The 144,179-nt window shown below is 43.8% G+C and overlaps 8 protein-coding genes and 1 pseudogene across 11 annotated transcripts; 3 read left to right on the top strand and 6 right to left on the bottom strand.

The window, feature by feature from the left end:
* Positions 1 to 5,340: 5,340 nt before the first annotated feature.
* Positions 5,341 to 7,552, bottom strand: LOC118936983 (protein S100-A5). Its single transcript, XM_036934599.2, has 3 exons — positions 7,426 to 7,552; positions 6,241 to 6,388; positions 5,341 to 5,686 (listed from the first exon to the last, which is right to left on the bottom strand). The coding sequence occupies exons 2-3, from the start codon at positions 6,379 to 6,381 to the stop codon at positions 5,513 to 5,515; spliced, it is 315 nt and encodes a 104-aa protein (XP_036790494.1). The 5' UTR covers positions 6,382 to 6,388; positions 7,426 to 7,552; the 3' UTR covers positions 5,341 to 5,512.
* A 13,528-nt stretch (positions 7,553 to 21,080) lies between these two features.
* Positions 21,081 to 23,762, bottom strand: LOC110536252 (protein S100-A1). Its single transcript, XM_021621938.3, has 3 exons — positions 23,104 to 23,762; positions 21,802 to 21,963; positions 21,081 to 21,367 (listed from the first exon to the last, which is right to left on the bottom strand). Exons 2-3 carry the CDS (start codon positions 21,940 to 21,942, stop codon positions 21,203 to 21,205), a joined length of 306 nt encoding a protein of 101 aa, XP_021477613.1. The 5' UTR covers positions 21,943 to 21,963; positions 23,104 to 23,762; the 3' UTR covers positions 21,081 to 21,202.
* Positions 23,763 to 41,789: 18,027 nt separating this feature from the next.
* On the bottom strand, positions 41,790 to 49,457 carry LOC118936967 (protein S100-A1). Of its 2 annotated transcripts, none has more exons than XM_090190403.1 (3): positions 48,606 to 49,457; positions 42,418 to 42,579; positions 41,790 to 42,087 (listed from the first exon to the last, which is right to left on the bottom strand). In XM_090190403.1, the coding sequence occupies exons 2-3, from the start codon at positions 42,556 to 42,558 to the stop codon at positions 41,923 to 41,925; spliced, it is 306 nt and encodes a 101-aa protein (XP_090046529.1). In that variant the 5' UTR covers positions 42,559 to 42,579; positions 48,606 to 49,457; the 3' UTR covers positions 41,790 to 41,922. The 2 variants fall into 2 exon arrangements, with proteins under 2 accessions (XP_090046529.1, XP_036790493.1); XM_036934598.2 differs by lacking the exon at positions 48,606 to 49,457 and adding an exon at positions 46,256 to 46,441.
* A 16,675-nt stretch (positions 49,458 to 66,132) lies between these two features.
* Positions 66,133 to 67,701, bottom strand: LOC110536234 (protein S100-A1). The gene is made up of 3 exons (XM_036939665.2): positions 67,569 to 67,701; positions 66,614 to 66,773; positions 66,133 to 66,410 (listed from the first exon to the last, which is right to left on the bottom strand). The coding sequence occupies exons 2-3, from the start codon at positions 66,752 to 66,754 to the stop codon at positions 66,246 to 66,248; spliced, it is 306 nt and encodes a 101-aa protein (XP_036795560.1). The 5' UTR covers positions 66,755 to 66,773; positions 67,569 to 67,701; the 3' UTR covers positions 66,133 to 66,245.
* Positions 67,702 to 77,934: 10,233 nt separating this feature from the next.
* On the bottom strand, positions 77,935 to 81,442 carry LOC110536226 (dolichyl-diphosphooligosaccharide--protein glycosyltransferase subunit KCP2). The gene is made up of 5 exons (XM_021621876.3): positions 81,259 to 81,442; positions 80,562 to 80,716; positions 79,670 to 79,733; positions 79,435 to 79,501; positions 77,935 to 78,517 (listed from the first exon to the last, which is right to left on the bottom strand). Exons 1-5 carry the CDS (start codon positions 81,260 to 81,262, stop codon positions 78,397 to 78,399), a joined length of 411 nt encoding a protein of 136 aa, XP_021477551.1. The 5' UTR covers positions 81,263 to 81,442; the 3' UTR covers positions 77,935 to 78,396.
* Positions 81,443 to 81,510: 68 nt separating this feature from the next.
* Positions 81,511 to 85,905, bottom strand: LOC110536210 (transmembrane protein 107). The gene is given in 6 exon segments (XM_090190390.1): positions 81,511 to 82,389; positions 82,688 to 82,784; positions 83,237 to 83,337; positions 83,486 to 83,550; positions 85,331 to 85,459; positions 85,652 to 85,905. Coding segments are annotated over 5 exon segments (423 nt in total). The 5' UTR covers positions 85,421 to 85,459; positions 85,652 to 85,905; the 3' UTR covers positions 81,511 to 82,319.
* A 1,206-nt stretch (positions 85,906 to 87,111) lies between these two features.
* On the top strand, positions 87,112 to 120,122 carry LOC110536202 (tripartite motif-containing protein 46). 2 transcript variants are annotated; one of them, XM_036939652.2, is made up of 12 exons: positions 87,112 to 87,512; positions 90,953 to 91,211; positions 94,253 to 94,403; positions 96,216 to 96,414; positions 100,367 to 100,513; positions 100,615 to 100,710; positions 100,993 to 101,246; positions 101,428 to 101,549; positions 101,641 to 101,973; positions 109,709 to 109,938; positions 110,048 to 110,115; positions 114,320 to 120,122. In XM_036939652.2, the coding sequence occupies exons 1-12, from the start codon at positions 87,453 to 87,455 to the stop codon at positions 114,726 to 114,728; spliced, it is 2,328 nt and encodes a 775-aa protein (XP_036795547.1). In that variant the 5' UTR covers positions 87,112 to 87,452; the 3' UTR covers positions 114,729 to 120,122. The 2 variants fall into 2 exon arrangements, with proteins under 2 accessions (XP_036795547.1, XP_090046505.1); XM_090190379.1 differs by lacking the exons at positions 109,709 to 109,938; positions 110,048 to 110,115; positions 114,320 to 120,122 and adding an exon at positions 102,138 to 107,799.
* Positions 120,123 to 124,586: 4,464 nt separating this feature from the next.
* Positions 124,587 to 129,254, top strand: LOC149984882 (uncharacterized). Of its 2 annotated transcripts, XM_090190375.1 has the most exons (5): positions 124,610 to 124,726; positions 126,541 to 126,578; positions 127,820 to 127,901; positions 128,035 to 128,159; positions 128,248 to 129,254. In XM_090190375.1, exons 3-5 carry the CDS (start codon positions 127,829 to 127,831, stop codon positions 128,365 to 128,367), a joined length of 318 nt encoding a protein of 105 aa, XP_090046501.1. In that variant the 5' UTR covers positions 124,610 to 124,726; positions 126,541 to 126,578; positions 127,820 to 127,828; the 3' UTR covers positions 128,368 to 129,254. The 2 variants fall into 2 exon arrangements, with proteins under 2 accessions (XP_090046499.1, XP_090046501.1); XM_090190373.1 differs by lacking the exon at positions 126,541 to 126,578 and having other exon boundaries at positions 124,587 to 124,726.
* LOC149984883 (uncharacterized) lies at positions 125,384 to 126,533 on the top strand (annotated as a pseudogene).
* Positions 129,255 to 144,179: the final 14,925 nt, after the last annotated feature.

The raw sequence follows: 144,179 nt of genomic DNA, 5'->3' as shown, positions 1-144,179 counted from the left end.
AGGATACAGACAGCTCAGGGGTATGTAAAGAACCACCAGTCAGGAGGATACAGACAGCTCAGAGGTATGTAAAGAACCACCAGTCATGAGGATATAGACAGCTCAGAGGTATGTAAAGAACCACCAGTCAGGAGGATACAGACAGCTCAAGATGTATGTAAAGAACCACCAGTCAGGAGGATACAGACAGCTCAGGGGTATGTAAAGAACCACCAGTCAGGAGGATATAGACAGCTCAGAGGTATGTAAAGAACCACCAGTCAGGAGGATATAGACAGCTCAGAGGTATGTAAAGAACCACCAGTCAGGAGGATACAGACAGCTCAAGATGTATGTAAAGAACCACCAGTCATGAGGATACAGACAGCTCAGGGGTATGTAAAGAACCACCAGTCAGGAGGATATAGACAGCTCAGAGGTATGTAAAGAACCACCAGTCAGGAGGATATAGACAGCTCAGAGGTATGTAAAGAACCACCAGTCAGGAGGATACAGACAGCTCAAGATGTATGTAAAGAACCACTATACAGACAGCTCAAGAGGTATGTAAAGAACCACTATACAGACAGCTCAAGAGGTATGTAAAGAACCACTATACAGACAGCTCAAGAGGTATGTAAAGAACCACTATACAGACAGCTCAAGAGGTATGTAAAGAACCACTATACAGACAGCTCAAGAGGTATGTAAAGAACCACTATACAGACAGCTCAAGAGGTATGTAAAGAACCACTATACAGACAGCTCAAGAGGTATGTAAAGAACCACTATACAGACAGCTCAAGAGGTATGTAAAGAACCACTATACAGACAGCTCAAGAGGTATGTAAAGAACCACTATACAGACAGCTCAAGAGGTATGTAAAGAACCACTATACAGACAGCTCAAGAGGTATGTAAAGAACCACTATACAGACAGCTCAAGAGGTATGTAAAGAACCACTATACAGACAGCTCAAGAGGTATGTAAAGAACCACTATACAGACAGCTCAAGAGGTATGTAAAGAACCACTATACAGACAGCTCAAGAGGTATGTAAAGAACCACTATACAGACAGCTCAAGAGGTATGCTTCGATACGCATAAACATAGACTTTTTATTTATTTTTATTTTTTACATAGGATTAAGTATAATGATTATGCCTCTACATTGCATGAAAAGGCTGTTTAAAGTGTTTGATAAATGATTAATTCTACAACGGACTTTTTAAAAAGTATGAAGTGAGTGCTCATTAGATAATGGCTAAGGGTTGTATAGACGGTGCCTTCAGAAAGTACTCATGCACCTTGACCTCTTCCACGTTTTTTGTGTTACAGGTTGAATTCAAAATGGATTATGTCAATATTTTCTTTCACCCATCTAGACACAATACCCCATAATGGCAAAGTCTTGCCATAGATTTTCAATCAGATTTAAGTCAAAACTGTAACTCGTCCACTCAGGAATGTTACAGTTTTGACTTAAATCCTTCCCTGTCTTCTTGGTAAGTAACTCCAGTGTAGATTTGGCCTTGTGTTTTAGGTTATTTTTTTGCTGAAGGTGAATTCATCTCCCAGTGTCTGGTAGAAAGCAGACTGAACCAGGTTTTCCTCTGGGATTTTGCATTAGTTTTGCTCCCTTCTGTTCAGCATACCCACAATATGATGCAGTCACCAATATGCTTGAAAATATGGAGAGTGGTACTAAATATTGAGTTGTATTGGATTTGCCCCAAACGTAACACTTTGTATTCAGAACTAAAAGTGAATTGCTTTGCCACATTTTTTTGCAGTATTTTTTTATTGCCTTGTTGCAAACAGGATGCATGTTTTGGAATATTTTTATCCTGTACATTCTTCCTTCTTTTCACCATGTCAATTAGGTTCGTATTGTTGACTAACTGCAATGTTGTTGATCCATCCTCAGTTTTCTTCTATCACAGCCATTAAACTCTGTAACTGTTTTAAAGTCACCATTGGCCTTATGGTTAAATCCCTTAGAGGTTTCCTTCCTCTCCGGCAACTGAGTTAGGAAGGACACTTGTATCTTTGTAGTGACTGGGTGTATTGATATACCATCCAAAGTGCAATTAATAACTTCACCATACTCAAACGGATATTCAATGCTCAAACGGATATTTAATTAATTTGTAAACATTTCAAACATAATTCCACTTTGACATTATGTGGTATTGTGTGTAGACCATTGACAAAACAATCTCTATTTAATCCATTTTGAATTCAGGCTGTAATGCAACAAGATGTGAAAAAAGTCAAGGGGTGTGAATACTTTCTGAAGGCACTGTATCCATTTGGAATAACCCTTACTGGCTTGGTTAACCAGTCTTAACTTCACATTTTAAGGTATAGACAATGCAAGCTGTTTGTTTCATGTAGACCTAGTAGCTGTAAAGGTCTGTCTCTGTTCTGTTGCTCTGACACACTGACATGAAGACAGACTGGTGTGTTGAACAAAGACACTGATCACAGGGTTTGTATCCCTTTCACACTGTGGCTTGGAGCTGGGCTTGGGTCGCTTGGATTTCACACACCCTGCAAACAAGAACCACACCTAGTGATTCAAACCTAACAAACTTAATTGGCATAGTCATGTTGACAGTGAGGTCAAAGCAATTAGCAATGAATAGATAGTGGTGCAAATATATAGTGCTTTAATGACGGTCATTAACGTGTGAGTGATGATCCAAATGGTGAAGTTAAAGTAGTGGTTACTGTTCTTCAACTCATAACTACACATTGATTTATATCACTATATGAAACAAACCATGGTTTTCGCCTTAGATCCATTCCCATTTAGATGCAGGTGTTTATCACACTGTCATACACACACTCACATACGAGCGTGCACAGGCACACACACAAACACAAGCATGCAAGTACAGACTCACACAGGCACACACACAGATAAAGAGATATTCACATGCAAAGTGTTTGGCCTTTTGAACACCTTTCATTTGTGCCAATTACAGGCCTACAAGTGCTGATCACTGACGGGACCTTCCCTTTAACCTAGGAAGTCTCTGAGATACAGGTCATTCTACTGCTCCTGTCCACTGGTATTGACCTGCAGCAGTGTTCTTACATCCTGGTCCTGGAGAGCTAAAGGTGTCGGGTTTTCTACCATTCTAACACTGTTTCAATGAATGTACCAATGACCAATGATTAGTAGAATCAGGAGTGTTGGTGCTTGGCAGGAAATAAATCCGACACACTGTAGCTGCCAGCGGTGAAGAACGCTGGTCTATAAGTAGCATTACAGTTGGGAGTTGAGAGACACTTGCTTTAGCACCTGGGCGCTGCACACTTCTGATACAATACCACCATCTGTCTATGAGTAGATCTATTACAACGCATGATTTTACAGAATTATGTTGAATAGCCAAAAAGCGGGAGAATTTTTAAAAAGTAGGACTTGTCATAACTACTAAGATAACACCGATAATTCACGAGGGAGGTAAGCTCCCATTTGATCCTAGAGGCTGAGGGAGGTGTTCTCCCATTTGAGTCTAGAGGCTAAGGGAAGTGTTCTCCCATTTGAGGCTAGAGGCTGAGGGAGGTGTTCTCCCATTTTAGGCTAGAGGCTGAGGGAGGTGTTCTCCCATTTGATCCTAGAGGCTGAGGGAAGTGTTCTCTCATTTGATCCTAGAGGCTAAGGGAAGTGTTCTCCCATTTGAGTCTAGAGGCTAAGGGAAGTGTTCTCCCATTTGAGGCTAGAGGCTGAGGGAGGTGTTCTCTCATTTGATCCTAGAGGCTGAGGGAAGTGTTCTCTCATTTGATCCTAGAGGCTGAGGGAAGTGTTCTCCCGTTTGAGTCTAGAGGCTAAGGGAAGTGTTCTCCCATTTGAGGCTAGAGGCTGAGGGAGGTGTTCTCTCATTTGATCCTAGAGGCTGAGGGAGGTGTTCTCTCATTTGATCCTAGAGGCTGAGGGAAGTGTTCTCCCGTTTGATCCTAGAGGCTGAGGGAAGTGTTCTCTCATTTGATCCTAGAGGCTAAGGGAGGTGGTCTCCCATTTGAGGCTAGAGGCTAAGGGAGGTGTTCTCTCATTTGATCCTAGAGGCTGAGGGAGGTGTTCTCTCATTTGATCCTAGAGGCTGAGGGAAGTGCTCTCCCATTTGATCCTAGAGGCTGAGGGAAGTGTTCTCTCATTTGATCCTAGAGGCTGAGGGAAGTGTTCTCCTATTTGATCCTAGAGGCTGAGGGAAGTGTTCTCCTATTTGATCCTAGAGGCTGAGGGAAGTGTTCTCTCATTTGATCCTAGAGGCTGAGGGAAGTGTTCTCTCATTTGATCCTAGAGGCTGAGGTTCATAGAATCACCCTATCCTGATCAGAACATTTTGTTCAGGAGTTGAGTTAAATGAGCTGTATATGAGTTACGGTGCTTACCCAGAAAATGCATTGTAGACTGTAGACCAAGTAGTAGAACAAGGGCGCACACTTCTAAAAAAGCATTGAACTTAGTTATTCAATTCAACAAATAAAAAAATAAAAACAATAATTTTCAAAAACATTTGTTTACCTTTTACCCATATTCTACTATTCTTACTACCTGATCAGAACATTGAAAGAGCTCCATTTAGTCCAATATGTACAGATCTAGGATCAGTTTACCTTCTCCTAATTCTAACCTTAAGAGGAGACAACACACTGATCAGTGTCCAGGGGCTTCATGGGAGGGTGAAACCAGTCTATATTTGTTGTGCCAGCTGTGGGCTCTAGTCTATTGTGAGAAACATGGTATGAGCATGAGGTGAATGGATTCACCAGCCCATAAAGCATTAGGTCATAATCAGGCTTCTACCTTTAATCTCAACATTATACCTGTCCTCTAATCTAACACTGTGACACTAACACAGGGAGACACACGGAGTCCTCAGGACGTGCTGGATGGGAGGATGAGAGGGGGAGTAAAGAGGGAAGGAAATATGTAAACCAAGCCTACACCTGAAGCGGGTTCTCACCAAAGAATGATTAGAAAAGGGGAACAGACATTCTCACTGAAAGTGTGATGGGTGGACGGATGGATACTGCGAGATTCTGGCAAATAAGATTTTGGATGTTTTTCTACTTACCCAGAGTCTGATTAACTTGTGCATACCATTTGTATGTCTCTGTGTGCAGTATGAAGGAAGTTAAAGGTAGTTTCATGTGCCAATTCTAACTAGTGCAGAGACTGCACGTGGAAACACATCTGACCCTGGGTAAGTAGAAAAACAACATAATTGCCAGAGCTCTGCAGTATCCCTTTAATGGGTGTACCAGTTGTAATGTCTGAGAATTGGTGCTCATCACATCATCTCGAGGAATTCTAGAATCACAAAAATGAAACACACAACACCAACTAGTAAGCAAGTCAGATTTCATTTAAAAAACAGGGGAAATGTTGAGAAGACATCTTAAAAGCACCATACAAGTTACAGTAAGTGTGTAATTTTCTCTCTTTTATCATAGAAAAGCAGTGTGTGTCTGTGACTCGATACTGGCCACACCGGTCAACAGGTAATTTTTCACCCCTCATTCAGGCTTGTCAGACTTGCCCTTGTTGCCCTTGCCCTTGTTTCTGGCTATGTAGTAGCCCCTGGCCAGAGTAGCCAAGAACATGGAGAACTCTCTGAAGTTGATCTCCCCATCATGGTTCTTATCCAGGTTGGTCATCGCCTCCTGGAGCACTGCTGGTTCCACCTTTCCCTGAGACACACACACACACACACACACACACACACACACACACACACACACACACACACACACACACACACACACACACACACACACACACACACACACACACACACACACACACGAAGGTATGTAGGCTTTCTAGGTATCTTGTAGACATCATTATGCAGTGGTACGTGTATGTTAATAAAACATTACTACTATGTTGTGGTATGGATATGTAAAACATGTGGATAGGCTGTGTGTGTGTGATAATAGAATAATATACCATTTAGCAGACACTTTAATCCAAAGTGACTTACAGTTATGCATGCATCGATTTTTCATATGGGTGGACCCAGGAATCAAACCCACTACCCTGGTGTTACTGGCACCATGCTCTACCAACTGAGCCATACAGGACAACACTGAGTTTGTGTGTGTGTGTGTGTGTGTGTGTGTGTGTGTGTGTGTGTGTGTGTGTGTGTGTGTGTGTGTGTGTGTGTGTGTGTGTGTGTGTGTGTGTGTGTGTGTGGTGTGTGTGTGTGTGTGTGTGTGTGTGTGTGTGTGTGTGTGTGTCTTACGTGGAACTCTGGGATGACCAGCTCTTTCTTCATCAGCTCTGCGAGCTCTGTACCGCTAAGCTGGCGATTCTTATCATCCTTTGTAGCATACTCCTCAAACACCTCCACCATGGATACAATGGCCTTCTCCAGACGAGACATACTGTACCTGGGGGAGAGAGAGGAGGAGGCAGGTGGACGGAGAGAGAGTTGGGAAGAGGGGATGAGAGAAAGAGGGAGGCAGGGGTGTGGGGTAGGAGGAGAAAAAAATTGAAAAGGGGGGAAGAGAGGAAGAGAGGGGGGAGGAAAGCAGGTAGAGGGGAAGTTATGAGTGAGGATATCACAGGGAGGAAGAGTATTGGATTATAGAGAGTAAAGCGAGGGAAGGAGGAGAAGAGAGAAGAGAAGATAGGATGAGAGTGACATGAGTATTCATCCTGTCTATGTCTGGTTATTACAATGGAACATATGATTCACAACAAGACAGAGGAAGATGAGAAGGCTCAGCTACACTAAAGATGAAAACATGTTTAATGTTATAAGACCCAGGAAATGGAATGTGTTCAGGTCTAGACCGTGTTGTTCTACAGTGTGTTTACAGCTGGTGTTTCCTGAGTAAATGAATGCAACATAAAAAAGGATCACATTGAAACATTGATTTGGCAAACAGTTGCAAATGTATAGTTATTGGCACTTTATAATGGAATGGCTGATGCATCTGTTCTTCATTCATCCATCCATCACCCGTCATCCATCACACACACACACACACACACACACACACACACACACACACACACACACACACACACACACACACACACACACACACACACACACACACACACACACACACACACACAAACACACACACACAAACACACACACACACACACACACACACACACACACACACACACACACACACACACACACACACACACACACACACACAAACAAATACACACATCGCTATGCTCCGAATTTAGTCCATTCATTCATGTCCCGCCCATCTATCCAATTCTCATCTCTCTCATTCCCTGCTTCTAACTTCTCTACCTTTTTCATTCCCTCATTCCTAACTGTATATAATAGAACAGTTCTATCTTTATGTTCCTAACTCTCTCATTCCTCCCTGCTCCTTCCCTCCTCTATCTGAGAGTTGCAGCAGCCCCCCTCCCCCCTCCTAGCTCCCTCTCTACTCACCTCAGAGCAGAAGATAAGATCTATGATATGTGTAGCTGACCGGCTGGGTCCTGATGTGAGACTGATGTGAGACAGAGAGAAGAAAAGCTTCCTCTTAAAGTGAAAAACACCCCCTCAAGCAGAGCAGATGTGATCAGCCCACAAGCAGCCATTGATGCCCTGAAAATGAGGTCAGCTCCACCCAGACCTGCTCCATCAGACTTGATCTCAAATGATCATATGCCAATGCTATCATTTGCATTAATTCATGCTTTAAAGGTCAATAATATGTTCAATCTTGTTTTGAGGGTGTGAAGAGAGAAGCTTATTCCTTAATTGTATTTGGCATGTATTTGCTTGTGTAATAGGCCAGGCCCCAGCTGTGGTAACCTTCTATGTTATAACACTCCAACATGTTGTCGCCCTCCATATTGCCTTCCACAAACCTGGGGTTGGTTTGTTCTCTACAAATTGTGTGGAAAGTGGAGCTGTGGAGATTCCAGACTGCTCTAAAAATTGGTAATATGAGTCACAGCTCTGAGGCATGCCCTTATTTGTGTGTGTGTTTGTTAGAGCCCCTGTTTATATCACCACAGGGAGCACGCCTCTTATTTATCCAGCCCAACTGTTGTATAACCTAACCACTATTTTCCATCACTCTGCTACAAAACCCTGGGCTGCATTTTCATTCCAAAAAGTTATCCCCTCCTCTCTGTCCTGTTTCACTCCCCTTGGCAGATCTGAGAAGGCAGGCTAGGTGTAAGCAGTGGCCCCACCTAGAGTCTGCCATATTGCTTTCATTCACAGCATACCTATCAGATATTTGAAGTGGAGTGAGCTAGGGCAGAAGGGAAGAAACAACTTTTTGGAATGAAATGCAGCCCTGCCTCTTATCAGTACAATACAATCTGAGACATGTGTGTTACAATAGTGCTGTTAGATAACTGAAGACAGCCTGTTTGGCACTAGCAGAACTACTATTACTATACCTGCTCTAGTAGTATTACGAGAATGCCTGCTCTAGTGGTACTACTATTAGTATGCATGCTCTAGTAGTACTACTATTAGTAAGCCTGCTCTAGTAGTACCACTATTAGTATGCCTGCTCTAGTAGTACTACTATTAGTATGCCTGCTCTAGCAGTACTACTATTAGTATGCCTGCTCTAGTAGTACTACTATTAGTATGCCTGCTCTAGTAGTACTACTATTAGTATTCCTGCTCTAGTAGTACTACTATTAGTATGCCTGCTCTAGTAGTACTGCTATTAGTATGCATGCTCCAGTACTACTATTAGTATGCCTGCTCTAGTAGTACTACTATTAGTAAGCATGCTCCAGTACTACTATTAGTATGCCTGCTCTTTTAGTTCTACGATTAGTATGCCTGCTCTAGTAGTACTACTATTAGTATGCCTGCTCGAGTAATACTACAATTAGTATATCTGCTCTAGTGGTACTACTATTAGTATGCCTGCTCTAGCGGCAATACTATTAGTATGCCAACTCTAGTAGTACTACTATTAGTATGCCTGCTCTAGTAGTACTGCTATTAGTATGCCTGCTCTAGTAGTACTACTATTAGAATGCCTGCTCTAGTGGTACTGCTATTAGTATGCATGCTCCAGTACTACTACTACTAGTACTACTACTTGTGCAGCTTAACTAGGTCTTTCCTTGCAGAGCATCTCTTTATTATGGCTAGACCTCTAACCATCTTTCCAAACATTGAATCTACAGTGCCTTGCGAAAGTATTCGGCCCCCTTGAACTTTGCGACCTTTTGCCACATTTCAGGCTTCAAACATAAAGATATAAAACTGTATTTTTTTGTGAAGAATCAACAACAAGTGGGACACAATCATGAAGTGGAACAACATTTATTAGATATTTCAAACTTTTTTAACAATCAAAAACTGAAAAATTGGGCGTGCAAAATTATTCAGCCCCTTTACTTTCAGTGCAGCAAACTCTCTCCAGAAGTTCAGTGAGGATCTATGAATGATCCAATGTTGACCTAAATGACTAATGATGATAAATACAATCCACCTGTGTGTAATCAAGTCTCCGTATAAATGCACCTGCACTGTGATAGTCTCAGAGGTCCGTTAAAAGCGCAGAGAGCATCATGAAGAACAAGGAACACACCAGGCAGGTCCGAGATACTGTTGTGAAGAAGTTTAAAGCCGGATTTGGATACAAAAAGATTTCCCAAGCTTTAAACATCCCAAGGAGCACTGTGCAAGCGATAATATTGAAATGGAAGGAGTATCAGACCACTGCAAATCTACCAAGACCTGGCTGTCCCTCTAAACTTTCAGCTCATACAAGGAGAAGACTGATCAGAGATGCAGCCAAGAGGCCCATGATCACTCTGGATGAACTGCAGAGATCTACAGCTGAGGTGGGAGACTCTGTCCATAGGACAACAATCAGTCGTATATTGCACAAATTTGGCCTTTATGGAAGAGTGGCAAGAAAGCCATTTCTTAAAGATATCCATAAAAAGTGTCATTTAAAGTTTGCCACAAACCACCTGGGAGACACACCAAACATGTGGAAGAAGGTGCTCTGGTCAGATGAAACCAAAATTGAACTTTTTGGCAACAATGCAAAACGTTATGTTTGGCGTAAAAGCAACACAGCTGAACACACCATCCCCACTGTCAAACATGGTGGTGGCAGCATCATGGTTTGGGCCTGCTTTTCTTCAGCAGGGACAGGGAATATGGTTAAAATTGATGGGAAGATGGATGGAGCCAAATACAGGACCATTCTGGAAGAAAACCTGATGGAGTCTGCAAAAGACCTGAGACTGGGACGGAGATTTGTCTTCCAACAAGACAATGATCCAAAACATAAAGCAAAATCTACAATGGAATGGTTCAAAAATAAACATATCCAGGTGTTAGAATGGCCAAGTCAAAGTCCAGACCTGAATCCAATCGAGAATATGTGGAAAGAACTGAAAACTGCTGTTCACAAATGCTCTCCATCCAACCTCACTGAGCTCGAGCAGTTTTGCAAGGAGGAATGGGAAAAAATTTCAGTCTCTCGATGTGCAAAACTGATAGAGACATACCCCAAGCGACTTACAGCTGTAATCGCAGCAAAAGGTGGCGCTACAAAGTATTAACTTAAGGGGGCTGAATAATTTTGCACGCCCAATTTTTCAGTTTTTGATTTGTTAAAAAAGTTTGAAATATCCAATAAATGTCGTTCCACTTCATGATTGTGTCCCACTTGTTGTTGATTCTTCACAAAAAAATACAGTTTTATATCTTTATGTTTGAAGCCTGAAATGTGGCAAAAGGTCGCAAAGTTCAAGGGGGCCGAATACTTTCGCAAGGCACTGTATATGTTTTGACCATGACAGTTTACAATCTAAGGTATCGCAAAGTAATTTAGTCTCCTCAACTTGCTCTGCAGCCACACCATTCCTTACCAGAGGTCTAGCACTTCAGGAATGATTTGTACCAAATACTATGCTCTTAGTTTTAGAGATGCTCAGGAACAGTTTATTACTGGCCACCCATTCCAAAACAGACTGCAACTCTTTGTTAAGGGTTTCAATGACTTTATTAGCTGTGGTTGCTACTCGTAGTATGCCTCCTCTAGTCGTATTACTATTAGTATTTAGTATTTGAGTAGGATCCCCATTATCTGTTGCAAAAGCAGCAGATACTCTTCCTGGGGTCCACACAAAACATGAAACATAATACATAATGACATAATACAGAACATCATTAGACAAGAACAGCTCAAGGACAGAACTACATACATTAAAAAAAGGCACACATAGCCTTCATATCAGTAGATACACACAAACTATCTAAGTCAAATAGGGGAGAGGCGTTGTGCCGCGAGCTGTTGCTTTATTTGTTTTGGGAAACCAGGTTTGCTGTTTATTTGAGCAATATGAGATGGTAGGAAGTTCCATGCAATAATGGCTCTATATAATACTGTACGCTTTCTTGAATTTGTTCTGGATTCAGGAACTGTGAAAAGACCCCTGGTGGCATGTCTGGTGGGATACGTGTGTGTGTCAGAGCTGTGTGTAAGTTAACTGTGCAAACAATTTGTGATTTTCAACACATTAATGTTTCTTATAAAAAGGTGAAGTGATGCAGTGTCACTGGAATTTCATAATTCCTATTAATTGTACATTAATTAAATCACTCAGTTAATTTTATAAGAATTTGTAAGATTCCTATTTGCATAAAATAGACAGAGGAGCGCGCTGCCATGAAACCACGAACAACAGTTTATATACAAAATATGACGTCATAGGTTATAAATTGTCCTTTCTCCCAACAGTTCAAAAGTTTATTCCCACCCCTTCTCTCTCTCACTCCAGACAAACAGTTAAATTGACATTAAAACTTCTGAAGTCTTCATCCATCACCATTCAGCAGACAGTTCCAGCTAATGGAAAACCTAAGAAAACACACACTGCCTTATCTAAACATCCCAGAGCTAAGTTGAGTTGGTTCAACCATAGGTTAACGACCCTTTTTGCTTACTTAAAAACCCACAATTCCAGTCTTCTCCAACCTGGCTGGAATGGTATTTATTTAATTTAGTTACCCCCTGTTTCATGCTCCACAATCCCTTCCTTATGAATTAATATTTTTAATCAGATATAATAAAACAGAGTAGAGTTTAATTAGTTATAGTTATATGTAAAATGTAGATATTGTTTAGTCATTATTCATAAAATTCCTAACATGCAGTCAGTCTCTCCTCGACTCTTAGCCAAGAGAGACTGGCATGCATAGTATTTATATAAGCCCTCTGATTACGATTAAGAGCAAAACATTCTGGGCCAGCTGCAGCTTAACTAGGTGTTTCCTTACAGAGCATCCCTTTATTATGGCTAGACCTCTAGCACTTAAGTAATGATTTGTATCAAATACAATGCTCTTAGTTTAAGAGATGTTCAGGAACAGTTTATTACTGGCCACCCATTCCAAAACAGACTGCAACTCTTTGTTAAGGGTTTCAATTACTTTATTAGCTGTGATTACTGATGCCTATATGGTTGAATCATCAGCATACATGGACATACATGCTGGGTTTAATGTCAGTGGCAGGTCATTGGTAAAAATAGAAAAGAGTAAAGGTGCTAGAGAGCTGCCCTGCGGTGCACCACACTTTACATGTTTGACATTAGAGACCCTTTGAGTACTATTAGATAGATCAGAATCCACATTATAGCAGAGGTTGAAAAGACACAGCATTTACGTTTTTTCAACAACAGGTTACGGTCAATAATATCAAAGGCTGCACTGAAATCTAACAATACAGCGACACACAATCTTCTTATTATCGATTTATAAGCATGCTGAAAGTCTGTTGTTAATTTGTTTACAGATAAATAGCATTGTATTTGGTCAAACACCATTTTTTCCAACAGTTTGCTAAGAGCTGGCAGCAAGCTGATAGGTCTGCTGTTAGAACCAGTGAAGGCAGCTTTACCACTCTTGGGTAGTGGAATTACTTTGGCTTCCCTCCAGGCCTGAGGACAAACACTTTCCTCTAGGCTCAGATGAAATATATGACAGCTAGAAGTGGCTATAGAGTCAGCCACCATCCTCAGTAGCTTTCCATCTAAGTTTTTAATGCCAGGAGGTTTGTCATCAATGATCGATAACAATAATTTTCCCACCTCTCCCACACTAACTTGCAATGCTTTTCTTTCATTATTAGCTTTTTTATGCATGAATACAATTGCTCACTGTTCGTTGCTGGCATTTCCTGCTTAAGTTTGCCCACTTTGCCAATGAAATAATAATTAAAATAATTGGCAACATCAAATGGTTTTGTAATGAATAAGCCATCTGATTCGAAGAAAGATCGAGTTGAATTTGTCCTTCTGCCCATCATTTCATTTACAGTACTCCAATTTTTTTCCATTGTTCTTTATATCATTGATCTTGGATTCATGAAAACCCTAAAATACACAGAAACATTTTAATACCAAAAACCCAAATACACATGTATTTGGACCCAGGTCTCCTCTCTACAAACTGTGGTCTACAAGTTTTTACTTCAATTTAGAAATGATGTTGTTTAATTTAATTGCATTGCTGGCTGCACAATTGACCCTTGTGGGATGAATAAAGTACAGTACTTAATGTACAGTTACAAAAGAAGAATATGTTTGCGTGTAACAACGCAGAGGGCTCTAATTAATCTTCCATGGAGAGAGGGCTCACCCTTTCTTTTGTTGCTTTGTTATGGTTGACCAATCTCCTGGCGGCTTCATCAAATGACAGTTTGGTGAGGAACTTGTTGACATTTTGTTGAACGTGAGGTAACAGACTTGGTTTATTTAGCAAAAATATATGACAGAAAGGACTCTCCAAACAGAGAGTCAATGTTGATAAGTTTTGTAAACAACAAACATTCATCCATCTATGTACAGACTACTGATGTAAGCAACTGGCATGGGTTGTTCACAGTTTGACTGACACCTGTATGTAGAGCGTCTGCAGGCCTCGTACCTCCCTCGTGGTGGGTCATTTTGAACTAGGTGGGGAGCGGCAGACATTCCTCTGGGCTGGTCTGGAAGAAGAGAACGGACAGCTTCCTCAAGCTGCACCACTCACAGCTAATCAGCTCCGCAGCCTCACCATCTCCAGTGTCCCCCTCAGGACTTGGGTAATAAAGCACTGGAACGTCACATACTGTTAGGTTGGCTAAATTCCAGTAACCTTTGTAAAAGGTTTTGTATTTACAAAACAGGGTGCAGGAAAACGACAGGTCCAGGGCAGGCAGAGGTCAGTAATCCAGAGCAGAGTCCGAGAGGTACAGAATGGCAGACAGGCTCAGGGTCAGGCTCAGGGTCAGGGCAGGCAGAGGTCAGTAATCCAGAGCAGAGTCCGAGAGGTACAGAATGGCAGACAGGCTCAGGGTCAGGCTCAGGGTCAGGGCAGGCAGAGGTCAGTAATTCAGAGCAGAGTCCGAGAGGTACAGAATGGCAGACAGGCTCAGGGTCAGGCTCAGGGTCAGGGCAGGCAGAGGTCAGTAATCCAGAGCAGAGTCCAAGAGGTACAGAACGGCAGACAGGCTCAGAATGTTCAATACTGGGAAAACTGGAAAACAGGGACTAGAGCGAAAACAGGAGTACAGGAAAACCGCTGGTAGGCTTGACTAGATAAGACGAACTGGCAACAGACAAACAGAAAACACAGGCATAAATACACAGGGGATAAACGGGGAAGATGGGCGACACCTGGAGGGGGGTGGAGACAAGCACAAAGACAGGTGAAACAGATCAGGGTGTGACAGTGTGGGTTTTTCCTTAACATTTTATTTTCTAAGGCAAATCTAGCGGGCATCCTTTGTGGGTATCTTTTAGGACCCTGTTTTAGTTGCTTTGCCAAATTTCAGTGTCTTTCATGGGTGTCTTTCAGTACCCGTTTGAAACCCATTCTCTTTTGGTTTGGGTGTTTAAGTGCCTCCTTTCCCAATGTTGTGTTACAGCGTTAAAATTGATTAAATTTAGATGTTGTGTCACTGGCCTAAACACAATACCCAATAATGACAAAGTGGAATTATTATTTATAGAAATGTTGACAAATTAATTAAAAATGAAAAGCTGAAATGTCTTGAGTCAGTAAGTATTTAACTCCTTTGTTAAGGCAAGCCTAAATAAGTTCAGCAACTGGGCGCAAATGGAGGCCAGGAAAAGCAGTCCAGGAGGCAAGAGCAGCCCTCAGACATGCTGACATTGTGGGTCATGTTCAGCAAGGGAGAGGAGGCCTTGGGCTAACTAGCCGTGCTGCTTGGAGTAAGGCCACTGCACCAGAGCGGCGGAAGATGGTAGTGCAGGAAGTACGCCATCAGGAGGAGGCTGCAAGGTGGGCCAAGGCAGTCTCTCTTTCCAAACAGGGACAGTGGACTCGATGGGACAGTGTGGAGAAGAGGAAGATAAGCTGGAAGGATCTGTGGGCCATGGAAGCGAGGCGGTTGAGCTTCTCCATCAGAGCAACATATGACGTCCTTCCAACACCAGTTAATCTTCACCAATGGTATGGTGAAGATCCGGACTGTGCCCTCTGTTCCATGCCAGCCAACCTCAGGCACATTCTCACAGGGTGTAAAACAAGCCTCACTCAAGGACGCTACACTTGGCGTCACAACCAAGTCCTTAAAAACCTTGCGTCCGCCCTGGAGGACAAGCGAGCTGCCACCAACTCCCTACCACCCCCAGCAGCATCACACCCCTTACGGACAAACTTTGTCCGCGAAGGGGCTAAACCACCGAAGCGCGGCTCGACACCATTAGAGCGAGACCAGCTGCGCTTGGCCCGCGACTGGAAAATGCTAGCTGACATTGGCCGGCAACTTGTGTTTCCTCCGGAGATCGCGACCACCACCCTAAGACCTGACATGGTGCTCTGGTCCCGTTCACTCAAGAAGGTCTTCATCATTGAGCTCACAGTACCCTGGGAGGACTCAGTAGATGAGGCTTATGAGCGAAAGCATCTGCGCTATGCCGATCTAGCTGCCGAAGCACGGCTGGAACACAGAAGTCCGACCAGTGGAGGTGGGCTGCAGAGGTTTTGTGGCAACATCTACAACCAGACTGCTTAGAGACCTTGGAATTAAGGGCCAGAGCCAGCGTTCGGCAATCAAAGCTGTATCGGAGGCGGCAGAAGGCAGCAGTCAGTGGCTCTGGATGAAGAGGAAAGACCCCAGCTGGGCCCCGAAGTGAGAGGGCCAGGAGGTATGCGGTCAACAATGCTTGACTCAGGGAGGAGGATGCCCCTGCCATGCATAGTCCCATGGGATGTTGGCTATCATCAACAAGGCAACTCCTATGACTAATTGGGAATGGGACGCAAGCGTAGGATTGATCACCCTGTCGCTGGCCGCCTTTGGGGAGGGTGTATAGTGTGAAAGGCCGAAACACCCTAGGAACCAAAGGTACACTACTGATGATGCGCTCCCCAAATTTCACCAGGCTCACTGTTCATTAACTCTTGGAAGTGCTTGCACAAAGGATAGTAACATCTCATCCTGTGTTCTTGGAATCTGAATATCTGGACTTGTCCAGTGACTGCTGAGAAAGATCAGCTGACAACAGGGGAAAGTCTTTGTGGCGGCACGGAGAGACGGCTGACAGGAGGGAATAGACCCCACTGGGACAGTCATGGGGTAGCTTCCCATTTCTGTAGTTTCCCATGCTTCGCAGTATGTTGGAAACACCCGCTTTTAGCTACAGAAAGTCAACATACGAGAATACCCCTAGAGTCTGCGAGAGCGGGGGCGGAAGATGACTCATCGGCTGACAACATGGTAACGACTGGACCGGAAACGACTACGAGTAATGAGAGCACAGCACAAGAGAACACCACAGCAACTGTCACAAGTTCTGCTGCAACAGCGGGCCACAAACAGATGCAGGTATGTGTCTGTGGTTGGAGGAAAGTTACATCACACCATGGGTTGAGGATCCACCAGGGGAAGAAGGGGTGTTTGGGTAAAGAGAGACAGAGGCCTCGCATTGATTACTTTCTGCGAAAGCGATCAAATCAGTCGAATGAAGCACAGCAACTGGACGCAAACCATAGTTTGCAGTGCATCAGCACCACTGTCATGGAGGACGTAAACTCAAGCACCGAAGTAACAACTGAGGTGGAACCAACAACAGGAGTGGAACTCACCGAGCCTCCCAGACCTGCAGTCGAGAGGAGACTACCAGGGCACAGGCCGTATGTGAAGTGGCCTGGCGCCAGTGACAAGAAGTTGTGGGAAACAGTGAATACTGACCTTACCTTGACCCTCGAGAAACTTTGAGGCACAGTGGAGAAGAAGTTGGAGAGGATGGGGGACATTATCTATGAGTACGGGACAGAAAGATTTGGAGTGGAAGAGGCAAAAGGCGGGAGAAAGGTTCCAACCCCACCAGTTTCCAGGAGGCAACAAGAAATCAAGCGCCTCGTTCAAGAAAGGCGACAGCTTAAGAAACAGTGGAAGAAGGCCTCGGAAGTGGAAAAGGAGGGCATAGAGGCACTTCAGGCTGATATCAAAACCCGGTTGGCATCCCTCCGCAGAGCAGAGAACCTACGGAAACGCAGAAGGAAGAAAGAACAAACTAGAACTCGATTCTATAAAGATCCCTTCAAGTTCCTTAAAAGTCTCTTCACGAAGGAAAAAAGTGGAGCTCTAAAAACAACAAAGAAAGACCTAGAGGAGCACCTGAGAACAACAAACTTTGACTCAAAGCGACATGAACATCTGGCCATCCCATCAGATATCCCACCCATTGAACCCCCGGAACATCATATTGAGACCAGCCCTCCGACATGGAAAGAGGTGGAAAACACAGTTCGACGGGCAAGAACAGCATCAGCCCCGGGGCCAAATGGAGTCCCGTACAAAGTGTATAAGAACGCACCAGACGTCCTGAGGTTCCTCTGGAGGCTTATGAGAACAGCTTGGAAAAATAAGATAATACCCAAAGTGTGGCGTAGGGCAGGCGGGGTCCTGATCCCTAAGGAGAAGGATGCAGTGAACATCAGCCAATTCCGCCCAATCTCCTTACTGAATGTCGAGGGTAAAATCTTCTTTAGGGTCATTGCCCAGAGGATGGCCGAGTACCTGCAAAGGAATGCGTACGTCGATACATCTGTACAGAAGGCAGGAATATCAGGGTTCTCTGGCTGCTTGGAACATTCCAGCATGATCTGGCACCAGATCCAAATGGCCAAGGTGGAAAAAAGGGACCTCCATGTAGTCTTTCTTGACCTCACCAATGCATTTGGCTCTGTGCCCCATGAACTCCTGTGGTCTGCCTTCAGATTTTTCCACATACCGGACACCATCACAACCCTGGTGAAGTCGTACTTCCAGGATCTGCAGTTCTGCTTTACCACCTCAGAGTTCACCACCTCATGGCAGTGCCTGAATGTAGGTATAATGGCGGGATGTACCATTTCTCCGTTGGCATTCATAATGGCAATGGAGGTTATCATCAGATCCTCAAAATGGGTTGCTGGTGGACAGCGGGTCGACTCTGGTTTCCGCCTCCCTCCACTCAGAGCCTACATGGACGACATTACAACATTGACCACCACTGTCCCATGCACCAGGAGACTGCTCAGAAAACTCGAGGAGAACATCAGCTGGGCCCGTATGAAGATTAAACCATCCAAGTCACGCAGCCTCTCGATTGTGAAGGGAGTACTCTCTGACCTGAAATTCTTCATCGGAGATGACCAAATCCCAACAGTGTCTGAGCAGCCGGTAAAAAGCCTTGGAAGGTGGTATGATGCAAGCCTGAAGGACAAAGACCAGGTGCAACAGCTGCGCAAAGACATCAGTAGTAGCCTACAGTCCATCGACAACACCCAGCTACCTGGAAAGTTAAAGGCCTGGTGTCTGCAGTTTGGTCTCCTACCCCGGGTGTTGTGGCCCTTAGCAGTGTATGAGGTTCCAATCTCAACAGTGGAGAAGATGGAAAGAGGAGTCACAGGCTACTTAAAGAAGTGGCTCGGAGTTCCACGATGCCTTACCACCATAGGCCTCTATGGAGATGGTGTCCTCAAGCTGCCCCTCACCAGTCTAACAGAGGAATTCAAGTGTTCAAAAACCAGGCTCCAGATGACACTGAATGAATCTCGAGACCCAGTGGTGAGCAACAACGCGCCGACCTTGGCAACTGGGCGCAAATGGAGGCCAGGAAAAGCAGTCCAGGAGGTAACAGCAGCCCTCAGACATGCTGACATTGTGGGTCATGTTCAGCAAGGGAGAGGAGGCCTTGGGCTAACTAGCCGTGCTGCTTGGAGTGAGGCCACTGCACCAGAGCGGCGGAAGATGGTAGTGCAGGAAGTACGCCATCAGGAGGAGGCTGCAAGGTGGGCCAAGGCAGTCTCTCTTTCCAAACAGGGACAGTGGACTCGATGGGACAGTGTGGAGAAGAGGAAGATAAGCTGGAAGGATCTGTGGGCCATGGAAGCGAGGCGGTTGAGCTTCTCCATCAGAGCAACATATGACGTCCTTCCAACACCAGTTAATCTTAACCAATGGTATGGTGAAGATCCGGACTGTGCCCTCTGTTCCATGCCAGCCAACCTCAGGCACATTCTCACAGGGTGTAAAACAAGCCTCACTCAAGGACGCTACACTTGGCGTCACAACCAAGTCCTTAAAAACCTTGCGTCCGCCCTGGAGGACAAGCGAGCTGCCACCAACTCCCTACCACCCCCAGCAGCATCACACCCCTTACGGACAAACTTTGTCCGCGAAGGGGCTAAACCACCGAAGCGCGGCTCGACACCATTAGAGCGAGACCAGCTGCGCTTGGCCCGCGACTGGAAAATGCTAGCTGACATTGGCCGGCAACTTGTGTTTCCTCCGGAGATCGCGACCACCACCCTAAGACCTGACATGGTGCTCTGGTCCCGTTCACTCAAGAAGGTCTTCATCATTGAGCTCACAGTACCCTGGGAGGACTCAGTAGATGAGGCTTATGAGCGAAAGCATCTGCGCTATGCCGATCTAGCTGCCGAAGCACGGCATCATGGCTGGAACACAGAAGTCCGACCAGTGGAGGTGGGCTGCAGAGGTTTTGTGGCAACATCTACAACCAGACTGCTTAGAGACCTTGGAATTAAGGGCCAGAGCCAGCGTTCGGCAATCAAAGCTGTATCGGAGGCGGCAGAAGGCAGCAGTCAGTGGCTCTGGGCCCCGAAGTGAGAGGGCCAGGAGGTATGCGGTCAACAATGCTTGACTCAGGGAGGAGGATGCCCCTGCCATGCATAGTCCCATGGGATGTTGGCTATCATCAACAAGGCAACTCCTATGACTAATTGGGAATGGGACGCAAGCGTAGGATTGATCACCCTGTCGCTGGCCGCCTTTGGGGAGGGTGTATAGTGTGAAAGGCCGAAACACCCTAGGAACCAAAGGTACACTACTGATGATGCGCTCCCCAAATTTCACCAGGCTCACTGTTCATTAACTCTTGGAAGTGCTTGCACAAAGGATAGTAACATCTCATCCTGTGTTCTTGGAATCAGGAGTAAAAATGTGCTTAACAAATCATAATAAGTTGCATGGAATCTGTGTGCAATAGTGTTTAACATGATTTTTGAATGACTTTCTCATCTCTGTACCCAACACATACAATGACCTATAAGGATGGGGGAATAATGGCACATTGTCTGATTGTCATATTTTGCTGATGATTGTTAAATTGTAAAAAAAAAATGCTAACAATTGCATTTAAAAAAAAATATATACAATTATCTATAAGGTCCCTCAGTCGAGCAATGAATTTCAAACACACATTCAACTACAAAGAGGTTTTCTAATGCCTTGCAAAGAATGTCACCGAGTGGTAGATGGGTAGAAATAAAAAAGCAGACATTGAATAGCCCTGTGAGCATGGTGAAGTTATTAATTACACTTTGAATGGTGTATTAATCCACCCAGTCACTACAAAGATACAGGTGTCCTTCCTAACTCAGTTGCCGGAGAGGAAGGAAACTGCTCAGGGATTTCACCATGAGGCCAATGGTGACTTTAAAACAGTTACAGAGTTTTATGTCTGTGATAGGAGAAAACTGAGGATAGATGGATCGTGACTGACACTGTCTATTCTGTCTTACACTTACGGGACAAATTACAGGCCAAATACAACAGACAGACACACGTCAGACAAATGTGACAAACAGAGATACAGAGTGGGTAAGCCACTGTTTATTCACAACAGTAAGACTTATTTATAAAAATGACACATATAAAAACAGCCATCTCTGCTTCTCTTTCTTTCTGTCCTGTCCTCCTTCACTTCTTGGCAGAAGCCTTCTGGGTGTGGAGCTGGTAGATCTGTTCACAGGCGATGGAGAGGCCCACCACCAGAGAGACAAACTCCTCAAAGTTCACCTTCCCATCACCATTCTGGTCCAGATCCTTCATGATCTTGTCTATGGCGGCTGGGTCCTTCTGGGACTGAGAGGGAAGGAGAGATGGAGGAGATGAAGTGAGTGAGTGAGTGAGTGAGTGAGTGAGTGAGTGAGTGAGTGAGTGAGTGAGTGAGAGTGCTAGAGGCGTCACTACAGACACCCTGGTTTTATTCCAGTCTGTAGGGCGGCGCACACTTGGCCCAGCGTCGTTCAGGTTTGGCCTGTGTAGGCTATCATTGCAAATAAGAATTTGTTCTTACTAACTTGCCTAGTTAAATAAAGGTTAAATGTAAAAAAATAAAAAATAAAATAAAAAGAGAGATGGAAGGAGGGAAGAGGAGGTTAGATTAACTTTGGGTGCTTTTTATTCTAATATAGTGACAGAGAAAAATCTGAAAGAAAGTGAAAAGAAATACAGGGAAAGTATAGAGGGACAGTGAGATAAAAACAGAGAGAGAGAGAGAGGGATGTCAGGGTTACCTTCAGGAAGCTGGCCAGTTCTGTCTGCATCAGTTCTTTCAGCTCCTTCTTGCTCAGTGTGTTGCAGTCACCGTCCTTGTCGGCATAGCGATGGAACACTGTGATCAGGGACTCCATGGAACTCTCCAACTGAGACGGCATGGCTGCAGAGAGAAGGATACACTGCGGAGGGGAGAGAGGGAGCGGGGAGATGGGAGGGGAGAGAGGGAGGTGGAGATGGGAGGGGAGAGAGGGAGCGGGGAGATGGGAGGGGAGAGAGGGAGGGGGAGATAGAGGGAGGAGGGAGGTGGGAGGGGAGGGGAGTGAGGGAGGAGGGAGATGGGAGGGGAGATAGAGGGAAGGGGAGATGAGAGGGGAGAGAGGGAGCGGGGAGATGGGAGGGGAGAGAGGGAGGTGGAGATGGGAGGGGAGAGAGGGAGCGGGGAGATGGAAGTGGAGAGAGGGAGCGGGGAGATGGGAAGGGAGAGAGGGAGGGGGAGATGAGAGGGGAGATAGAGGGAGGTGGGAGGGGAGGGGAGAGGGGGAGGAGGGAGATGAGAGGGGAGATAGAGGGAGGGGGAGATGAGAGGGGAGATAGGGAGGAGGGAGATGAGAGGGGAGGGGAGATAGAGGGAGGGGGAGATGGGAGGGGAGGGGAGAGAGGGAGGGGAGATGGGAGGGGAGGGGAGATGGAGGGAGGGGGAGATGGGAGGGGAGATAGAGGGAGGTGTAAATTGAAGTAGCAGATACATACTCAGTACAGTGAGTGTCTTGATATCACTAATATGTTGACTAATGGTGAACTATCCCTTTGCAGAAAACAAATGAACAATGCAGAGTTGGCTTTCTTTGTCTCTGTAAGCAGTCTTTGGCTGGTGTTACTTCCTGGCATTTAAACTGTGATCTTCCACTCCTTTACACATTCCTTCTACCTCAGACCCCTCCTCTTTCTTTTGGTGCCTCCCACATTATTTGGTAACATTCAACATCCAGCTAGGTCTAATAGAGTTCTAAAACAAAAACATTGCTTCAATGTTCAAAGGTTTTCCTATAAATAAACTATGACATAATGTAATCAGTAAATAGTATGGCCCGTCATCCTGCATAACAAACCATAGAAGAACATATTTTGGAATCAAATCAAGCGAAGACTAATGAACATTATAGCCTACAAGTTTGCCGGACGAGACAGATCAGTAGCTAGTCACACTTGGAAACAGTTGTTACAGTTGTGTGAGACCTGTTTATTACACTAGATAACCTCCTCTGTTAAACCAAAGACACCAATAGTAATAGTAGAATAAGTGGAGATTGGTTACTTACCAAACAGAGGAGAGACGCTATCAGAACAGGGTGGGGAAGTAGGGTACTGCTGAATATATACCAATGATACTGAATCTACTGCGCAAGAGCCGTGGGAAAGATTGTTCAGGAATGTATAAAGAACAGGCAACGCCCTTCTGATTATGAGTGTGTGTAGCCTATAGTGAGGGAGGGAGGGGGTTCGAGTTTAGACTTGATGTCTTTCAGTCCTCATCCTTGAATTCAACATGATAAAATAGACATGGGATCACCTAGAATGTTTTCATATCGCATTAACACACGGATCTCATTCACACAAATCTATACCAATGATGCTGAACACAGACCGATATAGGGGTGACAAGAGTATATTGGTCATGTTTGGCATCTTCAGTTTAATACAGCATACAGTAGTCCTCCTGACCAGAAGAAAAAGTCATTGGCAAAGCATGTGTTCTTCTGACACCATTGTGATGGATATTCCAAGCTGATGTTCTGTTGCTCCCCGTCATTTAGTAGGCCGTCATGGTAAATAAGAATTTGTTCTTAACTGACTTCCCTAGTTAAATAAAGGTTCAATAAAAAAAGTATATATAACATAACAGCCAGTCACTGATAGTCATGAGACTCTCCTTCTTCTGGGTCTTGTGTAACATACAGTAGTATAAGTAGCCTTTCCTGCAGTCAAATGAACAAAAGCGCCCTCTAGTGGTCTCATGGGTGGAATGTTATTAATCATTTTCATAATTTCATAATATATCAGAAATAAATACAAATTAAAACACAGAAAGTCTGGTGTTTCAATGTCAAACGGTGTTGTTATATTTCAGTCTTCTATGATGTATAAAAAGTGTAATATAGGGATGCAAACTCAAAATTGAATACATTTTAACTCTATTTCTGACACAAGCCTATAACCATGTGTGTTAGGTGTATACTTTTGTTTCAAAGTAGACTTGTTTAAGACTACCAAGAAACAGTCTTGACCCTGATGTGTCCCAGTGCAGTAATGGGCTGCCCCTTACCTCTTTCTATATCCAGATATTATTGACCTCTTCTTCTATCTTTCTTTCATTCTGCAAAATACACATTAACTAGCCGACTGTATGTGACTGTATTACAACCCTCAAGTGTTAAAGAACAAGAAACATATGTATTATCAGTAAACTCATTAGTAAAGGTATCAAGCATGACAAATTGCATATCAACTTGAAAGTAATTTCAGTGCCTGGGGACATCCTGTGGATTGTGTAAGAGCGTTCATCCCTGCTCCTCTTGGAGTATGTGGAGGTCTGAGGTTCCTCCCCACCCTCCCTGCTTCTCTTACTGGACTGGGAGAGCTGGGAGGGGAGGTCCTGACAGATCTCTCTGGATCTCTCCATGTGTCTGTGGTAGGAGGGGTGGGCCTGCTGGTTCTCTCTGGATCTCTCCATGTGTCTGCGGTAGGAGGGGTGGGCCTGCTGGTTCTCTCTGGATCTCTCCATGTGTCTGTGGTTGGAGGGGTAGGTCTGCTGGTTCTCTCTGGATCTGTCCATGTGTCTGTGGTAGGAGGGGTGGGTCTTCTGGTTCTCTCTGGATCTCTCCATGTGCCTGTGGCAGGAGAGGGGCCGTTCCCAAGTTAATTTACTGCATTTCTATACAGTTAGAAAACTTTCAAATGCTATTTGGAGAACAGCAAAAACAAGCAAAATGACCCCAGCCATTATCACCTTGGCTGCTGTAGGTTCATTCAGCTCAGTCGATCTACAAACACATAGTCTATTAGCTATACAATTGATTTAGTCAGAGTCAGCAGTAGCCTATAGGTCTATACTACCCTGTCATTTTTGTCATAGAAAAAATACTTTTTGCTAATGTCTCCAGTCATATAAAGTGTAGTAGAATTGCATGAAAAAGAAAGGAGAAGAAACGTACCTGACATAGCTTATAGCTTAGGCCTCCTCTACGCCAATACAGGGGCAGCCATGCATTGAACACTGCAGTCTTTTAACACAAACAGTGATTGAGTTGTATTATTAGCCTAAATGATCTAATCTACTCATCACATTATGAATAGTTGGCTACATAAGTCTGCAAAAGCGATGACAGACAGATACATGGAATGCTTTACTATAAAGGTGTATTTTTATGGTGAACATTAGCTTCCCAAAACTTGAAACTCAGGCGCTTCCTATGAGAGAGGGGAGAAGGACAGAGAGAGAGAGACCTGATTTAACTCAAACTAAACTGTCCATTGTACAGCAGAGTGGGTGTCCAACTCCAAACCCCAAAAACTGAATAGATAGGAGCATGTCATGAGCGCACCGCTTACATAACAGCGCTGAGAGCTCTCCATACAGAATGGGGAACATATACACTGCTCAAAAAAATAAAGGGAACACTTAAACAACACAATGTAACTCCAAGTAAATCACACTTCTGTGAAATCAAACTGTCCACTTAGGAAGCAACACTGATTGACAATACATTTCACATGCTGTTGTGCAAATGGAATAGACAACAGGTGGAAATTATAGGCAATTAGCAAGACACCCCCAATAAAGGAGTGGTTCTGCAGGTGGTGACCACAGACCACTTCTCAGTTCCTATGCTTCCTGGCTGATGTTTTGGTCACTTTTGAATGCTGGCGGTGCTTTCACTCTAGTGGTAGCATGAGACGGAGTCTACAACCCACACAAGTGGCTCAGGTAGTGCAGCTCATCTAGGATGGCACATCAATGCGAGCTGTGGCATGAAGGTTTGCTGTGTCTGTCAGCGTAGTATCCAGAGCATGGAGGCGCTACCAGGAGACAGGCCAGTACATCAGGAGACGTGGAGGAGGTCGTAGGAGGGCAACAACCCAGCAGCAGGACCGCTACCTCTGCCTTTGTGCAAGGAGGAGCAGGAGGAGCACTGCCAGAGCCCTGCAAAATGACCTCCAGCAGGCCACAAATGTGCATGTGTCTGCTCAAACGGTCAGAAACAGACTCCATGAGGGTGGTATGAGGGCCCGACGTCCACAGGCGGGGGTTGTGCTTACAGCCCAACACCGTGCAGGACGTTTGGCATTTGCCAGAGAACACCAAGATTGGCAAATTCGCCACTGGCGCCCTGTGCTCTTCACAGATGAAAGCAGGTTCACACTGAGCACATGTGACACAGTCTGGAGACGCCGTGGAGAATGTTCTGCTGCCTGCAACATCCTCCAGCATGACCGGTTTGGCGGTGGGTCAGTCATGGTGTGGGGTGGCATTTCTTTGGGGGGCCGCACAGCCCTCCATGTGCTCGCCAGAGGTAGCCTGACTGCCATTAGGTACCGAGATGAGATCCTCAGACCCCTTGTGAGACCATATGCTGGTGCGGTTTGCCCTGGATTCCTCCTAATGCAAGACAATGCTAGACCTCATGTGGCTGGAGTGTGTCAGCAGTTCCTGCAAGAGGAAGGCATTGATGCTATGGACTGGCCAGCCCGTTCCCCAGACCTGAATCTAATTGAGCACATCTGGGACATCATGTCTCGCTCCATCCACCAACAGACTGCACCACAGACTGTCTAGGAGTTGGCGGATGCTTTAGTCCAGGTCTGGGAGGAGATCCCTCAGGAGACCATCCGCCACCTCATCAGGAGCATACCCAGGCGTTGTAGGGAGGCCACACACACTACTGATTTGACTTGTTTTAAGGACATTACATCAAAGTTGGATCAGCCTGTAGTGTGGTTTTCCACTTTAATTTTGAGTGTGACTCCAAATCCAGACCTCCATGGGTTGATAAATTTGATTTCCATTGATAATTTTTGTGTGATTTTGTTGTCAGCACATTCAACTATGAAAAGAAAGAAGTATTTAATAAGAATATTTAATTCATTCAGATCTAGGATGTGTTATTTTAGTGTTATTTTTTTGAGCAGTGTATAAACATCCCATGTTTTTTCTCTCTCCTACCCCAATCCCATGGTCATTTATATCAATAATGCAATGGCAAAACATTTAATAATTTTTTTACAACCCAAATTCTTCCTCTTTTTCTATTTCACTACCAGGAGTTTTATGCACATCCAAAATGACAACAGATGCTGCCTAAAATATTGTACAATACATATATAAAATAATGTACAATACACATATAAATAATGTACAATACATAGAATAACGTACAATACACATATAAATAATGTACAATACATATATAAAATAATGTACAATACACATAAATAATGTACAATACACATATAAATAATGTACAATACACATATAAATAATGTACAATACATAGAATAACGTACAATACATATATAAAATAATGTACAATACACATAAATAATGTACAATACATAAAAGAATGTACAATACACATATAAAATAATGTACAATACACATATAAATAATGTACAATACATAGAATAACGTACAATACATATATAAAATAATGTACAATACACATAAATAATGTACAATACATAAAAGAATGTACAATACACATATAAAATAATGTACAATACACATATAAATAATGTACAATACATAGAATAACGTACAATACATATATAAATAATGTACAATACATAGAATAACGTACAATACATATATAAAATAATGTACAATACACATATAAATAATGTACAATACATATAAATAATGTACAATACATATATAAATAATGTACAATACATAGAATAACGTACAATACATATATAAAATAATGTACAATACACATATAAATAATGTACAATACATATATAAAATAATGTACAATACACATATAAGTAATGTACAATACACATATAAATAATGTACAATACATAGAATAACGTACAATACACATATAAATAATGTACAATACACATAAATAATGTACAATACACATATAAATAATGTACAATACACATATAAATAACGTACAATACATATATAAATAATGTACAATACATATATAAAATAATGTACAATACACATAAATAATGTACAATACATATATAAATAATGTACAATACATAGAATAACGTACAATACACATATAAATAATGTACAATACATATATAAAATAATGTACAATACACATATAAATAATGTACAATACACATATAAATAATGTACAATACATAGAATAACGTACAATACATATATAAAATAATGTACAATACACATAAATAATGTACAATACACATATAAATAATGTACAATACACATATAAATAATGTACAATACATAGAATAACGTACAATACATATATAAAATAATGTACAATACACATATAAATAATGTACAATACACATATAAATAATGTACAATACATAGAATAACGTACAATACATATATAAAATAATGTACAATACATATATAAATAATGTACAATACACATATAAATAATGTACAATACATAGAATAACGTACAATACATATATAAAATAATGTACAATACACATATAAATAATGTACAATACATATATAAAATAATGTACAATACATATAATAACGTACAATACATAGATAAAATAATGTACAATACATATATAAATAATGTACAATACACATATAAATAATGTACAATACATAGAATAACGTACAATACATATATAAAATAATGTACAATACACATATAAATAATGTACAATACACATATAAATAATGTACAATACACAGATAAATAATGTACAATACACATATAAATAATGTACAATACATAGAATAACGTACAATACATATATAAAATAATGTACAATACATATATAAATAATGTACAATACACATATAAATAATGTACAATACATAGAATAACGTACAATACATATATAAAATAATGTACAATACACATATAAATAATGTACAATACACATATAAATAATGTACAATACACAGATAAATAATGTACAATACACATATAAATAATGTACAATACATAGAATAACGTACAATACATATATAAAATAATGTACAATACATATATAAATAATGTACAATACACATATAAATAATGTACAATACATAGAATAACGTACAATACACATATAAAATAATGTACAATACACATATAAATAATGTACAATACATATATAAATAATGTACAATACACATATAAATAATGTACAATACATAGAATAACGTACAATACATATATAAAATAATGTACAATACACATATAAATAATGTACAATACACAGATAAATAATGTACAATACACATATAAATAATGTACAATACACATATAAATAATGTACAATACACAGATAAATAATGTACAATACACAGATAAATAATGTACAATACATATATAAATAATGTACAATACACATATAAATAATGTACAATACACAGATAAATAATGTACAATACACATATAAATAATGTACAATACACAGATAAATAATGTACAATACATATATAAATAATGTACAATACACATATAAATAATGTACAATACACAGATAAATAATGTACAATACATATATAAATAATGTACAATACACATATAAATAATGTACAATACACATATAAATAATGTACAATACACAGATAAATAATGTACAATACATATATAAATAATGTACAATACATAGAATAACGTACAATACATATATAAAATAACGTACAATACATATATAAAATAATGTACAATACACATATAAATAATGTACAATACATAGAATAACGTACAATACATATATAAAATAATGTACAATACATAGAATAACGTACAATACATATATAAATAATGTACAATACATATATAAATAATGTACAATACACATATAAATAATGTACAATACACATATAAATAATGTACAATACATAAAATAATGTACAATAAATAGATAAAATAATGTACAATACATATAATAATGTAAAATACATAGATAAAATAATGTACAATTCATATATAAAATAATGTACAATACATATATAAAATAATGTACAATACATAGATAAAATAATGTACAATACACATATAAATAATGTACAATACACATATAAATAATGTACAATACACATATAAATAATGTACAATACATATAATAACGTACAATACATAGATAAAATAATGTACAATACATATATAAAATAATGTACAATACATATATAAATAATGTACAATACACATATAAATAATGTACAATACATATAATAACGTACAATACATAGATAAAATAATGTACAATACATATATAAAATAATGTACAATACACATATAAATAATGTACAATACATATAATAACGTACAATACATATATAAAATAATGTACAATACACATATAAATAATGTACAATACATAAAAGAATGTACAATACATATAATAATGTAAAATACATATATAAAATAATGTACAATTCATAGATAAAATAATGTACAATACATATATAAAATAATGTACAATACATAGATAAAATAATGAACAATACACAGATAAATAGGGATGTCCACTCATTGTTTTTTTGCTCCCAAACTTGATATTTTAATAAAGCTTTGGTGATTAAGATTTATTTCAAGGAGGTCTCTATCCAAGCCCTTTATTGATAGTCTTGAATACTTTGGGAATGCATTGGGCATGACAAAAAAGGGCTTCATTGAGACTAATCTTGTTTTTTTAACCAAATGAAACTTAATGGCAAAAAAACAATTGTTATTTTTTTTCTAAATACGAGGTTTACAGGTACGAAAAACACATCTCTCTTGTTTGAATGCGCTTATTGGCACTGCGCGTCACAGCTGGATAGGCTGCGCTTCCGCTGTCAAAATCCATACCATAACCAACCATGTTAGTACCGCAAAGTGTTTAAGGAAACACATCAGATATTGCCAGCCCTCCCACCTCAGCGCAAGCGAGATCATATGAGACAGGTCAATTACCAATCCAAGCGTTAGAAAATAGAAGAGCGCTTGCTTTAACAAGTCGAAATGGCCAAGCATGTGTTTGACAATTGCACTGGCTCAAAGTCAGCCCAAAATAGAGCCCATAGTGCAGTGCTTCCCAAACTAGGGGTCACCACCCCATGTGGGGTCACCTGATTTGAAAATGGGGAGAAAATGTGCGTTTGGTTCATAGAACCGAGGTTACATCTTCCTTCAAGTGTGGCTCAGGAACACGTTGGCAGGGTTGGGGAATAACAGATGACATGCAATCTGTTGCAGACGTTACGTGCTTCTACACCTGCATTGCTTGCTGTTTGGGGTTTTAGGCTGGGTTTCTGTACAGCACTTTGATATATCAGCTGATGTACGAAGGGCTATATAAATACATTTGATTTGATTTGATTTGATGATTACAAGAAAAGTTTACTGTAATCTGTTACGTTACCAGCTAAAATATTGTAATCAGATTAGACACTTTTGAAAAACTAGATGATTACTTCGAGGATTACTTTTAAATTCAGAAAGGATGTTCGCTATTCAAATCAGCATTGACAAAAGACGTAAGTTTAAGTTTGTTCCACCTGAGCGAGTCTGACCACAAGTCAGAGATCACCATGATGACACACCAAATGTGTTTGATGTATTGCGGGAAAAGAGCAGGAATAGGCTTTTGTAGGGTCCAGTCCAAGCTGCTATCGGCATCGAAAGATTATCCAACTTGAATAACCGCTTGGAGGTAAGGACGACTGCCGCAATGTAGTTTACGGTGATACGGATATCACTTATTATTGATATCTACACAGCGCATTGATGTGAATCACACTGCTGCTCTCTCATTTAGCTATTTGTGGATTATGGATTGTGGTTGTTGTGGATGGCTGTTCACAAATCTACAGTGCCTTGCGAAAGTATTCGGCCCCCTTGAACTTTGCGACCTTTTGCCACATTTCAGGCTTCAAACATAAAGATATAAAACTGTACTTTTTTGTGAAGAATCAACAACAAGTGGGACACAATCATGAAGTGGAACGACATTTATTGGATATTTCAAACTTTTTTAACAAATCAAAAACTGAAAAATTGGCCGTGCAAAATTATTCAGCCCCTTTACTTTCAGTGCAGCAAACTCTCTCCATAAGTTCAGTGAGGATCTCTGAATGATCCAATGTTGACCTAAATGACTATTGATGATAAATACAATCCACCTGTGTGTAATCAAGTCTCCGTATAAATGCACCTGCACTGTGATAGTCTCAGAGCTCCGTTAAAAGCGCAGAGAGCATCATGAAGAACAAGGAACACACCAGGCAGGTCCGAGATACTGTTGTGAAGAAGTTTAAAGCCGGATTTGGATACAAAAAGATTTCCCAAGCTTTAAACATCCCAAGGAGCACTGTGCAAGCGATAATATTGAAATGGAAGGAGTATCAGACCACTGCAAATCTACCAAGACCTGGCCGTCCCTCTAAACTTTCAGCTCATACAAGGAGAAGACTGATCAGAGATGCAGCCAAGAGGCCCATGATCACTCTGGATGAACTGCAGAGATCTACAGCTGAGGTGGGAGACTCTGTCCATAGGACAACAATCAGTCGTATATTGCACATAAAAAGTGTTGTTTAAAGTTTGCCACAAGCCACCTGGGAGACACACCAAACATGTGGAAGAAGGTGCTCTGGTCAGATGAAACCAAAATTGAACTTTTTGGCAACAATGCAAAAAGTTATGTTTGGCGTAAAAGCAACACAGCTGAACACACCATCCCCACTGTCAAACATGATGGTGGCAGCATCATGGTTTGGGCCTGCTTTTCTTCAGCAGGGACAGAGAAGATGGTTAAAATTGATGGGAAGATGGATGGAGCCAAATACAGGACCATTCTGGAAGAAAACCTGATGGAGTCTGCAAAAGACCTGAGACTGGGACGGAGATTTGTCTTCCAACAAGACAATGATCCAAAACATAAAGCAAAATCTACAATGGAATGGTTCAAAAATAAACATATCCAGGTGTTAGAATGGCCAAGTCAAAGTCCAGACCTGAATCCAATCGAGAATATGTGGAAAGAACTGAAAACTGCTGTTCACAAATGCTCTCCATCCAACCTCACTTAGCTCGAGCTGTTTTGCAAGGAGGAATGGGAAAAAATGTCAGTCTCTCGATGTGCAAAACTGATAGAGACATACCCCAAGCGACTTACAGCTGTAATCGCAGCAAAAGGTGGCGCTACAAAGTATTAACTTAAGGGGGCTGAATAATTTTGCACGCCCAATTTTTCAGTTTTTGATTTGTTAAAAAAGTTTGAAATATCCAATAAATGTCGTTCCACTTCATGATTGTGTCCCACTTGTTGTTGATTCTTCACAAAAAAATACAGTTTTATATCTTTATGTTTGAAGCCTGAAATGTGGCAAAAGGTCGCAAAGTTCAAGGGGGCCGAATACTTTCGCAAGGCACTGTATATGTGTATTGGAACCCAATAATGGTTGAATTCAAGAAGTTTAAACTGCCTATGAATCATTGATTTTGAAACCAGTGGACAGCCAGTGAAAAATGCGCTCTTTCAACAGCTGCATAGTGCAGATTCAAGCCTATGGGGCTTTTATTGCTCAATCTAATTAATACTCATAAAAACTAATCCATAGGCCTAGTGGACACATGCTCAACCTTGCAGACGTTTGATAGACTTAAAGGGACAATCTGTAGTTGCTATATAAATCATATATACAGTACCAGTCAAACGTTTGGACACACCTACTCATTCAATTGTTTTTATTTATTTTTACTATTTACTGTTGAATAATAGTAACTATGAAATAACACTTAAGGAAATACGTAGTAAACAAAAAAGTATTAAACAAATCCAAATAGATTTTAGATTTTAGATTCTTCAAAGTAGCCACCCTTTGCCTTGATGATATATTTGCACACTCTTGGCAAAGTATGCCATTCCATGAGGGCAGCATTTATTTTTCAACTCGAATCATTGAGCCCAATCAGTCCTCATTGACAACAAAATCATAAACAACAGAGTAGGGCTGGCTAATAAGTCCATAGTTTTGGGGTCATGCCCAGATAAACAATTGGCTAATCTATACTTCCATATTTTCAAGTCCAACCCATAAAGTAAAATGTAAAATTCATACTTGGCCAGCTATGTAAACTTTAACATTGATTTATCCTGCATTAGATGTTCAATTGGTAACATAAATGTTGTCTTCTTCTAATGCATCTTAAGCAGAAAGTAATCTAAATGTAATGTAATCAGATTACGTCACTGCATTTGGGTAATCCAGAAGTTGTTACCGATTACATTTTTGGAGAGGTAACTTGTAACTGTAACAGATTACATTTAGAAAGTAACCTACCCAACCCTGCATGTAGTTACGTACTATTTCTCTTTACTATGTCCACAAGACGTTAGCACCAAGTTGGCAAGATGGGGCAATAAATCAGACTGAGGGGAAAAGATAATCAATGATGTTCTTTTCTACACAGAAAATCATACAACATGATTGCCTAATGATCTTTGGAACTTCCCAATACCTTTCTGATGCATTTCAGTCACTTCAAACCATTCTGTCTTCAGATTTAATTACTGTCAAAAATACTGTCAGACTGATTCGCAATAGACTGTCATAGCCCAAAATAACAAATAAACAGAAACTGTGGCATAGCGATATTCATCATTGAGGGAGAAAGGAAAGAGAGGGAGGAGAGATGGAGGACAAGCAGTACTTTAAGAGTTCTCATGACATCTAGTGGTGAGTTTTGGAATATTTTTTATCTCCACAATCAACACATTGAACATTGATGATATCGTCGTAAACCACAGAGCTGCAGACAGACAGTCAGACCTGCAGACAGACAGACAGACAGCCAGCCAGCCAGACAGCCAGCCAGCCAGACAGACAGACAGACAGACACACACACTCACATTCATCCACGAAGTCACCCTCACAAAGATACAATAAAGTATAAATAAAATTATTTGTGTATCATGAGTTAATATTACAGACAACAAAGGGATATGTGTAATCTTGGTTAACCCAGGTAATTGTTCACCCAGGTAATTGTTCACCCAGGTAATTGTTCACCCAGGTAATTGTACTAGAACGAGGAGAATAACTGGAACGAGGAGCTCCAACCTCTCTTTTTGCAAGTTACGGGCAGAATATCCCCTCCCCTTCAAAATTCGAAAGATGCTGACACCTGTGATATCGTGATTTGTGCAAATAACCAGTGAAGAAAAACCCAAAAGCAGAACTACTGCTGCTCGTTAACCTACACTTCCTGTTCAGCCTCATACAGATTCTACGGTACCAGTTGTGTTTACGTAGATCTGTCCATGAGAGATTAGACCATTCAATATGTCATGTTAAGTATTCCCTGATGAGTTTGTTTAAGTTTGTGTTTACCACCACATCATTTCAACGTGGAGAATTGGGTAATATTTGGTGTATATGTTGATCAATAAGATTACAACCTTATTTCACCCACTAAAAATTATAGCCAAAATCAAATGTTATTGGTCTCATACTCATATTTAGCAGATGTTGTTTTGGGTGTAGAGAAATGATTGTGTTCCTACCTACCTCCAACAGTGCAGTAGTATCTATAATTCACAACAGTACACACAAATCTCAAAGTAAAAGAATGGAATTATAAATATTACGTTGAGCAATGTTGGAGTGGAATTGACTAGAATACAGTATATACATATGAAATGAGTAAAACAGTATGTAAACATTATTAAAGTGAACAGTGTTCCATTATTAACGTGACCAGTGATTCCATGACTGTGTACATAGGGCAGCAGCCTCTGAGATGCAGGTGTGAGTAACCGGGTGGTAGCTAGCTAGTGACAGTGACTAAGTTCAGGGCAGGGTACTGGGTGGAGGCCGGCTAGTGATGGCTATTTAACAGTCTGATTGCCTTGAGATAGAAGCTGTCTTTCAGTTTCTCTGTTCCAGCTTTGATGCACCTGTACTAACCTCGCCTTCTGGATGATAGTGGGGTGAACAGGGCATGGCTCGGGTGGTTTATGTCCTTGATGATCTTTTTGGCCTTCTTGTGACATCGGGTGCTGTAGGTGTACTGGAGGGCAGGTAGTTTGCAACCTCTGGAGAGCCATGCGGTTGCCGGCGGTGCCGTTGCCGTACCAGGCTGTGATACAGCCCGACAGGATGCTCTCAATGGTGCATCTGTAAAACTTGTGAGGGTCTTAGGGACCAAGCCATATTTCTTCAGCCTCCTGAGGTTGAAGAGACACTGTTGCGCCTTCTTCACCACACTGTCTGTGTGGGTGGACCATTTCAGATTGTCAGGGATGTGTATGCCAAGATACTTGAAGCTTTTCACCTTCTCTACTGCGGTCCCGTCGATGTGGGCGTGCTCCTTCTGCTGTCTCCTGAAGTCCACGATCAGCTCCTTAGTTTTGTTGACATTGAGGGAGAGGTTATTTTCCTGGCACCACTCCACCAGGGCCCTCACCTCCCTGTAGACTCTCGTCATTGTTGGTAATCAGACCTACAACGGTAGTGTTGTCTGAAAACATAATGATTGAGTTGAAAACGTGCGTGGCCACAAAGTCATGGGTGACCCATGAGTGGGCTGAGCACACACCCTTGTGGGGCCCCTGTGTTGAGGATCAGCATAGTGAGGGTGTTGTTTCCTACCTTCACCACCTGGATGCGGCCCCTCAGGAAGTCAAGGACCCAGTTGCACAGGGTGGGGTTCAGACCCAGGGCCCAGCTTAGTGATGAGCTTGGAAGGAACTATGGTGTTGAAGGCTGAGCTGTAGTCAATGAACAGCATTCTTACGTAGGTATTCCTCTTGTACAGATGGGATAGGGCAGTGTGCAGTGCAATGGCAATTGCATCGATTGTGGATCTATTGGGGCAGTGTGGAAATTGAAGTTGGTCTAGGGTGTCAGGTAAGGTAGAGGAATTTGGTATTTGGTATTTTATTAGTATTCCCATTAGCTGTTGCAAAAGCAGCAGCTACTCTTCCTGGGGTCCACACAAAACATGAAACATAATACATAATGACATAATACAGAACATCATCAGACAAGAAGAGCTCAAGGACAGAACTACATATATTAAAAAAGGCACACATAGCCTTCATATCAGTAGATACACACAAACTATCTAAGTCAAATAGGGGAGAGGTGTTGCTTTATCTGTTTTTTGAAAACAGGTTTGCTGTTTATTTGAGCAATATGAGAATATGAGATATAATACTGTACGTTTTCTTGAATTTGTTCTGGATTCAGGAACTGTGAAAAGACCCCTGGTGGCATGTCTGGTGGGATAAGTGTGTGTGTCAGAGCTGTGTGTAAGTTGACTATGCAAACAATTTGTGATTTTCAACACATTAATGTTTCTTATAAAAAGGTGAAGTGATGCAGTCAGTCTCTCCTCGACTCTCAGCCAAGAGAGACTGGCATGCATAGTATTTATATCAGCCCTCTGATTACAATGCAGAACAAGACGTGCTGCTCTGTTCTGGGCCAGATGCAGCTTAACTAGGTCTTTCCTTGCCGTACTGGACCACACGACTGGACAATAATCAAGGTTAGACAAAACTAGAGCCTGCAGAACTGGCTTTCTAGAGTGTGGTATCAATAAAGCAGAGCATCTCTTTATTACGGACAGACCTCTCCCCAACTTTACAACCATTGAATCTATATGTTTTGACTATGACAGTTTACAATCTAAGGTAACACCAAGTAATTTAGTCTCCTCAACTTGTTCAACAGTCACACCATTCATTACCAGATTCAGCTGAGGTCTAGCACTTAAGGAATGATTTGTACCAAATACTACGCTCTTAGTTTTAGAAATATTCAGGACCAGTTTATTACTGGCCACCCATTCCTAAACAGACTGCAACTCTTTGTTAAGCGTTTCAGTGACTTCATTAGCTGCGGTTGCTGATGCGTATATGGTTGAATCAGCATACAAGGACACACACGCTGTGTTTCATGCCAGTGGCAGGTCATTTGTAAAAATAGAAAAGAGTAGAGGGCCTAGAGAGCTGCCCTGCGGTACACCACACTTTATATGTTTGACATTAGAAACGCTTCCATTAAAGAAAACCCTTTGAGTTATATTAGATAGCTCTGAATCCACAATATGGCAGAGGTTGAAAAGCCATAGCACTTCAGTTTTCTCAACAGGTTACGGTCAATAATATCAAAGGCTGCACTGAAATCTAACAATGCAGCTCCCACAATCTTCTTATTATCAATTTCTTTCAACCATCACTCATTTGTGTCATTGCAGTATGTTGAGTGCCCTTCTCTATAAGCATGCTGAACGTCTGTTGTTAATTTGTTTACAGAGAAATAGCATTGTATTTGGTCAAACACTATTTTTTCCAACAGTTTGCTAAGAGCTGGCAGCAAGCTTATAGGTCTGCTGTTAGAACCAGTGAAGGCAGCTTTACCACTCTTGGGTAGTGTAATTACTTTGGCTTCCCTCCAGGCCTGAGGACAAAGACTTTCCTTTAGGCTCAGATTAAAAATATGACAGATAGGAGTGGCTATAGAGTCAGCCACCATCCTCAGTAGCTTTCCATCTAAGTTGTCAATGTTTGTCATTATTGATCTTTAACAATAATTGTTCCACTTCTCCCACACTAACTTTATGTCATGAACCGGCTCAAAGCCCGTAACAAAAGGGAGACAACGTGGAGATAAGGAGTAACAAAACATATATTTATTAAATACAGTAACTAAGTACAATATACAATGGTGTGTGTAATCAGTAATCAGTAGTGTAAGTGAGTGTTTTGCTTACATGAATGTGATAATGCAGGGTGTTGAAAGATGCCAAAGCAACCAATCAAAAACCACCAAGAAACACAACTAAATCTATAAAGGTGTCTGCATGGAGAGAGTCTCTTCCATGAATGTGGAAGAGGTCTATTTATCCTGGGACACACCGGGCCCAGGTGTTTCCCATGTAGCTGACGACCCTCCCAACTCCACCCACCGGCATCCTAATAAGGAAACAACAAAGAGAGAATACAGCAGACAGAGTGGGAGGGTCGTCACACTTTAAAAAATTCTAACTTGCACTGCTTTTCTTTCATTATTAGTTTATTTTTATTTTTATGCATGAATATTTTGTTTTGTTGAATAATCTTTAAAATAATTAGCAACGTCAAATGGTCTTGTGATGAATAAGCCATCTGATTCGATGAAAGATGGAGATGAATTTGTCTTTCTGCCCATAATATAATTTAAAGTACTCCAAAGTTTTTTTCCATCATTCTTTATATCATTGATCTTGGCTTCATAATAACGTTTCTTCTTCTTTTTGTTGAGTTTAGTCACATCATTTCTCAATTTGCAGTAAGTCAGCCAGTCAGATGTGCAACCAGACTTATTAGCCACTCCTTTTGCCTCATCTCTTTCAACCATACAGTTTTTCAATTCCTCATCAATCTATGGAGCCTTAGCAGTTCTAACAGTCAGTTTCTTAACAGGTGCATGTTTATCAATAATTGGAAGAAGCAATTTCATAAATTCATCAAGTGCAGCGTCTGGATGCTCCTCATGAATCACATCAGACCAACAAATATTTTTAACATCATCCACATAAGAGTCACAGCAAAATCTTTTGTATGATCTGTTATACACTATTTTAGACCCAGCTGATGGAACTTTGGCTTTCCTGGATATAGCCACTATATTGTGATCACTGCATCCAATGGGTATGGATACAGCTTTAGAACAAAGTTCTACAGTTTTAGTAAAAATGTGATTGATGCATGTGTATGATCTTCTTCCTGTAGTGTTTGTTAACACCCTGGTAGGTTGATTAATAACCTGAACCAGATTACAGGCACTGGTTACAGTAAGAAGCTTCCGCCAGACGGAAGTCACTCCTCAGTAAAAGGCACATGACAGCCCGTTTGGAGTTTGCCAAAAGGCAACTAAAGGACTCTGACCATGAGAAACAAGATTCTCTGGTCTGATGAAACCAAGATAGAACTATTTGGCCTGAATGCCAAGCGTCACTTCAGGAGGAAACTTGGCACCATCCCTACGGTGAAGCATGGTGGTGGCAGCATCATGCTGTGGGGATGTCTTTCAGTGCCAGGGACAGGGAGACTAGTCAGGATTGAGGGAAAGATGAACGGAGCAAAGTACAGAGCGATCATTGATGAAAACCTGCTCCAGAGAGCTCAGGAGAGCTTTTCCCAGGCTCTCTTTTCTCTTCCTCCTGGTTTTGACCCTTGCCTGTCCTGACTCAGAGCCCACCTGCCTGACCTCTCTGCCTGTCCCTGAGCCAGCCTGCCGATCTGTACCTCTGTCCCTCTCTGGATTACCGACCCCTGCCTGTCCCTGAGCCTGCCTGCCGACCTTTACCTCTGTCCCTCTCTGGATTACCGACCCCTGCCTGTCCCTGAGCCTGCCTGCCGACCTTTACCTCTGTCCCTCTCTGGATTACCGACCCCTGCCTGTCCCTGAGCCTGCCTGCCGACCTTTACCTCTGTCCCTCTCTTGATTACCGACCCCTGCCTGTCCCTGAGCCTGCCTGCCGACCTTTACCTCTGTCCCTCTCTGGATTACCGACCCCTGCCTGTCCCTGAGCCTGCCTGCCGACCTTTACCTCTGTCCCTCTCTGGATTACCGACCCCTGCCTGTCCCTGAACCTGTCTGCCGATCTGTACCTCTACCCCCCTCTGGATTACCGACCCCTGCCTGTCCCTGAGCCTGCCTGCCGACCTTTACCTCTGTCCCTCTCTGGATTACCGACCCCTGCCTGTCCCTGAGCCTGCCTGCCGACCTTTACCTCTGTCCCTCTCTGGATTACCGACCCCTGCCTGTCCCTGAGCCTGTCTGCCGACCTTTACCTCTGTCCCTCTCTGGATTACCGACCCCTGCCTGTCCCTGAGCCTGCCTGCCGACCTTTACCTCTGTCCCTCTCTGGATTACCGACCCCTGCCTGTCCCTGAGCCTGCCTGCCGACCTTTACCTCTGTCCCTCTCTGGATTACCGACCCCTGCCTGTCCCTGAGCCTGCCTGCCGACATTTACCCCTGTCCCTCTCTGGATTACCGACCCCTGCCTGTCCCTGAGCCTGCCTGCCGATCTGTACCTCTACCCCCCTCTGGATTACCGACCCCTGCCTGTCCCTGAGCCTGTCTGCCGACCTTTACCTCTGTCCCTCTCTGGATTACCGACCCCTGCCTGTCCCTGAGCCTGCCTGCCGACCTTTACCTCTGTCCCTCTCTGGATTACCGACCCCTGCCTGTCCCTGAGCCTGCCTGCCGACCTTTACCTCTGTCCCTCTCTGGATTACCGACCCCTGCCTGTCCCTGAGCCTGTCTGCCGACCTTTACCTCTGTCCCTCTCTGGATTACTGACCCCTGCCTGTCCCTGAGCCTGCCTGCCGACCTTTACCTCTGTCCCTCTCTGGATTACCGACCCCTGCCTGTCCCTGAGCCTGCCTGCCGACCTTTACCTCTGTCCCTCTCTGGATTACCGACCCCTGCCTGTCCCTGAGCCTGCCTGCCGACCTTTACCTCTGTCCCTCTCTGGATTACCGACCCCTGCCTGCCTTGACCTGTTTTTGCCTGTTACTTTGACAGTCTGCATCTGGGAATAGTGGATATTACATTGAAGATCTGATGTGGTTTCAAAGTAATGCATTCAACATATTTATATAAGATTTGTCTGTTGAAATTTGGTTAACCAGTTTGTGCCCAGTGGGTAGTTAAAGTAGTTTTAGCATAGGAACTAGAAAGGCTTTGCGCCAGTTGTGTCAATACTGATCTAGGAAGAAGTGACTGGTACTGTCTATTCTGTCTTACACTTACAGGCCAAATACAAGACACACATCAGACAAATGTGACAAACAGAGAGAGTGGGAAAGCCACTGTTTATTCACAACAGTAAGACTTCTTATAAAATGACTTATTTGACATATAGAAAAGCAAAATGACATATAGAAAAGCATCCATCTCTGCTTCTCTTTCTCCTTGTCCTGTCCTCCTTCACTTCTTAGCGGCAGCCTTCATGATGTGGAGCTGGTAGATCTGTTCACAGGCAATGGAGAGGTCCACCACCAGAGAGACAAACTCCTTGAAGTTTACCATCCCATCATCATTCTGGTCCAGATTCTTCATGATCTTGTCTATGGCGGCTGGGTCCTTCTGGGACTGAGAGGGAAGGAGAGATGGAGGAGATGAAGAGAATGAGTAAGAGAGAGAGCGAGAGTGAAAGAGAGATAAATGGGAGGAGGGGAGAGAGGGGGATAGATTGACTTTGGATACTCTTTAATAAAGTGAAAGAGAAATCAGACCGAAAGGGAAAGAGCGTGAGATGAGAAAGACGGAGAAAGTGTTGAGGGACAGTGAGATAAAAACAGAGAGAGAGAGAGAGAGAGAGAGAGCGCGAGAGAGAGAGAGCGAGAGAGAGAGAGCGAGAGAGAGAGAGAGAGAGAGCGAGAGAGAGAGAGAGAGAGAGAGAGAGAGAGAGATCTATGGTACCTTCAGGAAGCTGCCCAGTTCTGTCTGCATGAGTTCTTTCAGCTCCTTCTTGCTCAGTGTGTTACAGTCACCGTCCTTGTCGGCATAGCGATGGAACACCGTGATCAGGGACTGCAAGGATCTCTCCAATTGAGACGGCATGGCTGCAGAGAGAAGGATACACTGAGGAGGGGAGAGAGGGAGCGGGGAGATGGTAGGGGAGAGAAGGAGGAGGGAGATGGGAGGGGAGACAAGGCGGAAGGGGGTGTAAATTAGTGTGACAGATTAAGGTCAAGACTAAGATTGATTCGTAAAACACTGGCTCTGACACTCGCCGGATGTGGCAGGGTTTGCAAACCATTACAGACTACAAAGGGAAGCACAGTGACATGAGCCTACCTGGTGAGCTAAACTGCTTCTATGCTCGCTTTGAGGCAAATAACACTGAAACATGCATGAAAGCACCAGCTGTTCTGGAAGACCATGTGATCACGCTCTCCGCAGCCGATGTGAGTGAGTAAGACCTTTAAAAAGGTCAACCTTCACAAGGCCGCACGGCCAGACGGATTACCAGGACGTGTACCCCGAGCATGCGCTGACCAACTGGCAAGTGTCTTCACTGATATTTTCAACCTCTCCCTGTCTGAGTCTATAATACCAACATGTTTTAAGCAGACCACCATAGTCCCTGTACCCAAGAACACTAAGGTAACCTGCCTAAATGACTACCGATCCATAGCACTCACGTCTGTAGCCATGAAGTGCTTTGAAAGGCTGGTCATGGCTCACATCAACAACATTATCCCAGAAACCCCAGACCCACTCCAATTTGCATACCGCCCAAACAGATCCACAGATGATGCAATCTCTATTGCACTCCACACTGCCCTTTCCCACCTGGACAAAAGGAACACCTATGTGTGAATGCTATTCATTGACTACAGCTCAGTGTTCAACACCATAGCGAGCTCATAGCTCATCAGTAAGCTAAGGACCCTGGGACTAAACACCTCCCTCTGCAACTGGATCCTGGACTTCCTGACGGGCCGCCCCCAGGTAACAACACATTCGCCACGCTGATCCTCAACACAGGGGCCCCTCAGGGGTGCATGCTCAGTCCCCTCCTGTACTCCCTGTTCACTCATGACTGCACGGCTAGGCACGACTCCAACACTACCATTAAGTTGGCGATGACACAACAGTGGTAGTCCTGATCCCCGACAACGACGAGACAGCCTATAGGGAGGAGGTCAGAGACCTGGCCGTGTGGTGCCAGGACAACAACCTCTCCCTCAATGTGATCAAGACAAAGGAGATGATTGTGGACTACGGGAAAAAGAGGACCGAGCATGCCCCCATTCTCATCGACGGGGCTGTAGTGGAACAGGTTGAGAGCTTCATGTTCCTTGGTGTCCACATCACCAACAAACTAACATGGTCCAAGTACTCCAAGACAGTCGTGAAGAGGGCACGACAAAACCTATTCCCCTTCAGGAGACTGAAAAGATTTGGCATGGGTCATCAGATCCTCAAAAGGTTCTACAGTTGCACCATCGAGAGCTGGTTGCATCACTGCCTGGTATGGCAACTGCTCGGCCTCCGACCGCAAGGCACTACAGAGGGTAGTGCATACAGCCCAATACATCACTGGGGCTAAGCTTCCTGCCGTCCAGGACCTCTATACCAAGCGGTGTCAGTGTAAGGGCCTAAAAATTGTCAAAGACTCCAGCCGCCCTAGTCATAGACTGTTCTCTCTGCCACTGCACAGCAAGCGGTACCGGAGCTCCAAGTCTAGGTCCAACAGCTTCTACCCCCAAGCCATAAGACTCCTAAACATCTAATCAAATGGCTACCCAGACTATTTGCATTGGCCCCCCCTTTACACGTCTGCTACTCTCTGTTGTTAAAATCTATGCAAAGTCACTTTAATAAGTCTTCCTACGTGTACATATTATCTCAACTAACCGGTGCCTCAGCACATTGACTCTGTACCGGCACCCCTCTGTATATAGTCTCACTATTGTTATTTTACTTGTTACTTTTATTACTTATTCTACTTATTCTTATTCTTATTTTATTTTATTTTTTAGCTGCATTGTTGGTTAGGGGCTTGTAAGTAAGCATTTCACTGTAAGGTCTTCCTACACCTGTTGTATTCGGCACATGTCACTAATAAAATTTGATTTGATTTGATATCAGCTGATGTAAGAAGGGTTTTATAAATACATATAAATACAATTTTGATTTCATTATGATAGATACTTAGTACAGTTGTTGGTGTCAAACCCTGATCTGTTTCACCTGTCTTTGTGATAGTCTCCACCCCCCTCTAGGTGTTGCCGATCTTCCCCGTTTATCCCCTGTGTACTTATACCTGTGTTTTCTGTTTGTCTGTGCCAGTTCATCTTGTTTGTTCAAGTCAATCAGCGTTTTGTGTCTCAGCTCCTGGTTTTTCCACTCTCTCTTGTCTCGCCCTCCCGATTTTGACCCTTGCCTGTCCTGACTCCGAGCCACCCTGCCTGACCTCTCTGCCTGTCCCTGAGCCAGCCCGCCGATCTGTACCTCTGCACCCCTCTGGTTTACTGACCCCTGCCTACCCTGACCCTGAGCCTACCTGGCATCCGGTACCGTTGCCCCAGCTCTGGTTTACTGACCCCTGCCTGCCCTGACCCTGAGCCTGCCTGCCGTCCGGTACCGTAGCCCCAGCCCTGGTTTACTGACCCCTGCCTGCCCTGACCCTGAGCCTACCTGCCGTCCGGTACCGTTGCCCCAGCTCTGGTTTACTGACCCCTGCCTGCCCTGACCCTGAGCCTACCTGCCGCCCGGTACCGTTGCCCCAGCCCTGGTTTACTGACCCCTGCCTGCCCTGACCCTGAGCCTGCCTGCCGTCCGGTACCGTTGCCCCAGCCCTGGTTTACTGACCCCTGCCTGCCCTGACCCTGAGCCTGCCTGCCGTCCGGTACCGTTGCCCCAGCTCTGGTTTACTGACCCCTGCCTGCCTTGCCCTGTGTATTGCCTGCCCCTGTTTGCAACATCAAACTATTGTTTATTCGACATGATCTGCATCTGGGTCTTCCCTTCATACCTGATAGATGGTACTAATATGCTGACTAATAGCAAACTATCCCTTTGAAGCAAACAAATTAACAATGCACATTCAGGGAGGATGGGAGTTGGCTTTCTTTGTCTCTGTAAGCACAGTCTGTTACTTAGTGGCATTTAAGCTGTCATCTTCCACTCCTTTACACATTCCTTCTACCTCTGACTCCTCCTCTTTCTTTTGGTGCCTCCCACTTTCTTTGGGAACATCCAACATCTCTAGCTGTGTAGACTGTCCTTTAACCAAGTTTTGCCCAGGGAAGGCCGTCATTGTAAATAAGAATTTGTTCTTCACTGACTTGCCCAGTTAAATAAAGGTGAAATAGCTTGACCATGTTGCACATGTGACGTATCATTATAACTGTCAAAGGGTGGGTATTTGGGGATGGAGAGGGGTGTGACAGGAGAGGAAAGGATTTTGCAACAGTTCAGTGTAAAGAGATGATAATTGGTGAGTAATGCCTATAAAATGACTTGAACCTGCTGAGAAAAACATTGTAGGCCTAATAGAGTTCTAAAACAAAAACATTGCTTCAATGTTCAAAGGTTTTCCTATAAATAAACTATGACATAATGTAATCAGTAAATAGTATGAACATTATAGCCTACAAGTTTGCCGGACGAGACAGATCAGTAGCTAGTCACACTTGGAAACAGTTGTTACAGTTGTGTGAGACCTGTTTATTACACTAGATAACCTCCTCTGTTAAACCAAAGACACCAATAGTAATAGTAGAATAAGTGGAGATTGGTTACTTACCAAACAGAGGAGAGACGCTATCAGAACAGGGTGGGGAAGTAGCGTACTGCTGAATATATACCAATGATGCTGAATCTACTGCTCAAGAGCTGTGTGAAAGATTTTATAAAGACAAAGAATTTATAGAGAACAGAACGCCTGCCTAATTGTGAGTGTTTGTAGCCTATAGTGGAGGTGTGTGTGTGGGAGGGAGGGAGGGAGTTAGAGTTTAGGCTTGATGTCTTTGAGTCCTCATCTTTGAATTCAACATGATAAAATAGACATGGATCACCTAGAATGTTTTCATATCGCATTAACACACTGAGAACTCAATGATCTCATTCACACAAATCTATCCCAATGATGCTGAATCTATACCAATGATGCTGAATCTATACCAATGATGCTGAATCTATCCCAATGATGCTGAATATTTACCAATGATGCTGAATCTATACCAATGATGCTGAATCTATCCCAATGATGCTGAATATTTACCAATGATGCTGAATCTATCCCAATGATGTTGAATCTATACCAATGATGCTGAATCTATACCAATGATGCTGACTCTATACCAATGATGCTGAATCTATACCAATGATGTTGAATCTATACCAATGATGCTGAATCTATACCAATGATGCTGAATATTTACCAATGATGTCAAATCATACCAATGATGCTGAATCTATACCAATGATGTTGAATCTATACCAATGATGCTGAATCTATACCAATGATGTTGAATCTATACCAATGATGCTGAATCTATACCAATGATGCTGAATATTTTCCAATTATGTCAAATCATACCAATGATGCTGAATCTATACCAATGATGTTGAATCTATACCAATGATGCTGAATCTATACCAATGATGCTGAATCTATACCAATGATGCTGAATCTATACCAATGATGTCAAATCATACCAATGATGCTGAATCTATACAAATGATGCTGAATCTATACCAATGATGTCAAATCATACCAATGATGCTGAATCTATACCAATGATGTTGAATCTATACCAATGATGCTGAATCTATACCAATGATGTTGAATCTATACCAATGATGCTGAATCTATACCAATGATGCTGAATATTTACCAATGATGTCAAATCATACCAATGATGCTGAATCTATACCAATGATGCTGAATCTATACCAATGATGCTGAATCTATACCAATGATGCTGAATATTTACCAATGATGTCAAATCATACCAATGATGCTGAATCTATACCAATGATGCTGAATCTATACCAATGATGTCAAATCTATACCAATGATGCTGAATCTATACCAATGATGCTGAATATTTACCAATGATGCTGAATCTATACAAATGATGCTGAATATATACTAATGATGTTGAATCCATACCAATGATGCTGAATCTATACCAATGATGTTGAATCTATACCAATGATGCTGAATCTATACCAATGATGCTGAATATATACAAATTATGCTGAATCTATACCAATAATGCTGAATCTATACCAATAATGCTGATTCTATACCAATAATGCTGAATCTATACCAATGATGTTGAATCTATACCAATGATGCTGAATCTATACCAATGATGCTGAATATATACAAATTATGCTGAATCTATACCAATAATGCTGAATCTATACCAATAATGCTGATTCTATACCAATAATGCTGATTCTATACCAATGATGTTGAATCTATACCAATGATGCTGAATCTATACCAATGATGCTGAATATATACAAATTATGCTGAATCTATACCAATAATGCTGAATCTATACCAATAATGCTGAATCTATACCAATAATGCTGATTCTATACCAATAATGCTGATTCTATACCAATAATGCTGAATCTATACCAATGATGTTGAATCTATACAAATGATGCTGAATATATACTAATGATGTTGAATCCATACCAATGATGTTGAATCTATACCAATAATGCTGAATCTATACCAATGATGTTGAATCTATACCAATGATGTTGAATCTATACCAATGATGTTGAATCTATACCAATGATGTTGAATCTATACAAATTATGCTGCATATATACTAATGATGCTGAATATATACCAGTGATGCTGAATATATACAAATTATGCTGAATCTATACCAATAATGCTGAATCTATACCAATGATGCTGAACACAGACGTAGAGAGGGGTGACAAGAGTACACACTGGTATGTTTGGAAGAATAGTTCTATGGATGAAGAGGATGGGATGAAGTTTCTTGAATTAAATGCCATTTTGTCACGTATACTCCATCTATGGTGTTCGAGGTCGCCAGTCTGGTCATCATTACGTACACCTGTCACCATTGTTAGGCGCACCAACGCCTCATCAGACTCACCTGGGCTCCATCACCTCCCTGATTACCTCCCCTATATCTGCCACTCCTCTTGGTTCCTTCCCCAGGCGTTATTGTTTCTGTTTCAGTGTTTCATGTCTGTACGCTACTCGTGTTTCTTGTTTTGTTCCTTGTGTTATTTATTATTAAAGTCACTCCCTGTACTTGCATCCCGACACCCAGCGTCCACAAGTTACACTCTGCCTCAGCACACAGTGGCCTACCACTCCCTGTGTGTTATGGAACAGTCAAGCAGATCAGTATCTACTATTTTCTAGAACAGTCAGCTTGGCAACACCATACAGAGAACAGAGAGAGAGAGAGATGGGAGCATAACTCTCTCTTGCAGGCTGAAACATGCAGAAAAACAGGAAAAGTCACATAGGCCACTCCGGACTCAACTCCTAATGTTGGCATAGCATTGGCTTTGAGACGGTCATGAATGTGTGCATTTAACTGCCAAAAAAATATATAGATAAAAAGCAACACAATCGCATATAGATTGTTCAATCTCCAAAATGAAGATTGGTGAACTGCAATGCGCTATGCACACTTATCAGGAGTTGGATGTACATTGGTCATGTACATTGGTCATGTTTGGCATCATCAGTTTAATACAGCATATAGTAGTCCTCCTGACCAGAAGAAAAAGTCATTGGCAAAGCATGTGTTCTTCTGACACCATTGTGATGGATATTCCAAGCTGATGTTCTGTTGCTCCCCGTCATTTAGTAGGCCGTCATGGTAAATAAGAATTTGTTCTTAACTGACTTCCCTAGTTAAATAAAGGTTCAATAAAAAAAGTATATATAACATAACAGCCAGTCACTGATAGTCATGAGACTCTCCTTCTTCTGGGTCTTGTGTAACATACAGTAGTATAAGTAGCCTTTCCTGCAGTCAAATGAACAAAAGCGCCCTCTAGTGGTCTCATGGGTGGAATGTTATTAATCATTTTCATAATTTCATAATTGATCAGAAATAAATACAAATTAAAACACAGAAAGTCTGGTGTTTCAATGTCAAACGGTGTTGTTATATTTCAGTCTTCTATGATGTATAAAAAGTGTAATATAGGGATGCAAACTCAAAATTGAATACATTTTAACTCTATTTCTGACACAAGCCTATAACCATGTGTGTTAGGTGTATACTTTTGTTTCAAAGTAGACTTGTTTAAGACTACCAAGAAACAGTCTTGACCCTGATGTGTCCCAGTGCAGTAATGGGCTGCCCCTTACCTCTTTCTATATCCAGATATTATTGACCTCTTCTTCTATCTTTCTTTCATTCTGCAAAATACACATTAACTAGCCGACTGTATGTGACTGTATTACAACCCTCAAGTGTTAAAGAACAAGAAACATATGTATTATCAGGAAACTCATTAGTAAAGGTATCAAATATGACAAATTGCATATCAACTTGAAAGTCATTTCAGTGCCTGGGGACATCCTGTGGATTGTGTAAGAGCGTTCATCCCTGCTCCTCTTGGAGTATGTGGAGGTCTGAGGTTCCTCCCCACCCTCCCTGCTTCTCTTACTGGACTGGGAGAGCTGGGAGGGGAGGTCCTGAGAGATCTCTCTGGATCTCTCCATGTGTCTGTGGTAGGAGGGGTGGGCCTGCTGGTTCTCTCTGGATCTCTCCATGTGTCTGTGGTAGGAGGGTTGGTCTGCTGGTTCTCTCTGGATCTCTCCATGTGTCTGTGGTAGGAGGGTGGGTCTGCTGGTTCTCTCTGGATCTCTCCATGTGTCTGTGGTAGCAGGGTGGGTCTGCTGGTTCTCTCTGGATCTCTCCATGTGTCTGTGGTAGGAGGGTGGGTCTGCTGGTTCTCTCTGGATCTCTCCGTGTGTCTGTGGTAGGAGGGGTGGGTCTGCTGGTTCTCTCTGGATCTCTCCATGTGCCTGTGGTAGGAGGGGTTTGTCTGCTGGTTCTCTCTGGATCTCTCCATGTGTCTGTGGTAGGAGGGGTGGGTCTGCTGGTTCTCTCTGGATCTCTCCATGTGTCTGTGGTTGGAGGGGTAGGTCTGCTGGTTCTCTCTGGATCTCTCAATGTGCCTGTGGTAGGAGGGTAGGTCTGCTGGTTCTCTCTGGATCTCTCCATGTGCCTGTGGCAGGAGCGGGGCCGTTCCCAAGTTAATTTACTGCATTTCTATACAGTTAGAAAACTTTCAAATGCTATTTGGAGAACAGCAAAAACAAGCAAAATGACCCCAGCCATTATCACCTTTCCTGCTGTAGGTTTATTCAGCTCAGTCGATCTACAAACATAGTCAATTAGCTATACAATTGATTTAGTCAGAGTCAGCAGTAGCCTATAGGTCCATACTACCCTGTCATTTTTGTCATATAAAAAAATATAATATAAAAATATCATATAAAGTGTCGTAGAATTGCATGAAATGTGTTTATTAACACAAAAAGAAAGGCGAAGAAACGTACCTGACATAGCTTATAGCTTAGGCCTCCTCTACGCCAATACAGGGGCAGCCATGCATTGAACACTGCAGTCTTTTAACACAAACAGTGATTGAGTTATATTATCAGCTGTCACGTTCGTTGCAAAGAATATCGGACCAAGGCGCAGCGGATGTTGAGTTCCACATCATTTTAACGATAAAGTGAAACTTAACAAAGACAAAAAACAAATAAACAATAAACTAACAATGAACCGTGACAACAGAGATGCTACGTGCACCAACTCTAATGTACAATACATAGATAAAATAATGTACAATACATAGATAAAATAATGTACAATACATAGATAAAATAATGTACAATACACAGATAAAATAATGAACAATACACAGATAAATAGGGATGTCCACTCATTGTTTTTCTACTCCCAAACTTGATATTTTAATAAAGCTTTGGTGATTAAGATTTATTTCAAAGATGTCTCATTAGCCAAACCCTTTGTCGATAGTCTTGACTACTTGGGGAATGCATTTGGCATGACAAAAAAAAACAACAAAGACGCAAGTTTAAGTTTGTTCCACCTGAGCGAGTCTGACCACAAGTCAGAGATCACCATGATGACACACCAAATGTGTTTGATGTATTGCGGGAAAAGAGCAGGAATAGGCTTTTGTAGGGTCCAGTCCAAGCTGCTATCGGCATCGAAAGATTATCCAACTTGAATAACCGCTTGGAGGTAAGGACGACTGCCGCAATGTAGTTTACGGTGATACGGATATCACTTATTATTGATATCTACATAGCGCATTGATGTGAATCACACTGCTGCTCTCTCATTTAGCTATTTGTGCCTTATGGATTGTGGTTGTTGTGGATGGCTGTTCACAAATCTATATGTGTATTTGAACCCAATAATGGTTGAATTCAAGAAGTTTAAACTGCCTATGAATCATTGATTTTGAAACCAGTGGACAGCCAGTGAAATTGCGCACTTGCAACAGCTGCATAGCGCGGTTCCAAGCCTATGGGGCTTTTATTGCTCAATCTAATTAATACTCATAAAAACTAATCCATAGGCCTGCCTAGTGGACACATGCTCAACCTTGCAGACGTTTGATAGACTTAAAGGGACAATCTGTAGTTGCTATATAAATCATATATACAGTACCAGTCAAACGTTTGGAAACACCTACTCATTCAAGTGTTTTTATTTATGTTTACTATTTACTGTAGAATAATAGTGAAGACATCAGAACTATGAAATAACACTTAAGGAATCACGTAGTAACCAAAAAAGTGTAAAGCAAATCCAAATAGATTTTAGATTTTAGATTCTTCAAAGTAGCCACCCTTTGCCTTGATGACATATTTGTACACTCTTGGCAAAGTATGCCATTCCATGAGGGCAGCATTTATTTTTCAACTCGAATCATTGAGCCCAATCAGTCCTTATTGACAACAAAATCATAAACAACAGAGTAGGGCTGGCTAATAAGTCCTTAGTTTTGGGGTCATGCCCAGATAAACAATTGGCTAATCTATACTTCAATATTTCCAAGTCTAACCCATAAGTAAAAAGTAAAATCCATATTTGGCCAGCTATGTAAACTTTAACATTGATTTATCATGCATTAGATGTTGTTCAATTGGTAACATACGTTTGTCTTCTTCTAATGCCTGTTAAGGGGAAAGTAATCTAAAAGTAATGGAATGTAATCAGATTACGTTACTGAATTTGGGTAATCCAAAAGTTACCGATTACAGTTTTGGACAGGTAACTTGTAACTGTAACAGATTACATTTAGAAAGTAACCTACCCAACCCTGAATGTAGTTACGTACTATTTCTCTTTACTATGTCCACAAGACGTTAGCACCAAGTTGGCAAGATGGGGCAATAAATCAGACTGAGGTGAAAAGATAATCAATGATGTTCTTTTCTACACAGAAAATCATACAACATGATTGCCTAATGATCTTTGGAACTTCCCAATACCTTTCTGATGCATTTCAGTCACTTCAAACCATTCTGTCTTCAGATTTAATTACTGTCAAAAATACTGTCAGACTGATTTGCAATAGACTGTCATAGCCCAAAATAACAAACAAACAGAAACTGTGGCATAGCGATATTCATCATTGAGGGAGAAAGGAAAGAGAGGGAGGAGAGATGGAGGACAAGCAGTACTTTAAGAGTTCTCATGACATCTAGTGGTGAGTTTTGGAATATTTTTTATCTCCACAATCAACACATTGGACATTGATGATATCATCGTAAACCACAGAGCTGCAGACAGACAGACAGACAGACAGACAGACAGACAGACAGACAGACAGTATAAATTAAATAAGGTATAAATTAAATAAAGTATAAATTAAATACTATAATAAAGTATACAATTAAATTATTTTAAGTAAAGGTTTGTAAAGGTTTGTGTATCATGAGTTAATATTACAGGGAACAAAGGGATATGTGTAGTCTTGGTTAACCCAGGTAATTGTTCACCCAGGTAATTGTTCACCCAGGTAATTGTTCACCCAGGTAATTGTTCAGCTGCTCGTTTACTAGAACGAGGAGGAGAACCGGAACGAGGACCTCCAAACTCTCTTTTTGCAAGTTACGGGCAGAATATCCCCTCCCCTTCAAAATTCGAAAGATGCTGACACCTGTGAAATCGTGATTTGTGCAAATAACCAGTGAAGAAAAACCCAAAAGCAGAACTACTGCTGCTCGTTATCCTACACTTCCTGTTCAGCCTCATACAGATTCTACGGTACCAGTTGTGTTTACGTAGATCTGTCCATGAGAGATTAGACCATTCAATATGTCATGTTAAGTATTCCCTGATGAGTTTGTTTAAGTTTGTAACTGTTTACAGCCACATCATTTCAACATGGAGAACTGGGTAATATTTGGTTGATATGTTGATCAATAAGATTACAACCTATTTTCACCCACTAAAAAAGACAGCCAAAAGTTTCAAATCAAATCAAATCTAATTGTATAGATATATGTATAGGTCACATACACATATTTAGCAGATGTTATTGCGGGTGTAGCGAAATGCTTGTGGTCCCAGCTCCAACAATGCAGTAGTATTTTTCAATTCACAACAATACACACAAATCTCAAAGTAAAATAATGAAATATATAAATATTACGATGAGCAATGTTGGAGTGGAATTGACTAGAATACAGTAGAATACAGTACATACATATGAAATGAGTAAAACAGTATGTAAACATTATTATAGTGACAAGTGTTCCATTATTCAAGTGGCCAGTGATTCCATGTACATCAGGCAGCAGCCTCTAAGGTGCAGGGTTGAGTAACCGGGTGGTAGCCGGCTAGTGACAGTGACTAAGTTCAGTGATTAAGTTTCAGTTTCTCGGTCCCAGCTTTGATGCACCTGTACGGACCTTGTCTTCTGGATGACAGCGGGATGAACAGGCCGTGGCTCAGGTGGTTGATGTCTTTGATTATCTTTGTGGCCTTCCTTTGACATCGGGTGCTGTAGCTTTCCTAGAAGGCAGGCAGTGTGCCCCCGGTGATGCATTGGGCATACCGCACCACCCTCTAGAGAGCCCTGCGGTTGCAGGTGGCCCAGTTGCCGTACCAGGCGGTGAAACAGCCCGACAGGATATTTTAAATTATTATTTTTATTTCACCTTTATTTAACCAGGTAAGCCAGTTGAGAACAAGTTCTCATTTACAACTGCGACCTGGCCAAGATAAAGCAAAGCAGTGCGACACAAACAACAACACAGAGTTACACATGGAATAAACAAACGTACAGTCAATAACACAATAGAAAGAGAAAAAAAGTCTATATACAGTGTGTGCAAATGGCGTGAGGAGGTAAGGCAATAAATAGGCCACAGTAGCGAAGTAATTACAATTTAGAAAATTAACACTGGAGTGATAGATGTGCAGAATGATGTGCAAGTAGAAATACTGGTGTACAAAATAGCAAAAAAGTAAATGAAAACAATATGGGGTTGAGGTAGGTAAATTGAATGGGCTATTTACAGATGGGCTGTGTACAGCTGTAGCGATCGGTTAGCTGCTCAGATAGCTGATGTTTAAAGTTAGTGAGGGAGATATCAGTCTCCAACTTCAGGGATTTTTGCAATTTGTTCCAGTCATTGGCAGCAGAGAACTGGAAGGAAAGGCGGCCAAGGGGGGTGTTGGCTTTGGGGGTGACCAGTGAGATATACCTGCTGGAGCGCGTGTTACGGGTGGGTGTTGTTATGGTGACCAGTGAGCTGAGATAAGGCGGAGCTTTACCTAGCAAAGACTTGTGGATGACCTGGAGCCAGTGGGTCTGGTGTTGAATATGTAGTGAGGGCCAGCCGACGAGAGCAAACAGGTCGCAGTGGTGGGTGGTATATGGGGCTTTGGTGACAAAACAGATGGCACTGTGATAGACTGCATCCAGTTTGCTGAGTAGAGTGTTGGAGGCTATTTTGTAAATGACATCGCCGAAGTCGAGGATTGGTAGGATAGTCAGTTTTACGAGGGTATGTTTGGCGGTGTGAGTGAAGGAGGTTTTGTTGTGAAATAGGAAGCCGATTCTGGATTAAATTTTGGATTGGAGATGCTTAATGTGAGTCTGGAAGGAGAGTTTACCGTCTAGCCAGACACCTAAGTATTTGTAGTTGTCCACATATTCTATGTCAGAATCGTCCAGAGTAGTGATGCTAGTTGGTCGGGCAGGTTCAGGCAGCGATCGGTTGAAAAGCATGCATTTAGTTTTACTAGCGTTTAAGAGCAGTTGGAGGCCACGGAAGGAGTGTTGTATGGCATTGAAGCTTGTTTGGAGGTTTGTTAACACAGTGTCCAAAGAAGGGCCAGATGTATGCAGAATGGTGTCGTCTGCGTAGGAGTGGATCAGGGAATCACCCGCAGCAAGAGTGACATCGTTGATATATACAGAGAAAAGAGTCAGCCCGAGAATTTAACCCTGTGGTACCCCCATAGAGAATGCCAGAGGTCCGGACAACAGGCCCTCTGATTTGACACACTGAACTCTATCTGAGAAGTAGTTGGTGAACCAGGCGAGGCAGTCATTTGAGAAAACAAGGCTGTTGAGTCTGCCGATAAGAATACGGTGATTGACAGAGTCGAAAGCCTTGGCCAGGTCGATGAAGACGGCTACACAGTACTGTCTTTCATCGATGGCGGTTATGATATTGTTTAGTACCTTGAGCGTGGCTGAGATGCACCCGTGACCAGCTCAGAAACCCGGACTGCACAGCGGAGAAGGTAAAGTGGGATTTGAAATTGTCAGTGATCTGTTCATTAACATGGCTTCTGAAGACGTTAGAAAGGCAGGGCAGGATGGATATAGGTCTGTAACAGTTTGGGTCTAGAGTGTCACCCCTTTTGAAGAGGGGGATGACAGCGGCAGCATTCCAATCTTTAGGGATCTCGGACGATACGAAAGAGAGGTTGAACAGACTGGTAATAGGGGTTGCAACAATGACGGCGGATACTTTTAGAAAGAGAGGGTCCAGATTGTCAAGTCCAGCTGATTTGTACGGGTCCAGGTTTTGCAGCTCTTTCAGAACATCTGCTATCTGGATTTGGATGAAGGAGAAGCTGGGGAGGCTTGGGCAAGTAGCTACGGGGGGTGCGGAGCTGTTGGCCGGGGTTGGGGTAGCCAGGAGGGTTGGGGTGGCCAGCCGTAGAGAAATGCTTATTGAAATTCTCGATTATCGTGGATTTATCGGTGGTGACAGTGTTTCCTATCCTCAGTGCTGTAGCCTTAGCTTTCCTAACTGACTGCGTGTATTGTATACAGACCTGGAAAGTATGACAGAACTTTGCAGGCAATCTCTGCAGTAGATTGCAACTCCTCCCCCTTTGGCAGTTCTATCTTGATGGAAAATGTTGTAGTTTGGGATAGGAATCTCAGAATTTTTGGTGGCCTTCCTAAGCCATGATTCAGACACGGCAAGGACATCAGGGTTGGCGGAGTGTGCAAAAGCGGTGAGTAAAACAAACTTAGGGAGGAGGCTTCTGATGTTAACATGCATGAAACTGTTAGTGTAATTTAATTATGCCAATGTGCTTTCATTAATTGAAAACCCTTAATCTATTTTATGAGAATTTGTAAGATTCTTGTTTGCATAAAATAGACGCAGACCAGTCTTTCAATAATAGATAACAGAATTTATTTTCGGAGCGCGCTGCCACTTAACCACGAACAACAGTTTATATACAGATCATGACGTCATTTCATTACTTTAACAGCATCCCCTCCTCTCGACCGGGACAAAGTGAGGTGAAAAGTTCATTCTAACTTACTAACACACTCCCAGGTAACTTTTGACCCCTCAACATTATCAATCACCACTGAGCTGACAGATCTAATTAACAGAAAACTTAGGAATGCACTCACTGTCTTATCTAAAAACCCCAGAGCTAAGTTTCTGTAGGGTCAACCATAGGCTAACGACCTTATCTGTTTTCACAGTCCCCAACCCATTCGTTTCTTCCTAGTTGCAATGGTGTTCATTAACTTTAATTACTCCTTGTCCGTGTCTCACAATCCCTTCTTATGAACTCATATTGTTAATCAGATATAATAAAACAGAGTATAAGTTTTACTTAGTTACAGTTCCATTTAAAATGATTTGTTCAGTCATTTAATCATCATTTTACCAACAATCCACCCTCAAAATGACTTAACAACTCATACCATCATTAAACACTACATGGAAATATAAATGATATACTAGAAGAAGACAATCAATACATGTTTGTACATAATCAACTTCAATGACTGTTCTAACCTATATCAGAATCTTAATTCTACTTATCAGGATTTTCTGTTAATCTTCATGAAAAAACTGTCTATACATTGAAACAAGAAAACTTCTAAATTTCCTAAACATCACATATGGTCTCCTCGCGAGTGAAAGGATCCGGATTCTTCTATGACGCCCAAGCCATGTATTTTGTATTCCACTGGTCAGAGTTTAGGATTGGTCCATATATCACCATCTGAAGTGTCATTGATTTCTCCTGAGTCCTGGAAATGATAACTTTCATGCACGCAATCAAACACACCCGCACAAAACTAACACAGTCACACAGGTGAAGGTAGCCCATAACACAGTAATCATAACATTTTTCCATCTTCCAAACACACTGTCAACCCAATTAGTCAGAGAAGTATCCACCCCTGAGTTTACTGCCAACTCGTGAACTAGGGTGTGTAAACCAGACAAGGCCTTGGTCACTGATCCATCCGAAACTATATCCTTGGAGTCCAAATTACCTCCATACACTCCCACCCTTTTCAGCCAGCAAACATCCAAGACTATTCTATTCTGCCAAGTCATTCATTACATCTCTAATATAATTGGTGAAGCGCTGTGGATTTTTAATAGATATAATTGATCCAATCCACATTCTCATTGAGAGTGGACCACCAAAAAATACTTGACTCTAATCCTGCCAGGATCTAATTTATAGCTTTGATCTCATCTGCCACCCCCCCGTGGAACCACAATGTTATTAATACAAACCCTATCATCAAAAGACCCAGACGGAGTACTTATTTTCTCCTGTTTAGTCAACATCATGTCATGGTGTTGAATGAGTGTGAAAGGCATTCTCAAATGTACTTAATGTCTTTTAAATTATTTGTTCAGTCATTTAATTATATTTTTACCAACAGAAACCAAGGCTTTTACGGTTACAGAAGTCAACAAATGAGAGCGCCTGGGGACACGCAGGGCCTGGGTTAACCTCCACATCACCCGAGGAACAGAGGAGGAGTAGGATGAGGGTACCATGGTGTTGAAGGCTGAGCTGTAGTCAATGAACAAATAAAATCAAATAAAAGTTTATTTGTCAGGTGCGCCGAATACAACAGTGAAATGCTTACTTACAGGCCCTAACTAACAGTGCAATTTTTAAGTAAAAAATTGGTATAAGGGGGCCTCCCGGGTGGCGCAGTGGTCTAGGGCACTGCATCGCAGTGCTAGCTGTGCCACCAGAGAGGGGTTGGCGGGTGGGACAATGCCAATAGTCCAGGTAGCCATTTGATTACCTGTTCGGGAGTCTTATGGCTTGGGGGTAAGCTGTTGGTACGGCAACAGCCTTTTGGTCCTAGACTTGGCGCTCCGGTCCCGCTTGCCATGCGACAATAGAGAGAACCGTTTATGACTGCAGGGGTCATGGGGTCTTTGACCATTTTTAGGGCCTTCCTCTGACACTGCCTGGTGTAGAGGTCCTGGATGGCAGGCAGCATAGCCCCAGTGACGTAGTGGGCCGTTCACACTACCCTCTGTAGTGCCTTGATGCAACCAGTAAGGATGTTCTTAATGTTGCAGCTGTAGAACCTTTTGAGGATCTGACGACCCATGCCAAATCTTTTTAGTTTCCTGAGGCGTTGTCGTGCCCTCTTCACTACTGTCTTGGTGTGTTTTTACCATTCTAGTTTGTTGGTGGATGTGGACACCAAGGAATTTGAAGCTCTCAACCTGCTCCACTACAGCCCCGTCGATGAGAATGGGGGCGTGCTCGGTTCTCCTTTTACTGTAGTCCACAATCATCACCTTTGTCTTGATTATGTTGAGGGATAGGTTGTTATTCTGGCATCACTCGGCCAGGTCTCTGACCACCTCCCTATAGGCTGTCTCGTCTTTGTCGGTGATCTGGCACTGTTGTGTCGCCTGCAAACTTAATGATGGTGTTGGAGTCGTGCCTGGCCATGCCGTCATGAGTGAACAGGGAGTACAGGAGGGGGCTGAGCACGCACCCCTGTGGGGCTCCAGTGTTGAGGATCAGCGTGGGGGATGTGTTGCTACCTACCCTCACCACCTGGAGGCGGCCCGTCAGGATGTCCAGGATCCAGTTGCAGAGGGAGGTTTTTAGTCCCAGGATCCTTAGCTTAGTGATGACTTTGATGGTCCTATGGTGTTGAATGGTGAACTCTAGTCAATGAATAGCATTCTCACATAGATGTTCCTTTTGTCCAGGTGGCAAAGGGTAGTGTGGAGTGCAATAGAGATTGCATCATCTGTGGATCTGTTTGGGCGGTATGCAAATTGGAGTGTCTAGGGTTTCTGGGATAATGGTGTTAATGTGAGCCATTACCAGCCTTTCAAATCACTTCATGGCTACGGACATGAGTGCTACGGGTCTGTAGTCATTTAGGCAGGTTGCCTTGGTGTTCTTGGGCACAGGACTATGGTGGTCTGCTTGAAACATGATGGTATTACAGATTCAATCAGAGACATGTTGAAAATATCAGTGAAGAAACCTGCCCGTTGGTCAGCACATGCCCGGAGCACACGTCCTGGTAATCCGTCTGGCCCTGCGGCCTTGTGAATGTTGACCTGTTTAAAGGTCTTACTCAATACCAACTCACGTCGGCTGAGGAGAGCGTGATCACACAGTTGTCCGGAACAGCTAATGCTCTCATGCATGCCTCTGTGTTGCTTTCCTCGAAGCGAGCATAGAAGTGATTTAGCTCGTCTGGTAGGCTCGTGCCACTGGGCATCTCACAGCTGTGCTTCTCTTTGTAGTCTGTAATAGTCTGCAAGCCCTGACACATAAGACGAGCATCGGAGCCCTGTGTTGGCGCTTTGCCTGTTTAATAGTTCGTTGGTGGGCATAGCAGGATTTCTTATAAGCTTCTGGGTTAGAGTCCCGCACCTTGAAAGCGGCAGCTCTGCCCATTAGCTTGGTGCGAATGTTGCCTGTAATCCATGGCTTCTGGTTGGGATATGTAAACTCAGCATAAAAATAAACATCCCTTTTTCAGGACCCTGTCTTTCAAAGACATTTGTAAAAACCCAAATAACTTCACAAATCTTCATTGTAAAGGGTTTAAACACTGTTTTCCATGCTTGTTCAATGAACCATAAACAATGAATGAACATGCACCAGTGGAACGGTTGTTAATAGACTAACACCAAACAGACGGTAGGCAATTAAAGTCACAGTTATGAAAACTTAGCACACTAAAGAGGCCTTTCTAATGACTCTGAAAAACACCAAAAGAAAGATGCCCAGGGTCCCTGCTCATCTGCGTGAATGTGCCTTAGGCATGCTGCAAGGAGGCATGAGGACTGCAGATGTGGCCAGGGCAATAAATTGCAATGTCTGTACTGTAACACGCCTAAGACAGCACTACAGGGAGACAGGACGGACAGCTGATCGTCCTCGCAGTAGCAGACCACGTGTAACATCATCTGCACAGGATCAGTACATCCGAACATCACACCTGCAGATGGCAACAACAACTGCCGGAGTTACACCAGGAATGCACAATCCCTGTATCAGTGCTCAGACTGTCCGCAATAGGCTGAGAGAGGCTGAACTGAGGGCTTGTAGGCCTGTTGTAAGGCCCTCACCAGACATCAACGGCAACAACGTCGCCTATGGGCACAAACCCATCGTTGCTGGACCAGACAGAACTGGAAAAAAGTGCTCTTCACAGACAAGTCACGGTTTTGTCTCAGGGGTGATGGTCGGATTCACGTTTATCGTCGAAGGAATGAGCGCGCATTGCAGGCAATCTCAATGCTTTACGTTACAGGGAAGACATCCTCCTCCCTCGTGTGGTACCCTTCCTGCAGGCACATCCTGACATGACCCTCCAGCATGACAATGCCACCAGCCATCCTGCTCGTTCTGTGCGTGATTTCCTGTAAGACAGGAATGTCAGTGTTCTGCAATTGCCAGCGAAGAGCCCGGATCTCAATCCTTTTGAACACGTCTGGGACTTGTTGGATCGGAGGGTGTGGGCTCGGGCCATTCCCCCCAGAAATGTCCAGGAACTTGCAGGTGCCTTGGTGGAAGAGTGGGGTCACATCTCACAGCAAAAACTGGCAAATCTGGCGCAGTCCATGAGGAGGAGATGCACTGCAGTACTTAATGCAGCTGGTGGCCACACCCCCCCCCTTTGTTCAGGAACACATTATTGCATTTGTTAGTCATGTCTGTGTAACTTGTTCAGTTCATGTCTCATTTGTTGAATCTTTTTATGTTCATACAAATATTTACACGTTAAGTTTGCTGAAAATAAATGCAGTTGACAGTGAGAGGACGTTTCTTTTTTTGCTGAGTTTATGTACAATGTTAGGGTTCGTTCCTTACGTCCTTTGTCAATCATTGGTTCATTGGTGAAATTAGCATTATTACAATATCTTTAATTGAATCATTCAAAAACCTTTATTATTGCAATTGCAGACAGAAGTTGACAAACAGGAACATAGCACGCATGTTTCTGAGTAAGTTCTGCATCAAACAAAAGGTCTCCAGTTGTTTTATTGAAACCTGTCTAGGACACAGGTTCCGCTAGTGGACCCCCCCCCCCCCCCCCCCCCCCAACATTCCGCTGAAAAGGCAGCGTGGGAAATTCAAAAATGTTTTTTCGAAATATTTAATTTTCACACATCAACAAGTCCAATACAGCAAATGAAAGTTAACCATCTTGTTAATCTACCCATCGTGTCCGATTTTTTAAATGTTTTACAGTGAAAACACAACATATATTTATGATCGATCACCACCAAATCCAAAAAAACACAGCCATTTTTCCCAGCCAAAGATAGAGTCACAAAAGCAGAATTAGAGATAAAATGAATCACTAACCTTTGATAATCTTCATCAGATGACACTCATGTGACATCATGTTACACAATACATTTATGTTTTGTTCGATAATATGCATATTTATATCCACAAATCTCGGTTTACATTGGCGCCATGTTCAGAAATGCCTCCAAAATATCCGGAGTAATTACAGAGAGCCATGTCATATAACAGAAATAGTCATCAGAAACTTTGACGAAAGATACATGTTTTACATATAATTAAAGATACACTGGTTCTTAATACAACCGCCGTGTCAGATTTTTAAAAAACTTTACGAAAAAAGCATACCATGCAATAATCTGAGACGGCGCTCAGACGAAAAAATATTTCTCCGCCATGTTGGAGTCATGATCTTTCATCAGAATGCAGTGCAAGGAATCCTAGTTCCGCAATAAATCACTGTTTTGTTCGATAATGTCCATTACTAGTGTCCAATTAGTTACTTTTACTAGCATGTTTAGTTCACATGTCCAAAAGTTGGCGCTGGTCCAGGCGAACTCGGACGAAAACTTCAAAAAGTTATATTCCAGGTCAAATAAACTGGTCAAACTAAGTAGAGAATCAATCTTCAGGATGTTATTATCATATATATCCAATAACGTTGCAACCGGAACATTCGTTTTTGTCTACAGAGTAATGGAACGCAAGGCGATATAATGACTACTGCGCGTAACCAGGAACTGGCATTCTGCCAGACCAGTGACTCAAATAGCTGCCATCCGGTCCCACATCACACTAGAGGCTTCATTCCACGTTCTACTGACTGTTGACATCTAGTGGAAGGCGTAGGAAGTGCAAACAGATCCATGTCTTATTTGGATGTGAATAGGCGACGAGTTGAAAATCAACCAGCCCCAGAATTTCCACTTCCTGGAAGTTTGCCTGCCCTATGAGTTCTGTTTACTCACAGACATAATTCCAACAGTTTTAGAAACTTCAGAGTGTTTTCCATCCAATAGTAATAATAATATTAGCATCTGGGACAGAGTAGGAGGCAGTTCACTATGGGCACGCAAAGTGAAAATGCCGCCCCCTATCCCTAAAAGGTTCAACCCTAAGTCGCGCCCTGGAGATGTCACTGCTTACGTCATCCTCCTCTACTCCTGGGACCAGAACCATGCCAACAAAGCTGTAGAAACAGGGCCTTTATTGTTAGCTAAACACCTAGCAGTAAATGTCCCCTTCCCCCAAAGTTGATTTGTTGTGGAATGTTTACCTCGTCTTATCTCCTTCACTCCCCTGCAGAGTTCTGTCTAAGTCTCATTTCTAAGAGGAGCCTCTTTATAATGAGGCAGAAAGAGAGAGAGAGAAAACTAAAATACAACTGTAGAACAATATTAAACTTCTACAATGAATATATGTTGTTAATCCATGTCATCATTCATGCACGATTCCTTGAAACACAAGATGTTACAGTTTCTGATGTCCCATTGGTAGGATTTTCATGACCGTACCTCGTCGAATTTATTTTCCAATGATTGTATATTAGCAAGTAATACTGACGGTAATGGCAGCTTTCCCACTCGCCGTCTGCGGATCCTTACGAGGCACCCTGCTCTGTGTACTCTGTACCTGCGACTCTTTCTCTTGCCAATGACGGGGATTTCGGCCTTGTCGGGTGTTCGAAGTACATCCTGTGCATCCTGCTCTTTGAAGAAAACATCTCATCTAATCCAAGATGAGTGATCGCTGTCCTGATGTCCAGAAGCTATTTTTTGCATTAAGATACAGTGGTAGAAACATTATGTACAAAATAAGTTACAAATAATGCAAAAAAAAAAAACACATAATAGCACAGTTGGTTAGGCGCCCGTAGAAATGCTGCCATTTCCTCTGGCCCCATTTTACGTCATTCTTAGATAGGTATTCCTCTTGTCCAGATGGAATAGGGCAATAAGGCAATGTGCAGTGAGTTGTATTTGAAGTTTAATTTCCAATGTGTTATGTTTTGTATATTTATACAACAATTCCATGTGTTATCACTGTGCCGAATCTAATAGCACAACCAAATGACCTGGATATCAGAGATTACGTTAAAGTACATGGTGCATGTTATCAATGCCATTCGTGATTCTGCTCAGATTATTATATTCATTGTGAAGATCTCCACACTCTGGTGATCTCTGCATGCTCTTGAACATGCATGCTTTCTGTGATTACATAAGACATTTGTTACTGTAAACTCAAAATGTGGAAATGGATGTGGGTTAATCATTACTTAAGTTAAATACTGTTACATTGCAATTATATACATTAGTTTGTAAGAAAGCCTTAACTTCAGGCGATTTACTGCATTACAAAAGTAATATTGAATTGTTTTTGGTTGACAATGCAACCAAATAATAACATTTAAAGGACATGTAACTGCTGCTTGAATAGTTGCATCTGAGACACAGCTTTAATCATATTCTTTAACTTGTATTGATGGTTGAGATGGAGATGTGAATCCAACATAGCCTAACTTGTCAAGATAAAGATATTTACTCTATTGCAAAAGTGATGTTGAATTGTGCTTGGTTGTCAATGGAACCAAATATTAACATTTGAGGGAGATGCATCTTCTAATTGGATAGTTCCATCTGTGCCACGGAGTCTGGCTGCAATTAGTGTCTACAAGTAAATAATTTATATGTTGGATTCATGTCTCCATTTCAACCAAAAATCTAAGTTAATTAGCACTAAATCAAATCAAACTGTTTTTTAAATACAGTTTGATTTAGTCCTATTCTTCAACTTGGATTGTTGGTTAACATGAAGATGTGAATCCAACATTTATTAACTTGTAGATTCCATTAGAAAAGCCTAGGCCTATATCTATTGTCTATTTTTAGTAGAATCCTGGGCTGAATTTAAACAGCTGTTGATGACTTCCCAATTCTATATAAGCAAATAACATTGATAAAGTATGGTTACATTTCATTTGCTGTTAAATCTACCCATTGGAATGACTTAAATAGCATTAGTGAATCTATTTAGTAGAAATTTCCCAACAATCATGCTCAAGATAGCACAATGGTAAGTCAGTGACAAAACTAAGCAGGGCTTGGTTAGAACCCTGAATGGGTGCCCAAAGCGATAGCTGTAGATAATTAAACTCTCCATCCAGTATGTGTTGCCCATCCTAGTGTATTTTCTTAGTTGATATGAAGAGCTGACGTTGATTCAAAGTAATAAATTCAACATATTTATATAAGGATTTTCTATGTTGAAAATTGGTTAACATGATGACATAATCCTGTGGTTGGAATGTCACCCTCAATGACTTTTTGCAAACCCACATCACAATAGGTTAACAAATTACATTGAAACATTGATTTAATCAGTTGGTAATTATAGTGGTTTTAACATAGGAACTAGAAAGGCTTTGTTCTATGTTTTACTAAGAGGTTGTGTCAATACTGATCTAGGAAGAAGTGACTGGTACTGTCTATTCTGTCTTACACTTACAGGCCAAATACAAGACACAGATCAGACAAATGTGACAAACAGAGAGAGTGGGAAAGCCACTGTTTATTCACAACAGTAAGACATTTATAAAATGACTTATTTGACATATAGAAAAGCATCCATCTCTGCTTCTCTTTCTCCTTGTCCTGTCCTCCCTCACTTCTTGGCAGAAGCCTTCTGGGTGTGGAGCTGGTAGAGCTGTTCACAGGCGATGGAGAGGCCCACCACCAGAGAGACAAACTCCTCAAAGTTCACCTTCCCATCACCATTCTGGTCCAGATCCTTCATGATCGTGTCTATGGCGGCTGGGTCCTTCTGGGACTGAGAGATGGAGGAGATGAAGAGAATGAGTAAGAGAGAGAGAGATTGGGAGGAGGGGAGAAGGAGAGAGGGGAGAGGTAGATTGACTTTGGATACTCTTTAATAAAGTGAGAGAGAAATCAGAACGAGAGGGAAAGAGCGTGAGATGAGCGACAGAGAGAAAGTGTAGAGGGACATAAAAGAGAGAGGGATGTCAGTGTTACCTTCAGGAAGCTGGCCAGTTCTGTCTTCATCAGCTCTTTGAGCTCCTTCTTGCTCAGTGTGTTGCCATCACCATCCTTTTCAGAATAGAGATGGAACACCATGATCAGGGACTCCATGGAACGCTCCAGCTCAGATGGCATGGCTGCAGATATTGACACACTGAGGAGGGGAGAGAGACGTCATTTAGGGTGGGTGTACTACTGTAGTCCCTGTATCTAAATACACTTACACACTGGAGATCCTGCAACAGCCAGGCTGCTGGTTCAAACCCAACTCAGGCCAGTTCCATTAAATCACTACTTATCAGCTCTATTAGACAGATAATATAACCTACCCCACAATTAGTCTTTTATGCAAACAAACAATGCACTTTTAGAGAGGATAGGAGTTGGCCTTCTTTGGCTCTGTAATCACATTCCTTGGCTGCTGTAAAGTTGTTCCATTCCTTATCTGCTGTCGACCCCTGTTTCTTTTAGTGCCTACCCCATTTCTTTGGGAACAGCCAGCATATCTAACTGTGTAGACTGTCCTTTAACCTCTGGTTTTGCAACAGTTCAGTGTAAAGAAATCAGGCTGTTGAAAATTGGAGTAATAATGCCTATAAAAATGACTCGAACCCGCTGAGAATAACATTTGTAACAAAAACATTGCGTCAATGAAACATGAAAAGGTTAGACTATAGATATACTACATTATGTTAATCAGTAAATAGTATGGCCCATAAAACTGCATAACAAACCATAGAATTACTGATTTTTGAATCAAAGCAAGCAAAGACTGACGAACATTTAAGCCAACAAGTTTGCCATTGACGAGACAGATCATTAGCTAGGCACACTTTATAAACCCGAAACAGTTATTAAAGTTATTTGCGACCTGTTTATTACAGTAGATAACCTTGTCCGTTAAACGATGGACGCTACTGTATAGAATAAGCGAAAAAGTGTTACTTACCGAACTGAGAGCTGCTGGAGAACAGGGTGGGGAAGTAGCGCAACTACGAGAATTTAAAGCGTGCAGGCAACGCCCATCTGATTGGGTGTTTTAGCCTGTGTTTCCAAGAGACGATGTCTGAGAGCCTGGTCTCAGAGCATTTCGTATTATTATTTATGTAAATCCGAGACACACCATTTAGTATATGTCACCTTTCGTATGGTAACGTTATGTATTAAATTGTCGATTCATCCCCATTTCGTATGATATGTTACGAATTATAATTCTTATTATATGTTTCGAATTTGCAAAATGTACAGTATGTTACGAATTTGCTAAACGTACAGTATTTTACGAATTTGCTAAACGTACTATATGACAAGCATTTCGCTACACCCGCAATAACATCTGCTAAATATACTGAAAAAAAGATATATAAACTGCAGCATGCAACAATTGCAAAGATTTTACTGGGTTTTACAGTTCATATAAGGAAATCAGTCAATTGAAATACATTTATTTGGCCCTAATCTATGGATTTCACATGACTGGGCAGGGGTGCAACCATGGGTTAGCAGCCAGGCCCACCCACTGGGGAGCCAGGCCCAGCCAATCAGAATCAGTTTTTCCCCACAAAATGGCTTTATTACAGACAACAACCCCCCTCTCAGACGATCCCACAGGTGAAGAAGCCGAATGTGGAGATCCTGGGCTGGCATGGTTACACGTGATCTACGGTTGTGAGACGGTTGGACGTATTGCCAAATTCTCTAAAACGATGTTGGAGGCAGCTTATGGTAGAAAAATAAACATTCAATTATCTGGCAACAGCTCTGGTGGAATATCCATGTACCACATGAGGGAGGAGGATGTCTTCCCTGTAACGTACAGCATTGAGATTGCCTGCAATGACAACAAGCTCAGTCCGATGATGCTGTGACACACCGCCCCAGAGCATGACGGACTCTCCACCTCCAAATCGATCCTGCTCCAGAGTACAGGCTTCGGTGTAATGCTCATTCCGTTGACGATAAACGCGAGTCCGACCATCACCCCTTGTGAGACAAAACCGTGACTCATCAGTGAAGAGCACTTTTTGCTAGTTCTGTCTGGTCCAGTGACGGTGGGTTTGTGCCCATAGGCGACGTTGTTGCCGTTGATGTCTGGTGAGGACCTGCCTCAGTCCAGCCTCCCTCAGCCTATTGCGGACAGTCTGAGCACTGATGGAGGGATTGTGCGCTCCTGGTGTAACTGGGGCAGTTGTTGTTGCCGTCCTGTACCTGTCCTGCAGGTGTGATGTTTGGATGTACCGATCCTGTGCAGGTGTTGTTACACGTGGTCTGCCACTGTGAGGACGATCAGCTGTCCGTCCTGTCTCCATGTAGTGCTGTCGTAGGAGTTTCACAGTCCGGACATTGCAATGTATTGCCCTAGCCCCATCTGCAAACCTCATGACTCCTTGCAGCATTCCTAAGGCACGTTCACGCAGACCCTGGGCATCTTTTTTGGTGTTTTTTAGAGTCAGTAGAAAGGACTCTTTAGTGTCCTAAATGTTCATAACTGTGACCTTAATTGCCTACTGTCTGTAAGCTGTTAGTGTCTTAATGACCGTTCCACAGGTGCATGTTCATTAATTGTTATGGTTCATTGAACAAGCATGTAAACCTTTTACAATGAAGATCTGTGAAGTTATTCCGATTTTTACGAATTATCTTTGAAAGACAGGGTCCTGAAAAAAGGATGTTTCTTTTTTTGCTGAGTTTATTTGAATAGTTGCTAATTAGCTAAAATTGTCTATGAGTTGTCAAACTCGCAACCTTTAATTAACCGTCTGCCTTATGTAACCATACCAAACGTAACATATCATAATAAATTCAGTGTCTCGGATTCACATTTTCTATGTTACATCTAGTCTATGAGACCAGAGCTGCTGAGAGAGAGAGAGCAAAGGAGGGGAGGGGGAATTTGAGTTAAGGCTTGACGTCATCTTTCAGTTATCTCAACTTAAACGTGATGAAATGAACACAGACGTAGAGAGGGGTGACAAGAGTGCACACTAGTATGTTTGTCAGAATAGTTCTATGGATGAAGAGGTTGGGATGAAGTTTGAATAGAATGTAATTTTATTCAGTTACATCTTCATTGTCCCCAGAGAGAGAACACATTTAGATCAGTTGGAGCGTCATTGGCTTTGAGACTGTCCTGAATGCGTGCATTTAACTAGCACAAGCAGATACAAATAAAAAGCTTCACAATCTCCAAAAGATTGTTCAAACTCCAAAATTCAAATTGGTAAACTGCAATGCACCATGCACACCACAGGAGGCTGCTGATGGAAAGATGGCTCATAATAATGGCCGGAATGGTGCCAATGGAATCCATGTGTTTGATACGATTTCACCGATTCCGCTCCAGCCAATATCACAAGCCCGTCCTTCCCAATTAAGGTAACACCAAACTCTGTTGATGCTTACTTATCAGGAGTTGGCTGTATATTGGTGTTTGGCATCATCAGTTTAATACAGCATACAGTAGTTCTCCTGACCTGAAGAAGAAACCTGGGCGTAAGTAATAGGCAAAGCATGTGTTCTTCTGACACATATGTGATGGATATTCCAAGCTGATGTTCTATTGCTTCCCCAGCATCAGAACAGCACAGCCAGTCACTGGTAGTCATGAGAATCAACTCTCCCTCTTTTGGGTCTTGTGTTACATAGTATAATTAACCTCTTTCTATATACATACAGTTGAAGTCGGAAGTTTACGTACACATAGGTTGGAGTCATTAAAACTCGTTTTTCAACCACTCCACAAATGTCTACTTTGTAGACATGTACATCTAATGTACAACTACTTTGTGCATGACACAAGTAGTTTTTTCAACAATTGTTTACAGACAGATTATTTTTACTTATAATTCAGTGTATCACAATTCCAGTGGGTCAGTAGTTTACATTCACTAAGTTGACTGTGCCTATAAACAGCTTGGAAAATTCCAGAAAATTATGTCATGGCTTTAGAAGCTTCTGATAGGCTAATTGACATAATTTGAGTAAATTGGAGGTGTACCTGTGGATGTATTTTAAGGCCTACCTTCAAACTCAGTGCCTCTTTGCTTGACTTCATGGGAAAATGTTAAAAAATCAGCCAAGACCTCAGAAAAAAAATTGTAGACCTCCACAAGTCTGGTTCATCCTTGGGAGCAATTTCCAAACCACGTTCATCTGTACAAGCAATAGCATGTAAGTATAAACGCCATGGGACCTCCTAGAGATGAACGTACTGTCAGTACGTTTTTGTCAGAGGACAAAAATTAGTTAACCACCTAACTGAGGAACTCAATTTAACCTTGCGCAATACCCTAGATGCAGTTGCACTCCTAAAAACATTTGTCATAAGAAACTAGCTTCCTGCTATACAGAAAATACTCGAGCTCTGAAGCAAGCTTCCAGAAAATTGGAAAGGAAATGGCGCCACACCAAACTGGAAGTCTTCCGACTAGCTTGGAAAGACAGTACTGTGCAGTACCGAAGAGCCCTTACTGCTGCTCAATCATCCTATTTTTCCAACTTAATTGAGGAAAATAAGAACAATCCAAAATTTATTTTTGATACTGTCGCAAAGCTAACTAAAAAGCAGCATTCCCCAAGTGAGGATGGCTTTCACTTCAGCAGTAATACATTCATGAACTTCTTTGAGGAAAAGATCATGATTATTAGAAAGCAAATTACGGACTCCTCTTTAAATCTGCGTATTCCTTCAAAGCTCAGTTGTCCTGAGTCTGCACAACTCTGCCAGGACCTAGGATCAAGAGAGACACTCAAGTGTTTTAGTACTATATCGCTTACACAATGATGAAAAGAATCATTGCCTCTAAACCTTCAAGCTACACACTGGACCCTATTCCAACTAAACTACTGAAAGAGCTGCTTCCTGTGCTTGGCCCTCCTATGTTGAACATAATAAACAGCTCTCTATCCACCGGATGTGTACCAAACTCACTAAAAGTGGCAGTAATAAAGCCTCTCTTGAAAAAGCCAAACCTTGATCCAGAAAATATGAAAAACTATCGGCCTATATCGAATCTTCAATTCCTCTCAAAAATGTTAGAAAAAGCTGTTGCACAGCAACTCACTTCCTTCCCAAAGACAAACAATGTATACGAAATGCTTCAGTCTGGTTTTAGACCCCATCATAGCACTGAGACTGCACTTGTGAAGGTGGTAAATTACCTTTTAATGGCATCAGACCGAGGCTCTGCATCTGTCCTTGTGCTCCTAGACCTTAGTGTTGCTTTTGATACCATCGATCACCTTTTGGAGAGATTGGAAACCCAAATTGGTCTACACGGACAAGTTCTGGCCTGGTTTACATCTTATCTTTCGGAAAGATATCAGTTTGTGAACTCTGTGAATGGTTTGTCCTCTGACAAATCAACTGGACATTTCGGTGTTCCTCAAGGTTCCGTTTTAGGACCACTATTGTTTTCACTATATATTTTACCTCTTGGGGGATGTCATTCGAAAACATAATGTTAACTTTCACTGCTATGCAGATGACACACAGCTGTACATTTCAATGAAACATGGTGAAGCCCCAAAATTGCCCTTGCTAGAAGCCTGTGTTTCAGACATAAGGAAATGGATGGCTGCAAACATTCTACTTTTAAACTCAGACAAAACAGAGATGCTCGTTCTAGGTCCCAAGATACAAAGAGATCTTCTGTTGAATCTGACAATTAATCTTGATGGTTGTACAGTCGTCTCAAATAAAACTGTGAAGGACCTTGGCATTACTCTGGACCCTGATCTCTCTTTTGACAAACATTTTTTTTATTTTTTTTTATTTCACCTTTATTTAACCAGGTAGGCTAGTTGAGAACAAGTTCTCATTTGCAACTGTGACCTGACCAAGATAAAGCATAGCAGTTCGACACATACAACAACACAGAGTTACACATGGAATGAACAAAACATATAGTCAATAATACAGTAGAAAAAAAGAAAACAAAGTCTATATACAGTGAGTGCAAATAAGGTCAATTAAGGGAGATAAGGCAATAAATAGGCCATGGTGGCGAAGTAATTACAATGTGGCAATTAAACACTGGAATGGTAGATGTGCAAAAGATAGATGTGCAAGTAGAGATACTGTGGTGCAAAAGGAGCAAACAGCATGGGGATGAGGTAGTTGGATGGGCTGTTTACAGATGGGCTATGAACAGGTGCAGTGATCTTTGAGCTGCTCTGACAGATGGTTCTTAAAGCTAGTGAGGGAGATGGGAATCTCCAGATTCTGTGATTTTTGCAGTTTGTTCCAGTCAGTGGCAGCAGAGAACTGGAAGGAAAGGCGACCAAAGGAGGAATTGGCTTTCGGGGTGACCAGTGAGATATACTTGCTGGACCGTGTGCTACGAGTGGGTGCTGCTATGGTGACCAGCGAGCAGAGATAGGGCGGGGCTTTACCTAGCAGAGACTTGTAGATAACATGTAGCCAGTTGGTTTGGCGATGAGTATGAAGCGAGGGCCAGCCAACGAGAGCTTACAGGTCGCAGTGGTGGGTAGTATATGGGGCTTTGGTGACAAAACGGGTGGCACTGTGATAGACTACATCCAGTTTGCTGAGTAGAGTGTTGGAGGCTATTTTATAGATGACATCGCCAAAGTCAAGGATCGGTAGGATGGTCAGTTTTACGAGGGTATGTTTGGCAGCATGAGTGAAGGAATCTTTGTTGCGAAATAGGAAGCCAAATTCTAGATTTAATTTAGGGTTAGGGTTAGGTTAATGTGAGTCTGGAAGGAGAGTTTACAGTCTAGCAAGACACCTAGGTATTTGTAGTTATCCATGTATTCTAAGTCAGAGCCGTCCAGAGTAGTGATGCTGGATGGGCGGGCAGGTGCGGGCAATGATCAGTTGAATAGCATGCATTTAGTTTTATTTGTGTTTAAGAGCAGTTGGAGGCCACGGAAGGATAGTTGTATGGCATTGAAGCTCGTCTGGAGGTTAGCTAACACAGTGTCCAAAGAAGGGCCAGAAGTATACAGAATGGTGTCGTCTGCGTAGAGGTGGATTAGAGAATCACCAGCAGCAAGAGCGACATCATTGATGTATACAGAGAAGAGAGTCGGACCGAGAATTGAATCCTGTGGCACCCCCATAGAGACTGCCAGAGGTCCAGACAACAGGCCCTCCGATTTGACACACTGAGCTCTATCAGAGAAGTCATTTGAGAAACCAAGGCTGTTGAGTCTGCCAATAAGAATGTGGTGATTGACAGAGTCGAAAGCCTTGGCCAGGTCGATGAATACAGCTGCACAGTAATGTCTCTTATCGATGGCGGTTATGATATCGTTAAGGACCTTGAGCGTGGATGAGGTGCACCCATGACCAGCCCGGAAACCAGATTGCATAGCGGAGAAGGTACGATGTGATTCAAAATGGTCAGTAATCTGTTTGTTAATTTGACTTTCGAAGACCTTGGAGATGCAGGGTAGGATAGATATAGGTATGTAGCAGAATGCCACAGGATGTTTTTGTGTTGGTCAAGGGCAGACAGGTCTGTGACAGGTCAGTGAACCAAGGGCTATATCTATTCCTGGTTCTACATTTTCTTAATGGGGCATGCCAATTTAAGATGGTGAGGAAGGCACTTTTAAAGAATAACCAGGCATCCTCTACTGTCGGGATGAGGTCAATGTCGTTCCAGGATACCCCGGCCAAGTCGATTAGAAAGGCCTGCTCGCAGAAGTGTTTTAGGGAGCGTTTGACAGTGATGAGGGGTGGTCGTTTGCTCGCAGACCCATTACGGATGCAGGCGGAACATATCAAGACTGTTTCAAGGACAGCTTTTTTCCATGTACTTAACATTGCAAAAATCTGAAACTTTCTGTCCAAAAATAATGCAGAAAAATGTATCCATGCTTTTGTTACTTCTAGGTTAGACTACTGCAATGCTCTACTTTCCGGCTACCCGGATAAAGCACTAAATAACTTCAATTAGTGCTAAATACGGCTGCAAGAATCCTGACTAGAACCAAAACTTTTGATCATATTAATGCTAGCCTCCCTACACTGACTTCCTGTTAAGGCAAGGGATGATTTTAAGGTTTTACTGCTAACCTACAAAGCATTACATGGGCTTGCTCCTACCTATCTTTCTGATTTGGTCCTGCCATACATACCTACACGTACGCTACGGTCACAAGACGCAGGCCTCTTAATTGTTCCTAGAATTTCTAAGCAAACAGCTGGAGGCAGGGCTTTCTCCTATAGAGCTTGATTTTTATGGAATGGTCTACCTACCCATGTGAGAGACGCAGACTCGGTCTCAACCTTTAAGTCTTTACTGAAGACTCATCTCTTCAGTAGGTCCTATGATTGAGTGTAGTCTGGCCCAGGAGTGTGAAGGTGAACGGAAAGGCTCTCGAGCAACGAACCGCCCTTGCTGTCTCTGCCTGGCCAGTTCCCCTCTTTCCACTGGGATTCTCTGCCTCTAACCCTATTACAGGGGCTGAGTCACTGGCTTACTGGTGCTCTTTCATGCTGTCCCTAGGAGGGGTGCGTCACTTGAGTGGGTTGACTCACTGACGTGATCTTCCTGTCTGGGTTGGCGCCCCCCCTTGGGATGTGCCGTGGCGGAGATCTTTGTGGGCTATACTCAGCCTTGTCTCAGGATGGTAAGTTGGTGGTTGAAGATATCCCTCTAGTGGTGTGGGGGCTGTGCTTTGGCAAAGTGGGTGGGGTTATATCCTTCCTGTTTGGCCTTGTCCGGGAGTATCATTGGATGGGGCCACAGTGTATCCTCACCCCTCCTGTCTCAGCCTCCAGTATTTATGCTGCAGTAGTTTATGTGTCGGGGGGCTAGGGTCAGTTTGTTATATCTGGAGGACTTCTCCTGTCTTATCCGGTGTCCTCTGTGAATTTAAGTATGCTCTCTCTAATTATCTTTCTCTCTTTCTTTCTCTCTCTCGGAGGACCTGAGCCCTAGGACCATGCCTCAGGACTACCTGGCATTTGGACTCCTTGCTGTCCCCAGTCCACCTGGTCGTGCTGCTGCTCCTGTTTCAACTGTTCTGCTTGCGGCTATGGAATCCTGACCTGTTCACCGGACGCGCTACCTGTCCCAGTCCTGCTGTTTTCAACTCTCTAGAGACAGCAGGAGTGGTAGAGATACTCTTAATGATCGGCTATGAAAAGCCAACTGACATTTACTCCTGAGGTGCTGACTTGCTGCACCCTCGACAACTACTGTGATTATTATTATTTGACCATGCTGGTCATTTATGAACATTTGAACATCTTGGCCATGTTCTGTTATAATTTCCACCCAGCACAGTCAGAAGAGGACTGTCCACCCCTCATAGCCTGGTTCCTCTCTAGGTTTCTTCCTAGGTTTTGGCCTTTCTAGGGAGTTTTTCCTAGCCACCGTGCTTCTACACCTGCATTGCTTGCTGTTTGGGGTTTTAGGCTGGGTTTCTGTACAGCACTTTGAGATATCAGCTGATGTACAAAGGGCTAGATAAATACATTTGATTTGATTTGAAGATGCTTTAGGAAACAGCTACAAAAGTATCTACATCCACAGTAAAACGAGTCCTATATCGACATAACCTGAAAGGCCGCTCAGCCAGGAAGAAGCCACTCACTGAGGAGGGAAAATGGTGTGGATATATTGAAGCAACGGCTCAAGACATCAGCCGGGAAGTTAAAGCTTGGTCGCAAATGGGTATTCCAAATGGACAATGACGCCAAGCATACTTCCAAAGTTGTGGCAAAATGGCTTAAGTACTACAAAGTCAAGGTATTGGAGTGGCCATCACAAAGCCCTGACCTCAATCCCATTGAGAATTTTTGGGCAGAACTTGATAAGCATGTGCGAGTAAGGAGGCCTACAAACCTGACTCAGTTACACCAGCTGTCAGGAGGAATGGGACAAAATTCACCCAACTTATTGTGGGAAGCTTGTGGAAGTCTACCTGAAATGCTTGACCCAAGTTAAACAATTTAAAGGCAATGCTACCAAATACCAATTGAGTGTATGTAAACGTCTGACTCCCTGGGAATGTGATGAAAGAAATAAAAGATGAAATAAATAATTCTCTCTACTATTATTCTGACATTTCACATTCTCTTAAAATAAAGTGGGAATCCTAACTGACCTAAGACAGATAATTTTTACTTGGGTTAAAAGTCAGGAATTGTGAAAAACTGTGTTTAAATGTATTTGGCTAAGGTGTATGTAAACTTCCGACTTCAACGGTATATTATTCTCTTCTACTTTCTTATGACTCTTCTACTTTCTTTCATTCTGCACATAAACAATATATGTTTCATTGTCACATACACAGGTTAGGTGCAGTGAATTGTGTTGTTTTACAGGGTCAGCCATAGTAGTATGGTGCCCCTGGAGCATATTAGAGTTAAGTGCCTTGTTCAAGGGCACATCGGCAGGTTGTCTGTGGATCTCTCCATGTGTCTGTGGTAGGTCTGCTGGTTCTCTCTGGATCTCTCCATGTGTCTGTGGTAGGAGGGGTGGGTCTGCTAGTTTTCTAGTGAAAGTTCACATTTGAGAGTAGGCTTGGTTTTGTCTGCCGGGATATACAGTACCAGTCTAAAGTTTGTACACCTACTCGTTCCAGGGTTTTTCTATTTTTTTTTTTTTTTTTTACTATTTTCTACATTGTAGAATAATAGTGTAGTTACTACACGATTTCATGTGTTGTTTCATAGTTTTGATGTCATCACTATTATTCTACAATGTAGAAAATTGTACAAATAACTTGACTGGTACTGTATATATATGTACAGTGGGGCAAAAAAGTATCTAGTCAGCCACCAATTGTGCAAGTTCTCCCACTTAAAAAGATGAGAGGCCTGTAATTTTCATCATAGGTACACTTCAACTATGACAGACAAAATGAGAAAAAAAATATCCAGAAAATCACATTGTAGGATCTTTAATGAATTTATTTGCAAATTATGGTGGAAAATAAGTATTTGGTCACCTACAAACAAGCAAGATTTCTGGGTCTCACAGACCTGTAACAACTTCTTTAAGAGGCTCCTCTGTCCTCCACTCGTTACCTGTATTAATGGCACCTGTTTGAACTTGTTATCAGTATAAAAGACACCTGTCCACAACCTCAAACAGTCACACTCCAAACTCCACTGTGGCCAAGACCAAAGAGCTGTCAAAGACACCAGAAAAAAATCCATTGTGTACACTGGTGTGCTACAACTGAGTTAAAGCATCTTAGTACATGGCTGCTCTGTAAAAGGGATGTCAGATGTGTGTGTACCTGGAGCATCGATAAGGGGAACTTAAGCGACAGTGCTTACCTTGACTTGTCTGTTTCAAGTAGCTTAAACAAAAAACAAATCTAGACACTATTTTCAATGGGTTTTAATTACAAATTCATTAACCACAAAGTTTTCATACCAAAACAAAAAGGGGGTCAATCAAAAGTATGGATCTGTAGACAAGCATTTTGAAACAAGTGCTGAGTACATGGGGATGATGTAGGGAATGTAGAGACATGATTCTGGCTAGATCCCAAACTGCTTCCTTTCCTCCACCCCAGGCCTCATGACTGCTGAGAACAGTGTATGGATGGGCTGGGTAGATCTCAGGCTATCTATACTGCTGAGAGGTGTCCAGTCCTTGGAGATCAGTGATCATAGAGTTAAGAAGTCAAGGAAAATATCTAAGAATGCTGGTTGGCTCGACCTACAAAAAGGAAACTGGGGTACACTGTCATTGGCTAACCTACACCATTTCTCCCTTGCCTGGTTAGCCGTTGTAGTGGATGCTGATTGGATGACGGTATGAAAGTTTGATCTAATTAGTGACTTAGTTCTTTTTCTTGCCCTTGCTGGCAGCCTTGGCTGGCATTACCGTGGGAACGGCTGCCTGGTACAGAGCAGCAGACACTTTGTTGATGTAGTAGAGGGCGAACAGAGAGAATATCAGACTGGAGAGAGAACAAAATGAAACAGTCAGCACAGCAACAGCACAATATGGTTTGAGAAGAAAAAAAAACTTCACCCAAAGTTCATTGATAATAGTAGTACTGTTATCATCATCATCATTACTATTCCTTTTTTTCCCTATAAGATTTTATTTGATCAACAATACAAAACATACAAACAATCGACAACATCATACAAACAACTACATCAGTCCTGCCCAGACCCACCAGCCCTCACCCCCTTATCTCCAGCGCCCGCATCACTTTCTGCCACATGACCTCAAACAGCACACATTTGTTTCTCTCCGTCACCTGCTCACTTTCCATTTTTAGATGTAAAGCATTTGACCCTTCCATCGCGTGAACGACAGATGATTGGTTGATTTCCAGTTGTATATGTTTTTTTTTAAAGATGATTGATGAGAAAAGTGTTGTCCTACCCATCGGGTATCTCACTGCACCCTCATATGTCATGTCTTTAAATACGCAGACAGACTCATTAAAAGCTCATTTACATTGTAATACTTCTGAGCCATCTTTCCAACTCCACCCATAACTTTTGGATTTTATAGCAATTCCAGAAGGTCATGAATTATTGAGTCATTAGTAGTTTTACACTTCAGACCTCTCTGTCTCTTGTATAATAAATTCAATACGTGAATTTATACTGGATTAAGCATACATTTTTGTTAACTGTAATGTCGTTAGTTATGATCCAACATTACTTCCATCTTGTGCCAATATCAGTTATTTTTTAAATCTTGGTTCCAATAGTTTCTATTTCTCTCTAAGAGATTGTCAGTTGGATAGGCTCTCTGCTATTCCATAAGTCCTTCGTGTCATCACTGAGTTCAGTTGTTAAGAGAGTTTCTGTGTGTGGTGCGCCTGGGTTTGTCAGTAGTCTGGGAGTTCATACTTACCATGTGGTGACACACACACGGTGCACCAGCCCAGAGGCAAACAGAGAGAGGCACAGGCACACCAGGACTGGTGGACAGGAGAGAAATGAACACCCGTTAAAACAGGACCGAGTGGGTGCTGAGCCGCTACACTATTCAGATGCACCCATACTCATGACAAGAGGCTCAGTGAATGTGTGTGAAACACAGGAAATAGATTCTGTGCATCACTCTGTAGTTGTGAAGACAGACTTACTCTCTGGGAAGATCTTGACCTGGAATCCCTTGCCGAAGATGAGGTTTTCCAGGTTACTGAAGGCCTGGTTGGAGAAAGGGTTAAGGAGGGAAACACAGTGGGAGAGAAGAGACACCTAATGTGGTGGTTTTATTAGACCTTTAGACTTTCAGTGACCCTTACTTTATTTATTTATCCCCTTGCTCCTTTGCACCCCAGTATCTCTATTTGCACATTCATCTTCTGCACATCAATGACTTCGAGTGACTCCGAGTATATAATTGGTATATTGCAATTACTTCACCTCCCTTACCTTGCCTGGTGTGGCAGGGTAGCCTAGTGGTTAGAGCGTTGGACTAGTAACCGGAAGGTTGCAAGTTCAAACCCCCGAGCTGACAAGGTACAAATCTGTCGTTCTGCCCTGAACAGGCAGTTAACCCACTAGGCTGCCATTGAAAATAAGAATTTGTTCTTAACTGACTTGCCTAGTTAAATAAAGGTCAAATAAAATAAAAATTATACACACCTTATATAGACTTTTTGTACTGTATGTTTGTTTATTGTGTATGTTTGTTTGTTTACTGTGTTGTTGTTTGTGTCGAACTGCTTTGCTTTATCTTGGCCAGGTCGCAATTGTAAATGAGAACTTGTTCTCAACTAGCCTACCTGGTTAAATAAAGGTGAAATAAAAAAATAAACCCTGCCACCATGACTCACATTGCTGCATGTGGACTATAGAACCAACCAACTGACTATCTGCTTCCATCACTTGGGAACTCAAGGGAGCACAGAACATAAACAAAGACTTTAGCTGCCTGGCTTTACAAACAGCTTACTCTAACAACCCTAAGCCTATCTGAGGTCTACCTAGAGTGCTGCTATGTTGTGGTGTGTTTTGGTGTAAGGAGGATACTGTGAGGGAGCAGATGAAGAGGACAGAGCCCAGGAAGCCTCCCAGGATGGTGAGCAACTCTGTAGAGCCCAGCTGTCTGCTGAACATCTGCATCCCAGCAAACACCAACACAGAGAACAGACTGGACAGAACCAGGGATGTGCCTGTGTTCACCGCTAGAGGGAGGGGAGAGGCAGATTACACATAGATGATTGTTCTACTACTGTCACAAACTAAGGGACTGCAGCTGGACTGAAGAGGCCAGATTCTAACATAATAATAATAATATCAACAGTTGGGTTTATAGTTCATCTTTGAGTGACAGAAACATAAAATAACTAGCCTATACGAAACATTTCACTGCATCTTATTAACAGCAATCTTTACGCCACGTCAGTGTACACTCTTGAAAGATTCCGTGTGGAAACACCCTCTCCCGAATAATGAAAATACCTAACTAGGTAGCTACAAGAAAACTTGATCATACATTTTGACAAAACAGCCTACCTACCGTTAAACTGAAGAAATATATATTGTTGGCAAGTGTATTCTGCCCCAAATAGCTACGTAAATAACAAAGTTAGCAATGGATGGCAAGCCTAGTTACACAGCTAGCTATCGTTAGCTAGTTACCATTACGTTTGTTTTCTATCCCTCAATACATATGTTCAAAGCACAAACATTGATCAAAATTAAACAGTAGCCTTGCAGAACTTACCCATGTTTTGATATTTAATCAATAATTACGTTGACGACACAAAAGATCATGTGTTTTCGAAATACTTTCAAAACACGAGCAGCTCCAGGAACAAACTCCGTTTCTGCTACCCGGAACCGGTGAGAGGTGGCACACGTAGGAGTCGAATGTGAAGTGCCAATCAGATTCTAGCGACGCAAAAAGTGCGTCAAGACTGACACACCCACCGCATAAATTTTTTCAAGGAAGGTTTATGAAATAAATACTAGATTACACAGGTAAAATACTTTAATCGTAAAAAAAAGAAAGAATAACACTGACATATAGAGGTGTAGCAACCATCAGATATCACCACATGTTAGATTAATGTAAAAAGCATACTAAAAGGAAGGAAGGAATGGTATAGCTTCAGCTTGATAAAACATATATTTTTTAGGCAAACGTTTTAGAAAGGTGGTACTAAAATCCTATGGTACACAGGACCATTTAGCATGGTGAAGAGAAATATGGTTACTTGTGTCTATACATTCAGCTTAGCAATTAGGATCAATACGCTGGAGTTTTTAGAAATCGTCCTCTCTGCCTTGGTACATACAGTAGCTCTGTTTCCATCTACAACGCCCACAGTCCACACAATCGTCCTCTCTGCCTGGGTACATATAGTAGCTCTGTTTCCATCTACAACGCCCACAGTCCACACAATCGTCCTCTCTGCCTGGTACATATAGTATATCTGTTTCCATCTAAAACGCCCACAATCCTGAAACACACACCACAGCTTAAAATAAATAAATAAAATAATCTGACTATTGACAGATAGATAAAGGCTGTGTCAAAAGTCAGAAGGCCAGATTCGAACCTATGCTGTCACCGTATCGGATGCTGCAGCTTAGACCACCCACATCTTAACCAGCTCTGTTGTCTTTATCACTATGATCATCATCCAGCATCACTAACATCAACTCTGTCTCCTTGACACTATTGAACAGTCACAATGTGTCACTTGGACAGCTGTGTACAAGTCCTGGGAAGGATGGACACTACATTCCAGACCGAACATTGATGTGAAACATTGCTCTCCGTTATAGTGGCTTCTTCTTCAGTCCGAACACTGCGATGAAGAGTAGGATCTCCACAAATGCAGGGAGAACACTACGGGAGATAGAGAGGATGGCAGCATTATAAGCAAAGCATCAACCTGCACGAGGCAAAAATGACCCAAATAACTCCAGGACACACACACACACAAAGTATGTCTGTCAGTCTGTCACACACACACACACACACACAAACCTGCAGAAGGCAAAAAATAACCCAGTATGTCCAACACTCCCATCTCTGGAAGACAAAGAAAGACAGGGAGACGGACGCACTGCAGTGGACAGCCAACGCTGGAGGAGACGTCAGTCAGGGAAACAAAACCTCTGAGGAGAAGCACACACACACTAACCTGCAGAAAGCAAGGATCCACCAGTATATTTCACATGCCCATTGTTCAAACAGAAAGAACAGCAGAGCCACAGAGGCACTGGCATGGGCTGCAGTCGCTAGTGTGTGGATGGAGAGATGGATGCATGGATGGTGTATGGGGAGGGAGTCCTGAGTCAGGGAATCTTAACCAAACCAATAAAAAGATGACTTCCTCAACCTTATATCCATGTCCATATTAACGTCCCCTTGCTGATCTGAAAGAAGAGTATAACTTCCTGCATACATCTGTCAATTCCCTTCCATGTTCTTCACTATTCCTAGAGAGTCACACTGTGCAGGCTTTCATTCTTGCCCAGCACCAACACTCAGCTACTCAACAAAACATCAAGACCTTGAGTAGCCTACTTGTTGATGTGACTGGCCACGCAAAATTAGTACTGTGCAAGAACGAAAGCAAACTGTAGATCTCCAGGACTAGGACTGGTGACCACTGCTGTACTATGCATTATGTGTACTTTGGTAATGTACAGGGTTTTGTGGAAGAGTTTTGAGAACATGTAAAGGATACAGAGGAGGCCCTGGGTGCAGTTGAACATAGACACACCAGAGAAGAAGCCAGCCAGCTCTATAGCAAACAGACCCATGGTGACTGGCAACGCTACCACCAACCTAGAAGAGAGAGACAGAGAAAGATAGAGGAGAGAAAGATCGAGAGAGTGTGTAAGACATGTGATTATTCAAAACCTCTAGCAATTATTTTGGGATATACTGTGTGTGTGTTGGGTTAGGAGTCATGTCCTGGGTGAAAGATGCTTACTTGGTGTCCTCCTTGTCGTATTGGTCCTGTGTGAAATCCAAAGGCAGGCAAGCTTCAACATTGTTCTACTGTGGGCCAATGAGTACGATTACTTCAGAGATAGATCTACACAGTATCACTAGATTCCGAGCACGGTTGAAACACAATATACACTGCTCAAAAAAATAAAAGGGAAATAACTAAAATAACACATCCTAGATCTGAATGAATGAAATATTCTTATTAAATACTTCTTTCTTTACATAGTTGAATGTGCTGACAACAAAATCACACAAAAATTATCAATGGAAATCAAATTTATCAACCCATGGAGGTCTGGATTTGGAGTCACACTCAAAATTAAAATGGAAAACCACACTACAGGCTGATCCAACTTTGATGTAATGTCCTTAAAACAAGTCAAAATGAGGCTCAGTAGTGTGTGTGGCCTCCACGTGCCTGTATGACCTCCCTACAACACCTGGGCATGCTCCTGATGAGGTGGCGGATGGTCTCCTGAGGGATCTCCTCCCAGATCTGGACTAAAGCATCCGTCAACTCCTGGACAGTCTGTGGTGCAATGGATGGTGGATGGAGCAAAACATGATGTCCCGGATGTCCTCAATTGGATTCAGATCTGGGGAACGGGCGGGCCAGTCCATAGCATCAATGTCTTCCTCTTGCAGGAACTGCTGACACACTCCAGTCACATGAGGTCTAGCATTGTCTTGCATTAGGAGGAACCCAGGGCCAACCGCACCAGCATATGGTCTCACAAGGGGTCTGAGAATCTTATCTCGGTACCTAATGGCAGTCAGGCTACCTCTGGCGAGCACATGGAGGGCTGTGCGGCCCCCCAAAGAAATGCCACCCCACACCATGACTGACCCACCACCAAACCGGTCATGCTGGAGGATGTTGCAGGCAGCAGAACGTTCTCCACGGCGTCTCCAGACTGTCACGTCTGTCACATGTGCTCAGTGTGAACCTGCTTTCGTCGGTGAAGAGCACAGGGCGCCAGTGGCAAATTTGCCAATCTTGGTTTTCTCTGGCAAATGCCAAACGTCCTGCACGGTGTTGGGCTGTAAGCACAACCCCCACCTGTGGACGCCGGGCCCTCATACCACCCTCATGGAGTCTGTTTCTGACCTTTTGAGCAGACACATGCACATTTGTGGCCTGCTGGAGGTCATTTTGCAGGGCTCTGGCAGTGCTCCCCCTGCTCCTCCTTGCACAAAGGCGGAGGTAGCGGTCCTGCTGCTGGGTTGTTGCCCTCCTACGGCCTCCTCCACGTCTCCTGATGTACTGGCCTGTCTCCTGGTAGCGCCTCCATGCTCTGGACACTACGCTGACAGACACAGCAAACCTTCTTGCCACAGCTCGCATTGATGTGCCATCCTGGATGAACTGCACTACCTGAGCCACTTGTGTGGGTTGTAGACTCCGTCTCATGCTACCACTAGAGTGAAAGCACCGCCAGCATTCAAAAGTGACCAACACATCAGCCAGGAAGCATAGGTACTGAGAAGTGGTCTGTGGTCACCACCTGCAGAACCACTCCTTTATTGGGGGTGTCTTGCTAATTGCCTATAATTTCCACATGTTGTCTATTCCATTTGCGCAATAGCATGTGAAATGTATTGTCAATCAGTGTTGCTTCCTAAGTGGACAGTTTGATTTCACAGAAGTGTGATTGACTTGGAGTTACATTGTGTTGTTTAAGTGTTCCCTTTATTTTTTTGAGCAGTGTATTATAGAAGAGCATGTTGATGATGTCGTGAACAACTGGTGTCTTCTAGATGCCAGATACAGGCATGAGACATGTCACACACAGAGGATATGGTTTGTCCAGAACCTTGCCAGTACTCAGAACATACCCGTGACCAGAATGACGATGACGAGGTGAGCAGTAAGAGTCAGGAATCGAGCCGGGACCAGGCTGCTGACTGCAGACATTGCCCCAGCAAAGAAGTGTCTGTATGGGTACTATGGTACCTAGAATAAGGAGGCGGAATAGGCAAAAGTTGACAAGTAACGTTCATGTAAATATTGCCAATAGAAACAACAAAATCCGTGTGTAGACTTGAGCCTGCTACAATATGCAATACAATATTGGCTGTATACAATGTGTAGACTAAGTAACGTTACTATTAGCAAATGTATAAGCTAATTTATCCGCACACTCACCTTGATAGTGCTAACTTAGCTAGCTAATGTACCCAATACAGGACATACGACGTTGTTCAACTCGTTAGTCAATATTTGGAGCCAAAAACTAGCCACATTTGATGATGTATTTACCATTAATTGAAACAACTGTGTCTAGGACTAGAAACAACAGAAGCTTCAGCTGCAGGCATGGCTTAGCTCGTTGCTACAACAACTTAAATCTGGGGTGCATTCAAGAACGTAAGGTTTCGTTAACGATTTAGGACGGAAACAGACCAGTTGAGGATGAGGAACGCTTCTTCGTGAACGCGTCATTCTAGTAGCGTTTTATAATCTCACGTCGCCATCTAGTGGCAAGAATAAAATCTAAATGTATTGGTCACAAACACATATTTAGCAGATGTAATTGCGGGTGTAGCGAAATGCTTGTGTTCCTAGCTCCAACAGTGCAGTAGTTTCTAACAATTTACAACAATACACACAAATCTAAAAGTAAAATAATTGAATTAAGAATTATATAAATATTAGGATGAGCAATGTCGGAGTGGCGTTGACTAAAATACAGTAGGATAGTGTACAGTATATGAGATGAGTAAAGCAGTATGTAAACATTATTAAAGTGAAACAATTGTCATATAGGTAGGGTCATGTGCAATGCATGCATCAATATCAGTGTTCTGTTTTCTCCAGACATGATATGCAGTGGCAGTAAAATAATGTCATTCATTTTTGTGACAATTACATTTCAAACCAATTCTGCCCAAAATATTCTGAATGATTACGTGTATAGGTCTACACAGTGAGAAACACACACACACACACACACACATACAGTAGCGGATTTAGGTATAAGGCCCCGGGGGGCGGCCCGGGGCGCCCGCACAAAAAACATTTGGAATGGTGGCATTTCCGCGATCAGTTTTCTATCGCTCATTTGCACTTCAAGTCAATGATATCATATCACGAGTGGGACTGTGGGTCAATTAACCATGCCGGAGTGGGTGCCCTGATTCTAGTTTGTGAGCTAGGCAGGCTACTGCCTGGGAAGGTCTCCCACTCAGAAGTATGAGATGGGGAGGGGGGCGGGGGTAGGATGACCTCAGGTCTCCCCACTGGAAGCCCGAGGTAGGGGGAGCGGGGGAATCTATGAAATAGCGCACCTCTAACTTTGTACAGTACAAATGCAATTAGTAAAATCAGTCACGCTAAGAAATACTACCAAATAAACCACAATTCATTCATAATACTGTGAATAATATGTAGTTTCAGAGACATATTGTTGCATTTTTTTCTGGTTTGTGCGAAATCGTTAAAAATAAAATAAAACCAGTCTGCACACCACCAAGGTGAATTGGTTTAGTCTTGTCTCTTGGTTAACAGTGTTGGGGGATGAGTAATGTATTAATGCTAGAGGGGGAGGCGGCTGAAGGGGGGTTCGCTCAGGGAGCTATAGAAGCTAGAACCACCACTGCACACGCACACACACAGATAGAGCGAGAAAGAGAGCACTTAAACCTGTTTCACTCAGCAGAAATCGCCACGCATGCTCTATCCCCCACTATTGAATATCACCTTATCAGCGCGAGCCCAGTGGAAAGGGACAGAAGTCAACGCTGCGCACTCCAGACCATATACATCCGGTCAGACTAATATGCGATAGCCTATATCTAGGCTACATATGGTTCATTGACCAAGCTATTAACATTTTCCTTATTCACCCTAGGACAACATATTTGAGTATATTACTAGGCCTAGGCTACGATTGTGAATTTGACAGACCAGGCTACATTCGCATCAACACCGCGTTTTATCCTAAAGGATGGCTGAAGCAGAACTACAGGCGTTTACGTCTATGATGGACGCACTCGTTCAAATCAGCGTAAGTGTGGTGATGATTAATTAGACCTATTTGTTTACCATAAATGTGATGTGGAGACTGGAGCCTATTTTGTTATTCTGTAGGCCAACAGACCTAGGCTATAGCAAACATAAATGTGGTTTGGTTACCTGTATTTCAATTGGCCGTTCAGCTAGAAATTCCTCAGCTAAGCTATATATATATATATATATATATATATATATATATATTAATATTGCATATACGTTTTTAGTTAAACTGTGTTTTCAGCACGCCACCTAGGCCAGCCTACATAAGATATAGAGGCCTTCACATCCGTTTTGGCATCAACATTTCATCATCCTTCATACATAATTCTTAGGCTATATTTTTCTTCAATGTGAAATGGTCTGCTTTTGTTATTAGATTGAATAAAATTGAACCAGACATTCATTAATGAGTTAATGAGCTATAAATTAGAAATGGGTGGCATTTGGCTCCAACACTTGACGCCAGCGGCTGGTCACTATCGGCTGGTTATTGACACACCTAGCTATGAGGTAAAAGGAGGATTAAATGGATAGGATTCAAAAATAGATATAATGCCTATCTGTCGAATGTGTACCCCAGCATGCACAGACAAAAACAAGGGGTCCGATGATATGATTTGCTTTCTCGCAACACGGTGAGCAGGGAACTGACGATGTTTGTCGCCATAGAAACGGGATTCAGGGAGCGCCAGCACGCGGCGGCGATCTTGGTTCTCGCGCAACCCCCCCCTGGGCGCAGAAAGGACCCGCTGACACCAACTATTCTGGCCGAGCCCGGGAAAGAAAACACATTGATAGAGGAGAGAGAGAGGTGTAGTCATTCGTATCGAAGCCTAATCCATGTGAATGCTATTTTCCCGGTAGCCAGTAGCCTTGGCCTATCATGAATCCCATTGATATTTCTATAGCCGGCCTAGGGAAGATGAAGTCGGCTAGGACTTGACCGGTAATATAGCCTATTTTGTGCATTGAAATCCATTTTAATGTAATTCATTGTTCCGGTAAAATGAATCTCTTCTCGCCATCATGGTGGCTTGTATTAACTGAACTGAGGAAGGTTAGAATCAAGCAACTAGTCCTACAACAGAGCTATAGATAGAGGGATCTATTACTCCTCTATACTGGGTTTACATCATGCTGTTGGCCAGACAGAGCTGGAATGAAGTGATTAGACTCATATTTAAGGAGACTGGCTGTAGCGCCTTAGTCAGCCCTGGCCTGGGTATTTATACACACACACACCTGCTTTCTCCTTTCATGTGTCCAACATAAATTCTAAACTAGGAATGGTTCAATAATGTAAGATGCTGTTTCTATCTCCCTCTCTCTCATTCTCTCTCTCCTCTATTTAGAGCAGTTAAGTTATTCCTCTGCCTCATTCTCACTCCTGTTTTCACTTCCTCCTCTTTCCCCTCACACCCTCTGCCCTGCTCACTCACCCTTTATTTTCTTCACTGCTCCTCTAACTCCTCTCCCCGTCTCTCTACTATCTCCAACCCCTTATCCCCCCTCCCTGCTCCTCTAACTCCTCTCCCCGTCTCTCTACTATCTCCAACCCCTTATCCCCCCTCCCTGCTCCTCTAACTCCTCTCCCCGTCTCTCTACTATCTCCAACCCCTTATCCCCCCTCCCTGCTCCTCTAACTCCTCTCCCTGTCTCTCTACTATCTCCAACCCCTTATCCCCCCTCCCTGCTCCTCTAACTCCTCTCCCTGTCTCTCTACTATCTCCAACCCCTTATCCCCCCTCCCTGCTCCTCTAACTCCTCTCCCCATCTCTCTACTATCTCCAACCCCTTATCCCCCCTCCCTGCTCCTCTAACTCCTCTCCCCATCTCTCTACTATCTCCAACCCCTTATCCCCCCTCCCTGCTCCTCTCCCCGTCTCTCTACTATCTCCAACCCCTTATCCCCCCTCCCTGCTCCTCTAACTCCTCTCCCCGTCTCTCTACTATCTCCAACCCCTTATCCCCCCTCCCTGCTCCTCTCCCCGTCTCTCTACTATCTCCAACCCCTTATCCCCCCTCCCTGCTCCTCTCCCCGTCTCTCTACTATCTCCAACCCCTTATCCCCCTCCCTGCTCCTCTAACTCCTCTCCCCATCTCTCTACTATCTCCAACCCCTTATCCCCCCTCCCTGCTCCTCTAACTCCTCTCCCCGTCTCTCTACTATCTCCAACCCCTTATCCCCCCTCCCTGCTCCTCTAACTCCTCTCCCCGTCTCTCTACTATCTCCAACCCCTTATCCCCCCTCCCTGCTCCTCTAACTCCTCTCCCCATCTCTCTACTATCTCCAACCCCTTATCCCCCCTCCCTGCTCCTCTAACTCCTCTCCCCGTCTCTCTACTATCTCCAACCCCTTATCCCCCCTCCCTGCTCCTCTCCCCGTCTCTCTACTATCTCCAACCCCTTATCCCCCCTCCCTGCTCCTCTAACTCCTCTCCCCGTCTCTCTACTATCTCCAACCCCTTATCCCCCCTCCCTGCTCCTCTAACTCCTCTCCCCGTCTCTCTACTATCTCCAACCCCTTATCCCCCCTCCCTGCTCCTCTCCCCGTCTCTCTACTATCTCCAACCCCTTATCCCCCCTCCCTGCTCCTCTAACTCCTCTCCCTGTCTCTCTACTATCTCCAACCCCTTATCCCCCCTCCCTGCTCCTCTAACTCCTCTCCCCGTCTCTCTACTATCTCCAACCCCTTATCCCCCCTCCCTGCTCCTCTAACTCCTCTCCCCGTCTCTCTACTATCTCCAACCCCTTATCCCCCCTCCCTGCTCCTCTAACTCCTCTCCCCATCTCTCTACTATCTCCAACCCCTTATCCCCCCTCCCTGCTCCTCTAACTCCTCTCCCCGTCTCTCTACTATCTCCAACCCCTTATCCCCCCTCCCTGCTCCTCTAACTCCTCTCCCCGTCTCTCTACTATCTCCAACCCCTTATCCCCCCTCCCTGCTCCTCTAACTCCTCTCCCCGTCTCTCTACTATCTCCAACCCCTTATCCCCCCTCCCTGCTCCTCTAACTCCTCTCCCCGTCTCTCTACTATCTCCAACCCCTTATCCCCCCTCCCTGCTCCTCTAACTCCTCTCCCCGTCTCTCTACTATCTCCAACCCCTTATCCCCCCTCCCTGCTCCTCTAACTCCTCTCCCTGTCTCTCTACTATCTCCAACCCCTTATCCCCCCTCCCTGCTCCTCTAACTCCTCTCCCCGTCTCTCTACTATCTCCAACCCCTTATCCCCCCTCCCTGCTCCTCTAACTCCTCTCCCCGTCTCTCTACTATCTCCAACCCCTTATCCCCCCTCCCTGCTCCTCTAACTCCTCTCCCCATCTCTCTACTATCTCCAACCCCTTATCCCCCTCCCTGCTCCTCTAACTCCTCTCCCCATCTCTCTACTATCTCCAACCCTTATCCCCCTTCCCTCCCTCTCTCGTCCTCCAGTGTAACATGAAGAGTATGGAGCGGGAGCTGCATTGCCCGGTGTGTACTGAGATGGTGAAGCAGCCCATCATCCTGCCGTGCCAGCACAGTGTGTGTCTGCTGTGTGCTGCTGAGGTGTTAATCCAGAGAGGATACCCTGCCCCAGACCTCCCCCCAGAGCCCAACTCCCCGGCCGCCTCCCCCAACACACGCTCCCCGCGCGGGGCACGCAGGCCACCGCCCAAGACCACCGACCGCCTGGACCGCGTCCTCAGACCAGGTGGGTTAGTGTGTGTGTGAATGCTGATGTCGATCTCACTTGTGTGCCAGTGCCTACATTTTTTGTCCATTAAAATAACATCAAATTGATCAGAAATACAGTGTAGACATTGTTAATGTTGTAAATTACTATTGTAGCTGGTAACGGCGGATTTTTAGTGGAATATCTACATAGGCATACAGAAGCCCATTATCAGCAACCATCACTCCTGTGTTCCAATGGCACGTTGTGTTAGCTAATCCAAGTTTATCATTTTAAAAGGCTAATTGATCATTAGAAAACCCTTTTGCAATTATGTTATTACAGCTGAAAACTGTTGTGCTGATTAAAGATGCAATAAAATTGGCCTTCTTTAGACTAGTTGAGTATCTGGAGCATCAGCATTTGTGGGTTTGATTACAGGCTCATGATGGCCAGAAACAAAGCCCCATTCTTCTGAAACTCATCAGTCTATTCTTGTTCTGAGAAATGAAGGCTATTCCATGCGAGAAATTGCCAAGACACTGAAGATCTCGTTCAACGCTGTGTACTACTCCCTTCACAGAACAGTGCAAACTGTCTCAAACCAGAATAGCAAGAGGAGTGGGAGGCCCCGGTGCACAACTGAGCAAGAGGACAAGTACATTAGAATGTCTAGTTTGAGAAACAGACGCCTCAAGTCCTCAACTGGCAGCTTCATTAAATAGTACCCGCAAAACACCAGTCTCAATGTCAGCAGTGAAGAGGCGACTCCGGGATGCTGGCCTTCTAGGCAGAGTTGCAAAGAAAAAGCCCTATCTCAGACTGGCCAATAAAAAGAAAAGATTAAGATGGGCAATGTAACAATAGGAGAGCTCCTCCTCCAGTTCCCTATGAAATGACCCGCTGTAAACAAACAAAACAGAACTGCGAATTTAAAATCGTTTTTTATTGATTACCATTCTGCATAATGTGCATCCAAGTCTGTACAGTGTTGGTGTGTTTTCATTGGTTTGGAAATCTGAAATAAACAACACAATTTGGAAGTGTCAATTTTCACTTAGTAATAGCTACAGTTGAAGTCGGAAGTTTACATACACCTTAGCCAAATAAGTTTGAACTGAGTTTTTCTCAATTCCTGACATTTAATCCTCGTAAAAATTCCCTGTCTTAGGTCAGTTAGGACCACCACTATATTTTAAGAATGTGAAATGTCAAAATAATAGAGAGAATGATTTATTTCAGCTTTTATTTCATCACATTCCCAGTGGGTCAGAAGTTTACATACACTCAATTAGTATTTGGTAGCATTGCCTTTAAATTGTTTAACTTGGGTCAAACGTTTCGGATATCCTTCCAAAAGCTTATGTAAGTTGGGTGAATTTTGGCCCATTCCTCCTGACAGAGCTGGTGTAACTGAGTCAGGTTTTTAGGCCTCCTTGCTCACACACGCGTTTTCAGTTCTGCCCACACATGTTCTATGGGATTGAGGTCAGAGCTTTGTGATGGCAACTCCAATACCTTGACTTTGTTGTCCTTAAGCCGTTTTGCCACAACTTTGGAAGTATGCTTGGGGTCATTGCTGTTGTTCTGAGATTGATTTGCACTTTTCGCACCAAAGTACGCTCATCTCTAGGAGACCGAACGAGTCTCCTTCCTGAGCGGTATGACGGCTGCGTGGTCCCATGGTGTTTATACTTGCGTATTATTGTTTGTACAGATGAACGTGGTACCTTCAGGTGTTTGGAAATTGCTCCCAAGGATGAACCAGACTTGTGGAGGTCTACAATTTTTTGTTTTCTGAGGTCTTGGTTGATTTCTTTTGATTTTCCCATGATGTCAAGTTATAGGCACTGTGTTTGAAGGTAGGCCTTGAAATACATCCACAGGTACACCTCCAATTGACTCAAATTATGTCAATTAGCCTATCAGAAGCTTCTAAAGCCATGACATAATTTTCTGGAATTTTCCGAGCTGCTTAAAGGTACAGTCAACTTAGTGTATGTAAACTACTGACCCACTGGAATTGTGATACAGTGAATTAGAAGTGAAATAATCTTGTCTGTAAACAATTGTTGGAAAAATGACTTGTCATGCACAAAGTAGATGTCCTAACCGACTTGCAAAAACTATAGTTTGTTAACAAGACATTTGTGGAGTGGTTGAAAAATGAGATTTAATGACTCCAACCTAAATGTATGTAAACTTCAGATTTCAACTGTATGTAGGAGAAAGAGTCGCTCTCTGAACGTTCAACTGCAATGGTCCAACTCTCTATATACACAGAGTATACTGAACATTAGGAACCCCCTTTTGCCCTCAGAACAGCCTCAATTCAAGGTGTCCAAAGCTTTTCACTTGGATGCTGGCTCATGTTGACTCCAATGCTTTCCACTTTTGTGTCAAGTTGGCTGGATGTCCTTTGGGTGGTGGACCATTCTTGATACACACAGGAAACTGTTGAGCGTAAAAACCCAGCAACGTTGCAGTTCTTGACACAAACTGGTGCGCCTGACACCTACTACCAGACCCTGTTCAAAGGCACTAAAATCCTTTGTCTTGCTCATGCACCCTCTGGATGGCACACATACACAATCCATGTCTCAGTTGTCTCAAGGATTACAATCCTTGTTTAACCTGTCTCCTCCCCTTCATCCACAATAAGGGATCATAGCTTTCACCTGGATTCACCTGGTCACTCTATGTCAGGAAATGAGCAGGTGTTGTTAATGTTTTTTAGATGCGGTGTATATGACTGGTTCATACATCATAACACTTCAAAGATGCTGAGAGAGAGATGTTGAGAGAGAGAGTTGGGGGGCAGTAGTGTGTGTGTGTGTGTGTGTGTGTGTGTGTGTGTGTGTGTGTGTGTGTGTGTTTGAACTAGCAGGTGTTCTAGGTGTGAAGCAGCAGTTTCTGTCTGTGTCAGCATGCAGTGTGCAGTGCAGTCAGGGGATAGAAAAGTATGGCTCTAGTTCTATCAAACTGTGATGGAGCTATCCCACTCATACTGATTACTTTCTATCTCACACTGTCTCCTCTCTCCCTCTCCAAACTTACCCCCTCCTCCCCCCACCTCTCAGGTTTTGGGACGTACCCCGGGCGTCGTCGTAAGGACATGTCTCCTGCCCCCATGCTGTTCCCCTGTCCGTCCTGTCACAAGGAGGTGGAGCTGGGGGAGAGAGGACTGACCAATTGCCTCAGGAATCTCACCTTGGAACGCATTGTAGAGAGGTACACACACAGACAGACAGACAGACAGACAGACAGACAGACAGACAGACAGACAGACAGACAGACAGACAGACAGACAGACACGTAGAGAGAGTTGCTTACTTACAGAGGAATGTAGGTTCTGAACCAATCCTGCAGGAAATAAAGATAAGCACAGAAAGAAGGAAAAGTCAATAGTGCTTTATAAATGGGACAGAAAATCACTGATTTTGGTACGGGGAGAACCCCCCCTCTCCTGAAGCAGGGCCTAACCAGCTGAGTGTGTGGGAACTGGGAAGCTGAGGTGACTTCATCATTCACACGAACGTTAAATGGACTTTCTGAACAACAAGTTGAGGTTCTGAACGCTTCAAGAGACAAACACAGACATTGTGATTATCATAAATAGCCTCCTTTCCTTGTTTCCTTTCCTTCATTAGTAGTGATCTGAAAGAGAGGAAGAGAGGAGGCCTTTGTAGACTACTGAGATTCACATAGAGAAGGCAAGAGAGATTTGGGAGAGGTATAGGGAGAGAGTGGGAAAGAATTGGGATAAGAGAGAGAGGGAGAGGGGGAGAGAGAGAGAGAGAGATATAATATCCATTGTTTGAGATGCAGCAGCAGCAGTTTCAGAGGAGTTTGCTGCAGCTGTTCTCTCTCCCCTGGAGGCTGGGTTGTCTCTGTCAGTAAAGACTGGACATGTTGAGAGTCCATAGCTCACTGGAAGTAGAAACAGTGCAGTCTGCAGGAACACAGAACACAGCTGAAGGATCCAGGTCAGGAAGTTAGATAACATTTAAAAAAGCATACATCTGAATGCAGAGCAGAACAGGACAGAACAGAACAGACCTTACAGTAGCACATTTAGCTCATACCCCCTCTCCTTCTCACCTCTCATGCCCCCTCTGCTTCTCACTTCTCATACCCCCTCTCCTTCTCACCTCTCACCCCCTCTCCTTCTCACCTCTCATACCCCCTCTCCTTCTCACCTCTCATACCCCCTCTCCTTCTCACTTCTCATACCCCCTCTGCTTCTCACTTCTCATACCCCCTCTCCTTCTCACCTCTCATACCCCCTCTGCTTCTCACTTCTCATACCCCCTCTCCTTCTCACCTCTCATACCCCCTCTGCTTCTCGCTTCTCATACCCCCTCTCCTTCTCACCTCTCATACCCCCTCTGCTTCTCACTTCTCATACCCCCTCTCCTTCTCACCTCTCACCCCCTCTCCTTCTCACCTCTCATACCCCCTCTCCTTCTCACCTCTCATACCCCCTCTCCTTCTCACTTCTCATACCCCCTCTGCTTCTCACTTCTCATACCCCCTCTCCTTCTCACCTCTCATACCCCCTCTGCTTCTCACTTCTCATACCCCCTCTCCTTCTCACCTCTCATACCCCCTCTGCTTCTCGCTTCTCATACCCCCTCTCCTTCTCACCTCTCATACCCCCTCTGCTTCTCGCTTCTCATACCCCCTCTCCTTCTCACCTCTCATACCCCCTCTCCTTCTCACCTCTCATACCCCATCTCCTTCTCTCCTTCTCACCTCTCATACTCCCTTTCCTTCTCTCCTTCTCACCTCTCATACCCCCTCTCCTTCTCACCTCTCATACCCCCTCTCCTTCTCACCTCTCACACCCCCTCTCCTTCTCACCTCTCATACCCTTTCTCCTTCTCACCTCTCATACCCCCTCTCCTTCTCACACCCCCTCTCCTTCTCACCTCTCATACCCCCTCTCCTCATCTCTCATACCCCCTCTCTTTCTCACTCTCCTCTTTTTGTATCAACCCCCACCCTCTCCACTGTTTCTCCCCCTCCCCTGTCTGGCTCCAGGTACAGACACACAGTGAGCCTGGGCAGCGTGGCTATAATGTGTGGCTTCTGTAAGGCTCCTCAGTCCTTGGAGGCCACTAAGGGCTGTGCTGACTGCAGGTCCAACTTCTGCAACGAGTGTTTCAAGCTCTACCACCCCTGGGGAACGCTCCGCTCCCAGCACGAACACATACTGCCCACCAACAACTTCAGACCCAAGGTGTGTGTGTGTGTGTGTGTGTGTTTACATAGTATTTGGGGTGTGTATGTAAGGGTTAATTAACTATGTTCATGAAATTGCTGTTTTTGTCCTGCATCTCCCTCTTCTCTGTATCTATCCATATCTCTATAACTTCTTTACCTGTTTCATCTGCAGTACCTCTCTCTCTCTCTCTCTCTCTCTCTTCACCTGTTTCCTCTACAGTACCTCTCTCTCTCTCTCTCTTCACCTGTTTCCTCTACAGTACCTCTCTCCTTCACCTGTTTCCTCTACAGTCCCTCTCTCTCTCTCTCATTTACCTGTTTCCTCTACAGTACCTCTCTCTCTCTCGCTCTCTCTTCACCTGTTTCCTCTACAGTACCTCTCTCCTTCACCTGTTTCCTCTACAGTCCCTCTCTCTCTCTCTCATTTACCTGTTTCCTCTACAGTACATCTCTCTCTCCTTCACCTGTTTCCTCTACAGTACCTCTCTCTCTCCTTCACCTGTTTCCTCTACAGTCCCTCTTTCTCTCTCTCCTTCACCTGTTTCCTCTACAGTCCTTCTTTCTCTCTCTCCTTAACCTGTTTCCTCTACAGTCCCTCTCTCACTCTCCTTCACCTGTTTCCTCTACGGTACATCTCTCTCTCCTTCTCCTGTTTCCTCTACAGTACCTCTCTCTCCTTCACCTGTTTCCTCTACAGTACCTCTCTCTGTCCTTTACCTGTTTCCTCTACAGTACCTCTCTCTCCTTCACCTGTTTCCTCTACAGTACCTCTCTCTGTCATTTACCTGTTTCCTCTACAGTACCTCTCTCTCATTCACATGTTTCCTCTACAGTACCTCTCTCTCCTTCACCTGTTTCCTCTACAGTACCTCTCTCTCTCCTTCACCTGTTTCCTCTACAGTACCTCTCTCTCTCCTTCACCTGTTTCCTCTACAGTACCTCTCTCTCTCCTTCACCTGTTTCCTCTACAGGACCTCTCTCTCTCCTTCACCTGTTTCCTCTACAGTACCTCTCTCTGTCTTTCACCTGTTTCCTCTACAGTACCTCTCTCTCTCCTTCACCTGTTTCCTCTACAGTACCTCACTCTGTCCTTCACCTGTTTCCTCTACAGTACCTCTCTCTCTCCTTCACCTGTTTCCTCTACAGTACCTCTCTCTGTCCTTCACCTGTTTCCTCTACAGTACCTCTCTCTCCTTCACCTGTTTCCCCTACACTACCTCTCTCTTTCTCCTTCACCTGTTTCCTTTACAGTACCTCTCTCTCATTCACCTGTTTCCTCTACAGTACCTCCCTCTCTCCTTTACCTATTTCCCCTACACTACCTCTCTCTTTCTCCTTCACCTGTTTCCTCTACAGTACCTCTCTCTCATTCACATGTTTCCTCTACAGTACCTCTCTCTCCTTCACCTGTTTCCTCTACAGTACCTCTCTCTCTCCTTCACCTGTTTCCTCTACAGTACCTCTCTCTCTCCTTCACCTGTTTCCTCTACAGTACCTCTCTCTCTCCTTCACCTGTTTCCTCTACAGTACCTCTCTCTCTCCTTCACCTGTTTCCTCTACAGGACCTCTCTCTCTCCTTCACCTGTTTCCTCTACAGTACCTCTCTCTGTCTTTCACCTGTTTCCTCTACAGTACCTCTCTCTCTCCTTCACCTGTTTCCTCTACAGTACCTCTCTCTGTCCTTCACCTGTTTCCTCTACAGTACCTCTCTCTCTCCTTCACCTGTTTCCTCTACAGTACCTCTCTCTGTCCTTCACCTGTTTCCTCTACAGTACCTCTCTCTCCTTCACCTGTTTCCCCTACACTACCTCTCTCTTTCTCCTTCACCTGTTTCCTTTACAGTACCTCTCTCTCATTCACCTGTTTCCTCTACAGTACCTCCCTCTCTCCTTTACCTATTTCCCCTACACTACCTCTCTCTTTCTCCTTCACCTGTTTCCTCTACAGTACCTCTCTCTCATTCACATGTTTCCTCTACAGTACCTCTCTCTCCTTCACCTGTTTCCTCTACAGTACCTCTCTCTCTCCTTCACCTGTTTCCTCTACAGTACCTCTCTCTCTACTTCACCTGTTTCCTCTACAGTACCTCTCTCTCTCCTTCACCTGTTTCCTCTACAGGACCTCTCTCTCTCCTTCACCTGTTTCCTCTACAGTACCTCTCTCTGTCTTTCACCTGTTTCCTCTACAGTACCTCTCTCTCTCCTTCACCTGTTTTCTCTACAGTACCTCTCTCTGTCCTTCACCTGTTTCCTCTACAGTACCTCTCTCTCTCCTTCACCTGTTTCCTCTACAGTACCTCTCTCTCTCCTTCACCTGTTTCCTCTACAGTACCTCTCTCTGTCCTTCACCTGTTTCCTCTACAGTACCTCTCTCTCCTTCACCTCTTTCCCCTACACTACCTCTCTCTTTCTCCTTCACCTGTTTCCTTTACAGTACCTCTCTCTCTCCTTTACCTATTTCCCCTACACTACCTCTCTCTCTCTCCTTCACCTGTTTCCCCTACACTACCTCTCTCTCCTTCACCTGTTTCCCCTACACTACCTCTCTCTTTCTCCTTCACCTGTTTCCTTTACACTACCTCTCTCTCATTCACCTGTTTCCTCTACAGTACCTCCCTCTCTCCTTTACCTATTTCCCCTACACTACCTCTCTCTTTCTCCTTCACCTGTTTCCTTTACAGTACCTCTCTCTCATTCACCTGTTTCCTCTACAGTACCTCCCTCTCTCCTTTACCTATTTCCCCTACACTACCTCTCTCTCTCTCCTTCACCTGTTTCCCCTACACTACCTCTCTCTTTCTCCTTCACCTGTTTCCTTTACAGTACCTCTCTCTCATTCACCTGTTTCCTCTACAGTACCTCCCTCTCTCCTTCACCTGTTTCCCCTACACTACCTCTCTCTTTCTCCTTCACCTGTTTCCTCTACAGTACCTCTCTCCTTCATGTGTTTCCTATATATTACCTCTCTGTGAGTTTGGCTGGTGACCTCCTTTTCTTCCTCCTCCTGTTATATCTTCTTGCTCTCTCCTCCCTGCCCACCCCTGTATCTACACCTCTACTATACCTGTCTTCCTCCTCTCCCCTCCTCCCTGCCCACCCCTGTATCTACACCTCTACTGTACCTGTCTTACTCCTCTCCCCTCTTCTCCTCCCTGCCCACCCCTGTATCTACACCTCTACTGTACCTGTATTCCTCCTCTCCCCTCCTCCCTGCCCACCCCTGTATCTACACCTCTACTGTACCTGTATTCCTCCTCTCCCCTCCTCCCTGCCCACCCCTGTATCTACACCTCTCCTGTACCTGTCTTCCTCCTCTCCCCTCCTCCCTGCCCACCCCTGTATCTACACCTCTACTGTACCTGTCTTCCTCCTCTCCCCTCCTCTCCTCCCTGCCCACCCCTGTATCTACACCTCTACTATACCTGTCTTCCTCCTCTCCCCTCCTCCCTGCCCACCCCTGTATCTACACCTCTACTGTACCTGTCTTCCTCCTCTCCCCTCCTCCCTACCCACCCCTGTATCTACACCTCTACTGTACCTGTCTTCCTCCTCTCCCCTCCTCTCCTCCCTGCCCACCCCTGTATCTACACCTCTACTATACCTGTCTTCCTCCTCTCCCCTCCTCCCTGCCCACCCCTGTATCTACACCTCTACTGTACCTGTCTTCCTCCTCTCCCCTCCTCCCTACCCACCCCTGTATCTACACCTCTACTGTACCTGTCTTCCTCTCTCCTCCCTGCCCACCCCTGTATCTACACCTCTACTGTACCTGTCTTCCTCCTCTCCCCTCCTCTCCGCTCCTGCCCTCTCCCCCTCCTCTCATCTCCTCTCCCGTCCTGCCCTCTCCTTTCCCCTCCTCTCCCCCTCAACCCTCTCCCCCTCCTCCCCTCTCCTCTCCCCTCCTGCCCTCTCCTCTCTCCTCCTTCTCTCCTCTTGCCTTCTCTCCTCTCCCCCGTTCTCCCCTATTAGGTCTTAACGTGTCTGGAGCATGAGCAGGAGAGGTTGTTGTGGTACTGTCGCTCCTGCCAGAGGCTGCTGTGTCCTGTCTGTAAGCTCCACAGAGTCCACCATGGCCACAAGGTGGCGCCCATCGCACAGGCCTGCCAGGCACTAAAGGTATCTATCTATCTATCTATCTATCTATCTATCTATCTATCTAACCATGAAGCTACATCTTTGCTTGCTGATATTGTCATCTGTCTCTCTTAACACCTGAGGACAAAATCACCAAGGAGATCAACTACATTCTGGCCAATCAGGACACAGTAAAGGCTCAGATAACTCAGCTGGAGAGTGCCATCACACACATGGAGGTAAACTCTCTCTCCATCCTTTCTGTCTCTCTTTCATCCAATCCACTACTTTCTTCCCTCTATCCTTCGATTGCCTCTTTCTCTCCATCACAGTATAACCATGCTCTTCTTTCCCTCCCTCTACCCCTCCCTTCTTCTCCCCTCCCCCACACTCTCTCCCTCTCACTCTACCCTCTCCCTTCTCCCCCCCCTCTCTCTCTCCCTCTACCCTCTCCATTCCCCCCCCCCTCTCTCTCTCCCTCTACCACATCCCCTTAAACCCCCTCTCAACTCCCTCTCTAGTTGAACAGTGCGTTGGCGAGGGAGCAGTTGTCCCAGTCTGTGAGGGAGCTGGGGGCGTCTCTAGTGGAGCGACAGGGAGCATTGACCCTGGCCCTGGAGGGGGCCCGGCTGAGGAGGGGGGAGGCCCTGTCGGCCCAGGTGTCTGAGAGGAGGGGTCTGCAGGAGCACGGCGGTTTAATGGCCTACACACAGGAGCTGCTCAAAGAGACCGACCAACCCTGCTTCGTACAGGCCGCACGAATCACCCACAACAGGTACGGGTGGTAGATGCAAGACACACATGCGCACACACACACACACACCGTGGGTAATATCAACACTTAACACTTACCAGCACCCCCCTCTATATTTTCTCTCTCCCCGTTTCTATTTTCTCTCTCGCTCTTTCTCTCTCTTTTTCTCTGTCTCTGACTCTCTCTCATTCTCTCTCTCCAGGCTGGTGAAAGCCATAGAGAATCTGCAGTGTTTCTCTCTCTCGGCTGATCCCTCCTTCAGACACTTCCACATGGACGCCTCCAGAGAAGTGAAACTCATCAGCAGCATGGGATACATAAGAGGTCCGTCTGTGTAAGAGGTTAGATCTGAAAGCTAACTCATCCCATCCACCAATATAACTCCCTTTTCTTCTCTGCCCCGCCCCTGCTACAGCCCCATTGGCTCCTGTGATTGACACTCAGCGCACGCTTGCCTATGACCAGCTGTTCCTGTGCTGGCGACTCCCCCAGGACTCCGCCCCTGCCTGGCACTTCTCTGTGGAGTTCCAGCGGCGAATGGGATTGACCGAGGCAGGCTGGGGAGGAGAGGTCAGGAGTCCCAATGCTCCACTGGTGTGGCAACGCCTGGAGGAGGTGGGCGGGACTAGTGCTGTGATTGACAGGCTGGAGATGGACAGTGTGTACGTGTTAAGGGTGAAAGGAAGCAATAAGGCGGGGTTTGGAGAGTACAGCGAAGAGGTTTACCTACACACACCACCCGCACCAGGTGAGACACACACACAGACACGTCCGTACGCAATTCCTGATACAATTATTGTTGGGGAATTGTTTAACAAAGTCAATACCTCTTTTGTCCCAATCCATCCCTTCACCTTCTCAATTCCCTCATTTTCTCTCTGCATAACCCACTACCTCTGTTCTGTAACCCAGCTCCACCCCCAGCCCTCTCTCCATCCCTCCATCCTCTCTCCATCCTCTCTCCATCCCCCATCCTCTCTCCATCCTCTCTCCATCCCTCCATCCTCTCTCCATCCCTCCATCCTCTCTCCATCCCTCCATCCTCTCTCCATCCCTCCATCCTCTCTCCACCCCCCGGCCCTCTCTCCATCCCTCCATCCTCCATCCTCTCTCCACCCCTCCATCCTCTCTCCATCCCTCCATCCTCTCTCCACCCCCGGCCCTCTCTCCATCCCTCCATCCTCTCTCTATCCCTCCATCCTCTCTCCACCCCCCGGCCTTCTCTCCATCCCTCCATCCTCTCTCCATCCGTCCATCCTCTCTCCATCCTCCATCCTCTCTCCATCCTCTCTCCATCCATCCATCCTCTCTCCATCCTCCATCCTCTCTCCATCCTCTCTCCATCCGTCCATCCTCTCTCCATCCGTCCATCCTCTCTCCATCCGTCCATCCTCTCTCCATCCTCCATCCTCTCTCCATCCTCTCTCCATCCGTCCATCCTCTCTCCATCCCTCCATCCTCTCTCCATCCCTCCATCCTCTCTCCATCCCTCCATCCTCTCTCCACCCCCCGGCCCTCTCTCCATCCCTCCATCCTCTCTCCATCCGTCCATCCTCTCTCCATCCTCTCTCCATCCTCTCTCCATCCATCCATCCTCTCTCCATCCATCCATCCTCCATCCTCCCTCCATCCTCTCTCCATCCTCTCTCCATCCGTCCATCCTCTCTCCATCCTCCATCCTCTCTCCATCCTCTCTCCATCCGTCCATCCTCTCTCCATCCTCTCTCCATCCATCATCCTCTCTCCATCCTCCAGCCTCTCTCCATCCTCCATCCTCCCTCCATCCTCTCTCCATCCCTCCATCCTCTCTCCATCCGTCCATCCTCTCTCCATCCTCCATCCTCTCTCCATCCGTCCATCCTCTCTCCATCCCTCCATCCTCTCTCCATCCGTCCATCCTCTCTCATCCCTCCATCCTCTCTCCATCCGTCCATCCTCTCTCCATCCGTCCATCCTCTCTCCATCCTCCATCCTCTCTCCATCTCTCCATCCCTTTATCTCCCTATCTCTCCTTCCTCTCTTTCACCTTGCTAACACTTGATTCATCTCAGAAGAATCCTACCATCCCATTCTCTGTCCTTCTCCTACCTCTCTCTCTCTCTCTTTATCGACATCTTTCCCTCTCTGTCCTTCTCCTACCTCTCTCTCTCTCTCTTTATCGACATCTCTCCCTCTCTGTCCTTCTCATACCTCTCTCTCTCTCTTTATCGACATCTCTCCCTCTCTGTCCTTCTCCCACCTCTCTCTATCAACATCTCTCCCTCTCTGTCCTTCTCCTACCTACCTCTCTCTCTCTTTATCGACATCTCCCCCCTCTGTCCTTCTCCCACCTCTCTCTATCAACATCTCTCACTCTCTGTCCTTCTCCTACCTCTCTCTCTCTCTTTATCAACATCTCTCACTCTCTGTCCTTCTCCTACCTCTCTCTCTCTCTCTCTCTCTTTATCGACATCTCTCCCTCTCTGTCCTTCTCCTACCTCTCTCTATCAACATCTCTCCCTCTCTGTCCTTCTCCTACCTCTCTCTCTCTCTTTATCAACATCTCTCCCTCTCTGTCCTTCTCCTACCTCTCTCTCTCTCTCTTTATCGACATCTCTCCCTCTCTGTCCTTCTCCTACCTCTCTCTCATTATCGACATCTCCCCCCTCTGTCCTTCTCCCACCTCTCTCTATCAACATATCTCCCTCTCTGTCCTTCTCCTACCTCTCTCTCTCTCTTTATCAACATCTCTCACTCTCTGTCCTTCTCCTACCTCTCTCTATCAACATCTCTCCCTCTCTGTCCTTCTCCTACCTCTCTCTCTCTCTTTATCAACATCTCTCCCTCTCTGTCCTTCTCCTACCTCTCTCTCTCTCTTTATCGACATCTCTCCCTCTCTGTCCTTCTCCTACCTCTCTCTCTCTTTATCGACATCTCCCCCTTCTGTCCTTCTCCCACCTCTCTCTATCAACATCTCTCACTCTCTGTCCTTCTCCTACCTCTCTCTCTCTCTCTCTTTATCGACATCTCCTCCCTCTGTCCTTCTCCCACCTCTCTCTATCAACATCTCTCACTCTCTGTCCTTCTCCTACCTCTCTCTCTCTCTCTTTAGCGACATCTCCCCCCTCTGTCCTTCTCCCACCTCTCTCTATCAACATCTCTCACTCTCTGTCCTTCTCCTACCTCTCTCTCTCTCTCTCTTTATCAACATCTCTCCCTCTCTGTCCTTCTCCTACCTCTCTCTATCAACATCTCTCACTCTCTGTCCTTCATCCTACCTCTCTCTCTCTCTTTATCGACATCTCTCCCTCTCTGTCCTTCTCCTACCTCTCTCTATCAACATCTCTCACTCTCTGTTCTTCATCCTACCTCTCTCTCTCTCTTTATCAACATCTCTCCCTCTCTGTCCTTCTCCTACCTCTCTCTCTCTCTCTATCAACATCTCTCCCTCTCTGTCCTTCTCCTACCTCTCTCTCTCTCTTTATCAACATCTCTCACTCTCTGTCCTTCTCCTACCTCTCTCTCTCTCTATCAACATCTCTCACTCTGTTCTTCTCCTACCTCTCTCTCTCTCTTTATCAACATCTCTCCCTCTCTGTCCTTCTCCTACCCCTCTCTCTCTCTCTTTATCGACATCTCTCCCTCTCTGTCCTTCTCCTACCTCTCTCTCTCTTTATCGACATCTCCCCCCTCTGTCCTTCTCCCACCTCTCTCTATCAACATCTCTCACTCTCTGTCCTTCTCCCACCTCTCTCTATCAACATCTCTCCCTCTCTGTCCTTCTCCTACCTCTCTCTCTCTTTATCAACATCTCTCACTCTCTGTCCTTCTCCTACCTCTCTCTCTCTCTCTCTTTATCGACATCTCTCCCTCTCTGTCCTTCTCCTACCTCTCTCTCTCTTTATCGACATCTCCCCCTTCTGTCCTTCTCCCACCTCTCTCTATCAACATCTCTCACTCTCTGTCCTTCTCCTACCTCTCTCTCTCTCTCTCTTTATCGACATCTCCTCCCTCTGTCCTTCTCCCACCTCTCTCTATCAACATCTCTCACTCTCTGTCCTTCTCCTACCTCTCTCTCTCTCTCTTTAGCGACATCTCCCCCCTCTGTCCTTCTCCCACCTCTCTCTATCAACATCTCTCACTCTCTGTCCTTCTCCTACCCCTCTCTCTCTCTCTCTCTTTATCAACATCTCTCCCTCTCTGTCCTTCTCCTACCTCTCTCTATCAACATCTCTCACTCTCTGTCCTTCATCCTACCTCTCTCTCTCTCTTTATCGACATCTCTCCCTCTCTGTCCTTCTCCTACCTCTCTCTATCAACATCTCTCCCTCTCTGTCCTTCTCCTACCTCTCTCTCTCTCTTTATCAACATCTCTCCCTCTCTGTCCTTCTCCTACCTCCCTCTCTCGCTTTATCGACATCTCTCCCTCTCTGTCCTTCTCCTACCTCTCTCTCATTATCGACATCTCCCCCCTCTGTCCTTCTCCCACCTCTCTCTATCAACATATCTCCCTCTCTGTCCTTCTCCTACCTCTCTCTCTCTCTTTATCAACATCTCTCACTCTCTGTCCTTCATCCTACCTCTCTCTCTCTCTTTATCGACATCTCTCCCTCTCTGTCCTTCTCCTACCTCTCTCTATCAACATCTCTCCCTCTCTGTCCTTCTCCTACCTCTCTCTCTCTCTTTATCAACATCTCTCCCTCTCTGTCCTTCTCCTACCTCTCTCTCTCTCTCTTTATCGACATCTCTCCCTCTCTGTCCTTCTCCTACCTCTCTCTCTCTTTATCGACATCTCCCCCTTCTGTCCTTCTCCCACCTCTCTCTATCAACATCTCTCACTCTCTGTCCTTCTCCTACCTCTCTCTCTCTCTCTCTCTTTATCGACATCTCCTCCCTCTGTCCTTCTCCCACCTCTCTCTATCAACATCTCTCACTCTCTGTCCTTCTCCTACCTCTCTCTCTCTCTCTTTAGCGACATCTCCCCCCTCTGTCCTTCTCCCACCTCTCTCTATCAACATCTCTCACTCTCTGTCCTTCTCCTACCTCTCTCTCTCTCTCTCTTTATCAACATCTCTCCCTCTCTGTCCTTCTCCTACCTCTCTCTATCAACATCTCTCACTCTCTGTCCTTCATCCTACCTCTCTCTCTCTCTTTATCGACATCTCTCCCTCTCTGTCCTTCTCCTACCTCTCTCTATCAACATCTCTCACTCTCTGTCCTTCATCCTACCTCTCTCTCTCTCTTTATCAACATCTCTCCCTCTCTGTCCTTCTCCTACCTCTCTCTCTCTCTCTATCAACATCTCTCCCTCTCTGTCCTTCTCCTACCTCTCTCTCTCTCTTTATCAACATCTCTCACTCTCTGTCCTTCTCCTACCTCTCTCTCTCTCTATCAACATCTCTCACTCTGTTCTTCTCCTACCTCTCTCTCTCTCTCTTTATCAACATCTCTCCCTCTCTGTCCTTCTCCTACCCCTCTCTCTCTCTCTTTATCGACATCTCTCCCTCTCTGTCCTTCTCCTACCTCTCTCTCTCTTTATCGACATCTCCCCCCTCTGTCCTTCTCCCACCTCTCTCTATCAACATCTCTCACTCTCTGTCCTTCTCCCACCTCTCTCTATCAACATCTCTCCCTCTCTGTCCTTCTCCTACCTCTCTCTCTCTCTCTCTCTCTCTCTATCAACATCTCTCCCTCTCTGTCCTTCTCCTAACTCTCTCTCTCTCTTTATCAACATCTCTCACTCTCTGTCCTTCTCCTACCTCTCTCTCTCTCTTTATCAACATCTCTCACTCTCTGTCCTTCTCCTACCGCTCTCTCTCTATCAACATCTCTTACTCTGTTCTTCTCCTACCTCTCTCTCTCTTTATCAACATCTCTCCCTCTCTGTCCTTCTCCTACCTCTCTCTCTCTCTTTATCGACATCTCTCCCTCTCTGTCCTTCTCCTACCTCTCTCTCTCTCTCTCTCTCTCTCTCTCTCTATCAACATCTCTCACTCTCTGTCCTTCTCCTACCTCTCTCTCTCTTTATCAACATCTCTCACTCTCTGTCCTTCTCCTACCTCTCTCTCTCTTTATCAACATCTCTCCCTCTCTGTCCTTCTCCTACCTCTCTCTCTCTCTTTATCAACATCTCTCACTCTCTGTCCTTCTCCTACCTCTCTCTCTCTCTTTATCAACATCTCTCACTCTCTGTCCTTCTCCTACCTCTCTCTCTCTCTCTATCAACATCTCTCACTCTCTGTCCTTCTCCTACCTCTCTCTCTCTCTTTATCAACATCTCTCACTCTCTGTCCTTCTCCTACCTCTCTCTCTCTCTATCAACATCTCTCACTCTCTGTCCTTCTCCTACCTCTCTCTCTCTCTATCAACATCTCTCACTCTCTGTCCTTCTCCTACCTCTCTCTCTCTCTCTCTCTTCATCAACATTTCTCCCTCTCTGTCCTCACACTGTCCATACTGTATAAACACTCCCCCAGTCTCCTGTGTTATTAAGTGTTCATGTGGCTCACTAAAGGAGATTTGTTTATTCATTTCTCAAAACCTGATCAGTGATCAGCAGTCGTACCTGTATTGGGCTAGGTTTCTCTCCCTCTTTAGAACGCTCTCTCTCTTATTTCCTGCTCTCCTCGTTCCCTCTCTTTCCTGGGGTGTATTTATTCCTCCAGAATACATCAGTTTCCTGTAGATGTAAGCAGGTCTGCTCCTCTGCTCCTCTCCCTGATGCTATATCAAACCCTTCCCCTTCCTCACCCTCTCCCACCTCTTCCTCTTCCCCCACCTCTCCTCCATCCTCCTCCTCTCACTGTCCCTCCTCTTCCTCTCCCTCCCCTCTTCCTCTCCTTCTCCCTCCCCTCTTCCTCTCCTTCTCCCTCCCCCTCTCCCTCTCCTCTTCCTCTCCTCCTCTCCTCCTCCACTCCTCTCCCTCTCCTCCTCCTCTTCCTCTCCCTCTCCTCCTCCCCCTCTCCTCCCCCTCTCCTCCTCCCCCTCTCCTCCTCCCCCTCTCCTCCCCCTCTCCTCCTCCTCTCCCTCTCCTCCTCCTCTTCCTCTCCCTCTCCCCCCCCCTCCTCCCCCTCTCCTCCCCCTCTCCCCCTCCTCCCCCTCTCCTCCCCCTCTTGTCCTCCTCCTCCCCCTCTCCCTCTCCTCCTCTCCCTCTCCTCCCCGTCTCTCCCTCTCCTCCTCCCCGTCTCTCCCTCTCCTCCTCCCCCTCTCCCTCTCTCCTCCCCCTCTCCCTCTCCTCCTCTCCCTCTTCTCCTCCTCTCCCTCCTCCTCCTCCCCCTCCTCCCCCTCTCCTCTCCCTCTCCTCCTCCTCCTCCTCCCACTCTCCTCTCCCTCTCCTCCTCTCCTTCTCCTCCCCTCTCCCTCTCCTCCTCTCCCTCCTCCCCCTCTCGTCCTCCTACTCCCCTCTCCCGCTCCTCCTCCTCCCCCTCTCATCCGCCTCCTCCCCCTCTTCCTCTCCTCCTCCCACTCTCCCTCTCCTCCTCTCTCTCCTCCCCCTCTCCCTCCTCTCCCTCTCCTCCTCCTCCTCCTCTCCCTCCTCCCCCTCTCCCTCTCCTCCTCCTCCTCTCCCTCTCCCCCTCTCCTCCTCCTCCTCCCCCTCTCCCTCTCCTCCTCCCCCTCTTCCTCTTCCTCTTCCTCTCCTCCTCTCCCGTCCCTCCTCTCCCTCTCCTCCTCCTCTCGTCCTCCTACTCTCCCCCTCCTCCCCCTCTCCCCTCCTCTCCCTCTCCTCTCCCTCTCCTCCTCTCCCTCTCCTCCCCCTCTCATCCTCCTACTGCCCCTCTCCTCCTCCTCCCCCTCTCCGTCTCCTCCTCCCCCTTTCCCCCTCCTCCCCCTCTCCTCCTCCTCTCCCTCTCCTCCTCTCCCTCTCCTCCCCCTCTCATCCTCCTACTCCCCCTCTCCTCCTCCTCCCCCTCTCCCTCTCCTCCTCCTCCTCTCCCTCTCCTCCTCCTCCTCCCCCTTTCCCTCTCCTCCTCTCTCTCTCCTCCCCCTCTCCCTCCTCCCCCTCTCCCTCTCCTCCTCCTCCTCCTCTCCCTCTCCCCCTCTCCTCCTCCTCCTCCCCCTCTCCCTCTCCTCCTCCCCCTCTTCCTCTTCCTCTCCTCCTCTCCCGTCCCTCCTCTCCCTCTCCTCCTCCTCTCGTCCTCCTACTCTCCCCCTCCTCCCCTTCCTCCCCCTCTCCCTCTCCTCCCCCTCTCCTCCTCCTCTCCCTCTCCTCCTCTCCCTCTCCTCCCCCTCTCATCCTCCTACTCCCCCTCTCCTCCTCCTCCCCCTCTCCGTCTCCTCCTCCTCCTCCTCCTCTCCCTCTCCCCCTCTCCTCCTCCTCCTCCCCCTCTCCCTCTCCTCCTCCTCCTCCCCCTCTTCCTCTCCTCCTCTCCCGTCCCTCCTCTCCCTCTCCTCCTCCTCTCGTCCTCCTACTCTCCCTCTCCTCCTCCTCCCCTCTCCTCCTCCTCCTCCCTCTCCTCCTCCTCCCCCTCTCCCTCTCCCTCCTCCCCCTCTCCCTCCTCCGTCAGTGTTGTGTTTCTCTCTGGACTCTCGCTGGGGTTTGCATGCTGACCGACTGGCTCTGGGTAAAGGACAGACGTATGCCCGCAGCGTGCCCGGCCTCTCCCTTCTGCAGGCCGCTGACCGCTCCCTCACTTCCTGTCACCTGACCTCTGACCTCCTCATAGGCGACCTGGCCATCACCCAGGGAAGGCACTACTGGGCATGCTCGGTGGAGCCCGGCTCCTACCTGGTCAAGGTGAGAAATGAAGATTTTGAGTGTGTGTGTGTATGCGTGTGTGTGCGCGTGCGTGGGTGTGTGTAATTTACTCAATTTAATTTGTCATTTTTCTATCTGCGTTCCTCAGGTGGGAGTTGGACAGGAGGCCAAGCTCCAGGAGTGGTTCCACCTTCCCCAGGACATGGCCAGCCCCCGGTGAGAGAGGAGAGAGGGAGGTAGAGGGAGGGATGGAGAGGGAGGGATGGAGGTAGGGGGGACAGAGGGAGGTAGAGGTAGGGGGACAGAGGGAGGTAGAGGTAGGGGGGACAGAGGGAGGTAGAGGTAGGGGGGACAGAGGGAGGTAGAGGTAGGGGGGACAGAGGGAGGTAGAGGTAGGGGGACAGAGGAAGGTAGAGGTAGGGGGACAGAGGAAGGTAGAGGTAGGGGGACAGAGGGAGGTAGAGGTAGGGGGACAGAGGGAGGTAGAGGTAGGGGGACAGAGGGAGGTAGAGGTAGGCATGGAGAGGGAAGGGGGACAGATGGAGGGGGGACAGAGGGAGGTAGAGGTGGGGGACAGAGGGAGTTAGAGGTAGGGGGACAGAGGGATGTAGAGGTAGGGGGGCAGAGGGAGGTAGAGGTAGGGGGACAGAGGGAGGTAGAGGTAGGGGGACAGAGGGAGGTAGAGGTAGGGGGACAGAAATCAAATAAAATTGTATTTGTCACATACACATGGTTAGCAGATGTTAATGCGAGTGTAGCGAAATGCTTGTGCTTCTAGTTCCGACAATGCAGTAATAACCAACAAGTAATCTAGCTAACATTTCCAAAACTACTACCTTATAGACACAAGTGTAAGGGGATAAAGAATATGTACATAAAGATATATGAATGAGTGATGGTACAGAACGGCATAGGCAAGATACAGTAGATGGTATTGAGTGCAGTATATACATATGAGATGAGTATGTAAACAAAGTGGCATAGTTAAAGTGGCTAGTGATACATTTATTACATAAAGATGCAGTAGATGATATAGAGTACAGTATATACAGTGCCTTGCGAAAGTATTCGGCCCCCTTGAACTTTGCGACCTTTTGCCACATTTCAGGCTTCAAACATAAAGATATAAAACTGTATTTTTTTGTGAAGAATCAACAACAAGTGGGACACAATCATGAAGTGGAACGACATTTATTGGATATTTCAAACTTTTTTAACAAATCAAAAACTGAAAAATTGGGCGTGCAAAATTATTCAGCCCCTTTACTTTCAGTGCAGCAAACTCTCTCCAGAAGTTCAGTGAGGATCTCTGAATGATCCAATGTTGACCTAAATGACTAATGATGATAAATACAATCCACCTGTGTGTAATCAAGTCTCCGTATAAATGCATCTGCACTGTGATAGTCTCAGAGGTCCGTCAAAAGCGCAGAGAGCATCATGAAGAACAAGGAACACACCAGGCAGGTCCGAGATACTGTTGTGAAGAAGTTTAAAGCCGGATTTGGATACAAAAAGATTTCCCAAGCTTTAAACATCCCAAGGAGCACTGTGCAAGCGATAATATTGAAATGGAAGGAGTATCAGACCACTGCAAATCTACCAAGACCTGGCCGTCCCTCTAAACTTTCAGCTCATACAAGGAGAAGACTGATCAGAGATGCAGCCAAGAGGCCCATGATCACTCTGGATGAACTGCAGAGATCTACAGCTGAGGTGGGAGACTCTGTCCATAGGACAACAATCAGTCGTATATTGCACAAATCTGGCCTTTATGGAAGAGTGGCAAGAAGAAAGCCATTTCTTAAAGATATCCATAAAAAGTGTTGTTTAAAGTTTGCCACAAGCCACCTGGGAGACACACCAAACATGTGGAAGAAGGTGCTCTGGTCAGATGAAACCAAAATTGAACTTTTTGGCAACAATGCAAGACGTTATGTTTGGCGTAAAAGCAACACAGCTCATCACCCTGAACACACCATCCCCACTGTCAAACATGGTGGTGGCAGCATCATGGTTTGGGCCTGCTTTTCTTCAGCAGGGACAGGGAAGATGGTTAAAATTGATGGGAAGATGGATGGAGCCAAATACAGGACCATTCTGGAAGAAAACCTGATGGAGTCTGTAAAAGACCTGAGACTGGGACGGAGATTTGTCTTCCAACAAGACAATGATCCAAAACATGAAGCAAAATCTACAATGGAATGGTTCAAAAAGAAACATATCCAGGTGTTAGAATGGCCAAGTCAAAGTCCAGACCTGAATCCAATCGAGAATCTGTGGAAAGAACTGAAAACTGCTGTTCACAAATGCTCTCCATCCAACCTCACTTAGCTCGAGCTGTTTTGCAAGGAGGAATGGGAAAAAATGTCAGTCTCTCGATGTGCAAAACTGATAGAGACATACCCCAAGCGACTTACAGCTGTAATCGCAGCAAAAGGTGGCGCTACAAAGTATTAACTTAAAGGGGCTGAATAATTTTGCACGCCCAATTTTTCAGTTTTTGATTTGTTAAAAAAGTTTGAAATATCCAATAAATGTCGTTCCACTTCATGATTGTGTCCCACTTGTTGTTGATTCTTTACAAAAAATACAATTTTATATCTTTATGTTTGAAGCCTGAAATGTGGCAAAAGGTTGCAAAGTTCAAGGGGCCCGAATACTTTCGCTAGGCACTGTACATATACAAATAAGATGAATATTGTAGGGTATGTAAACATTATATTAGGTAGCATTGTTTAAAGTGGCTAGTGATATATTTTACATCATTTCCCATCAATTCCCATTATTAAAGTGGCTGGAGTTGAGTCAGTGTGTTGGCAGCAGCCACTCACTGTTAGTGGTGGCTGTTTAACAGTCTGATGGCCTTGAGATAGAAGCTGTTTTTCAGTCTCTCGGTCCCAGCTTTGATGCACCTGTACTGACCTCGCCTTCTGGATGATAGCGGGGTGAACAGGCAGTGGCTCGGGTGGTTGTTGTCCTTGATGATCTTTATGGCCTTCCTGTGATATCAGGTGGTGTAGGTGTTCTGGAGGGCAGGTAGTTTGCCCCCAGTGATGCGTTGTGCAGACCTCACTACCCTCTGGAGAACCTTACGGTTGTGGGCGGAGCAGTTGCCGTACCAGGCGGTGATACAGCCCGACAGGTTGCTCTCGATTGTGCATCTGTAGAAGTTTGTGAGTGCTTTAGGTGACAAGCCAAATTTCTTCAGCCTCCTGAGGTTGAAGAGGCGCTGCTGCGCCTTCTTCACGATGCTGTCTGTGTGGGTGGACCAGTTCAGTTTGTCTGTGATGTGTACGCCGAGGAACTTAAAACTTACTACCCTCTCCACTACTGTCCCATCGATGTGGATAGGGGGATATTCCCTCTGCTGTTTCCTGAAGTCCACAATCATCTCCTTAGTTTTGTTGACGTTGAGTGTGAGGTTATTTTCCTGACACCACACTCCGAGGGCCCTCACCTCCTCCCTGTAGGCCGTCTCGTCGTTGTTGGTAATCAAGCCTACCACTGTAGTGTCGTCTGCAAACTTGATGATTGAGTTGGAGGCGTGCGTGGCCACGCAGTCGTGGGTGAACAGGGAGTACAGGAGAGGGCTCAGAACGCACCCTTGTGGGGGCCCCAGTGTTGAGGATCAGCGGGGTGGAGATGTTGTTACCTAACCTCACCACCTGGGGTGGCCCGTCAGGAAGTCCAGTATCCAGTTGCACAGGGCGGGGTCGAGACCCAGGGTCTCGAGCTTGATGACGAGCTTGGAGGGCACTATGGTGTTAAATGCCGAGCTGTAGTCGATGAACAGCATTCTCACATAGGTATTCCTCTTGTCCAGATGGGTTAGGGCAGTGTGCAGTGTGGTTGAGATTGCATCGTCTGTGGACCTATTTGGGCGGTAAGCAAATTGGAGTGGGTCTAGGGTGTCAGGTAGGGTGGAGGTGATATGGTCCTTGACTAGTCTCTCAAAGCACTTCATGATGACGGAAGTGAGTGCTACGGGGCGGTAGTCGTTTAGCTCAGTTACCTTAGCTTTCTTGGGAACAGGAACAATGGTGGCCCTCTTGAAGCATGTGGGAACAACAGACTGGGATAGGGATTGATTGAATATGTCCGTAAACACACCAGCCAGCTGGTCTGCGCATGCTCTGAAGGCGCGGCTGGGGATGCCATCTGGGCCTGCAGCCTTGTGAGGGTTGAGGTAGAGGTAGGGGGCACAGAGGGAGGTAAAGGTAGGGGGGACAGAGGGAGGTAGAGGTAGGGGGACAGAGGGAGGTAGAGGGAGGGGGACAGAGGGAGGTAGAAGTGGCTCCAGTGACACTAAAACTAACCAAGTAAACTCAGTCTCCCCCGTCCTCCCTCTTCCTCACTCCCCATCCCCCCTTCTCTCTTCCCGTTCCCCCTCCTCTCTCTCTCCCTTCCCTCTCTCCAGCTATGATCCAGACAGTGGCCATGACAGTGGGGCTGAGGATTCCCCAGACTCCTCCCCTCCCTTCTGCTTCCTCACCATGGGCATGGGCAAGGTCCTCTTACCCCAGGGGGCAGCAAACTTACACCACAGTACCCATGGGAACAACCATGGCCCCCCTACTGCCCCCCTGCCTCCGCGCCTGGGGGTTTGTCTGGACTTCGAAAAGGGGCGGGTCACGTTCTACGACGCCCACTCGCTGCGCACCCTGTGGGAGGGGCATGTGGATTGCTCTGCCCCTGTGTGCCCGGCCTTTTGTTTCATTGGTGGAGGGGCACTGCAGCTGCAGGAGCTGGTGGCCAATCGGAGCACAGAGGAGCCACCGCACAGAAGGGTTACCATCCAATCACGCGCCACCAATTTAGGTAACTGAAGAAGTATGGAGTGGAATGATGTGGAAAGACCCTTCATCAACTTGATGTTTACTTGTTTATGTTTAGGTTTCATTTGTAATGTCTGCAACTGTTGATGATGTACATTATGCAGAATAGAAGAATGTCAATGTCCCGGAATCCAGGGGATTATAAAGCGTTCTGCAGGTTACATCAGGATACGTGTATTCTGTGATTCCAACTGTTGCTGTGTTGCATCTGAAAAGGACTCATGAGTGGGACATTAACTGTTAAAGGGCTCATGAGTGGGACGTTATCTGTTAAAGGGCTCATGAGTGGGACATTATCTGTTAAAGGGCTCATGAGTGGGACGTTACATGTTAAATGACTCATGAGTGGGATGTTAACTGGTAAATGACTCATGAGTGGGATGTTAACTGTTAAATTACTCATGAGTGGGACGTTAACTGTTAAATGACTCATGAGTGGGACGTTAACTGGTAAATGACTCATGAGTGGGACGTTAACTGTTATCTGTTAAAGGGCTCATGAGTGGGACGTTACATGTTAAATGACTCATGAGTGGGATGTTAACTGGTAAATGACTCATGAGTGGGACGTTAACTGTTAAAGGGCTCATGAGTGGGACGTTTATTGTTAAATGACTCATGAGTGGGACGTTAACTGGTAAATGACTCATGGGTGGGATCTTAACTGGTAATTGACTCATGAGTGCGACGTTAACTGCTAAAGGGCTCATGAGTGGGACGTTTATTGTTAAATGACTCATGAGTGCGATGTTAACTGGTAAAGGGCTCATGAGTGGACGTTATCTGTTAGGACTCATGCTACCTGCACTTCACATAGATCTTATTGTTTGAAACCAAACCAAAATGCTCACATTGTGGACGATTCTCTCATAAGCTTCAAACATGTATTACAAATCAAGAGGGTATAAATATCTATTCTATATTTTCAGACAAAATAGAGATGAATGGGATTTACACATTATGGATAGAAAGGATTTTGCGTAAATCATGCGTTGATGTCAATGGGAAGATTTAGGATGTGTGTGTGTTCACCTGAATTAAAATTATAATACTTATTTTATCATTCTCATCTGAGCTGGCTGAATATTTATACTGTTTTATAGCTTTTTATTCATAGCTTTTATGATTATTATGACTGGCAATAATACATTTTTACTCAACAGATTATTACTAAAAAGATAGATCTTACAGGGTCAAGGCTCAGACTGTCAGTATTCATACAGTATATTGAGTGTGTGTGTGTGTGAGAGTGTGTATTTTTCCTTGAATGCATGTGTGTACGTGTGTGTGTGTGAGAGAGAGTGAGAGACAGAGAGAGAGGGAGATATATACAGTGCCTTGCGAAAGTATTCGGCCCCCTTGAACTTTGCGACCTTTTGCCACATTTCAGGCTTCAAACATAAAGATATAAAACTGTATTTTTTTGTGAAGAATCAACAACAAGTGGGACACAATCATGAAGTGGAACGACATTTATTGGATATTTCAAACTTTTTTAACAAATCAAAAACTGAAAAATTGGGCGTGCAAAATTATTCAGCCCCCTTAAGTTAATACTTTGTAGTGCCACCTTTTGCTGCGATTACAGCTGTAAGTCGCTTGGGGTATGTCTCTATCAGTTTTGCACATCGAGAGACTGACATTTTTTCCCATTCCTACTTGCAAAACAGCTCGAGCTCAGTGAGGTTGGATGGAGAGCATTTGTGAACAGCAGTTTTCAGTTCTTTCCACAGATTCTCGATTGGATTCAGGTCTGGACTTTGACTTGGCCATTCTAACACCTGGATATGTTTATTTTTGAACCATTCCATTGTAGGTTTTGCTTTTACGCCAAACATAACGTTTTGCATTGTTGCCAAAAAGTTCAATTTTGGTTTCATCTGACCAGAGCACCTTTTTCCACATGTTTGGTGTGTCTCCCAGGTGGCTTGTGGCAAACTTTAAACAACACTTTTTATGGATATCTTTAAGAAATGGCTTTCTTCTTGCCACTCTTCCATAAAGGCCAGATTTGTGCAATATACGACTGATTGTTGTGCTATGGACAGAGTCTCCCACCTCAGCTGTAGATCTCTGCAGTTCATCCAGAGTGATCATGGGCCTCTTGGCTGCATCTCTGATCAGTCTTCTCCTTGTATGAGCTGAAAGTTTAGAGGGACGGCCAGGTCTTGGTAGATTTGCAGTGGTCTGACACTCCTTCCATTTCAATATTATCGCTTGCACAGTGCTCCTTGGGATGTTTAAAGCTTGGGAAATCCGGCTTTAAACTTCTTCACAACAGTATCTCGGACCTGCCTGGTGTGTTCCTTGTTCTTCATGATGCTCTCTGCGCTTTTGACGGACCTCTGAGACTATCACAGTGCAGATGCATTTATACGGAGACTTGATTACACACAGGTGGATTGTATTTATCATCATTAGTCATTTAGGTCAACATTGGATCATTCAGAGATCCTCACTGAACTTCTGGAGAGAGTTTGCTGCACTGAAAGTAAAGGGGCTGAATAATTTTGCACGCCCAATTTTTCAGTTTTTGATTTGTTAAAAAAGTTTGAAATATCCAATAAATGTCGTTCCACTTCATGATTGTGTCCCACTTGTTGTTGATTCTTCACAAAAAAATACAGTTTTATATCTTTATGTTTGAAGCCTGAAATGTGGCAAAAGGTCGCAAAGTTCAAGGGGGCCGAATACTTTCGCAAGGCACTGTATATACAGTACGCGTCAAAAGTTTATTTTAACTATTTTCTAATTATAGTGAAGACATCAAAACTATGAAATAACACATTTGGAATCATGTAGTAACCAAAAAAGTGTTTAACAAATATATTTGTGGAGGCCAGGTCATCTGATGCAGCAGTCCATCATTCTTGATCAAATAGCCCTTTCACAGTCTGGAAGTGTGTTGAGTTATTGTCCTGTTAAAAAACAAATGATAGTCCCACTAATCCAGATGGGGTGGTGTATCGCTGCAGAATGCTGTGGTAGCCATTCTGGTTAAGTGTGCCTTGAATTCTAAATAAATCACAGACAGTGTCACCAGCAAAGCACCCCCACACCATCACACCTCCTCTTCCATGCTTCACGGTGGGACCAACACATGCAGAGATCATCTGTTTACCAACTCTGCTTCTCACAAAGACACTGCAGTTAGAACCAAAAATCTAAAATTTTGACTAATCAGACCAAAGGACAGATTTCCACCAGTCTAATGTCCATTGCTTGTGTTTCTTGGCCCAAGCAAGTCCCTTCTTCTTATTGGTGTCCTTTAGTAATGGTTTATTTGCAGCAATTCAATCACGAAGGCCTGATCCATGCAGTCTCTGAACAGTTGATGTTGAGGTGTCTGTTACTTGAGCTCTGTGAGGCATTTATTTGGGCTGCAGTCTGATGTGCAGTTAACTCTAATGAACTTATCCTCTGCAGCAGAAGTAACTCTGGGTCTTCCTTTCCTGTGGCGGTCCTCATGAGAGCCATGTCTTAAAGTAATGATGGACTGTCGTTTCTCTTTGCTTATTTGAGCTGTTCTTGCCATAATATGGACTTGGTCTTTTACCAAAAAGGACTATCTTCTGTATACCACCCCTACCTTGTCGCAGCACAACTGATTGGCTCAAACACATTAAGAAGGAAATTAATTCCACAAATTAACTTTTAACAAGGCACACCTGTTAAAACCTCTTTGGGCTAGACGTGGCGCTAGCGACCCACCTCGACAACATCTGGTGAAATTGCAGAGCGCGAAATTCAAATGATAGAAATAGTCATATTTAACATTCATGAAAATACAAGTGTCATACATCAGAAAAAAGCTTAACATCTTGTTAATCCAGCTGCTGTGTCAGATTTCAAAAAGGTATTACGGCGAAAGTACACCATGCGATTATCTGAGGACAGCGCCCCGAACACAAAATAATTAAAAACATTTTCCAACCAGGCAGGGGCGCCACGAAAGTCAGAAATAGCAATAAAATAAATGCCTTACCTTTTGAAGATCTTCTTCTGCTGGCACTCCAAAAGGTCCCAGCTACATCACAAATTGTCCTTTTGTTCGATAAAGTCCTTCTTTATATCTCCAAAAACTCAGTTTAGCTGGCACGCTTCATTCAATAATCCACTGGTTTCCCTCCTTCAAAATGCATACAAAATGACTCCCAAACGTTGCCAATAAACTTCTCCAAACAAGCCAAACAACGTTTATAATCAAACCTCAGGTACGATAACACGTAAATAAATGATCAAATTTAAAACGGAGAATCGTTATTGTCTTTACCGGAGATAAACAACAAAGTACACGCTCTCATCCACGCTCATTAAAACACTACAGCGAAAATGGGAGCCACTTAGAAAAGCTACAAATTCTAGCTAATTTTTTACAAAAACAAGCCTGACACTCTTTCTAAAGACTTGACATCTAGTGGATGCCCTAGGAACTGCAATCTGGGAGGTTTTCCCTTCATATTAAACATGACAGCCATTGGAATCAGTGGTGGGCAGATTTTTTTGGGGATGATTTGTCCTCGTGTATTCGCCTGCCATATCAGTTCTGTTATACTCACAGACATTATTTTTAACAGTTTTAGAAACTTTTGAGTGTTTTCTATACAAATCTATCCAATTATATGCATATCCTAGCTTTTGGGCCTGAGTAACAGGCAGTTTACTTTGGGCACGCTTTTAATCCAGGCGTCAAAATACTGCCCCCTAGCCCAGAGAGGTTAATTGAAATGCATTCCAGGTGACTACCTCATGATGCTGGTTGAGAGAATGCCAAGAGTGTGCAAAGCTGCCATCAAGGCACAGGGTGGCTACTTTTAAGAATCTCAAATATAAAATATATTTTGATTTGTTTAACACTTTTTTGGTTACTACATGATTCCATATGTGTTATTTCATAGTTTTGATGTCTTCACTATTATTCTACAATGTAGAAAACAGTACAAATAAAGAAAAACCCTTGACTGAGTAGGTGTGTCCAGACTTTTGACTGGTACTGGATATATATCAATAGAGCCTGCTGAGGGGAGAACAGCTAATAATAATGGCTGGAATGGAGTGAATGGAATGGTATCAAGAACATGGTTTTCATGTGTTTTATTCCACTCCATTCCAGTCATTATTATGAGCCGTCCTCCCCTCAGCAGCCTCCACATATATTTATAAAGAGAGAGTCCAGTCCAATCCAATCCAATCTGTTGCTCGGAGGTCTGGCTGTAACAACCATGCTTTCTGTTCTGTCTGTCCTGAATGATCCTGGTTGTAAAATACAGTCTTATACCTTACAGCACTTGAATGACTTTAGACTGTAGCATCTCCCTCATTTAGACTTTTCCATGCTGGCAGAATGTTTGTAAACGTCATGACAAAAAGGAATAAACAATTCAACAGTTACATTGAGGTGTGGATGATGTTCTGTATCAGTAATGAGGACCAGACAGGAAGAGGAATCACTGGGACATTCAAGAACCCTGCATACTTGTGTTGTCAAATTTAGAACATAGAACAGAAGACACTGGTCATTAGTTATTACATCACGTTGAATTGACGGGTCGTTATGAGAAAATTCATGGCTCTTTGAACTCAGATTTAGCGTCTGATTTCATCACAGCTTTTGTTTTGGTTCTCTCTGGCCTCATATAGGGAAGAGCAGGAAGCCACTGAAGGGGCAACGTTGATTTGAATCTTCCTAGAGACCATAGCCTGAGGGAAGGGACATGTACAGTGCCTTGCGAAAGTATTCGGCCCCCTTGAACTTTGCGACCTTTTGCCACATTTCAGGCTTCAAACATAAAGATATAAAACTGTATTTTTTGTGAAGAATCAACAACAAGTGGGACACAATCATGAAGTGGAACGACATTTATTGGATATTTCAAACTTTTTTAACAAATCAAAAACTGAAAAATTGGCGTGCAAAATTATTCAGCCCCCTTAAGTTAATACTTTGTAGCGCCACCTTTTGCTGCGATTACAGCTGTAAGTCGCTTGGGGTATGTCTCTATCAGTTTTGCACATCGAGAGACTGACATTTTTTCCCATTCCTCCTTGCAAAACAGCTCGAGCTCAGTGAGGTTGGATGGAGAGCATTTGTGAACAGCAGTTTTCAGTTCTTTCCACAGATTCTCGATTGGATTCAGGTCTGGACTTTGACTTGGCCATTCTAACACCTGGATATGTTTATTTTTGAACCATTCCATTGTAGATTTTGCTTTATGTTTTGGATCATTGTCTTGTTGGAAGACAAATCTCCGTCCCAGTCTCAGGTCTTTTGCAGACTCCATCAGGTTTTCTTCCAGAATGGTCCTGTATTTGGCTCCATCCATCTTCCCATCAATTTGAACCATCTTCCCTGTCCCTGTTGAAGAAAAGCAGGCCCAAACCATGATGCTGCCACCACCATGTTTGACAGTGGGGATGGTGTGTTCAGCTGTGTTGCTTTTACGCCAAACATAACGTTTTGCATTGTTGCCAAAAAGTTCAATTTTGGTTTCATCTGACCAGAGCACCTTCTTCCACATGTTTGGTGTGTCTCCCAGGTGGCTTGTGGCAAACTTTAAACAACACTTTTTATGGATATCTTTAAGAAATGGCTTTCTTCTTGCCACTCTTCCATAAAGGCCAGATTTGCGCAATATACGACTGATTGTTGTCTTATGGACAGAGTCTCCCACCTCAGCTGTAGATCTCTGCAGTTCATCCAGAGTGATCATGGGCCTCTTGGCTGCATTTCAATATTATCGCTTGCACAGTGCTCCTTGGGATGTTTAAAGCTTGGGAAATCCGGCTTTAAACTTCTTCACAACAGTATCTCGGACCTGCCTGGTGTGTTCCTTGTTCTTCATGATGCTCTCTGTGCTTTTGACGGACCTCTGAGACTATCACAGTGCAGGTGCATTGATACGGAGACTTGATTACACACAGGTGGATTGTATTTATCATCATTAGTCATTTAGGTCAACATTGGATCATTCAGAGATCCTCACTGAACTTCTGGAAAGAGTTTGCTGCACTGAAAGTAAAGGGGCTGAATAATTTTGCACGCCCAATTTTTCAGTTTTTGATTTGTTAAAAAAGGTTGAAATATCCAATAAATGTTGTTTCACTTCATGATTGTGTCCCACTTATTGTTGATTCTTCACAAAAAAATACAGTTTTACATCTTTATGTTTGAAGCCTGAAATGTGGCAAAAGGTCGCAAAGTTCAAGGGGGCCGAATACTTTCGCAAGGCACTGTACGTAGCAGCAGTACCTGTATGTGGGTTGTAGTTGTCTGTTACTAATGTCATATACGTAGCAGCAGTACCTGTATGTGGGCTGTAGGTGTCTGTTACTAATGTCATATACGTAGCAGCAGTACCTGTCACTGGGCTGTAGTTGTCTCTTACTAATGTCATATACGTAGCAGCAGTACCTGTATGTGGGCTGTAAGTGTCTGTTACTAATGTCATATACGTAGCAGCAGTACCTGTCACTGGGCTGTAGGTGTCTGTTACTAATGTCATATAACGAGCAGCAGTACCTGTATGTGGGTTGTAGGTGTCTGTAACTAATGTCATATACGTAGCAGCAGTACCTGTATGTGGGTTGTAGGTGTCTGTTACTAATGTCATATACGTAGCAGCAGTACCTGTCTCTGGGCTGTATGTGTCTGTTACTAATGTCAGATACGTAGCAGCAGTACCTGTATGTGGGTTGTAGGTGTCTGTTACTAATGTCATATACGTAGCAGCAGTACCTGTATGTGGGCTGTAGGTGTCTGTTACTAATGTCATATATGTAGTAGCAGTACCTGTATGTGGGTTGTGGGTGTTGCCAATGTTGGTGAAGACTTTGGTGTAGATCAGTTGGGTCTCAGTATCAAAAGGTCCTTTCTTGAGTTAGACAAACCAGCAGAGAAGGCCAGCTTCTGTCTGTCTGAGCACAAAATAGTTCAATAAGTCACTGTATGTTGAGTAAGATAAATTCATAAAATGAACATATTCCCACACCACATTAGATACAATGAGATTCTGAAAGTCTGTGTTTGTCTTACCTGTGTTCTCTCTCTTCAGACCCTCCACTCCCCCTTTCAGTTCCTCCACCTCTCCTTTCAGCTCCTCCACCTCTCCTTTCAGCTCCTCCACCTCTCCTTTCAGCTCCTCCACCTCTCCTTTCAGCTCCTCCACCTCTCCTTTCAGCTCCTTCACTTCTCCTTTCAGCTCCTCCACCTCTCCTTTCAGCTCCTCCACCTCCTTTCAGCTCCTCCACCTCTCCTCCACCTCTCCTTTCAGCTCCTCCACCTCCTTTCAGCTCCTCCACCTCTCCTCCACCTCTCCTTTCAGCTCCTCCACCTCTCCTTTCAGTTCCTCCACCTCTCCTTTCAGCTCCTTTCAGATCTCTTGGTGTAATGGCTAAGACGTTGGACTGACACTTGCAGGGACTCGGGTTGAAGTCCCAATTGCCCTATATCCTGAATTTGCTATTATTATACACAAACACCCTTCTTTACCTGAGTTCTCTCTCTTCAGTTCCACTGCCTGACCCTCACTGACCCTCACTGACCCTCACTGGCTGTCACTCTGGCCACCATGTTCCTCAGCTCCACTCTCTGTTCCACCACCATGTTCCTCAGCTCCTCTCTCTGTTCCTCCACCATGTTCCTCAGCTCCACTCTGTTCCACCACCATGTTCCTCAGCTCCTCTCTCTGTTCCACCACCATGTTCCTCAGCTCCACTCTCTGTTCCACCACCATGTTCCTCAGCTCCACTCTCTGTTCCTCCACCATGTTCTTCAGCTCCACTCTCTGTTCCACCACCATGTTCCTCAGCTCTACTCTCTGTTCCACCACCATGTTCCTCAGCTCCACTCTCTGTTCCACCACCATGTTCCTCAGCTCCACTCTCTGTTCCACCACCATGTTCCTCAGCTCCACTCTCTGTTCCACCACCATGTTCCTCAGCTCCTCTCTCTGTTCCACCACCATGTTCCTCAGCTCCTCTCTCTGTTCCTCCACCATGTTCCTCAGCTCCACTCTCTGTTCCACCACCATGTCTCTCAGCTCCTTCAGTTCAGTCCAGATGTCAGGCTGGGTGGTCAACGGTTCAGCATCACTCTCCCTGCTCTCTCCCCCTGTTCACTGTGACCCTGTAGAGTGATGTCATTCTCCCTAACCCCTCCACTCTGGCCCTGAGCCCATGTCCCAGATAGACAGAACAACAACACCAGCAGAGCTACAGCATCCCTCATTCTGAAACAATACCTCTTCAGAACTAATGTAGTCTACTGGGCTCAGTCCTCCTCTTTATACACACTGGTCTTATTGAACCAATACATGAGATGTTGACACGTGTCCTCTGTGGAAAGTTCCAGATAGCCTTGGCAGTGTGATAAAACAGGGAACATTTTGCACAGACCAAAAGCAGGTCATGTTTATCTGATGCTGTGCATGTGGGACAATCAAACCTGTTACTTCTGTTGGTCTGTTTTGTGCCCTCTAGTAAGATGGGTCGGCAGGTAGCCTAGTGGTTAAGAGCGTTGGGCCAGTAACCGAAAGGTCACTGGTTTGAATCCCTGAGCCAACTAGGTGAAAAATGGATAGATTACTCTTGAGCAAGGCACTAAACCCTAATTGCTCGTGTAAGTCACTCTGGATAAGAGCGTCTGATAAATGACTCAAAGGTAAGTAAATATAAAGCAGCAAGGTATCAGAAATATCACCATGGTTACCAAAGGGCTAGCTGCTAGAGTTACTTTTATTATTAATTGGAGGTCTAGGTACAGTCCTCACCATAGTCTGCTCACCTAGATCCACAAGGTGGAGTTAACTTGGAGGGGAGGGAGAAGGGAGTGAGGGTTGAAAACAAAGCCTTGCCTCTGTGGCTGTTGTCAAAGCAACAGAGAAGGAGCAGGAAGTATCCAGGTAGTTAAATAGAACACACACACTCCCTCTGGTAATCTCCGGTCCTCACACACTGAACAGCCACTGCGCCACCTGACCAGCCTCATACAGGTAAGAGACACCTGCTGCTAGCTACACCTGATCTCCTCTGAGAAAACACATGAACCTGGGCATGTGTGTTCTCTCTTTCACTCTCCTCTCTTTCTCACACATCTGTCTCCATTTTCATGTGTTCTCTCCCTGTGCCCGAACAATGCCAATAGTATGTCTGTCATATGAGAATGTTCCAGATGGGTCTGGCATGGGCTATATTATAAAGTTGTCATATTTTCATAGACTAATGGGACAATATATGTGGGAAATGGCTCTCAGCACTTGACTTTGCCCAGTTTAAATGCCAGGTAAACAGGAGTGGTATTATTTGCGCATGTCAACGTGCGTATATGCTGCCAAGCTCCAAACTGGCAGAACTGGAATGGCAGTGTATCCGCCCAGGCAGCCATTGTTCTGACAATCATTGTTCCACAGTCTCATAATGGGCCACCAGAATAGCTCAAGACACACCTGACTGTAGCATGTAACTATATAATAATCACTGAGTAACATCATAATAATCACTGAGTAACATCATAATAATCACTGAGTAACATCATAATAATCACTGAGTAACATTATAATAATCACTGAGTAACATCATTATAATCACTCAGTCAGACAGAGTGATTATTATTCAAAAAAATTCAACATCACAAAAAGTATCTCATTCACAGAGAAAGGTTTATTTAAGCATACAGTTTGCATGGTTAGTGAATAGTTCAAGTGTAAATTGCCTTTCTTGATGGCTCCTGAGATGAGATCATTCAAGTTGAATTGAATTATGATTTAAATGGAGGAGTATGACGAAGAGAGGAGGAAGAGGTGGTTTGTGATAGGAATTTATCAGCACAGCGGCAGCCAGGTGAATACCAGCCAGGTCCAGGTGAATACCAGCCAGGTGAATTCCAGCCAGGTAAATATCAGCCAGGTGAATACCAGCCAGGTGAATATCAGCCAGGTGAATACCAGCCAGGTCCAGGTGAACACCAGCCAGGTGAACACCAGCCAGGTGAATACCAGCCAGGTGAATACCAGCCAGGTGAATACCAGCCAGGTGAACACCAGCCAGCTGAATACCAGCCAGGTGAATACCAGCCAGGTGAATACCAGCCAGGTGGACACCAGCCAGCTGAATACCAGCCAGGTGAATACCAGCCAGGTTAATACCAGCCAGGTGAATACCAGCCAGGTGAACATCAGCCAGGTGACATCAGCCAGGTGAACACCAGCCAGGTGAACACCAGCCAGGTGAATACCAGCCAGGTGAATACCAGCCAGGTAAACACCAGCCAGGTGAATACCAGCCAGGTAAATACCAGCCAGGTGAATACCAGCCAGGTAAATACCAGCCAGGTGAATACCAGCCAGGTGAATACCAGCCAGGTGAATAACAGCCAGGTAAATACCAGCCAGGTGAATACCAGCCAGGTGAATACCAGCCAGGTAAATACCAGCCAGGTAAATACCAGCCAGGTGAATACCAGCCAGGTAAACACCAGCCAGGTGAATACCAGCCAAGTGAATACCAGCCAGGTGAATACCAGCCAGGTAAATACCAGCCAGGTGAACACCAGCCAGGTGAACACCAGCCAGGTGAATACCAGCCAGGTGAATACCAGCCAGGTAAATACCAGCCAGGTGAATACCAGCCAGGTAAACACCAGCCAGGTGAATACCAGCCAGGTGAATACCAGCCAGGTGGACACCAGCCAGGTAAACACCAGCCAGGTAAATACCAGCCAGGTGAATACCAGCCAGGTGGACACCAGCCAAGTGAATACCAACACTTTGTTTTGAAGTGACAGAACAGGTTTTAATCTGTAAAACAGATGGAGGAAAAAGAGGAACAGCGGAACAGCGAAACAAGGTGAGGTTTAAAAATATTTTAGGTATGTAGGTATCTGTGTGTCTGAGTGAGTAATATTTGGTGGTGTGATCTCAGTCTATTTTTTCATCAACTATCTTGGGCTTTCATGTTCAACTTTGCACACATTTCCAACAATGAAGCTTCATAGACAACCCTGTCCAACTTCAGACCATGCCCGCCCGACTAGCATCACTACCCTGGATGGTTCTGACCTAGAATATGTGGACAACTACAAATACCTAGGTGTCTGGTTAGACTGTTAACTCTCCTTCCAGATCTCCAATCCAAAATCAAATCTAGAATCTGCTTATTTCGCAACAAAGCCTCCTTCACTCACGCCGCCAAACTTACCCTAGTAAAACTGACTATCCTACCGATCCTCGACTTCGGCGATGTCATCTACAAAATAGCTTCCAATACTCTACTCAGCAAACTGGATGCAGTGCCATCCGTTTTGTTACCAAAGCCCCATATACCACCCACCACTGCGACCTGTATGCTCTAGTCGGCTGGCCCTTGCTACATATTCGTCGCCAGACCCACTGGCTCCAGGTCATCTATAAGTCGATGCTAGGTAAAGCTCCGCCTTATCTCAGCTCGCTGGTCACGATAACAACACCCACCCATAGCACGCACTCCAGCAGGTATATCTCACTGGTCATCCCCAAAGCCAACACCTCCTTTGGCCGCCTTTCCTTCCAGTTCTCTGCTGCCAGTGATTGGAACGAATTGCAAAAATCGCTGAAGCTGGAGACTTATATTTCCCTCACTAACTTTAAATATCAGCTATCTGAGCAGGTAACCGATCGCTGCAGCTGTACATAGTCCAACTGTAAATAGCCCACCCAATCTACCTACCTCATCCCCATATTGTTTTTATGTGCTTTTCTGCTCTTTTGCACACCAGTATCTCTACTTGCACATCATCATCTGCTCATTTATCACTCCAGTGTTAGTCTGCTAAATTGTAATTACTTCGCTACTATGGCCTATTTATTGCCTTAAATCCTCACACCATTTGCACACACTGTATATAGACTTTCTTTTTTTTCTATTGTGTATTGACTGTACGCTTGTTTATTCCATGTGTAACTCTGTGTTGTTGTTTTTGTCACACTGCTTTATCTTGGCCAGGTCGCAGTTGTAAATGAGAACTTGTTCTCAACTAGCCTACCTGGTTAAATAAAGGTGAAAATAAAAAATAAATAAATACAAAGGCCCATTTTGAATATCTTTTACAGGTTACTGCAATGACATTTCTCCGCCACTTGGGGGCAGTGCTGGCTCTTTCTTGTCTTGTCGCCATGGCCCAAACTGAGAAAAGTGAGCAGTCAAAATAGCATCGTTATTTAACCCAATTTTCTCTCCTCATGTGTTTGTCTTTGCTGGATGGGAGGAAGGACATTCCTAAGAGGAATAAGTGTCGCACCCTCTTCCCTCTTCTATCTCCCTCCAGCCACTCCGCAGGGCTCCAGCAGGCCCATGACGAGAGCTCTGTTCCTCAGCTACAGCTCAGATGGAGAATCCCTCACCACCGAGCAGCTCCGCAGCCTCCTCTCCAATGAGTTCAGCCAGGTCCAGGTGTGTGTGTGTGTGTGCTTGTGCTTATGTGTGTGAGTACTGAACTGAAAGGGCAGAATCCTAAATCTCTCTCTCTTTCTCTCTGTAGGCACTGAATGATCAGCTGCTGGAGGAGTTCATTGTGGCTTATGATGGAAATGGAGATCACAAGCTCGATATGATGGAGTTTGCAGATCTGGTCAAATTCATCACCAAAGACGGCCACTAGACAACACTGGAAATATATAATAAATCTGGGCTTATGATGGGCCTAACATTATCTGACACATAGAAAATGTAATATAGATCACAAAACCTGAAACATACACACATTCCTGATGAATAAATCTGTCTACTGCTTATAGTCATTTAATATCACAACCCACTTTACTTCAAGTGAATAACTAATTCTATAACAATGAAGTATGATATATGCCTCTTGTATCCATGTAGGATTACTTACAGATGAGTAGTAGCTTACTTGAAGTGCCTACAGTGCAGAATACTAGGAGGCTGGCGAGGGTAGGATGGCTCATAACAAGGAAACCATGTGTTTGATGTATTTGATACCATACCACTGATTCCATTCCAGCCATTACTATGAGCCCGTCCTCCCCAATTAAGGTGCCACTAGCCACCTGTGTGATAGCATCAGTATGCTATTCCAAGAAAAACACCACAGTTCCCTCAAAAGCTGTGTCTCCTGTTTTCTGTCGTCAGCACATCTGTAAGTCTAACACACACACACACACACACACACACACACACACACACACACACACACACACACACACACACACACACACACACACACACACACACACACAGAGGTGATCTAGCTTTTTCAGACAGGACCACTTCCTCAGGGTGTGTGTGTGTGTCTTACTCTGACTAGAAAAACATTATTGGTTCTCCACAAAGATGTAGCCCTTTCCTGCAGTTACATTACCTAGTGGCCTTATGGGTGGAATGTTATTCATATTTTTCATAATTTCGTAATTAATTATCAAAATCCGGTGTTTCTATCTCAAACGGTTTTGTTATATTTCAGTCTCTGTGATGTATATAAAGTGTAATATTGAGATGCAAACTATAAACTCTATATCTGACATGGTACAGGTGTCTTCTTTCTTTAAGCCCATAACCATGTGTGTGAGGTATATACTTTTGTTTCACAGTAGATGTGTTTAAAACTACCTAGAAACACTCTGTGTGACCCTGATTTATCCCACTGCAGCAACAACTGCTTTAAATCCTCTGTGTCTGTCAACTCTTATAGCAGCCAGGTCAGAATATGTTGTTCATCTATGTTTCTCAAAGGTCAAATGTTGAAGTTGTTCCAAATGTCAAATTTCCATGTGTTTAAGGTTAAGTTTAGACATTAACTCATAGTTTTTAAGGTTAGGGTTATGTTAAGGTATTAACTCCAAATTCTTAAAGAATAGCATTAATGGTTAAGGTATTAACTCTGAATGGTTAAGGTAAGGTGCACATAGTCTATCGGTAAATAGCCCACCCATTTTTACCCACCTCATCCCCATACTGTTTTTATTTATTTTATTTTCTGCTCTTTTGCACACCAGTATCTCTACCTGTACATGACCATCTGATCATTTATCACTCCAGTGTTAATCTGCAAAATTGTAATTATTCACCTACCTCATGCCTTTTGCACACAATGTATATAGACTCTCTTTTTTTCTACTGTGTTATTGACTTGTTAATTGTTTACTCCATGTGTAACTCTGTGTTGTCTGTTCACACTGCTATGATTTATCTTGGCCAGGTCGCAGTTGCAAATGAGAACTTGTTCTCAACTAGCCTACCTGGTTAAATAAAGGTGAAATAAAAAAATAAAATAAAAAAGGGTCAAGGTTAGGCATTAATGAATGGTTAAGGTAAGGGTTAAGGTTAGGCATTAACCTGTCTAACCCCGTTCCGCTAGCGGAACCCCTCGCCAACAGCCAATGAAATTGCAGGGCGCCAAATACAAATCAACAGAAATCTCATAAATCAAATTTCTCAAACATTCAAGTATTAGACACCATTTTAAAGATATAATTATTCTTAATCCAGCCACAGTGTCTGAATTCAAAAATGCTTTACAGGGAAAGCTCCACAAACGATTATGTTAGGTCCCCACCAACTCACAGAAAAACCCAGCCATTTTTCCAGCCTAAGAGAGGAGTCACAAAAAGCACAAATAGAGATAAAATTAATCACTACCCTTTGATGATCTTCATCAGATGACACTCATAGGACTTCATGTTACACAATACATGTATGTTTTGTTCGGTAAAGTTCATATTTATATCCAAAAATCTTATTTTACATTGGCGTGTTATGTTCCGTAGTTCCAAAACATGCAGTGATATTGCAGAGGGCCACATTAATTCACAGAAATACTCATTATAAATGTTGATGAAAATTCAAGTGTTATGCATGGAACTTTAGATACACTTCTCCTTAATGCAACCCGCTGTGTCAGATTTCAAAAAAACTTTATGGAAAAAGCATAATCTCAGAATGGCGCTCAGAGCCCAAACCAGCCAAAATAAATATCTGCCATGTTGGGTAGTCAACATTAGTCATAAATAGCATTATAAATAATAACTTACCTTTGACGATCGTCATCAGAATGCACTCCCAGGAATCGCAGTTCCACAATAAATGCTTGTTTTGTTCGATAATGTCCATAATTTATGTCCATTTATGTCCAAATAGCTTATTTTGTTAGGGCGTTTGGTAAACAAATCCAAAAGCGCGTTCTGGTCCAGTCGGAAGAAAAGTTCAAAAAGTTATATTACAAGTCGAAGAAACTTGTCAGACTAAGTATAGAATCAATCTTTAGGATGTTTTTATCATAAATCTTCAATAATTTTCCAACCGGAGAATTCCATTGTCTGTAGAAAAGCAATGGAACGAGAGATACATAAAAAGTGTCGTTTAAAGTTTGCCACAAGCCACCTGGGAGACACACCAAACATGTGGAAGAAGGTGCTCTGGTCAGATGAAACCAAAATTGAACTTTTTGGCAACAATGCAAAATGTTATGTTTGGCGTAAAAGCAACACAGCTGAACACACCATCCCCACTGTCAAACATGGTGGTGGCAGCATCATGGTTTGGGCCTGCTTTTCTTCAGCAGGGACAGGGAAGATGGTTAAAATTGATGGGAAGATGGATGAAGCCAAATACAGGACCATTCTGGAAGAAAACCTGATGGAGTCTGCAAAAGACCTGAGACTGGGACGGAGATTTGTCTTCCAACAAGACAATGATCCAAAACATAAAGCAAAATCTACAATGGAATGGTTCAAAAATAAACATATCCAGGTGTTAGAATGGCCAAGTCAAAGTCCAGACCTGAATCCAATCGAGAATCTGTGGAAAGAACTGAAAACTGCTGTTCACAAATGCTCTCCATCCAACCTCACTGAGCTCGAGCTGTTTTGCAAGTAGGAATGGGAAAAAATGTCAGTCTCTCGATGTGCAAAACTGATAGAGACATACCCCAAGCGACTTACAGCTGTAATCGCAGCAAAAGGTGGCGCTACAAAGTATGAACTTAAGGGGGCTGAATAATTTTGCACGCCCAATTTTTCTGTTTTTGATTTGTTAAAAAAGTTTGAAATATCCAATAAATGTCGTTCCACTTCATGATTGTGTCCCACTTGTTGTTGATTCTTCACAAAAAAATACAGTTTTATATCTTTATGTTTTAAGCCTGAAATGTGGCAAAAGGTCGCAAAGTTCAAGGGGGCCGAATACTTTCGCAAGGCACTGTACCTCTCATGTGAAAGCGCGTGACTGAGAACGAGGCTGCTGCCAGACCCCTTAGTCAAACAGCTCTCATCTGGCCCCCCTTCAAATGATCTTCCTGAAACAACGTTCTAAAGACGATTGACATCTAGTGGAAGTCTTAGGAAGTGCAACATAACCCATATCCCACTGTGAATAGGGGCTGAGTTCAAAAACTACAAACCTCAGATTTCCCAATTCCTGTTCGGATTTTTCTCAGGTTTTTGCCTGCCATATGAGTTCTGTTATACTCACAGACATCATTCAAACAGTTTTAGAAACTTCAGAATGTTTTCTATCCAATACTAATAATAATATGCATATATTAGCATTTGGGACTATGTAGGAGGCAGTTCACTCTGGGCATGTTATTCATCCAAAAGTGAAAATGCTGCCCCCTATCCCAAAGAAAGTAATGAATGGTTAAGGTATTAACTCTGAATGGTTAAGGTAAGGGTTAAGGTTAGGCATTAATGAATGGTTAAGGTATTAACTCTGAATGGTTAAGGTAAGGGTTAAGGTTTGGTATATGCTTAAAACAACAACCATTTTAAATAACTTTCTATCGCTGGATTCAAACTTGCAACCTTTTCAAATAGAGGCAGATGCTACACAACGTCCTAGCAAACCGAAACCTATTTGAATGTAACAGCGCTCACTGTAGCCCCTGGTGTCCAGTTTCCACGTCATCTCCCGATGTCCTTAGACATGGAACAGAATTCCTGTACACCTTTAGAGGAGAGGAGAGGACAGGAGAGGAGTAGAGGTGAAACAGGACAGTCAGACCTGGGACGTAAAGCCCTGAAGTCATACTGTGTAGGTACAATATTAGTAAGAAAGAGAGAGAGACAGACATAGAGACAGAGAGAGAGAGAGAAAGACATAGAGACATACCTGGTTCCAATCCCATCAATTACATGTGGTGTATTTAACCCTCTGCTTCCCCTCATGTCCTTGTTGGTGATTGTTTATTGTAAGTGTATGTGTACGTCTGTACTGGTGTGCGTCGGGTTGTGTTACCCATTGATTTTTATTACTATGTTTTCCGGTGGGTTTTTGTAAATAAACTGCGCCGTTGGAAACACTTATTTCTCTCCTGCGTCTGACTTCTCTGTCGTCAGTTAAACACCCTTACACACAGAGAGAGACAGAGAGAGACATGGAGAGAGAGAGACATACACAGAAAGAGAGAGAGAGAGACTGACATAGAGAGAGAGAGAGAGAGAGAAAGACATAGAGACAGACAGACAGACAGACAGACAGACAGACAGACAGACAGACAGACAGACAGACAGACAGACAGACAGACAGACAGACAGACAGACAGACAGACAGACAGACAGACAGACAGACAGACAAAGAGAGAGACAGAGAGAAAGAGACAGACATAGAAAGAGAGAGAGAGACTGATATAGAGACAGAGAGAGAGAAAGACATAGAGACAGACAGACAGACAGACAAAGAGAGAGACAGAGAGAAAGAGACAGACATAGAGACAGACAGACAGACAGACAGACAGACAGACAAAGAGAGAGACAGAGAGAGAGACAGACATAGAGACAGAGAGTGGCAAACAGAGAGACAAAGAGAGAGAGACAAACAGAGCGAGACAAAGAGAGAGAGACAAACAGAGAGAGACAAACAGAGAGAGAGAGAGAGAGAGACAAACAGAGAGAGACAAAGAGAGAGAGACAAACAGAGAGACAAAGAGAGAGAGACAAACAGAGAGACAAAGAGAGAGAGACAAACAGAGAGAGACAAACAGAGAGAGAGAGAGAGAGACAAACAGAGAGAGACAAACAGAGAGAGAGAGAGAGAGAGAGAGAGAGAGACAAACAGAGAGAGAGAGAGAGAGACAAACAGAGAGAGAGAGAGAGACAAACAGAGAGACAAAGAGAGAGAGACAAACAGAGAGAGAGAGAGACAAACAGAGAGAGACAAAGAGAGAGAGACAAATAGAGAGAGAGAGAGACAAACAGAGACAAAGACAGAGAGACAAACAGAGAGAGAGAGAGAGACAAACAGAGAGAGACAAAGAGAGAGAGACAAACAGAGAGAGAGAGAGAGACAAACAGAGAGAGACAAAGAGAGAGAGACAAACAGAGAGAGAGAGAGAGATACAAACAGAGAGAGAGAGACAAACAGAGAGACAAAGAGAGAGAGACAAACAGAGAGAGAGAGAGAGATACAAACAGAGAGAGAGAGACAAACAGAGAGACAAAGAGAGAGAGACAAACAGAGAGAGAGAGAGAGAGAGAGAGAGAGAGACAAACAGAGAGAGACAAAGAGAGAGAGACAAACAGAGACAGAGAGAGAGACAAACAGAGAGAGAGAGAGAGAGAGAGAGAGAGAGAGAGAGAGGCAAACAGAGAGACAAAGAGAGAGAGACAAACAGAGAGAGAGAGAGAGAGAGAGAAACAGAGAGAGAGAGAGAGAGACAAACAGAGAGACAAAGAGAGATAGACAAAGAGAGAGAGACCGAGAGAGAGAGAACAAATAACAAATAAATTGAGAGATAGACGTCATGTAGAAGAACAGCTCCTGACTCGTTATAACTTTTTGGTTGTTAAGAGCGAGATTGACACGATTAAATTAGCAAAAAAATGTGTAGTTAATCAAATTGTACAACTGCAGATCAACACAGGAGGAAAAGATTGACAGAGAGTGAGTTAAAAGATCTTCATCGTGGTAGCTAGCCAAATTCAAATCTAGCTTACCGTCTAGCTCCAACTGTTTACTGGTGGTAACCATAGCAACATGGCCACTGAGGCAGCCCCTGCAGCACCAGCAGCAGCAGAGACTGAGAGACTTCCCCCCCACTTGTTTTTGAATATCCAGCAGAAATCAAATCAGAGAAGGAAAGAATGAATTTAAACACAGAATTGTGAGGGAGAACCCAGAAACTTTGTTTGCCGACTGCTCACAAAACAGGACTATTGGAAACCTGTTATTTTACACAGACCACACTACTGCCTGGCATACAGCTGTAACCAGGGATTTCAGCTGTACCACAAAGACAGGCATCTGCAAGGGAAGGCAAATCCACATTTTTGAGGACAGCGATAAAGAGCAGGAAAAAAGGTTTCTGACGGTAAACATGTACCAGAACGCCACTGTCACGGTCCAGGGCAGTGAGGCTGCACTCAGCTCTGTTGTGCAGGACTTCCCCACCCCCTAAGGAAGACAAGGACAGCACCCCGACCTCTCCGCACACCTCAGGCACCCCAACAGCAGGACTATCCTCCCCCTTGCCTGCCTACAACCACCAGAGCCAATACCACACCACCTCCAGCCTGCTGAGAGACAGACTGTCTCTGTTAGAGCAGCCCCCCAGCTACACTACCATCAGCCTGCTGAGAGACAGGCTGGCTCTGTTAGAAGTATGGGTTACTGAGCTGACAGAGCAGCCCCCAAGCTACACCACCACCAGCCTAGACACAGAGCTTCTACAGGACCAGATCAACCAGTGTGGGACCCAGCTGAAGAACTCTGCCCAGGAGCTGAGAGAGAACCTTACCACAGGGCTTGAGGAGGTACAGGCCACCATGAGGAGGAGAGAGCTGGTGCAGGTAAAGGAGGAGATGGCAAAGGAGTTGTCTGTCATCAAGAGGGTGCAGCAGCACAGAGAACAGACTGTAGAGACTCCTAGAGAGAAGCTGCAGCCCCTCACCACCCCTAACAACCCCCCTGACCCACCTTTACCCACAACCCCCCCATACCGACAACCCTTTACCCACATTCCCAGTCAACAAGGAGGCTCAAATGGGGACACCTACTACAGAGAGAAGCTCTTTGGCCCCCCCTGACACACCCCCACACCCCCCTCCATGTACACAGGCCCTGTGTACTCCAGCCCCAGACCGTAAACACACTAATCTGGTAAAACCCACTGAGGTGGCCATCCTCATTGACTCAAATGGAAATTCATCCAAGAGGACAAACTCTTCCCCCACCACAGGTGTGCAAAATATGGGGCCCAAAAACACAGGATGCACTCCACATCCTGTCCCAGCCTGACTTTGGCACACCAGGCCATGTTATTATTCACACCGGCACCAACAACCTGCAAAAGGAGCAGGAGAGAGTAGGCAGCCTGGTCAACAGAGTAGCAGAGAGGGCCTCTGAGTGGTTCCCCAACTCCCACATCACCATCTCCACTCTGCTGCCCCGCAAAGACTTTCATCCCCGTACCATTCAGAAAGTCAACGCTGACATCACCAGAGGGTGTGGCCTACTCCCGCACGTGCACATTGCTCACCACCCAACAATCACCCCAGAGCACCTGCACGACCACTCCCACCTGAGGAAGCAGACAGTAGGGATGTTTGCCAAGTCTCTAAAGGTCGTGGCACTTGGTGGACAAATACCCCATGAGGCACTGGATAGAGGACCACCCAGAGACCCCTACCAGAACACTGCACCAACAAGGAGCACCAGGCCCCTTCAACACCACACCAGACCCAGTGCACCCCACAGGCCCCGCCCACCACCAGAGCATCACCATTTCCACCGGCTTAGCCAGACCGGACCGGGCCCAGACTACTACCCCGCACCAGACCACCACCCCTACCAGACCAGAGAGGAAGCCCTCCGGCCCAGACCTGGCCCCCCTCCACTCAACAGGGCCCAACAGCAGGACCAGTGGAGCCATGGGGAGGTCGTCAGAGGACAAGAGAACCCTGTAGGATCAAGTGAGATTAAACAGCTCCTCCAATACATCTGCACTAAACTGCACTGAACACACACGGATGCATGTATGCACACACACACACACACACACACACACCTACACACACACGGACGCATGCACACCCACACACACACACACACACACACACACACACACACACACACACACACACACACACACACACACACACACACACACACACACACACACACACACACACACACACACACACACACACACACACACACACACACACACACACACACCTATTGTACTAAAAGTTTACCTGTTCAATGAATATGAATATTTATGTATATAACATAGCTGTTTATCTCACTCTTAACAACTTATTAGTTAGTAGTTACTGTATTTCTGACTGTTATTCTTTCTTTTTGCAACATCAAATCGCTATCAGTTGGCATGTGGAACATTCAGGGCCTAAACTTATCAACCTATCAGTTAGCATGTGGAACATTCAGGGCCTAAACTTATCAACCTATCAGTTAGCATGTGGAACATTCAGGGCCTAAACTTATCAACCTATCAGTTAGCATGTGGAACATTCAGGGCCTAAACTTATCAATCTATCAGTTAGCATGTGGAACATTCAGGGCCTAAACTTATCAACCTATCAGTTAGCATGTGGAACATTCAGGGCCTGAACTCATCAACCTATCAGTCAGCATGTGGAACATTCAGGGCCTAAACTCATCAACCTATCAGTTAGCATGTGGAACATTCAGGGCCTAAACTCATCAACCTATCAGTTAGCATGTGGAACATTCAAGGCCTAAACTCATCAACCTATCAGTTAGCATGTGGAACATTCAGGGCCTAAACTCATCAACCTATCAGTCAGCATGTGGAACATTCAGGGCCTAAACTCATCAACCTATCAGTCAGCATGTGGAACATTCAGGGCCTAAACTCATCAACCTATCAGTCAGCATGTGGAACATTCAGGGCCTGAACTCATCAACCTTTGGACTGAAGAGTTTAGCACTGGAGTTCAACAAACATCTAAAAGATGTTGACATCATCATTCTGCAGGAGACATGGTGTAAGGCTGACATTGTCACTCACTGTCCCACAGACTACAGAGAGGTAATTGTGCCATCACAGAAACACAGCTCTGTAAATAGAGGCAGAGATTCTGGAGGACTGATCATTTCGTACAAATCCGAACTACAAAATCTAATTGATCCCCTCAAAATGGGTAAATATCACATTTGGTTAAAACTGAAAAAAAGAACTTGTACTGACAGAAAAAGATGTGTTCCTTTGCGCAATATATACCCCCCCCCCCCCATATTACTCAGAGGAGACCTTCCCCACCCTTGAGGAAGAGACGTGCCATTTCCAGGCCCAGGGAAATGTACTAATCTGTCGGGACACAAATGCGCGCACAGGAACACTACCTGATCTAACGAGCACATGAGGGGACAGCTTTATTACAGGCCATAGTGTCTCTAACTGTCTCAATCTCCCCCATAGGAACAACAGTGACAGCACAGTCAACAACAAAGGAAGGGATATGTTGCAGCTCTGTAGAAGCCTGGGTCTGTACTTTGTCAATGGTAGGTTTACAGGGGGACTCTTTGGGGAGATTCACCTACTGCTCACCTCTTGGCCACAGTACAGTAGGCTATATGATCACAGACATTGACCCTTTCCCTCTCAGCTCATTCACTGTCAAGCCACTAACACCTCTGTCTGATCACAGCCAAAATATGTTGTTCCTCACAAGAACAGACATGGAAACAACCACACATTCACAGCCCAGTAAGCTGTACAACATCAGACATTCACAGCCCAGTAAGCTGTACAACATCAGACATTCACAGCCCAGTCAGCTGTACAACATCAGACATTCACAGCCCAGTCAGCTGTACAACATCAGACATTCACAGCCCAGTCAGCTGTACAACATCAGACATTCATACAGATGGGCCCAAAACAGCACAGAAGAATACCAGAAAGCAACCTGTAACCAGAATATCCAGACACTCTTAGATAACTTTCTGGATAGCACATTCACTCACAGTAAAGAAGGCATCATTCTAGCAGTACAAAACATCAACTATATATTCAGGCCACATTCACTCACAGTAAAGAAGGCATCATTCTAGCAGTACAAAACATCAACTATATATTCAGACCACATTCACTCACAGTAAAGAAGGCATATTCTAGCAGTACAAAACATCAACTATATATTCAGACCACATTCACTCACAGTAAAGAAGGCATCATTCTAGCAGTACAAAACATCAACTATATATTCAGACCACATTCACTCACAGTAAAGAAGGCATCATTCTAGCAGTACAAAACATCAACTATATATTCAGACCACATTCACTCACAGTAAAGAAGGCATCATTCTAGCAGTACAAAACATCAACTATATATTCAGACCACATTCACTCACAGTAAAGAAGGCATCATTCTAGCAGTACAAAACATCAACTATATATTCAGACCACATTCACTCACAGTAAAGAAGGCATCATTCTAGCAGTACAAAACATCAACTATATATTCAGACCACATTCACTCACAGTAAAGAAGGCATCATTCTAGCAGTACAAAACATCAACTATATATTCAGACCACATTCACTCACAGTAAAGAAGGCATCATTCTAGCAGTACAAAACATCAACTATATATTCAGGCCACATTCACTCACAGTAAAGAAGGCATCATTCTAGCAGTACAAAACATCAACTATATATTCAGACCACATTCACTCACAGTAAAGAAGGCATCATTCTAGCAGTACAAAACATCAACTATATATTCAGACCACATTCACTCACAGTAAAGAAGGCATCATTCTAGCAGTACAAAACATCAACTATATATTCAGACCACATTCACTCACAGTAAAGAAGGCATCATTCTAGCAGTACAAAACATCAACTATATATTCAGACCACATTCACTCACAGTAAAGAAGGCATCATTCTAGCAGTACAAAACATCAACTATATATTCAGACCACATTCACTCACAGTAAAGAAGGCATCATTCTAGCAGTACAAAACATCAACTATATATTCAGGCCACATTCACTCACAGTAAAGAAGGCATCATTCTAGCAGTACAAAACATCAACTATATATTCAGACCACATTCACTCACAGTAAAGAAGGCATCATTCTAGCAGTACAAAACATCAACTATATATTCAGACCACATTCACTCACAGTAAAGAAGGCATCATTCTAGCAGTACAAAACATCAACTATATATTCAGACCACATTCACTCACAGTAAAGAAGGCATCATTCTAGCAGTACAAAACATCAACTATATATTCAGACCACATTCACTCACAGTAAAGAAGGCATCATTCTAGCAGTACAAAACATCAACTATATATTCAGACCACATTCACTCACAGTAAAGAAGGCATCATTCTAGCAGTACAAAACATCAACTATATATTCAGACCACATTCACTCACAGTAAAGAAGGCATCATTCTAGCAGTACAAAACATCAACTATATATTCAGGCCACATTCACTCACAGTAAAGAAGGCATCATTCTAGCAGTACAAAACATCAACTATATATTCAGGCCACATTCACTCACAGTAAAGAAGGCATCATTCTAGCAGTACAAAACATCAACTATATATTCAGGCCACATTCACTCACAGTAAAGAAGGCATCATTCTAGCAGTACAAAACATCAACTATATATTCAGACCACATTCACTCACAGTAAAGAAGGCATCATTCTAGCAGTACAAAACATCAACTATATATTCAGACCACATTCACTCACAGTAAAGAAGGCATCATTCTAGCAGTACAAAACATCAACTATATATTCAGACCACATTCACTCACAGTAAAGAAGGCATCATTCTAGCAGTACAAAACATCAACTATATATTCAGACCACATTCACTCACAGTAAAGAAGGCATCATTCTAGCAGTACAAAACATCAACTATATATTCAGACCACATTCACTCACAGTAAAGAAGGCATCATTCTAGCAGTACAAAACATCAACTATATATTCAGGCCACATTCACTCACAGTAAAGAAGGCATCATTCTAGCAGTACAAAACATCAACTATATATTCAGACCACATTCACTCACAGTAAAGAAGGCATCATTCTAGCAGTACAAAACATCAACTATATATTCAGACCACATTCACTCACAGTAAAGAAGGCATCATTCTAGCAGTACAAAACATCAACTATATATTCAGGCCACATTCACTCACAGTAAAGAAGGCATCATTCTAGCAGTACAAAACATCAACTATATATTCAGACCACATTCACTCACAGTAAAGAAGGCATCATTCTAGCAGTACAAAACATCAACTATATATTCAGACCACATTCACTCACAGTAAAGAAGGCATCATTCTAGCAGTACAAAACATCAACTATATATTCAGACCACATTCACTCACAGTAAAGAAGGCATCATTCTAGCAGTACAAAACATCAACTATATATTCAGACCACATTCACTCACAGTAAAGAAGGCATCATTCTAGCAGTACAAAACATCAACTATATATTCAGACCACATTCACTCACAGTAAAGAAGGCATCATTCTAGCAGTACAAAACATCAACTATATATTCAGACCACATTCACTCACAGTAAAGAAGGCATCATTCTAGCAGTACAAAACATCAACTATATATTCAGACCACATTCACTCACAGTAAAGAAGGCATCATTCTAGCAGTACAAAACATCAACTATATATTCAGACCACATTCACTCACAGTAAAGAAGGCATCATTCTAGCAGTACAAAACATCAACTATATATTCAGACCACATTCACTCACAGTAAAGAAGGCATCATTCTAGCAGTACAAAACATCAACTATATATTCAGGCCACATTCACTCACAGTAAAGAAGGCATCATTCTAGCAGTACAAAACATCAACTATATATTCAGACCACATTCACTCACAGTAAAGAAGGCATCATTCTAGCAGTACAAAACATCAACTATATATTCAGACCACATTCACTCACAGTAAAGAAGGCATCATTCTAGCAGTACAAAACATCAACTATATATTCAGACCACATTCACTCACAGTAAAGAAGGCATCATTCTAGCAGTACAAAACATCAACTATATATTCAGACCACATTCACTCACAGTAAAGAAGGCATCATTCTAGCAGTACAAAACATCAACTATATATTCAGACCACATTCACTCACAGTAAAGAAGGCATCATTCTAGCAGTACAAAACATCAACTATATATTCAGACCACATTCACTCACAGTAAAGAAGGCATCATTCTAGCAGTACAAAACATCAACTATATATTCAGACCACATTCACTCACAGTAAAGAAGGCATCATTCTAGCAGTACAAAACATCAACTATATATTCAGACCACATTCACTCACAGTAAAGAAGGCATCATTCTAGCAGTACAAAACATCAACTATATATTCAGACCACATTCACTCACAGTAAAGAAGGCATCATTCTAGCAGTACAAAACATCAACTATATATTCAGACCACATTCACTCACAGTAAAGAAGGCATCATTCTAGCAGTACAAAACATCAACTATATATTCAGACCACATTCACTCACAGTAAAGAAGGCATCATTCTAGCAGTACAAAACATCAACTATATATTCAGACCACATTCACTCACAGTAAAGAAGGCATCATTCTAGCAGTACAAAACATCAACTATATATTCAGACCACATTCACTCACAGTAAAGAAGGCATCATTCTAGCAGTACAAAACATCAACTATATATTCAGACCACATTCACTCACAGTAAAGAAGGCATCATTCTAGCAGTACAAAACATCAACTATATATTCAGACCACATTCACTCACAGTAAAGAAGGCATCATTCTAGCAGTACAAAACATCAACTATATATTCAGACCACATTCACTCACAGTAAAGAAGGCATCATTCTAGCAGTACAAAACATCAACTATATATTCAGACCACATTCACTCACAGTAAAGAAGGCATCATTCTAGCAGTACAAAACATCAACTATATATTCAGACCACATTCACTCACAGTAAAGAAGGCATCATTCTAGCAGTACAAAACATCAACTATATATTCAGACCACATTCACTCACAGTAAAGAAGGCATCATTCTAGCAGTACAAAACATCAACTATATATTCAGACCACATTCACTCACAGTAAAGAAGGCATCATTCTAGCAGTACAAAACATCAACTATATATTCAGACCACATTCACTCACAGTAAAGAAGGCATCATTCTAGCAGTACAAAACATCAACTATATATTCAGACCACATTCACTCACAGTAAAGAAGGCATCATTCTAGCAGTACAAAACATCAACTATATATTCAGACCACATTCACTCACAGTAAAGAAGGCATCATTCTAGCAGTACAAAACATCAACTATATATTCAGACCACATTCACTCACAGTAAAGAAGGCATCATTCTAGCAGTACAAAACATCAACTATATATTCAGGCCACATTCACTCACAGTAAAGAAGGCATCATTCTAGCAGTACAAAACATCAACTATATATTCAGACCACATTCACTCACAGTAAAGAAGGCATCATTCTAGCAGTACAAAACATCAACTATATATTCAGACCACATTCACTCACAGTAAAGAAGGCATCATTCTAGCAGTACAAAACATCAACTATATATTCAGACCACATTCACTCACAGTAAAGAAGGCATCATTCTAGCAGTACAAAACATCAACTATATATTCAGACCACATTCACTCACAGTAAAGAAGGCATCATTCTAGCAGTACAAAACATCAACTATATATTCAGGCCACATTCACTCACAGTAAAGAAGGCATCATTCTAGCAGTACAAAACATCAACTATATATTCAGGCAAACGGCAAAAGAAGGACAATTGAAATGATTATTTTTTAAATAAAAAAAGACCACAGATAACAACTGGTTTGATGCAGATTGTAAAATTATAAGGAATTAAAAAATAAAATAAAAACTTAAAACAACCAAAAGCACAGAGACCCAAATAATGGTGAATTACGCCTTTATAAACGTACACTCAGAACCAAAAAAGCACAATACAACAGCAAGCAGCTGACACTAATTGAGGAGTCCATAAACACAAACAACTTCTGGCAAAATTGGAAGAAAGTAAAAAAATCTAAACAACAGGAATTAGCGATACAAAAGGGTGACATATGGACAACCCCATCTTAAAAGACTCTACAACACCGTTCAAAGCTACACAAACGCAGAGCAACACCAAATTCACGAGAAGTTGAATGGATTAGAAAAAGCTATAAAGAACAATCCATTGGACTCCCCAATTACTGACCAGGAGCTCTATGAGAAACTAAACTATTACTGACCAGGAGCTCTATGAGAAACTTCAGGCTCTCAAATTTATAAAAGCATTGCGGACCTGATGGCATCCTAAATGAGATGCTCAAACTCACTAGTGCAACATTTCAAGTGGCTATATTAAAACTGTTTAATTTGATCCTTAGTGTAGGTTATTTCCCTGACA

Source organism: Oncorhynchus mykiss, chromosome 2, assembly GCF_057628025.1.
Source record: "Oncorhynchus mykiss isolate SJ-2025 chromosome 2, ASM5762802v1, whole genome shotgun sequence".
NCBI classification, from domain to species: Eukaryota; Metazoa; Chordata; class Actinopteri; order Salmoniformes; family Salmonidae; genus Oncorhynchus; species Oncorhynchus mykiss.
The sequence above is the reverse complement of the archived record's forward strand: the minus strand, read 5'-3'. Positions and strand labels throughout refer to the sequence as shown.

What these genes read in the sequence shown, in the direction of transcription:
- LOC118936983 (XM_036934599.2), bottom strand. Translation starts at nt 6,381, where the DNA reads ATGTCTCGTCTGGAGAAGGCCATTGTATCCATGGTGGAGGTGTTTGAG. An exon ending in TGGTCATCCCAGAGTTCCAC is followed by an intron (nt 5,687 to 6,240) that starts GTAAGACACACA and finishes TGTGTGTCTCAG; the next exon opens with GGAAAGGTGGAACCAGCAGT.
- LOC110536252 (XM_021621938.3), bottom strand. Translation starts at nt 21,942, where the DNA reads ATGCCGTCTCAGTTGGAGAGTTCCATGGAGTCCCTGATCACAGTGTTC. An exon ending in AACTGGCCAGCTTCCTGAAG is followed by an intron (nt 21,368 to 21,801) that starts GTAACCCTGACA and finishes CTTCCCTCTCAG; the next exon opens with TCCCAGAAGGACCCAGCCGC.
- LOC118936967 (XM_090190403.1), bottom strand. Translation starts at nt 42,558, where the DNA reads ATGCCGTCTCAATTGGAGAGATCCTTGCAGTCCCTGATCACGGTGTTC. An exon ending in AACTGGGCAGCTTCCTGAAG is followed by an intron (nt 42,088 to 42,417) that starts GTACCATAGATC and finishes CTTCCCTCTCAG; the next exon opens with TCCCAGAAGGACCCAGCCGC.
- LOC110536234 (XM_036939665.2), bottom strand. Translation starts at nt 66,754, where the DNA reads ATGCCATCTGAGCTGGAGCGTTCCATGGAGTCCCTGATCATGGTGTTC. An exon ending in AACTGGCCAGCTTCCTGAAG is followed by an intron (nt 66,411 to 66,613) that starts GTAACACTGACA and finishes TCCATCTCTCAG; the next exon opens with TCCCAGAAGGACCCAGCCGC.
- LOC110536226 (XM_021621876.3), bottom strand. An exon ending in TCTTCATCTGCTCCCTCACA is followed by an intron (nt 79,734 to 80,561) that starts GTATCCTCCTTA and finishes TTCTCCAACCAG; the next exon opens with GCCTTCAGTAACCTGGAAAA. An exon ending in CGTGTGTGTGTCACCACATG is followed by an intron (nt 78,518 to 79,434) that starts GTAAGTATGAAC and finishes TTCTCTCTCCAG; the next exon opens with TCTGATATTCTCTCTGTTCG.
- LOC110536202 (XM_090190379.1), top strand. Translation starts at nt 87,453, where the DNA reads ATGGCTGAAGCAGAACTACAGGCGTTTACGTCTATGATGGACGCACTC. An exon ending in ACGCACTCGTTCAAATCAGC is followed by an intron (nt 87,513 to 90,952) that starts GTAAGTGTGGTG and finishes CTCGTCCTCCAG; the next exon opens with TGTAACATGAAGAGTATGGA. An exon ending in AGGCCTGCCAGGCACTAAAG is followed by an intron (nt 100,514 to 100,614) that starts GTATCTATCTAT and finishes TTAACACCTGAG; the next exon opens with GACAAAATCACCAAGGAGAT.
- LOC149984882 (XM_090190373.1), top strand. Translation starts at nt 127,829, where the DNA reads ATGACATTTCTCCGCCACTTGGGGGCAGTGCTGGCTCTTTCTTGTCTT. An exon ending in CATGGCCCAAACTGAGAAAA is followed by an intron (nt 127,902 to 128,034) that starts GTGAGCAGTCAA and finishes ATCTCCCTCCAG; the next exon opens with CCACTCCGCAGGGCTCCAGC. An exon ending in ATGAGTTCAGCCAGGTCCAG is followed by an intron (nt 128,160 to 128,247) that starts GTGTGTGTGTGT and finishes TTCTCTCTGTAG; the next exon opens with GCACTGAATGATCAGCTGCT.